General features: G+C 39.4%; 16 protein-coding genes across 16 annotated transcripts in view; 9 read left to right on the forward strand and 7 right to left on the reverse strand. All coding sequences in view use genetic code 11, as the record gives it.

Moving 5' to 3' along the window:
• The window catches only part of EGR_06499 (Transmembrane protein 222), a gene marked incomplete at both ends in the record, with an annotated part of 4,395 nt that extends 1,099 nt beyond the window's left edge, over positions 1-3,296 (reverse strand). The window contains 5 exons of the mRNA XM_024495748.1: positions 50-180; positions 964-1,086; positions 2,984-3,068; positions 3,112-3,237; positions 3,271-3,296. Of these exons, the coding sequence (XP_024349812.1) occupies positions 50-180; positions 964-1,086; positions 2,984-3,068; positions 3,112-3,237; positions 3,271-3,296 (491 nt within the window). The remainder of the gene's footprint in view (positions 1-49; positions 181-963; positions 1,087-2,983; positions 3,069-3,111; positions 3,238-3,270) is intronic.
• A 1,881-nt stretch (positions 3,297-5,177) lies between these two features.
• EGR_06500 (golgi snare bet1-related protein) lies at positions 5,178-8,739 on the forward strand (the record flags this gene model as incomplete). Its single annotated transcript, XM_024495749.1, has 4 exons — positions 5,178-5,518; positions 6,321-6,507; positions 7,035-7,337; positions 8,443-8,739. The coding sequence occupies 4 exons, from the start codon at positions 5,178-5,180 to the stop codon at positions 8,737-8,739; spliced, it is 1,128 nt and encodes a 375-aa protein (XP_024349813.1).
• A 450-nt stretch (positions 8,740-9,189) lies between these two features.
• EGR_06501 (Retrovirus-related Pol polyprotein from transposon 297) lies at positions 9,190-12,563 on the reverse strand (the record flags this gene model as incomplete). Its single annotated transcript, XM_024495750.1, has 4 exons — positions 9,190-9,364; positions 9,531-9,742; positions 11,435-11,770; positions 12,147-12,563. The coding sequence occupies 4 exons, from the start codon at positions 12,561-12,563 to the stop codon at positions 9,190-9,192; spliced, it is 1,140 nt and encodes a 379-aa protein (XP_024349814.1).
• A 4,700-nt stretch (positions 12,564-17,263) lies between these two features.
• Positions 17,264-21,336, forward strand: EGR_06502 (hypothetical protein; the record flags this gene model as incomplete). The annotated part of the gene is made up of 8 exons (XM_024495751.1): positions 17,264-17,362; positions 17,712-17,792; positions 17,901-18,314; positions 18,949-19,164; positions 19,511-19,810; positions 20,022-20,349; positions 20,841-21,074; positions 21,176-21,336. 8 exons carry the CDS (start codon positions 17,264-17,266, stop codon positions 21,334-21,336), a joined length of 1,833 nt encoding a protein of 610 aa, XP_024349815.1.
• A 45-nt stretch (positions 21,337-21,381) lies between these two features.
• EGR_06503 (hypothetical protein) lies at positions 21,382-25,278 on the forward strand (the record flags this gene model as incomplete). The annotated part of the gene is made up of 3 exons (XM_024495752.1): positions 21,382-21,486; positions 23,353-23,678; positions 25,215-25,278. 3 exons carry the CDS (start codon positions 21,382-21,384, stop codon positions 25,276-25,278), a joined length of 495 nt encoding a protein of 164 aa, XP_024349816.1.
• An 8,362-nt stretch (positions 25,279-33,640) lies between these two features.
• EGR_06504 (Anoctamin-5) lies at positions 33,641-38,852 on the forward strand (the record flags this gene model as incomplete). Its single annotated transcript, XM_024495753.1, has 7 exons — positions 33,641-33,833; positions 34,142-34,284; positions 34,569-34,640; positions 36,435-36,500; positions 36,949-37,113; positions 38,087-38,284; positions 38,754-38,852. The coding sequence occupies 7 exons, from the start codon at positions 33,641-33,643 to the stop codon at positions 38,850-38,852; spliced, it is 936 nt and encodes a 311-aa protein (XP_024349817.1).
• Positions 38,853-46,203: 7,351 nt separating this feature from the next.
• On the reverse strand, positions 46,204-48,091 carry EGR_06505 (hypothetical protein; the record flags this gene model as incomplete). Its single annotated transcript, XM_024495754.1, has 3 exons — positions 46,204-46,706; positions 47,755-47,904; positions 47,986-48,091. The coding sequence occupies 3 exons, from the start codon at positions 48,089-48,091 to the stop codon at positions 46,204-46,206; spliced, it is 759 nt and encodes a 252-aa protein (XP_024349818.1).
• A 358-nt stretch (positions 48,092-48,449) lies between these two features.
• Positions 48,450-53,681, reverse strand: EGR_06506 (hypothetical protein; the record flags this gene model as incomplete). The annotated part of the gene is made up of 4 exons (XM_024495755.1): positions 48,450-48,507; positions 48,547-48,618; positions 48,739-48,823; positions 53,105-53,681. 4 exons carry the CDS (start codon positions 53,679-53,681, stop codon positions 48,450-48,452), a joined length of 792 nt encoding a protein of 263 aa, XP_024349819.1.
• Positions 53,682-59,894: 6,213 nt separating this feature from the next.
• On the forward strand, positions 59,895-61,428 carry EGR_06507 (hypothetical protein; the record flags this gene model as incomplete). Its single annotated transcript, XM_024495756.1, has 3 exons — positions 59,895-59,907; positions 60,320-60,459; positions 61,273-61,428. 3 exons carry the CDS (start codon positions 59,895-59,897, stop codon positions 61,426-61,428), a joined length of 309 nt encoding a protein of 102 aa, XP_024349820.1.
• An 8,434-nt stretch (positions 61,429-69,862) lies between these two features.
• EGR_06508 (hypothetical protein) lies at positions 69,863-71,632 on the reverse strand (the record flags this gene model as incomplete). The annotated part of the gene is made up of 1 exon (XM_024495757.1): positions 69,863-71,632. The coding sequence occupies one exon, from the start codon at positions 71,630-71,632 to the stop codon at positions 69,863-69,865; it is 1,770 nt and encodes a 589-aa protein (XP_024349821.1).
• Positions 71,633-87,669: 16,037 nt separating this feature from the next.
• Positions 87,670-90,942, reverse strand: EGR_06509 (hypothetical protein; the record flags this gene model as incomplete). Its single annotated transcript, XM_024495758.1, has 3 exons — positions 87,670-87,838; positions 87,952-88,081; positions 89,427-90,942. 3 exons carry the CDS (start codon positions 90,940-90,942, stop codon positions 87,670-87,672), a joined length of 1,815 nt encoding a protein of 604 aa, XP_024349822.1.
• Positions 90,943-91,944: 1,002 nt separating this feature from the next.
• Positions 91,945-94,177, reverse strand: EGR_06510 (Spliceosome RNA helicase BAT1; the record flags this gene model as incomplete). The annotated part of the gene is made up of 6 exons (XM_024495759.1): positions 91,945-92,106; positions 92,157-92,411; positions 92,539-92,670; positions 93,064-93,182; positions 93,216-93,878; positions 94,147-94,177. 6 exons carry the CDS (start codon positions 94,175-94,177, stop codon positions 91,945-91,947), a joined length of 1,362 nt encoding a protein of 453 aa, XP_024349823.1.
• Positions 94,178-97,519: 3,342 nt separating this feature from the next.
• Positions 97,520-101,532, forward strand: EGR_06511 (hypothetical protein; the record flags this gene model as incomplete). The annotated part of the gene is made up of 6 exons (XM_024495760.1): positions 97,520-97,792; positions 97,953-98,023; positions 98,831-98,927; positions 99,218-99,344; positions 99,931-100,035; positions 101,411-101,532. 6 exons carry the CDS (start codon positions 97,520-97,522, stop codon positions 101,530-101,532), a joined length of 795 nt encoding a protein of 264 aa, XP_024349824.1.
• A 2,821-nt stretch (positions 101,533-104,353) lies between these two features.
• On the forward strand, positions 104,354-108,668 carry EGR_06512 (hypothetical protein; the record flags this gene model as incomplete). Its single annotated transcript, XM_024495761.1, has 7 exons — positions 104,354-104,411; positions 104,921-105,033; positions 105,070-105,219; positions 106,776-106,839; positions 107,145-107,218; positions 107,422-107,538; positions 108,543-108,668. The coding sequence occupies 7 exons, from the start codon at positions 104,354-104,356 to the stop codon at positions 108,666-108,668; spliced, it is 702 nt and encodes a 233-aa protein (XP_024349825.1).
• Positions 108,669-110,942: 2,274 nt separating this feature from the next.
• EGR_06513 (hypothetical protein) lies at positions 110,943-121,197 on the forward strand (the record flags this gene model as incomplete). Its single annotated transcript, XM_024495762.1, has 2 exons — positions 110,943-111,513; positions 121,088-121,197. 2 exons carry the CDS (start codon positions 110,943-110,945, stop codon positions 121,195-121,197), a joined length of 681 nt encoding a protein of 226 aa, XP_024349826.1.
• Positions 121,198-126,933: 5,736 nt separating this feature from the next.
• EGR_06514 (Mitochondrial sodium/hydrogen exchanger NHA2) lies at positions 126,934-135,638 on the forward strand (the record flags this gene model as incomplete). Its single annotated transcript, XM_024495763.1, has 5 exons — positions 126,934-127,028; positions 127,576-127,983; positions 129,044-129,326; positions 134,331-134,814; positions 135,592-135,638. 5 exons carry the CDS (start codon positions 126,934-126,936, stop codon positions 135,636-135,638), a joined length of 1,317 nt encoding a protein of 438 aa, XP_024349827.1.
• Between the last annotated feature and the right edge of the window lie 5,230 nt (positions 135,639-140,868).

Genomic DNA, 140,868 nt, shown 5'->3' on the forward strand with positions numbered 1-140,868 from the left:
GGAAAAAGGTAGTTCAAGGATAGGACGGCTTTTACTCTCCTTCTCTTACCCAAGAAATTTGCTCCGAAAAGCCACCATCATGCCAATTGAGTACATATTCCACGCAGTCGATCCACCATAGCCCATTAAGTTCAGAGCAAGAGCCACGTGACAATGACAGTTGTCGCAACAGAGGTTGTGCTGCAAGGCAAAGGGAAGAGCATGAGACAAATCATTCCTTACTCTCCATTCTTTTGGAAAAGAACTGCTTCCCAGCCAACGTACTCGTTACCAGGGTATCTGAAGAAATTTCACAACCACAATCAAGACGTTTTACAGCTCCAGCCTAGCGCCGACACTCTACCGAAATTACCTGTTCAACCGCTGCACAAAAGCAAAAAACGCTCAATTAATCTTGGACAAAGATCATTTTATACTTATTAATGTGTTTTAAACTCAGTAAATCTGTCTGCAACACTTCATCGGGTGCAGCCAGTTATTAATAAACCGATAAAAAACACAAAAAAATGCGCGATCTCCGGCATCGGGTAAGAAGGCTGCTTCGCATATTTGAGATGCAGATGGCGAGTGGATGACTGATACTTATTTCCAATCTACTATGTTTGAAACGTCCAAAGTGATGTCCAGCAACAATCCAAGGGCCATTAACAGCCATAGGATAGGTGGGTAAAGTGGTAAGCAGACTGAAAGGACAACTCGATAAACCAGGGTTGCTACAATAAGTGGGTGAGTAGATACACGAATCCGATCTTCCCGTGTAGATCTGGGAAGGATGAATGGGTGGATTAATAAATGCATTGACAGATAAATTTCGGAGGATGGATGAAAGGAGCTGAAAGGGGTAGACGTATCTCACCTAGGTGAATGAACCTGAGGTGAATGCAATTTCTTCTACCTTAAAAGCTCAATCAAAAAAAACAGCTACAAATGGAACTTCTTTGGTTCGAAAAAGAAAGTACTCACCATGCGTCCCTTGTACTCCGTGTTTGCCTCGTGCACAGCTCTGTCCCAATTCTCCGCTCCACCTACTGACTCCATATTCAACCGGAGGTAACGCGTCGGCCACCCAAACCCCATGTTGTCTTCCTGAGAGCAGCAAAAAACAGCAACAAAATCAGCAATCGTGAGACAGTGGAACAAGTTTCATGCCAAAAAGAATAAAACACTGATGTGCATAATGAAAACTAATATTAACAGAAATTTCCTCAAATCCAGAAGCAATACAGTATCTCGATTAAAGGAAGTAGATTCGGTTGTCTCAAGGACACCTACTTACAATACTGTAATACAAACAGAGAACAACAGTTGAATTCTGAATACTTTATACCCATCTGCTGAGGTTAAAAGAAAACTGATAACCACCTCATATTCACAGAAACCTGAGTACCGAACTTACAGCATCGGTGGAACAAAGAAAGTCCGTGAGTTTTCCAAAAACCATAATTCAAATGACTTGCAATCATTGTAAGCTACGGATAATTGTCAGTTTATCAGTACGATGTTCTTTGGTATTTCCTCTAAAAGCCTCTTGCCATTTTAAAATCATGAAGTTTCCTAAAGTTTCCGTTGAACCTGGTGGATGTGACCCAAAATTGTCTGCTTTAAAAACAGAGTTGGACTAGATCCCAGAGCTACAAAAGGCTTTCCCAGTGTGTATAGTATCTTGAGGTATAGCGAAAACAGAATGATTCTGCCAATCGGAGCAGGATACAATGCGGTGAGAAAGTCCCTCTATTCCTTACAAGTACCTTAAAATAATGAATCACACCCAACTGCAAAGATCGTGGAAGTTTTCTGTTGGTTGACTTGCGGTAAGAAATAGCGAAAAGGTGTCAATAATCGTCCCGAAACGGTCCAGTGGGTTACAGTTCTGAAGGTAAAATCACTAACTACAAATTTTCTGCTGAAGGTAACAAAATTTGCTCAGCACAACTCGGATGTGCAAGAGAAACTTCTCCAGAAACAAATTGGGGCAAGTCGATAAGCCTGAAGAAAGTCCTATCCTTAAAGGACAGTAAAAGACCACACAGCAGCACACGAACTTAAAAATGGGGAGATCTGGTAGGGCGAGAGATACTACCCCATAAAATTTGGGCTAAACGAGTCCTAGCTTTGAAAAACAAGTTCTTAAAATGTAGCATAATTAACAGAAAATATGACGGAAGTGAACTGATTCTGAACAAAAGGGCTTAAATCAACATAAGGGAATATCTTGACTCGCAATAACTTAAAAATTGAGGAACATGACCACATGAAAGCGTTTGAAACCTTTCTATTTATTCTAAATTTTATCGTGTCATTCAGTATTTATCACGAAATCCAGGGTTTAAAGTGCCTAACAGAAGACACATGATGGATATATCCACCCAAATTCACGGTAGCACGGGTTTTGTTCGCCCTCTGGACAGTTTCCGTGCCACTGCAAAAATCCCCAAGGACAAGATACTATTGCAGGAAAACGATATTTCATTTATGAACCCGTTTTTAGGCCACCACGCTGCAAAATAACCATGTGTAAATTTCCCATTTCATTTTTTGGTTGATCACAATGAAGATCGACTTTAAGCATAGATCATGACCGCAAGCATGATAGAAAGCGATCTAGGCAAGAATGAAGAGAGCTTATAATCCAAAACAAAGAGATGGAATATTTGGAAAAATGCATTCTAAAAAACGATTCAAGCACTTGGGGCCAGTCACATAAGATGATAGAGTCAATATTACCATCGACAAGAAGGGTTAGGGGGAAGTTGGTAAATGGGAGTGGTTTTCCACGTAAATGATCACCTAGATGATGAAAGTGCCCAGCGGATTTAAAAAATGAGAATGATACCCAAGATTTAAAACGAAAAGCTTTTCAAGAATCTGGAATAACTACGAGAATGGAGAAAAGAGGTTTAGATGAGCACAAGATGGCACAGAAATCCGGACTCCAAAGTATCATTGACCACGAAGGATTCAAACGAAATGATGGAGAACTCACACAGATGCAGTAGGGCCCAGCGAAGTCGTAAATGACGCCCTTTGAGTTAGTGATGCCAACATGCCCAATCAAAGGAAATAGCCACCTAAAGACATGGACTTAGAGTAACTTTGTATCAATTCCCGTACGTAATGATGGGAAGAGGTGTCCATACAATGCAATGGGGGTACCGATGGGTACGTTGATTGATCGTCCCACTTAGATAAAGCATTTCAACGTCAGGGAGATCTTTCAAATCACCACCTTCCATGCAGCTAGAAAGTAAGAGTTAAGAAGTAAAACCACACAAAACCAATGTGTCTCTCGTGCTCATAAAACACAAAATGATAAAAATTGCCGACTCAACAGGTACTGGTACCAGCTAAAATTAAACTAAAAACGAAATCACGACCGGCTCCCTAACCTAAGGATCCTATTGGATGCTTTGGTTTTATTAAACGGACAGCTTGAAACCAATCCTCTATAACAATTAGCGCACATAATTTATTATTACCCCAAAGAATTAGGTATTATTGAAGATCTTGACAAATATCAATGGAATAGTGTTTTAGAAAGCTAGATGAGCAACAATAAAATAACTAATCAGTTACTCTGTTTTAGAGTCAGTCATATAAATCTTTTCACGGAATTATGCGCAATGCCAGCATTTTTAGGACTTAAACCGTTATAAGTCAGTTGTCGGTTAGAGTCTCAGATTTGGGGAAGGGCTACTTTGAGCCTTGGCCATTGCACCTTCATCGGGGAGGGTGGGCTCTGAGCCATGCCAGCAGCACAGGGCCTCACTGTATGTTCAATGTGCTTGTGTGTGCAAAAACAATTAATGAGCGAATTGTGGTACCCGATTTCTATGCTGTTTCCGAAAATGCTAAAGCAGTATGGTTCAAAACACTGAGAAATTGCTTCTGTAGCTATTAATTGGTGATGATGCAGAAAAAGCAGGGTGTTTTTCGTTTGTGAAGTCCTATTTTTTTAAATCGTCTCATGCCCCCAAACTCACTAACGCTTATGACAAAATAACGTACGATGTTTCAAAATTTTTTGTTAAAATGTGAGGCGCGCATTTTTTAATCTTAATGGTTAAAAAAGTACAAACAGTAGACGAGTTTCAAAATATTCATTATTTGTCCTACTGTGGTGTCCGGGGACTCCCTGAAAACAAAAGAAGACACAATACTCGAGCAGAATGTATATTCAGCACAGAGAAAATGTTTGGGATATTGGCATGGCCCGAAGGCCAGCCCACCCAGAGGTACAAGAGGGCTAACTCAAAGTACAAAAGCAACGCCTCACCGTCACTGACGAATAAACCACTATCGTATTACACTACTTTGGTGTTCACGTGGGTACAATAGATTGTTGTAATACTTACGTTGTTTTAGTGGACCTTTTAGGGAGGAGGCGAGCAGAAAATTGGAATCTAGTGGTCGGATTGTACTCCCCTGTACCTAGCGACTACAGCTCCCCTCCTTCTTGAACATTGTATTTTCCCTCTCCATCTTGTCACCTTTAATAAAGATGCCAAAAGCGAATCAACCGGGCTTGTCTAAGAATGTTGGGAATAGGGAAGCGGAGACCGATAAGTCTCGCTTCATATTGTGCATGCACAAAGGATGTATTTAGGTCGCTTTACTAAAAATACAAATACTCAGACGTAGGTAACTAAAGGGTCAAGCTAGTGTTGCATTTGGACTTCCCTAAGGACAAAAGAAGACGCAATGCCCGGGTAGAACATATATGCTCAACATACCATGAGCCCTAGGGCTAATAGCATGGCAAAGAGGCCAGCCTATATGAAGAAGATTCAGCCGCCAAAATACAAGGTCGACCCTTAATAAAACTGAAAGGTGAACAGCTAATGTATTACATCATCGTATTTCTAATTTTTCACAACCTTAGAAAATGCACCTAATATCAATAATAGGAATTTATTACTAAAGTTGCGGGTTCAAAGTCTTTTAGTTTTTAAAGTGAATAACTTTGTTGCTAAATACTTATTTTAATTGCTTCTCATTTTATTTCTTCGAGGGACTGCTTTCTCTTTCCTTTTGCTTGCTTTCTGGTTGGTTAACACCGCGTTAGTTTACTAAATCGGTGTGCGTGGCGTTTCTTTGACGTAGTCTGTGGTTTTCGCCTCACGTACCCTTTGTTATTGCTTCATTCGTATTATTAACGCGACTTCATTGCAAAAAACTGGATGAATTCGTACAGCCACAATTGGGGGCACTCGGGAAGCCACCGTCGCGGCGTCCTCACCGATGACAACGAAGCTCTGGCTGGTGAACTCTGTGTTAAGGTCGATCTGCTGCGCGAGCTATCCAAGAGCATCGGAGACGAAGTGCGTGAGCAGAATGCCTTCCTTGATGGTAGTCTTTCGGATATGTTTGCGCGCTCTGAAGGTATGCTTCGCTCGGCACTGCGACGAGTCGGTCTTATTCGTCGCGAACAGGGCTACTGTGCTTGTGGTCTCTACTGTCAACTTTTCCTCTTTGCCCTCCTTTTCTTTTTCCTTTGTTGGCTCCTTCTTAAATTTGCTCGGTGACGGCACAATTATCAAATAAATCGCATATTTTTATTATTTTTTTCTTACACACTTGTAATTTTGTTTTGTTCGGCTTCTCAACTACGTTAGCTCTGATTTTAGACAGATCCTCCTCCTCAGCAGCAAGGAAGACAAGAGACGAATGGGATTGGAGCACTAAAGCTACTCCTTCCTCTCCTTCTTTTTATTCTCCTTCTGGATTCCATTTCGGACTGGAGTATGAATAAAAAATCTAATGACTCGACATTGGAATTAGGCTTCTACAAAGAGTGAGTTCTTGTTAAGATACCTCCCCTTATTTCTCTTAAAGACTTGGATTCGTTGTTCTTTCAGAGCTATTCCTGGAACAGTCTTTCTAGTACCAGAACAGTTTAATGGCTGTTTGTTATTTCTTTAAAAATCTATTAAAAAGAATATTGGGTACCAAAAAAGAAATGCTGTGCCCGCGTTCCACTAAATGATTGCCGCAGGTTTTAGCAAGTCGCTGGAGCGAACTATGTCGAAAACCGCGCGGTCTTTTTGGTCACCTGACACTATTTCACACTTATCAAGAGTGGTGCATCTTGTTGAACTTTGGTGGCATGCCTCATATTGTATTATCTGCTGGGTTAAATAGAGGTGAGAATGAATGCTGAATGAGGTTCTCTGGCAAGCTCCATTTGTCAGTGTCTATTCAGTTATCTTCTTGGACCCATGTGAGGAAAGCGGAGCTAGAGGCTTTCTATTTCCAATTGCTCTTCATAAAGTTTTGTTGGATAACATGAAAATTTGTTGTTCCTTCCCCTTATACATTTCCAGACGCCTTCCAATGGGTCATGCTCAGTTCTACGTCCTCTACGAACCATCCAGTCTGGAAGTACGGGCAATACCTCAGGGAAAGGACGTGGATCTCTACGTGATAGCCGATGATGACCTGTATTACTTTAGGCACCGAATTCCTCAAATCGAAAAATTCTTAAACTCATCCTCTTCCTTCTCTCTAAAGGTAAGTTTTACAGCTTATGTAAATGAAGCAGGATTCTCTACTAACCAATTCTTTTACTTAGATAGCTTCTTTGTCTTGTTGGTGGTTTTTCTTAGCGTGTCGTTCTGTTTCAAATGGCTCATTGTTGTCTACCACCTTGACCTCATCTCCAATCACCCATGTCACGGGGTGGATTTTACAAACAGAATTACTTGCCAAATCGGAACTTCGCATTCAAACTATTGACTGACATACAGAGTGTTTACTAGCTGGTTACACACTTGTCGCACAAAGGGACACCAATCGTACCGGAATGTTAGCATTGATTTCACTTAGGAAACATGTCAATTCGTAATTCAGTACGTGAGTTCCTGGGGTTCATAAACAACCCACCTTGGAGACGACAGTTAATCAGGAAAAGTCAAATATTTTGCATCTAACAACAGTAGTCTATCCATTCATTACAAATATATCCATCCATTTACCCATCAAATTCAAGCCCCTATATTCGTACCGAAAGTGATGCCTTGTTATTCTCCATCTTGCAGTCAAAGACAACGCGATTGGTGAAACTCGATCCACCTGTACCCTGGGAGGTAATCTCCCCACCTGTGGAGGTGAAGTCGATACACCGATTAATCAACGCCACCACCACTACCTACTGGTCTTCCATTCCAACTTTCACCCTCGCCTCAACTGGTCTGGGTGTGGAGAGGCTTTACGTGCCTGCAGCTTTTAGAAGACCCCTTTTCATAGTAGTTTTCGCGCCCTCTAGTGGATTTGTTGAATCTGATAACGGTGCGGAATCACTAGCCACTGAGGAGCAGCAATACCACCACTTCTTTATTCAGGTATGTTTTTTCATTCCTGGTTCTCTTTGAAGACTTAATAAGCCATATCAATTAGAAGATACGTAATTACTTGGAGTTTATGGGAGGCTGTGGATGTGACTGGGCGGTCGCGCTGTACAGCGGAAGTACAAGCTGTTGAAACTGAAGGGTTTGTGCAGTTAAATATACAGTTCAACTAAACATTCAGTAATTGTTACATTATCCTTCCTTACCAAGTCTAAGATTCTTCTAAGTGTCGCTCAAGTCAAGTCAGAACTTTTGGTTCACGAATACGTACATTAATTACTGATACCGTGGCGGTGCCACTTTTGTTCCACAACACCCTAGCACCCGATGATTGTGTTATATGTAGGCCAATCCGAACCCCGTTAATCAAAATGACAGCCAAAAGTGGTGTTCTGTGCTTGGAACAGCGCGAAGCGTCAAAGTCGAATATATCCATCCACCAGTATAACCGCTGCCGCATCATGCGTGGGGTGGCTGGCTTTCAAGTCCACAGCATAGCATTAGTTCATTCCTGTGAGCATTCAACCAACACATGAAATATCCGATCCTGGGAAATCGCCACGCAATCTTTTGTCGTAAAATTCTGCTTGAGATTAGTCCCTACTTGAGATAAATCGCTCACAAACGCTTATCGTGCACTTGTTACCAAACTTTGTACACCCTACTAGGATCGTTCAATCATACCGGTAATTTACCCTTCTCTTGAAGCTTTTTTGGGCACTAAGTAAATATTTGTGATAAATGTAAAGTGCGTTGGGAAGCCATGTAGAAAAGTGGGTGCCGTTTTCCCTTCCTGGGACTTGTTTTCCTTTATGACATCAAAAGCCCCAATTGTTCGGCTCATTCTTTTACTCGACAGTGGCATAATTCTTATTGTCATTTGTTTGTCCAACACTGTTTGGGGTGATTATTATCCGTGCCTCCCAATGCATTCACATTCATTTTACAACTACCATGTACTAAGCATAGCCTCAGCTCAGGCAAGCTATAACGCTAATGGACTCAAGCACCACTAATATGTGGTGATTGATGTCTCTGGAGACTGAAAGGCCTGTATATTTAACTACTTCCACTTGAAGAAAGTATTATTTTGTTTTAGATTCTTAAAGAGAACGAGGAGGTTGTATCGACTTATGAGACAGTTCGAGGTGAAGCAGAAAGGCGAAGCCTCTCCTATGATGAACTTACAGCAATGTTTTCAACCCTCCACGTGGAGTTCCAGCGTGAAACGAAGGTGAAGCCGTCCCTCGTGGCTACTGCGACATCGCAGCATTCGAGGGTTCAAAGAAATGAGGTGGTGAAAGAAAGGGATGATGAAAAAGGGTCATCTGCATGGGAATTGTTACAACACTTCTTGTTAAGCTTACTTGAGAATCTTGTTAATGTTCTTATCTAGGCTTCACAGGGGAAGTTCCCTTCCAGTAACTACTATTTTTTGATTGTGGATAAGTACCTTTTAGTAGAAATTACTCATCCGTAGGCTTTCATTGGTTTTTTGAAGAACGTTTCACTTTAAGATCCGATGGACGTCAGTTGCACCATACATCGCTTTGTTCAAAAGACGATCAAAATATTTTGCTACTATTGAAAGCTATCAGATTAGGCGGAGTCAAAGCATAAGTAGAGGGAGGATTAGGTATGCAGGTAACATTCACCCACGTTACATCGAGTTATAAAGGAATTCTCTAATTTGGAACAGGCAGAGTGACGGGTGCTCCTCGAAGTTGCCTTTCCATCCCTGCATTATTCATGGAACCATCAAGGCTGGAAATCCGATTTGCGTTGAGGGAAAGAAGACCTGAAGAGCATACCTCATTTATTCTGAAGCGTAAGAAAAATAATCATGTTAACTATTGCGTAGTGGGAAGTGTAAGTCGTAGGTTGCGGCAGTAATTTTGTCCTCAGTTGGCTTGTATTTAACCAAACAGGTACTTATGTAGGATGGGGTTCGTTGATCTCCTCTTCCTTGACCCTCATGCTCTTGGAACACCAAGGGTGATGGGGTTTTGTCATATTTATTGCTTAAAGTAAATGGAGGAGTGGGTACAAGGTTAGGAATGTTGACGGCTCCTCAGTCATGCGGTTTGATTTGTCTGCTCGCCTCCTCTTTGAAAGGAGCATTTAAGCAACAAAAGTATTGCGTAGTCCCCTAGTCTTTTCAGTACTGACTCCGGTGCTACGACTTACGAGTTTCTTTCATAGTTGCCATCCGGTGGTTTCCCGTCTTTCGTCGGAGCGCAATCCTCCTCTTCATATCCAACCGGTGGTGGTCCTTGTTGAACGGCTACCGGCTGGGGTACGTAGTTGTGCAGCTTGCAAGTGAGAGCGCTTTCACTTGAAATGGGTCCTTGCTCCATGGGTGATGAAACTTGCGGTGTCTTCCAGGTGGGGAAATCGGCCTGTAAATTTGCACTAATTCTCCTTCTCGGTAGACGTTCGTCCGGCTGTGTCGGTCGCAATATTTCTTCTGCCTGGTATAAGACAGTCGCAAATGCTTACGTGTGATGTTGGAAGTTTTCCTCACCCCTTCTTTTGGACGCAGTATGTACTCTGGAACATTGTTAGCTGCTTCGTCGGTGCTTGGCAGGAAGATGTCGGGAGACACACTTCGCTACCTGTGAGCATCTTGAACACAGAAGTGCTCGTTGGCGTATAGACCATAGATCTGTAGGAAGGAAGGACACGTCTTTGACTTAAACTTGGTTGTGTGTCTTTAGTGAAGGCCTTCAGTAGTCCAATCGGAGTGCGATTCGTTCGTTCCACCTGTCTATTGCCTTATGGATGCCCAGGCGTCGTGCGTGAATATTGTGTCCCCGAGATCAGGACCTTGATGGCTATGAACGAATTCAGGCACTTCATGCTGGTAGACCCACCAACTGAAGAAAACTGGAGCATTCGTTTAAGCATCTTGTGGCTCCATGGGTTCTGCATCGGCTACTTTCGTGAGGTAGTCTATCATAGCCAGAATATATCGCTTTCCCCTCTTAGTGGCACGTGGAGAATCCAAAGTGTACCTATTCTTTCTTTTGGGAAACCTGTAGGCATAGGTTGCAGAGGTGTGATGGCTGTGGGATGCGTCCTTTTGAAGCTGCTGCAAGTAGTAGAGGTTCGCCAGAAGACTAGTACGTCTGGGATGAGCAAAGGCCACCATCGTCTTTTCCTTGAGGGAGCTAACGTCTCCTTTTCATCCATGTGACTGATTCGCTCGTGAAGCTCTTGAAGGATTGTCTCCACTAACGAGCGAGGGACCCCAGGCGTTTAGGAGATTCGACGTCTTCTTGGTACCATAAAACCTCATCCTCCAGAGAGAGTTTCGATCATTCTTGCCAGACTCGTCTGGCCACCTTGCTGAACGATGTCATCTCTCCCGCTGTAGGCTTATAAAAGGATGTCAGGAACTTCTCGTCTATCAGAGCCGTGTCAGAATCGGTACTCTGCGTATTTCTCCAATGTTGTTTAGTTGACTCGCTCAAAAATATGGTATGCATCACAACGTCAACTGTTTCTGCTGCATTCGGCCTGCAGGACAGTGCATCCGCATTATCATGCCCTTTTCCTTTTCGGCATTGGACTGTAAAATCATATTGCTGCAGATCTTCTTACCAGAGTCCAACTGAACGATCGGTCTCCTTCATTGTTTTTAACCAGGTGAGTGCCCGATGATCAGTTCTAGCAGTGGACATCCTCGCTATCAGGTAATGCTTGGAATGTCTAGCCGTTGAGTGGATAATGAACAGCTCACGTTGCGTTGCGATTTTTTGTCTCATTTTTACTGAGTCTGGTACTCGCGTCGAAAATGACGTGTTTTCTACCTTTATCGTCCCTTTATGAGAGTCCACTACCCACGCCCGCGTTACTCCCATCCGTATCCAGTACAAATACGCTCGATTCGAAGTTTGGCAATATCAGAATCATCGCAAAGCAGAGCACTAGCTTAAATTCTTTAAACGTTTTATCATGCTCTTCTCTCACTTGAAGTTCTTCTTCTTCTTCTTCAGCTTTTCGGTTAATTTATGCGGCAAGCTGGTGATCCTAGCAAAACCTTTAACGGGACACCAGTAATAATTTGACAGACTTAGGAAACTGCGAACCTTCGTCTGGCTGGTTGGTGTAGACCATGTCCTCACTTGTTGTGCACGGTCTTCGGTGAATGCCATCCTATTCGACGAGACTGTATGTCCCAGGGAGGTGACCGAGCGTTGCAGGAAACGGCACTCCTTCGGGTTCAAAGTTAACCCTGCATCTTGCAGACAATCCAACACTAGTTTCCGGTTGGCACTATGCTCCCGAATATTTCTACCAAAAACGAGAATGCCATCCAAGTAGATTATACAATGGTTTGGACATAAGCCGATTAATGTTGTTTGCGTCAGGCGTTGGAAGGTAGCCGCTGCATTACGGATTCCAAAGGACATCGTTCGGAATTCCTAAAGCCCGTAAGGCAGTATAAAAGGTGTTTTTTTCTCTGTCTACTTCTGCCACATCCACTTGCCAATATTCCGACTTCAAGTCTAGGGTGGAGAACCACGTCGACTCATGTAAGGAGTCTAGTGAGTCGTTTATGTGGGGTAAGGGGAACGCATCCATCTTAGTTTCGGCGTTCTACTTCCTATGGTAGATGCGGAGGTGTTAAGTTTGACCAGTCTTGGGCTTATGGTAGATCGGGGTCGCTCATAGTTCCTGCCGCTTCTTGGTTGCGTGCTTAACGAGTTGGCTGAGCGAGGTGGTCTTTATGCCGCAGAGTTTCTCATCTATAAAGGGAGGTCGGACCCCATATCTGAACTGGATGGTCAACCAGCTAACGACCTTGTTTGGAAGACAGCAACTGAAACCACGCTCAGCTGGATGTTGAAGATACTTGGCGCACTCTTCGTCGTCCTCGTCAGCTTTTTGGAAAAGAAGGAAGAAGTCCCAGGTGAGAGTTTGTTCTTCCCGATCGATGAAGAGTTGAGCCAACGTGGCGCAGCATTGATCAATGTCGATATCGTAAGTGATGCCAGAGTCGAATGCGGCAGGGCGGAGGATTAAGTGTATTTTTTGGCACTGGGGATAGAGATAGAGGCTGGATTTAGAGGTATTGAGCCGCTCTTCAAAGTTCATGTGATCCATGAAAGAGACAAAGTCCACCGGCGCTATCACAAGTGTAGGATGGGGCTCGTTGATTTTCCCTTCCCTGGCCTTCACACTCTTAGAGCACAGGGACTGATGTGGTTTTGTCATGTCTATTGATTAAAGTAAGAGGGGGAGTGAGTGAAAGGTTAGGGATGTTGACAACTTCTCAGTCGTGTGGTGTGATTGGTCTGCTCGTTTCTTCTCTGACAGGAACATAGGTTCTACACCCAAATTTCCGCCTCTGGGCCCTGCCAGTACCTTTTCCCATTTGTACTTCAGTAATGTGCATTCTATTCCAACACTTTGGTTTGTTATGACACCAAATAAGGGTTAGGATACTACACTCTATTCCTACTAAATTTATAGTTGGAATGACTTAGAGTGTTTTCTTTCTAGTTTACATTTTTAGGGACACTTTAAGTTAGGTCCTCAAACAATGATTATACTGAAAAAATTTTGACAAGCACTGACAAGATTACTTTGCACGCCGTGTAATGGCTGAGAGTATTCTTTCTAATTAAAGGCGGAAATACTCACAAGATTAAAAATGCGTGGTATGATAGACGATACCATACGCGGCATCTGAGGAATTAAGTGATGTATACTAACGGGCTTGGTTGCACGAAATTTGATTCGTTTTTTAAATCCTACATTTTTGCTAATATGTGCAGCCATGGTTAAGTAAACCACCTCATAGTTTTAGTTATTGGAAATGCCTGTGCGCACTTTAAAATTGGTGCCTGTGGGGCGTGGTCCGTGCGTTACGGCAGTCGCTGCTGGTTATGTTGGTACGAATAATCACCTTTTTTGTGCTGTTCTATAGCACCCTCAGTCTTCACGAAGATCAAATTGGAAAATTTGATTGGTATTTTTAGCAATAAACCTTCCTTAATTCCAATTGATCACCTCAGGAGACAGCAGTACATCGGCAACGCTGAGCACTATGCCATCAGTCACCGCGGGTCTAAACATCCTTTCCTCTATTTGGGTTCTGAGTCCCATGTATTAGGAGCTCTGGATGCGCGAAATGGCTCATTGGGTTGCTATTTTTTTCTATCTACTAACTGAGTTTAGTATGGCGTCAAGCTTTGGAGGAGGATGGGCGGTTTTTGTCCATTAATATCTGTGAGAAATGTAATGTGTGAATAACTGTTTTAACCATTTTCCTAGACCTCTTTACTCTTTCTCTGAGGTATAGACCATTACTGCGGGCGTGGAGTTCTAAGACGGGTCATTTGATTGCGGAATTTCCTTTTAAAAGTGACTCACAGAATGGGTAACGAAATATTCCAGAAAAGAGTAACAATTCTTAGAAATCTAATTTGTGATGAAGGGGAAGGAAGTCTATTTGTCGTTCTAACTGACAAGTTCATAAAAATGGATGTTAGCCCACCTGCATTATCAAGCGTGAAGGCCCTTCCTAGGTATGATGAAATTCGGTTTTTAACTTAACGCACTTAGTGACTTATCACAATATTCCAACCTCATTGCATCCACTGTACAAAGTGGGGTCTTGATCGCGGTTGCTTCTGCTTCTTGTCTACCGAACATTCTTTCGAGGGTGGTGTGGAATATGGGTGCTGATGAACAATCGGAACTCGATTTATCCCACTCATTAATTTATGCACCTACTGACGTTCTTTTGGACAAGTAATTCGTCCTCCTTCAGTTCGGTCATTTCCTTTGCTTGCAGATGTATTCTCTCAAAATCCGTTCTTGCGTGCATCGGCGAAAGGTTAAATAATATACCCATACTCCTTTCGCTGCAATTCGCCAATTCTTCTACTTGGAACGTTGTTGATCTTGCATCAGTACGTTCGTAATTGCTCTGCTTTCGCATTTGCATTTATTTCCTCAGCACCCACTGAGTCTGGTCGAACCAGTGGATGGCAGAATTTTTGTAAAATTGCCTACTGAACAGGTTGCGGTTTTTACACTGGAGAAGAATACAAATAGTCTAAGATCTGCCTACAATGTAAATGATGTGAGTTCTTTCGATCCCTCAAAAACCCTTCTCCTAGGTCACAGCGTTTGCGGCTCATCGAGATCAGACAATCTGTCTCAAGCAGTCGAGACTTAAGGTGGGTGACTATAATTAAGCTACTTGGCAGGGGATTTAGGAATCAAAGATGCTAGAATTAGTTAAATCTGTTAGGAGTTGACAACTTGGTTGTTAATGGCCAAGATGATGGTCATTCGAATAAATCTGTCATATTACTCCCTATCGTTTGGATGGTTGGTAATTTTAGTTCTGTGTGGTATTTTACAATTCTTTGCCAAAACCAAGATCCGTTTCAGAGGATCAAGAAATAGCATTGATTCTGGTATCAGTTAGGTGCGCAATTTACAGCTTCTTTTACCGATACCATCAATTTTTCTTGTGTAGCACTTCAACAACGTCCAACTCACCGTGATCGATGCTCACTCGGGTCTGACGGTGGCATGGGACTTTCCTGAATTCTTGAATCTCTCAAGACATCATGGTGGGATTAAGGAGGTAGGTTGATACCACTTTTCATGCTTTGTCATTGAATGAATAAAAGCTTCTTTATTTCCGCCCTTTTTCGTTATCAACAGGCCGCCGTTCTGCCAGATCAGAAGGGTCTTCTGATTTTCACCGAGGACCACGCTGTTCAGGTGTTTTCAAAAAAAGGTAAATAAATGTTTGAAATGTCGAAATGGAGGGGTTATTTTGAGCTAAGTATAGTAATTGTTGTTGGGCTTTACTGCCAATATTTTTCCATCGTTAAATCCACTAATTTTGATCATAGAAGGATTGTTTCAGTTAAAATTGGAATATTTTTAATGGTCTTGTTACATCGAGATTCGTTTTTCATGTTTCACCTTTTTTCGGATATTTATTTTATTTTTTGGAAGGTATATCAGCTTCATGTGCCTTGAATTATTTCACCAGTTTATCATAAAGATAAGTTATGTCAAGCTGGATCATTTAACACCATATGGTATTCGTGATCCCATTTTTATCATTCCCAACACTATTTATTACTAAGGTGGTGATCCATCATTTGGATTATTCCTGAAGAGTTTTACTTTGTCTCCTGAGTGCCTCGTTAGCACAAATGTAACTGCTGCGTGGAAACATTTCGATCTCTCAAATAGTTTTCATGTATGTCTTTCCGTTATCGTTGGTGAAGACGCAGTGCAAAATAACTACTTGTAACTACAGTTTTGTTATAATTGTCCCTTCCATAATGTAGATGGCTGTAAAAATGGTGCTGCTTACACCATGCAGGGACAGAGTTCTGTGTTGAGGCTATAAATTCATCCTCATTGGCATATTTGACCAGTATTGGATTAGGGTTTCCTCTCTGTGTCGGATATGAATAGATTTAAATATTCGAAAATAGTCGTACTCTTGTGGCAAATTCAGGGTGCCATGGAGGGTCAGTCGACCATAATTACGACCACGAGTAATGTACAGAGTTTCCCGAAATTTCTTCTCGGCCTCATGAATGTGGGTACTGAATGGTCCTCCGGAAAACTCACTTTGATTGTTAAATCTCTCCGAGTTTCAGAGCATGAAAATCTCTATGATAGTACGCGCAAGCTGGGCATGGGAGTATTTAATTCCAATTCCGGTGGCTCAAAGACTTGCCATAACCACTTTTCTGCTTATTATTTTTCAAATGTTCATAATACTTAACATGCCATTGTTTGATGCAAAAGAAAAGTGATAATCGCTTAGAGGTCGGAGAATGATAAGGAGACTACGGAGGATAATGTAGATGGGGACTAGGCAATATCTCATTCTAGAGTGAGGTGAGGCCTTTTCATGGGTGAGTTTTGCGGCTCTATGGAGTGTTGTCCCATTCGCATAGGACTTCCTTCCGACTGCTTCACTGATAGATTAGTCTTGACAGGTTTTGGAGCAATCCCCTTTACACACGCAATTGTTGGTTTTCAGCAAGGTGTTCGTGGTGGAAGATTCTGTCTGCAGTACAGCACGCATTCACAAAAGCATCTTTTTAAGACGAAGCAGGGCTTCGGAAGTGTGGAATATTGAGTGCGTCGTTTGGGGAGAATCACTTATATGTTCTTTCGCTTAAGGGACGTTGGAATAAAAAGCTATGACTTATTATGAACCACTCAGACAGCAGGCTAGGAAGGAGGAGTTATTTACGGGGTGAAAGAAGTGGAAAAAAGTCTTGGAAGTTAATTGTCACTCGTCAACGCATGCTTAACCACCATAGTTTTTAGTTCTTAGTTGATTTAGGTGTCAATGAATTGTTTGCTATCATTTTTGCTCAACATTGTGAAAAGTCCTACGTTCTTGACACTTCACTAATCAGGTGATCAGCTTTGGCTAAGAGAGGAGTCATTGGCCCATATAACGTCCGTGGAAATGGTTGATCTTCCGGTCTCCGCTCAGGAGGCGACTATGCAGGAAGAGTTCGGCCAAAGTAATGGTGAGTATTTAGGTCAAATTTTTTAGGTAGCTTAGACCTTTTGAAGGAAAAAAAAATGCATTTAAAAGTGGAATTATAGTTTCTTTAGCCCTTCTTGTAATGCGGAAAAAATAATTTCAGCAATAGTCTCTCCATAAAAAGCTATTACTTTTGTTCCATTTGATCAACGTATTCTTTGTATCAATTTTCCTTCTTAGCTGGAGTTCTGGAACTTTTCATTAACCGGATTAGGTCGCAGGTGCATCAACTTTCCGTAAGTTGCCACAAGTAGCTTTCTGACGAATGTCTGTCTGGCTAAAAGGAATTTAAGTCCAGTGCACACTTTCCTCCCACTTTCCGTGACTTCAGGTTGCCTTCAACTCCTGGTGGAATCGTAGATCGATGGCAACGTTGGATGGTCATGGAGACGGCTTCACTCCACTTACTCGCGACGTCCACAATCTTCACAAGATGCTTCTCACTGTCACGTCTGTTGGGAAGGTCTGTGTGTACTGCCATTTAATTTGCCTCTTGTGCTACCTCGTCTTGACTCCCCGTCCCCCTTTTGAGGAACATTTGTTTGAGTAACAAAATCCGAGTTCAGGGGAGTTAAGTTAAACAATTATTAAGTTTGTTATCATGGGACATAAAGTAATCTATTGTCTCCATCGTAGTTCCCATTTACTTAGTTGCGGACTCTATATTTGATTATTTTAGTATTTGATATTATTTAGCAATAAATGACTAAGATTCTCGGTCTAGTATTGTGTCTGTAAGCTTTATTCAACCATTTATTTTCCGATTCACCCAAATATATGCCCATTTTATCAACAAATCTGTTTTTTGTCAGCTGATCTATGTGTCGAAAAATCCACCTGTTTACTCATTCGCCCCTCCATCAATCCACTTAACCACTTGTCTATTGTCTTCTGTTAGTCTTTCTTTCCATTCTTCTTGTCTACTCATCTCAACGGTCAAGTTATATTTTTTCTATAAGAAAAACAACAACAAGGATAATCTTTTCCTTTCCTCTCTTTAGATCTTTGGAATCGAGAGTTCTCGGGGTCGTATCGTCTGGGAGTACTTTGTGCCAGGCACCCGCCCGTCCAACACTTCAGTGCAACACCTCTTCGCGCAACGCACCACCGGTCATTTTCCCCTCACCCCCGTGGCCTGTGTGCTTCTGGAGACACAGGAACCGCCAACGCTTCAATCCGTCCTGCTCTACCTCGATCCCATCCTCGGTGTGCCATTGAATGCGCAAACGCTGAAGCCGGCGGCGACGGTGGAGGACGCGATGGTCCGACTACCTCGCCGCATCAAACTGGCGGCCCTGGTACCAACAGCAGCATTGAGGCCGTTATCAGGATCGAATCCGACGGTGGAGGGAGAAGCGGAAGCCGAGGCGACGAACCATGTGCGACCTCTCTGTGTTGTAATGGAGGATCTCTCTGTAAGTGTTATTTCTGTATACAAAGCTGCTTGAGCAATTGAGGTATCTAATCTAGGTTATTATCACATATTCATTCATCAACTCATTCAACCGACATCCATCTACTCGAGATTTTTCTAATCATCTGCTTCTTTATCATCCATCCGATCATATTAATTTTTATTGGTCCACTTAGATGAAAATTGCAAATGAGTGTCATCATAAACTACGTCTGTCAATCAGGTTCTCGTCATGCCTATTTTCAATGCCACTTCATTTAATTTTGTTAGTGAATTCAAAGGTCTCTTTGATCCCTCGTCTATCCGCCTGATTATTCTGTTTCTATTCGCTTCGAATTCATCTGTCTATTCATCTTTGTTTTATCTGACGGAATATTCACGATCGCTTTTGATCCAGGATTTACCCATTCATTATCCATCAGCCACTCCTGTAGCACTTGACAAATTTGCTGCAATTGTCACATGTAGTGCTCTGATTTTGTATTTAGGCTAGGTATCATGAATAGGTGATGTCAACATCTTTCTCGGCGCCTTCATGCAGCTAAGTGCGCAAATTTTGAGTTCTACTGACATGCAAAAATAAGTCTGATGTATGAATAGCTGCTTTTATTTTTGTCTCTATTCCTCTTTAACAGGTGATGTTACTGCCTCCCGCTCTATCCACCATCAATCCCAGGAATTTACTCCCATCTCACGGTCTCTACATTTTCGCGTTGAACACCGAGCCGGCCGCTGTCTCGGGTTACCGTGTAATGGCGATAGCTAAGACTACCACAGCCCTCACCGCTCAGCCGCTATGGCATATGCACCTCTCTTCAGAGGACTATCCGCAACGCATCCTTCAGGCCGCGGTACATCCCCTTAACGGTTAGTTACTATGTTTGCTCGCAACCTAGTTGGGCTTTTAGGGCTTATCCAAGTGCCCACCTGATTATTTTTTCATCCATGTATTTACTTATCATGAATTCATTTACCCATTTTGCGTTCATCGACGTCAATTCATTTTATTTATTAAAGATTTTGACCATTCTTTGCTTTATCAACTCATCCGACTAAACATTCATCCTTCCATTCATTCTTTCATCCGCAAATCCAATTGGGGCTAACTCACTTCTTCAGCTCTTTAATCTGTTTAAATATTTTTTAAACAATTCCGGATGTAGCTGTATACCCATTTATTTCATCCAACTCTGTCAGTTTGCCCGTGCGTTGGCAACCCTGCCTAGTGCATTTCCTCAACCGGTTTCCCTTGGTTCTCTCCTCGCAGAGCATGTCTACTCCATTGGACGAGTGCTGGGTGACCGAAACGTGCTGTACAAGTACGTCAACCCCAATCTCCTTGCGGTGATGACCGGGGGAGTGAGCAATGTAAAGAGCGGCTTGCCATTGATCTCCCTCTACCTCATCGACACGGTGGCGGGACAGATAATTCATTCTGTCGTACACCAACGTGCCTCCGAACCCACGAGTTTGGTGGTCTCTGAGAACTGGGTCCTTGTGAGTTCTACTGCCATCTTTTATCCACTATCCTAGTTTCATCCACGTATCCATTCCAAAACCATTTGTCTCAGCTCCACTCGTTTATCCCCCTTTTTTTTCAATCTCAAATCTCTATTCATCCGCAGTTCACCTACCAATTTATCTGTTTCCCCTCCATTTATTCCGGGTCCATTACTCAAGCAATTGATCGACTCTTCCCGCCTTATAGTACAGTGTCTATAACCAACGCTCTCTCCGCACCGAGTTCACTGTCATGGAGCTCTTCGAGCCGCTTCACACCACTGAGAATCTGGTTCCCAGTCCTTGGGACATTTTAGTGCATAGTCTTGTCCCTCCGTCTTCTTCCGCTAAATCTGACGACCACAATCGTCAGTTTTCCTCCCTTCGTCGCGCCGCTCATTCTGCCCACGGTGGCAGCGATGGGGTATTAATACCTGACATCCTTCAACGTGCCTTCATTCTGGGCAGTCCATTGCGTTCTGGCGCGCTGGCCGTCTCACTGACTGAGCGTGGAATCACTGCCAAGAGCCTCCTTTGTGGGTCCAAATAATTACTCTTGTGTTTCCTTGATACAGACTTTATTTTTGGAATCGGATTCCTAAATTATTCCTACAGTAATGGCGTTGTGAGGTCCGTAAATTAACGGATGTATCATGATATCAGATTATTGAGTCCACATGTTTAAATATGCAGCTGAATCCGACATTGTTCTGTTCCATAGTCCTTTCCTTTCATTCAAGCGTCGTCGTAGATGCTCCTAGTGGTTGCTATTTGCGTTGTGGCCTTAAAATTGCCTACAAACCAGGGGTGAAGGCCGTACGTCGCGCCAGAATGGTACTTTGGTTATCTGTCATACGAAGGATGGGCAGAAGAACATTAATGGAAGGCTGTTAAGGCCTGCGTAAAACCATAAATGCTAAAGAAAATGCCGTTTCCAGTTCTTATTTACAAATTATTAGCCTTGAGGTAGTGTTGCTAAGTATTATCCAATATTTAAGCAGTTGACAATTTTTAAAACCTCTTTAAGTTGGTTTGGAGACGGGGAACCTCTTGGAGCTACCCAAGTCCCTGGTGGATCCACGACGCTCGTTGGACGTAACACCGGAACTTCAAGAGGAGGGTTTAGAACCTTACGCTCCAGAGCTCCCGATGAGCACTCTCGCCGTCATCTCGTATAATCTTACACTGGAGCGAATTCAGCGTATCTACACCGCACCCTCAGGACTGGAATCTACCAGTCTCGTCTTTGCTCACGGACTAGGTCAGTTGGAAGTAGAAAATGTCTGCTTGAGTTAGTGGATGTGATTTTGTGCAATTTATGCTCATGGATGGATTGTCACGATTTTTTTTTGTTGGTTGTAGACCTCTTTTTCACACGAATAGCTCCTTCAAAGACCTATGATATGTTGCGTGATGATTTTGACTACTACTTCATCTCAATGATCGTAGTCGGTATGACAGTAGCCTCCTACGTGACTAAGCACTTCGCTACTCGACGGGAGTTAGCCCGAGCTTGGCAGTGAATAATACGCACACCTCTTTTTGTTGATCTTCTTGGCTGTCTGTTTATGTGTTTATTTGTTTCTCATCCGTCTGTACTCAATAAAAGGACTACCAGTTTGTTAGTTTTTTTGCTTTTTAATGAGGCAGGCCTTACCTATCCTCCAATTCAGGTTTGTTAAATTACCGCATGCTGTCATTTGGTTAGCACAATAGTTTGGCTTGCAATTAATCAGGTTGAGATTGAAAATTTGTACTCTTCACTCTTCTGCTGAGACCATTCTCGCTACTTTTGTGAGTTAGAAGAATGTCGAAACTTAAGATCACGATCATGCATAACTTTCAATGCATGTATGACAAATCTTTTTCATATGGACGATTCAGATTTCTCCACTGTTGGTTTTTTACTTAGATGTCGGGACTGAAGTACTTATCAAATGTCAAAGGGGATTTGATAGTTTCCCTTTTGTTGCAAGTTTTTTTGGATGCCTCCTACTTGTGACACCTTTGTCCACCATCCATCCAGTGAAGCAGCTTTGGATTTTCGAGTTATGCCATCAGTGCAATTAAAGACGTCAGGAGGCATACCATTCTGAAAGTAGCCTTGTACTCAACAAACTGAGGGGTTGAGGGATGAGCGACATACGGATAGAGTGGACTGAGGTGGCGCGCAACGTCGTCGGTACAAATGTCACTTTTTTCTCCCTTGTAATTACAAAACAAAGGAGTTTCCAAAATTAGGAAATGGCGTTTCGTATCCGGTTTTTGGTTCCTCGTTGGATTACGCGGTACCTGTGGTAATTAAACATCAAAGAATGCTTAACGGAAATGGTGGGGGAAGGATTAAATTCTTGTTTATAAGCTGGCTGTTCAAATCAAGCCGAGACATTTTAGCACATTTGATATGGAAAATGGAATAGATTCGAGTAGTGAAAGCTACAATTCTTTAAAAACATAATTATTTACCAAGTTTACAATGCTTTTGGGATGCTATAACATGGGAAGTTTGGTTGATGATTGACCCGCCTACTGGGAGCTGCCTCGCATCATTGTTAGTAATTGTTTTGTTAAAATTGCCAAATTTCTTGAGTGATTGTGTTATGTTCAACGGTCCCACAGAAAACTTCGTCTCTTGCCCGAGTCCATGGCAGGCGTTCCACACAGTAAATGCTCCTTCACACGAATGAATACTGTTTTTGTAGGGCAAGAACATCCATGGCTGGGGTTGCCATTGAGGCATGCACGATCGGCATGGAAGCCTTCATGCCATTCAAACGTCCTGCCGGTAGACGGCTTATTGTGCTATCACCGTAGTGTGAATGAAGCTTTCCGTACGTGCGCGTTACCACTGTTGACGACCATCTAGATTGACAACGGGATTGTTGGAGGTACATTTCGCTTCCATTCCACAGTTTCATTAGGGTGCCATTTAGATACCTCCCAGTCATCGGTTTACGCATTGAATTTCAAATCGGAGGGAGTTAATCGGTCCGACTATGCCAACAGTGCTAATTTAAAGACAGTGTATACCAAAAATTTACATGGTCTTAACATCTCTCTTTTTTTTGCAAATTCAGCAAGGCATAGCAAATAAGGTAATCCCGAAGCGTTACCACTCTTAGCTACCCATTATCTGCTTACTCACAAAGCTGTCAGGAGGACTTAATAAAAAGTAGTTTTTTTGTGCAACTTTATTCATAAGCACAAAGCATACAGTTGACAGGATGAAACAGGTTGTATTGGACTACTAGGAACGCAATAACAACATACGCGTTTACGCATGGAAGACTGGTGAGCATCATACGCTCCGGTTTGACAAACCCACCTTGTGCTCACTCCCCATTGGCTGTTCGCCCACAAGGCCATTCACTGAGTGTCCAATCACAGCAACGGACTTCACTGTGCATGCCATAGTTCCGTTGGGCTTGCTCACTTTGCAGACGTAGAGCAATGGTGAGTGTTGTAGAATGCCTATTTATACTTGATTATAAAGTTGAATAATTGCATACTTTCAAAATTACCCAAGTGTCGAATTTCAGAAGAAGAGTTTGTCTCCTCATCTACTTGAGACACCTCATGTTTGTCAATTATTCACATGGATGTGGTTAAAGATTAGTGAATATTTGCGCTATGCACAACTAGTATTCATCAATCATTCAAAAAATCAACCCATACAACACTTCTCTACTGATGCTACAACAACCTATTCAGCATTAAACCATCTAGTATTTATCCGGTATCCATCTAGCATCCATCCACCCATTCATAACAGTTCTATCTCTCCACTCAACAACTCTTCCATGATCTTTTTATTTATTCCAGAACCATCTATTTATCTTACCCTATCCTCACGTCCATTCCCATCGTATCGCAAACTTCCGCCTCGAATCTATCGATCTGTTCTTTTGCGATAGGTCATTCCAGCTTCATTCAACTCTGCCTCGAATTCCTTCACTCCTCTATTGACTGATTTATCCATTCATTTGTGCATAAAATCATATATTTCTTTATTCATCACTTTTTCTTTTACTCATTCCAGCTACAGCTGTCCTTCCACACAGTTCTCCCACCTTATTATAAATTTTAATTATAATTACTTCGTTACTTCCTCGTAATAATTCATTTATCTTTATTGGTAAAAAAACTGGATTAAATAAGCTCAACAGATCTTGGTCACTTTCTTCTTAAGACGAAACTGATGTACTTTTTCGATGGTATTCGTCAAGTTGACTACGTTATCGCCTTCCAATTTTCCTCACCTTCCGTTGAAGAGCCATTTCAAGACTTCCTAATCAACCTCCTCCAGCATGGCATCGACATTGAGGTGAGCGAAAGGGAGGGCGTGATCACATCCATTTATTGTCAAATAGCGGATTGCTTTAGAGAACTACGACCGCTTATAACATCGCTACTAAGATATTTTAAAGTGACATTTTTCCCATCAACGAAGTGCTTTTGGTCTAGTCGCAAATCCTGGGGAAGGAAATCCATGTCGAATAAGGATGCCTAGTTTAGCAGTTTTGGAATTACAAATAAACCGACAAGGCTCTACTATACGCCATAGGGTAGATAGTTGTTTAAAGGTAAGGTATTCGAAGGACAAACATTTCAAAGACGGTCAGACAGTTAGTGGGGATTCTGACCGTGGTGGTTCGTACTCAGCCCACAGTCTCTATAGCCATTCAGGGAACACGCCTTCAACAAGCGACACGCCTGATCCGAATTGCTATTGTACACACGATCACTTGCAGTTTCGATGAGCCAGTACTGTACTGGTAAATCTTTTAATGACGAAGCCTCCAAGGTGTTTAGTTAAATGTTGGTATAAGCGGAGACTATGTAGAAAGATAAATCCACTTTGCACTGTTTGAAATTATCATTTCGGAAGGGTCAGTTTAAACTAAACGCTATTATCTCCATGATATTACCAATCTCCTAACACATCTGGGAGTATTTGGGATTCTGTCAAAGCATTAAGGTAGTTAAGGGGCTGGTGCGTGAATCAGGTATCTCTCATCTGGAAGGAAATGAAATAAGCACTCAAAAGGAAGTCCTTAATATGAATGAAAGCAAAAAGTGTACAAGCAAGGCTTGGTATACTCCCTATTCAATTGTACTACTATCGCCAAAACTTCCTCTTCGCTCGGTCGAAGGAATATATTATTTCAATACCGCTGATTGGGTTCAAGCAAATTAATTTCCTTGCCTGTTGACTTATCCGGAAATCTAGCCGTGGTCCATCAAAGGAACTACCCACGAGCAACTTCCTTTTTGTCCAATCAGAAATTAGCCGCCTGCTACCTCCGCTGTATTCGTGCTCTCCTTAAATAAGAAACCCATTTTCTGGAAAATTTACAGAATCGATAACATTGCCCTATTTTTTGTCAAATTTTTTTTGTAGTTGTGAATGTTCACTACACCACACTTCTTATATGGATGGACGAGAAGCTATTCCATCGGCTTAATAAAGAGTGAAGAGATTACGTATTTAAATACGCATTTAAACAATCGGTATTTTACAACGTAGACTCCTCCTCTTTGATTGTTATCTCCCTCACTCCCTATAATACCTCTCCTGCTTTGATCAGAACGGCAATTCGAGTAAATTGTTGTCAAACGCAATACAGAAATGTCGATGATATGGCGAATTGGCATCGTAGACCAAATGCTTCCCTCTAGAAGAAGCCACACTTTTGACTTGGTTAAGATTCCAAAATATTACATCTTGTGCTACATGGTTGTGAAAGGATTCATCTGGGCAACAGTGTCAAAATCGGGAAGGTCTTCGACATCAAGCATATTCTGCGCCTCAGTCGTTTTTAGTAATACGACCTGTCCACAAGCCACATAATGAAAGGGAGTGGCAGCTTCCGACTACTGCATAAATCATTGCGCTCAGAGGCACAGAAAACTTATCCCTGAAATTGATTTTGGTTTCCTGAAATCTTATATGGTTCCACTTCGTGGAATGAAAAATTAGGACCACATCGAAAACTGACTCTGTTATAACCGTACTTGAAGACTTAATAAGGCTTATTAAGGTAGAAGAGGGGTTATCATTAAAGTAGAAATGAATGAGAAAGCCACGGGCATGAAATGGAGGCTGTAACTGTCAAGATGTTTGCCGAAATAGTAGAGATTGAGGAGTCGGGTTAGCTTTTTAAGTACCCAATAAGTGAACAGTAAGTCCATCATTTCCAGTTACTATTGGAACTTGACTTAAACAGCATTACAACTTCTTCAGGATTGAGTGGAATAACCTGAAATTTTAGAGATTATTCAACTTCAGTGGAATTGAACACTTTGTTTTAATCTTGTTCCCTTTGGAGGCAGTCCTATGAGAGTAATATTGCTGGGCTTCTAGCGAGATATTGGAGATCGCAGTCTAGATGTTTCCAATTCTGCTTCTGTAAGTATTCTCCTACGGAGAACACAATAAGCCTGTTTTTGTGTTGTTTAAACTAGGCTTAGTCTCTCTGTGACAGACGCTTCGTCGCAGTCGCAGTGATTGCGATTTGACAAAAAAGCCTTTTTCAAGTATGTGTGCCGACGGTCTCAAAGGGGAAAATTTGTTTGTTACACATGTAATGTTGGATTTAGTGAGGGCGGTAATGACAAATGAGGCGATTGCATGCATAGGTAGGTGGGCGATAGCTCTTGACCATCAGCGTTTACCCAGGAAGAGGAATATTAGCAAGTAAAAATCCCACAAATTAGGTAAAATGAAGACAAAAAAACCGACTGCAATTAGGGACTATTTAAGTAAACCACAAATTCTAAAGATGCTGGCGGTTAAAGTCGGTAGATATCAGAGTGAGTGTAAAAACGATAACACGTAAATAGACAGACTTTTTCTTTATTTGATCATAGTAGATTTACTGCGACACAATATTATTTCTACACCCCTGCAAATAAAATAGACATTCAAGTCAAACCGGGACCTCTTTGGTTTTACACAAACAGTGCGATAATGCAAGGGGTAAGAGGAGCATTTACTTTCCAGTCAATCCTCTACTACTACACATGCATGCTTGTTACAAAGTAAAAATTTTGCCTTGAAAGCAGCTTCGGTGTATGAAGATTCATCCGTATAATTGAACCATCCTAGGACAGCATGCTCTGCTTCTTTGTTTGTCGAATGAGGAAAGTTGACCTGCTACCTACCCTCATAGCAAATGATTCTGTTTATTGCTTTCACGGAAAAAAAACAGGCTCTTACGTAATATTAGGACAAGTCATGCGCTGATCAAATGTTTCACACTCTTAATAAATCTTCGGGGAGAGTGGTTATACCGTCACTGACAAAATATCCTAATGTCTTACTACTGATAAATAACCGAATAATCATTAAACTGTGCTTAATGTCTTCCCTAAGGGTACGTGTCCGCGGTTTTAATATCTTTTGTAGAAAAATTCGTTCATTGCCATAAGCTGTCCCATGCGCGCGCATGCATCACCACTATTGTCCGCCATCTTCGTTAAAGGTGTACGGGGTAGTCCCTGAAATATGTGCCTGCAACAACAATAACTTGACTTTTAACTACAATTATGTAAAATTAAGATTCTGGTTTGACTTAAACGCCCTTGGTAGCAAAAAAATTCCAAATCAACCAACAAATGCAGCATTTTCAATGGTTTGCTTCGGACATTCTACATTCTAGGGGGCAAAACTCATTTTATTTTGGCAGCTATAAAGTGGACCTCTTCTATCATAGATCGAGGAGGCCAATGGAGAACCACCAGTAGAATTCAGTGCAAACTCAAATGTGTGCACATTCGGCAGGAATAAGCTGATCTTTGCGAAGCTGCACGTCAAGTGGGAAACTCTACTTCAAATTGCTGAAATTTTACACTTCCAGAAAGCAATCGTAAGTTCTTCCTTCTGCTTTAAATCAAAGAGGCCAAATTATGTCTTTGATATTGACGTATCTAAACTTGATATATGTGTGTTTTTCTATGCTAGACGTGTTTATGATTATATTCGCTTAAATGGAAGGCTGAAGTACCGCGATAGAGTAGTAGTTGGTGCTTACTTTGAAACATAAAATGTTTAACCAAGTTGATAAACAATTGTTACTCTTTTAGCGAATGGAAATAAACAGAATTTGCACCTATTTATAAGCAGCAGGAATTGTCTCTCAGTCTCCTTGAAGTGTAATTCCTTCGAAATGTACCTTAAGAGGCCTACTACCAATATAATTCTCTGATGTTTTTAACTCGGGGTTTGATTACGAGAATGCTTAAGCTTCCACATATTATGCTTTTTTTTGACGGCATAGCCTTCGGTCCATGCGAGTACCCTCTTAGCCCTCCCGTGCATCAGTAATATGCCTTCAGCCACACTACCGTGACTACTTACGAATTCAGGGAAGGCTCAGGGCGCTACACATAGAAGTAAAATGAGCAATGGGCATCATTACATAGAGCTCAAATTTTCCCTGCCTTCAAGAATTTTACAGAAAGTATATTAGAATTTTTAAAAATAAAGCAAATTTTTCATACATGGTAGAGTCAAATCCTTCTAAATCTTCTGGTCTCTATGCACTCAAAACTTTAGGTAATGTTGAACTTATTCAACCGAGGTATGGTTTTGAGAATCTCTGACGTAGCATCGAGCACCACCAACCTGTTGTCTCCTATGGATTATGTTATATGCATAGTCTAGAGGTTGCAACCATTGTTTGCCTGCTAATCTTTAGGTAGGAAAGCATGATTAACTTAACCATCTCTTGGACGTTACCATCAGCGCTTGACGTGATTATTGTACTGCTTTGGTTGTCAAAGAGTAACTTGGGTTGACTGTGACGAGGCTCACGTAAGGTTTTTTCGTCGAGTCGAAGAGGCATCCAAATCCGGTGGCGGTGTCACCTCTTATTCTTCTTCCCTCGATATTTCTTCCTCATTGTTTAAGACTGGTAAACGTCCTAGAGTAGAAGCATTTCGTATTTCAATTGCTTTTCCTAATACTTTTGCCCGAAAGCCTATAAATGTAAATAGTCCTTTTGCATACGTTTTAATTTATTCAAATCTAGCTCTACTTCATCAGTAACCGCAATCCGAAAATTGGGACCACATCAACTTGCACAATACGAGTCGTAGCAGCTCCGACATACACGGCAGCTAATTCCTCCCATGATAAGTAACAGGAATGACATGAAGTCCTGATGGCGCCACAGATATCGCGTAATTTACTGAAATAAATAACCCCTTCTACTTAAACATCGTCCTCAGCCTTCTTTGCGGTCAATCCTTCACTTTAGCTGAATTCTTTTAGTAAATTGTGAATAACTGAGGAAAGATAATGAGAGTAGCATTTGTACAATTGTTCGGAATTTCTAAATATCTCATTTTTGAGAAGTAGGACTGAAGCCTGGATGTTGTTTGACGGGGAGGATATTTCCTGAGTACATCTTGTTTATCCCTCAAATATCCTACTGGATTCATTGGAACTTGGTCTATACCACCATTGTTGTTCACTGCGTAAAACTCAAAAATTTGCAGCTTGTACAATGTTGACGCTGATTCGTTAATTTACACCCTTAGGGCCAGACCCATCTACAGCAGATGTCTTCCTTTTGTAATTCCTAGGTTTGATAACCCTCAACTGAAATCGGTAGTTTTCTTCAACAATTTAGCCAGTCTTTACCACCAATTTTGCACCCGAGTCCTCTCTGAGGACGTAATAAGGTATACGATTCTATATAATACATTATTGTAAATAAACGGGGGAGCTGACATGATATTACGACGACTGACAAACGATTAAAGGACTGGTGTAGATAAACATATCATTTCAACAAATATAGAATTGCTTCAACTTACAACTGATACAAATGTCGTTGATTTCAGGTGTGTATCCAACGTAAAATAAATCTCGAATGAACAGATGAGTGGCCCAGTTGTTTTAATAAAAGTATTTTTTGTTTAGGAAACTGGAAGTGGGATAATGCATGAATCCTTTTCAGTTTCCAGAAAATCCGCGTGAGTAATCGACACCTTATTAAAGAAATCCATATTTTTGAATGACGTTGTTGGATAAATGCCTTATCAAACGTCAAACGATCAAGTAGTTTGTTAAACCGTCGCGCTGAAACTTGTTGCAACTTGCTGTATGCAGTCTATTGTTTCGGTAATCTTTGATGCGCCATCCACCAGTTTCCACTTATTTCAAATGCATCTTTGTATTGACAGCTGTCAGTTGAACAAGCTTAGTAGATGTGATTTGAGATTGTCTACTTTACAAACCTAATTTAACTCTCTCCTCAAACTGCGAAATCTTCTCAAAGGAGTTGTTGAATGGCATGCGAAAAGAACACGGTAAACGATAACAGAGCTAACCGTCCAAAAGCTAATGGTCTCAACCATTTGCCTTCAGTGTCGAAAGATGCATCACCAAAAAATGTCTTACATTTGAGAGAAAAATCCTCTGTTAATGACTACAAAGCAGAATCAAATGTAGCCACCGATAGAGAGGGTGATTGAAGATAGAAGTGTCAAGCACTTAGAACAGCATTACATAGTGTAGCTCGAGTGATGACAAAAGAAGTTCTGGCATCCATGTCGCTAAGAGAACGAGCTTCGCCATTATACAATCTGAAATGATAGCAGATTTTAATCACTGTCACTTTGTCTTCCTTTCTCTCGATTCGTAAAGGCGTGCTGTACACCTGAAATAGCTTGACGTCTGACTGATTGACCGACTTATTCACCTACTTGTTGTGAGAAGCGGCTTTGCAATGGATCATTTGCTGAGCAAACAGACATACATTTAGTTATGCCTAAAGGATCTGGCGTATTAGGACCCAAATTAACCACTGAAGTGATGCATGCACTACCTCGTTCATGGGTGTGTGGCAAAGCAAAGGCCGAAATCTTCACTGGGAATTGCTTGCTAAGGGGAAAGTAAGTACAAATGAGATCTGGGTGGTGAATGAAACCGGAAGTTGTTCGTTAAAATAACTTTAGAAGCAAGCAGAATCAGTGGACTAGTGAGGGAGTGCGAAATGATTCCTCTTCTTCCGAGACGGCACAAAGCACGACCTCAGACGCTCCTGATGACACATGGCAAAATTGAGGCTTGACGAATATCACATCACAGTTTTGAATAAATTGAAATAAAATGGTCGAATGGATAATATGTAACATCTGCCACTTTAGCAAACACTTATTTAAAGGGGTTTCTGTATTTATCTAAGTCTCTTCAAGAAAACACGCGAATTCTTCTGGTTATCTTGTACGATAAGAGAGAGCATACTGTGCATGCAGATATCAGAATCTCATTTTTAACTTCTAGGTTTAAAGGGTTTTCAGACAAAGAAAATCATTTCTTTACCCCATTGGAAAGAATATTGGCCGCGGAATACATTCTCAATCAGTTTTTCCATCCAAACCTTGAAGATTGCGTATGTTTGTCTTATTTCTGCAATTTGGTTGAAGTCACTTTCAAAACATTCTTACAAGCTGTTCCTACATACTTTCGCGTTTTCTATTATTATAAAAATGGCAAAGTCAACAATCGTGTCGTAAAACTACTTTCGCCTTACAAAAGAAACTGCCTTTACAGTGTTGGTAATGTACGATTTTATTTATTGAAGTAAAGGTGGCTGTAAAATATCTACTTGAATTGTACCCAACAGGGTGGATTAGCATCCTAGTATAGGTTTGGTATTGTAAGCAGAATGCGTATGTGCGTGTCGATACGTCCTTAAACACGAGAATTGAAGGAAGCTTCTGCGAAGTTGCTTCTTATGGATGGATAACCTGAGATAAAGGGTCTGCGAGTCTGGATAATTGAGTTCCTATTTAGCTCTCCCTGATTGTCACGTATGCAGAGGTGGAATACTCCAACTGTACTAATAACCACCCTAAAATAGTTAAGTTTAACCAGTTGTTATAAGTACGCGAAGCTGAAATTACACCGAGAAGGACTTCGTCTTCGCTAGCATGCTCCATAGTCATCAGTCACGTACTCGCTGACTGTGCCTCAGTTTCGCATTCATTGCGTCAGTCAAGCAAGGCTTCCCCTCTGAAGTCTTGTCTATCACTTAGTCGGCTGAAGGTCCCACTAGAAGTCAGGGGCTCACGCATAAAATTTAAGATTATAAAGTTGTCGACACATCTGTAACCAGTAACGATCCAAGTTATAACACGGCTAGGAAAGGACTTCCTTAACAAAGTACAAGTAAGTAAACCTTCATCTCTTCTGATTAATTAAGAAGTCCAGTTTGCCAAAAGAGGCACCTCTTCTCCCAAAATCGTGCAGCATTGGGGAGCTCTTCAAGAAGAAGGTTATTCTCGCAACATTTCCACTGCATGAAGTGAGTTCGCAGAGCTGTGGTAGCCCTCTATACGTAAAGCGTTTGCAGTTCACTGAAATTTATCTTTTATTAACTAATAAACAAAAAAAATATTTTTGGAAATATTGCGGAAAAACATTAATTTACATTACACATTTCTAAAAGCCGAAGGAGAATTCAATCCGTTCAGAACTGATGATGAATTGGGCCTCAGGGAGAAAAATCCTCACGCTCCAAGGCTTTAATTCAATAAGGTACACGTGCATTTCTCTTATGTTTTATTTAAAAACCACTTTCTGTATATTCACAAATCCCTTCAAAATCATACCGAAACTACTCTGATAGGTTTAGTTTAAAGATATGTACTCTCTTCATAACGATTCGCTATCATGCTAATTGTAGAGACTACTTCGGCGAAAAGGTTGCATTTGGCTTCGCGTGGATCCAATTCTACATTTGGAGTTTACTCTGCATATTCATTTTGGCTTTTGTTGCCTCCTTGATTCCCGTCTTTCTGCGAAGTCGTCCACTTTCGATAAGGTAAGATGCATAGTGATGTGTATTTCTAAGAGATCGGTTTAATGAAACTGGGATTTTCTGGCATAGGCAACAGAGGAACTGAAGTAACCTCGGGGAGTGATAATTGCAATTATTTTAAAACTTGTCATATACAAGCTTGCGCACCCATGTTGATATAGGTAGCTTTGACAGCACAACCGACCCAACTACACCGTTCGTTGAAGGCGGAAAGCCGAAATCACCAAATATCTTGAAGGGTGGCACTATCATCATCATAGAAACCGTCGCTCTAAGTTTCATTGGCAGGTTATCCTTTGACCAGGTGTCCTAGACCAAGTTTTTTACAAGATAGATAAAGCGATGGATGGGATGAGTTACCAAAATGCTGTAGACTGGGAACAAATACTGCGCAGATCGTCACCAACATACCGGTCGGCAGTTGGCTGCCCTTAAACATTTACGTCATTCATATGCCTCACTGCTGTGACTATACTTGAAGTCTTTAGTGGGTATGAGTAGGTGTCCTTAGGTCAGGCTCTTTGGGGCCATTTGTGGGTTATGGTTTTGTTTAGTATCTTGCATTCTTCCCTGTACAACCGTGTACTGCCTCTGTAGCCCGCCATCTTGGCGCTCAATGGTAGAAATGACTCGCACAATATGTGCCGGTGTTAGTGTCATTTATTACGGTGTACGATGTAACACTCTAATTGCTTACCTTCCAATTTAACAAGATTACAGGGGAAGGTTGACATGTAAAATTAGAATTTTTTGTTTTGACAAATAAGTAGCTTCATTTTGGTTCCTTTAGGTGATAGCTGTGTAAAGGTTGGAACTACTTCAAATTGTGATACAATCTTTGAAATTATGTATTTGCACACTTTAAAAATATAAAAAAACATGATTTGTGCATTAAAAATACGGCATAACACGTTGACGCGTGATTAGATCGGATAGGTTCAACTTCAAGAATCACGACTTTTCTCGACAAATCCTCAAAAAGATTTCCTCGAGTATGGATTTTGTTAATCATTTCCTTAGTGAGGATATCTGCCTACGAAACAGCACACAATTCCTCATGTGTCCACCCTGCAAGGCAAAGGGTTGTCGGTTTAGAAGACTAAACACATCTTGTGGCGACATCGTTTGGTCCTACTTCTTCGACAATCCAGCCTCGGTTTTCCTCGCATTCATTGCACCCATTTTTGGTTAGTCTCCCAAAATTCCGTTAGATTAGGAAGAAAGTTGGTTTAAATTTCATTTTAGTGGAAATAATATCTTTTTTGACCTACCTATACAAATCTTTAGCCATTCTTTACACACGAAGCGTTAAAATGGGAACCTTGTCCGTTGAATGCTTCCTTTTAAATCACACGTCCAATAATTCCATTATCTTGAAAAAGTTACTTCTGTAGATTATAATGGGTTGCGCGAAAAAGCTCCAGCGTACGTCACTGAAAACCTAAATTTCATCTGGCGTGCTGAACTGAGTCTTCTCTACTTTTTACCATCCTAGGCATGCTGTGCTTGAGACTGTGGATGCGCCAGCAAAGCACGCTGGAGTGTCGTTGGCATATGCAGAATTTCAAGGCAGCCAAGGAGCCTGCTAGACGGCAATTCTTGGAAAGACTCAACCAAGAGGACCACTCACTGTCAAATGTGAGCTCTAGTTGAAAATGCAGGGGCAGGAGTCTCTTTTCAAAATAACCTTTTCCAGGCTCTACTGATAATATTTTGTTGCATGCGTGGATAAAGTGACCCCTTTCAACCAAACTTCTGAAATAGCTGTTGCTGATTTACATTGTAGCCCGATGTTTGAAACTACAATTAATTGCTCTACCAGTACACAAATGACATTCGTTTTAATCATTTCGATTTATTATTTTTTTTTAAATTTTAAATGCATCTTATCCCAGGTACCAATCCTTTACTTTTACCTACAGAATGCTGGTCTTCCTCTCTGGTCGTTTCGAGTGCCAGTCCTTACCTTCACCTGGTTTATTACTGCAGTATTGGTGAGTGATTAATTGAATGATTTGTTCTAATCCCTAGGCTTTTGTAAAACGCCTGCGCTTGTTAATATGCATGTATTACATAACCTGGATACGCCAGTCTATCGGAATGGTGCTCTTCAATGTGCCCTTTAAAATTCACCTCTTTCTGTGGATACAAGTACATTCTACAAAATGTCACCTGAACAAGTTTGACGGAGATGTTTTGAGCTGGTTTGGGCAACAAGCTACACTAGCTACCTGCAAGACTTCTAGACAACATTCGACTCAGGTATGGAGGGGGGTAATAGAGTTTACCACACCAAATCAAATGGTCTTAACAGCAAGCTTCCAGCGCAAAAAGATGAATCACTCAGAGACGAAGACAAAGAACTACTTGTTGTTATTTGTGGAGAAAGTAATCAAAGATGGAAGTGTCAAGCACTGGAAGCATTCAGTATTGTGTGATGCAGCTTGAGTGATGAATTTCATCGTCGACATCTACACCACCTGTGGGAAATTTGTGGTAGACAAGCAGCAAAGTGAACCAGCTTTGCCTACATACACTCAGAGATGACGGTAGATTCCGAAAAATGTCACATTGTCTTTATTTCTCTCGATTTGTAAATGTATATCGTAAACTCGAAATAGCTTGCCATATCGCTGATTGACTAACTTTCATGTCTATGAACTTGGATTGGATTGGATCGTTTGTTACGCAAACAAAAATACCACCAATTATGCCCGAAGGATCCAGTATGTTAGTAGCCAGGTTGCGTATTGAAGTGAAGCGTGTCCCATTCTGTTCCCAGGGGACAGTGAGCTTCGTTGGCGTGTAGCAATGTCGTATCATAATTTTTCACTATCAATTTCTTCCTGGGTTAAACAAGTGCAATAGAATTGCTTCAGAAACAAACGGAATCAATGGATGCTAGTGTCTCTTCTTCTGGATGGCACATGCTATGCTAAATCTCAAATTGCAGCTAAGGATGGGGTGGAATGCGACGGAATGGAGTCGAACTGGTGTGAATAATTAGCTAGCTTTTAGAGAAGAAGCACGATATAAAAAGAAAAGGATTTTAGTAATTACAATAAAGTAGCTTGTAATTATTCGGCCATCCTGTGTTTTACTTGTGCGCATAAAGCTGAGTTGTTTTCACAGCATTAAAAGTCTGTTTTGTAGACTGTATTTAGACTGGCAATCGCAAATAAACTGAATGTTTTTTAGGTGTGTTTACTATCACTCAATGTGCAAAGGGTTCGGCTGGCGAGAATTTACTTCATAAACTTTTGGCTACTATTTTGGTATATGCTTTGGAAAATTTTTTGCTTTTTTATAGCCTCATTTTACCTGGAGACTGGGTCAGTCACGCATGACATTTATTTATAGTGTAAATGGAATGATATACAACTGTTTTATGCACATTCATGTCTTTGGCCTCGCTCACGAATAAAGAAATGCTGTAGAGGCCGTACCGTGGGCAGTCTGAAGTGGCAAGTTTGTCCCATTTAACGCTAACCGTTGCTGCGCTTCTCGTCTATCAAGATAACAATCGCCAGTAGAATGCGGCTAGAGCACAATGAGATGACGCATGAAGACTTTTTGCATTGCAAATGCATAAAACTCGACATCATGGGCATCTAATCGTAGGTGCCCAAGCGTCCGAACAGCGTTTATGTGGCGATGGTACACTTAGTCGCTTAGCAGCAAAACATTTGAATGTTGTGCCTGAAGAAGGCGACGTTTCTGACAATGATGGTTCGTTATCACTCTATTTCTGTGTACAAACATTAGGCACGTGAAATGCCTGATCATAGACGACTGATCGACGTATAACCTGTCACCATGGTCTGGCACAGGATGCGAATGTTCCCATGGGTGAGGTGAGCAAAATACCTTAATCGTAATTTAAAAGCGCTGACCCACAACACATCTTGAGAGGTTTTCCAGCTTTTATGAAGAGGCAAATTAAGCCATCCTTTTTTCCGCTTTAAATCCATTTACCAGTCGTAATTTGAGCTTCAGAAACATTTCATAAATGTAAAAAGCGACTTTGGGGAGGTAAACGGTTTTCAGTTCATGAAAAATACCCCACTGCGTTTTTTTATTGGCTCGTGCATTTTGCTTCAAATTAAATATCCATTGTGGCTACTTACAAGAAATATTAAATTTTCTCTAAAGGAATGCTAATTTTTACCTTCTACTGACAAATATTACATAAAAGGACATATTTCATGAGATGCGACGAAGATTGTTAAAGCATTCTCAAATCATTTGCCAACATATACATATTCCGTTTTTCACCCATGGAAAAAGTACTTTGCCTTTTAGATTTCCCTCTCAATCGGGTTAGAACTCATAACGGACATCATTCCCCCTCGTCTCGAGGTCTACTTCATGCAGTCAGAATCGAAATTTTGCAATGAATTTGCCTTATTCTTAGCATTTGGCGTTAAGACCCTCTTCAATGCTGTCTGTGTTTGCATTTTAAGCACGGTATGTTCAAAATGACCCAAACCAATTCGACAAAATTTCTTGCTCCAAGTTGAATATCGTGATTAAGTACATCAAACTACACGGTTTTATGCAGCGATTGTCAAAACGGCTCTTGTTTGAAACAGCAGAGATAGGAGGAAGAAAGATAGCAAACAATTAGGTCTAAAGTTGCCATGGAACTTCTTCTCTCTGTCAAATTAACCGTTTCTACGATTTGGTACAAAAATGTCTTTATCCGTTCGTAACCTCGTGGTGCTACGGCATCTGTTCCCATTCGATGTCTCATTTTTCTGTTAGAAATTACTCATACCCGTGAGTGGTAGTATATCTCAGAACAATGGGACCAGGAAATTTGCGTCTACGTGTAATATGTTTGGCAATTCCTTCATGAATAACTCAAGTTTGGGTGGTACTTTATCATAGCAATAGGGAAGGGCTGATTGAGAGTTAGTGAAAACGACGTGGACGGAACCTCACTGTCATGTAGCATTGTCTCTCTCAACTTTTGTGTAGTGTCATTGCCTCTTCTCGTAAGCACTAGTCTGAGTCCGTCATTGCGGCACAGTCGATACTGTAAAAATCGCTCTCAAGTAAGGGGCGGTAATGCCATGTTTCCAAGTCGGAATGAGAAGAGATTTGCTCTCATTTTCATTAATGCATCGTGCAGCTTTAAATGAATACTAGAGTTATTTAATCCTTGCAAATCACCTTGTGAAAATTTTACTGGCTTTGTACCTGTCGCAGATAGTTACTCTCCTACAGTGAATTTACACGAGGGCTTATGAGCCATTGGGATTGATGACATGAGTGAAGCGTCGTGGCACCTCTATGGTGACCGAAAGCACGGAGACGGGAAAGTTTGAGTAGACAAGCACACACCCTAGGCAAATATTATCCGCTTAAGTTAATACAAGTGGATAATGTGGGTCCTTGCAATTAAAGTTATCTTAGACATAAAATGTTCTTTTTTTAGATTTACCGAGCATGGATTCGATGGTCAACGAAACTTGAGTATCATCCAACTCAGGATCAACAGGAGCAAACTATTCTGATGAAAAGTTGCCTAATGGAGTTCATCAATGTCTTTTTATCCCTTTTTACTGCTATCCTCTTCAGAGCACTCAATTATGGCTATCCTGGTCAAAACTCAACGATATTTGAACCGCTTGAAGTGGGTCTTAGTCATTATCTCGTGCATTTAAGTGAACGCGAAAGTGTGAAACCTGGGCTTAAAGTTGAGCGCACTATAATGCATTCCGTCAATCCCATCATTAATTTTATACGCAAGCTAGACAAAAGAAATTGATTCTTTATTTTCTCTGTACCATTTCCATAAATTGGAACCCAAAATATATTAAGCACCTAGCTGTCAAGATTTCTTTAAGATAGATTTGTTGATAGTGTTTTCAAGGGTTTAAAATTTTGCGCGAATCTAAGTAATACAATCGATGGACCTTATGTCATTCTATTTAGCATATGAGTGTTCTGAATAATGCTTTAAACAACTTTGGAAGTGTTACAAAAGCATGCAAATCTACAGAAGCTTGGCATCACTCCCTCCAGAGCTTCAGAGGTTTTGGAAATTGTAGAGTTTACTTTGCATATCTATAGTAACGTTATAGTTTTGTTCACAATTCTAGTGGCCGGTATGGACTGGTCTGTTTGGAATTTTCTACGAAATCTACATTAAATGCACAGTCATTGTCTTCGTGAAGACTGCTACTGATTGGCTTCCGTGAGTTTCCCACAATTTCTCTTATCACCGCATCTTCAATGATCACAGCAGTTTTACCTTAATGGTTTTAAAAAAATTAGAGCTGCCAAATTCCTTCCTGAAGGTACGGTAAACCATATCCGTATAACAAATGATGTGCCACAAGCCGTGAGGCCAGAAGTTTTGTGCAATTTATTTCCATTCTTTGATTATCAAGGATGACACAGTCAACGAGGCCCACAAGATAAATGCTGTTCTTTCGCGTATGACTTTAAATATCTCGAATATCGAGTCTTCTTGGAGCTGATCACACACAACAGGTCCATCTGGGAACAAACATGCTTTTGATTTCTTCGATCGGGTATTCATGCCATTGTCGTCAAACAGTGTCCTGGAGCAATCTGAAGGTCATTATTTGGCATGCTGATCCGCCAAAGAATCAAAAGAAGCCAAATGATCGACGCATTTCAATATCCAATCTCACAAACATTGGTTTGAGGGAAAATTTGAATAGACAACAAAAATGTTACCAACCATACGTGGGTCATTCATATAAAACCGCTGCTTTTTGCAAATAATGAGGGGGAAAAGAACAAAGCTTGAAAGTGAAAGCCTAGTATATTTACTTATCTTATTTAGTAAATTCAAGTATTATGTCTGCCTCTGAAATATCGGTTAAACCATCGCATGACAGTCAGCCTAACTTGCCGAAATCGGACATTTTCCGGTCGTGGTTGACCACAGTAACCCTCTATTGAGCAACTGCAAGATACAAAGTTGTCTAGGATCAGGCATTCCACGCTAGAAATATTTGTCGAAGGGACAAATTGCTATTGCGTCTTGGAATAAAAACCTTCGCAGTCGGGATCTTCGTCCCCAAGGCGAACAACCTACCACCTTTGAAATGCTTACATCAATTAGACTGTTACTGAGTGGCTAAAAGTTCGAGCACGATACTTTCTTTTGCCAAAAGTTTTTTGTGCATTTGGATGTTTGTGGACTCTCTACATCCTGTTAAATGCATATGTCCGTTTACCACTATTGCCTCCATTCTCGATTAACGGTGTGGAAACTGTCCCAGACGATGCCACTTGCGCTGATTGTTTTAATGCTAATGGAGCATACTGAACTCTTGTCACTGTGCAAGAGTTCCTTCGTAGCATCCTCTTTTTTACATGTTTTCTCAGGGGTCCCGGTTTTGTTTGAACGACACTTGCCCATTGCTCCCAATGATCTCATCTTCTCCTGTAGTATTTTCAGTAAACCATTGCTTTCCAAGTCCTTTATTTTAACGTTAGTACAGAGAAGGCTTGTAAGAAATTTACCTAACAAGTTATGGAATTTTTAAATGCTATTTTTAGTTAAAATTTATTACTATTGAAGAAGCATAATCGTCCTAGAAGGAAAGGATAAACGGTGGATCTGTAAAAATATCACCTAGGAAGCAAAAATTCAATTCTATTCAAGTCCTTTGATATAAGCAAAAATGGCAGGAAAAAATGAGAATCTTCTTTTTACGCAAAATTTAATTCAGCATCTTTCCCTTTATTTTTACCAGTTTGGGTCAAGTAAAGGAGATTTTAAAAAATAATGTGCGTTCACTAGTCCTCGGCCGCCAAGCTTCAACACAGAGGGTAGAACTGAGCTTGAGTCCAACCTACAATCACTGTCTCAACAATTTCAACCTGGATCCATCTGGGGGACATTTCCTCTTTCAACGCCAGTTTGACATGTGTAAGTGGTATCCCTTAACAGATATTGGTACCGATTCCAAGTTGATTTTGATGTGACCTTCTGTCCTTTTTTCCAACGGAAACACCCCTGCAGGTATTTTTATCGGATTCGCAGTGATGTTTCTACCTGCATCGTTTACTTGGATACTTACACTACTGCTTCTGAGCATAGTGACAATTCGTGGATTCGCTATCAAAATTACACGTCACATGCAAAGATTATCACCTAAACCGGCTCGATCTATCGGTACGTTTCTTCCCCTCTGTCGGTTTCTCCTCCAAATGTGAAGGTATACAGATCAATCAGGGCGAAGCATCTAGTCAAACTTTGAGTTGTTTGTGCATGAAAATAGATTGTCATTAGGTACTGATACTTTCATCGTTCTTTTGTTTGGCTTGAGTATTAATTAATGTCTCTATCCACGACTTTCGCTGATCGTCTGTTCTGCATACCTATTCACTCCTCCAGCCATTCAAACATCCGCTTGTCAACTCAACTACTTCTTCATTCACTCATTAAAACACATCAAAGAGAAGCAATAAGTGCCTATTAATTAGCTGGTAGGCATTCAACTTTTCATAAATTTGCCTTTTTAATAATATGGATGATCATAGTTCTTAATAAACGTTAAAGTACAAGAATTCAAACTTATTCACCATCCCAAAGTTTTTTAAGTATTTTTTTCCAGATTTTATTGCTGATCCATATTACAAAATTTTCGTAGTTTATCAATACTTTTAAAACCAATATCTATCTAGCCGAGCCCAATTTTTTTCTGTTGTTGTAGTAAGGCGAAATCAGTTTTGGCATTTTTTTCTTTTTTTCATAATATTAGGAATGTGGATGTGGCTTCTTCTCGGTATCAATTCATTCGCCATCTTGACCAATGTGAGTTACAGATGTGACACATGCTACCCTCAAAAATGTTTCGATTAAAGGCACGTCCGATCCTTTAAAAGCTCACATGAAAAAAAAACATAAGTGTGTAGAAACTCCCTCCCCACTTGGCCTTCGCTTACACTTATAAGCTTACTCCTCAGCGTTTTACTGCTACCTGTGAAGCATTGTTGCTGACATGCCATTACGTACGTTTTGGTTTCACCGTATGGCCAGGTTTCCCTACAAGCAATGGTTGAGTCTAGAGAATCCCGGCAATCCCTCTCGGTGTATTTCTTTACTTCAATGCAGCATTCAACTCAACTGCCCCGATCGAAGGCAGAATGCAGTGCGCCAAATTCTCAAAATTCGTGGACACTGTTTAGTGTACACAGTATCCACATAAACATTTGCATCATGTACAAGTTTGCACCGCCAAGTTATGCAAAAATCAGGTGCTTTACGAATTTGTTATTCTGATCTTAGTGGTGACGGCTGAGGCTGTAGACCCAAATCAAAATTTTAAAAGAGAAAGGGTAAAAAAGGTATCCTCAAAGTATGGCAGTTTTCTTCGGGAAATAGCCACTCCACCCAATATGTTTGGACGGAAAGGAGACCGATCTATGCACCGAAATAGCAACGTCAAACCCTTTTCTTCCCATTAAAGTCTTACAAGATTTTTTAATTCTCTCTTCAAACAGGCCTGTCTCATCGCATTCGCTAGTGAATTTGTCAACAAGCTTGTGTACCAGTTCTATTATTCACCTAATGGGAGCATGATGGGATACACCAATTTCTCCCTCTCCTACATGGACGTCAATCAGTTCGAAATCTCGGAGGAGGACAAAGGGCTGCTGAATGGATTAAAATATTGCAGGTCAGCCGAAAACATTTTGTAGTTTTAAATCAGAAACATAAACAGTGGAGTGATAAGAGAACTTTTATAACAATAATTGCGTCCTGCTTGCTGAAAATTCCCTTTTTATATTACGATTTGTACAAAATGAAGATACTTTGGTTACCGGGAACCACCAGATAGCACAAATCCCTACAGCCTAACTTCAGTGTTCTGGCACATACTTGCGGCCAAGTTCATCTTCGTTTTTATTTTTATGGTGAGTTTTCCGAATTTTACTCAAAAAATTGTGGTATTTTACATTACACCACAATCCACGCCTAAAGTCAAATAGTAGCGCTCAAAGTAGGTTAGAAAAACAAGCAATTACAAACACTTTTTCGGTGATTTTATAACAAACTGGCAATTGATCACTCTTAATGAACCAACTTTTAATCGTTTTTTTTATTTCTTCCCTCAATATTTCAAGCTTTCCGTTACGCTAATCAACTGGCTACTGAGTTGGCTCATTCCCTGTGCACCTCGTCGGTTAGGAAACACCAATTCGATTTGTCGAAAAAATATTTAAAACCAGGTTGGTTCTTAAACGCGTTTGACTATGTGGAAATAGCAAATAATTTTCTTAAAGATATTTTGACTAAAGTGCTTCCAAGAGTATAGTTAAGTCATTTGTTGAGATGATAAATGACTGTTGCATTTTTGGTCTCCTTCTATCCCCTACCTCCATAACGCAGCTACATCTAGGCCGACTAAATTTGCAAATAGCTTTGGAGCAACACTAGGTTTTGATGGGTTTTCGTTGATACTTTGGAAACGACAGGCACTGGGCAACAGGTCCATTTAGAGATCGTTGAATGAGCCTACTGACAACAATGCTAACTAACGTTGCAAAAGCACTCAGGTTCCGGTGACTGAGTCGGCGGAAGCTCAAAATGAAGAAGTACTGGGAGTGTTTTCACATTCCCGTTTTGCATTGTGTTTGAGTGATTAGAGGAACGACTTAAAAGATCTGTGGAAGATAGCTGAACAGAAACTGTGGTTAATGAGCCGAATGCAAAGATTAGATACCTTCAAGTGCTGAAAGAAGTGGAGGATGTCTTTATCCTTTGACATCTGGTTAAATAAATGTGTGTGGAAAATTCTGCGCAATGTTTTGGCAGACCAAAACAATATTATACCACTGTAAAATTGCCAGATTCTCTAAATGAGGGGGATTAGGGAAAAATCCAAGGAAGAAATTCTGGTGATTTAGTCCCGGTCTCTTCTTTAATGACTACTACAAGTTATTAACATTCCACACTTTAAGTAATGCTATAATATATTCTGCTTTTTCTGTAGAATTAGCAAATGGATTCTTTTCCAAAACTTAATCACTGACCGAATCCGATGGTTCGCGTGGAAGCGCTATGAATTGATTTAAACCCCTTTGGAATCAGGCCTTGCATTCGCTAATTAAACCCTTTGATGTATTTTGTACATAGCGTTGACATACAAAACAATTTCATCCTTTCTTCCATTAAAATAATAACACGGTGGTTTGATATTTGTTTTATTGCATGGTTAACCTCGCCCAAGTCCTTCCTGAAGGAGTGTCAAATAGTGTATATTTGGATAGAATATTATCGTAAGTTGAAAAAGTGAACTTATGAATCAGAACGCCACGAAGGCTGAGGGGTATGTACAAACAGCAGATGTCCTGAGTAACACGGCTTTCCTACACAGTATTGTTAGGGATTGGAAAGCGCACTAAATTCCTTATTTTAGATACCTATCAAAAAATATGTCAAAATATACACTATTTTGTGAAAATTGTAATTAGGATTGCCCAATTTTCAAACAAATTGGTCCTAGAATGAATTTTAAGACAACCATTTTTAAGGCATAGGGACGAGATGAGGTAAAATACAAAAGGCACGAGTGCAGTCCACCAGGGATAAACAGTAGGAATAACCTTAAAATGAAGCTCACATGAGAGATAGATACTGTGCATATCTATTTTTTTCATAAGATTCTTGCATTTGAAACAAATGAATAAGTAACTGAGCAAGTAAATGACAAAAGCTAAAAGATTTAGCTATTTTTATTACGATTCGACTTAATTTAGCTTCTAAATGGCAAAGATGAACTAGAATTTAGTAGAACTCTTTGATGACTTTCTTATTTAACTGAATCGCTTTTCTAGGTCAATAAAGCAAAATGTGGGACAGATGAACCAGTTTTATTAAAAGCTCCAAAGGTAGTAAGCACATAGGATTCGTAATTCTTCCAGAGTCCGCAAGCCTTATTTTGGCAGGATATTTTAACATCAGAAATGTGGCACTAAAAATGCAAAGACAATCTGTTCGGGGACAGTCGATGATGAGGTGAAATAAAAAGGACATTTCTTATCACAATTTGTTTGCCGCCGAATAAGTTAGGATGCTCACGAGTACTTTTTACAGATTGATAGCCTCCCAAGCTTATGTTATTAGTCAATACGCAGCATTTGAGCGAGACGCATCGTCTTCACTTCTGTCACGACTTTTGCCCTCCAAATGATGTGAGGGTCAAGCATTAACTTACTTATCCGCATTACGTCAAACACTACCGAAGGTTCCGAATCGTCTAGTTCCGTCACTGATTATGGCACGCAATTCGCTGTTAGAGGGTCTCCTCTGTCATTGTCCGAATCAAAGTACCTTTCCTTTATCCAAGCTCCTTTCTCAATTCGGAAGCCGAGACAAAATGAATATGTAGAGGCAAGTCCCAAATCACACCTATCACGTTCGTCAAACCGACATTTCGAGATACTGAATTGCGTTAAAAATAAAAAATACAGTAAAGAATGGAATAAGAGTTTATGTATCAGTGGGTCTACACAAGTGCAGATTTCATAATTTATCGAAAAAAAGTTGTGTACTTTCAAAAGTCCTTGCAAATTATAGGGTGATGGAAGCGAGCTGTGCCAAAAACAAAGGAGATTGTTTTAAAAAAAACTATAAAAACTATAAATTTGATGGGGTTTTAAAAAAAAGTTGCATCTGCACCCACTTCCTTCAGAGTTGAAATTGCTTTTCACTTTACTATGACAAACAAAATCCTTTTATACATTTGAATGTGGCACTGGAACTTTGCAAATCTCGAGTAAATTGTGACTGCCTAGTTGGATTGTAGCCCTGACACGGAGATGCACAGAACCAGGGTTCCGATGGCCCCAGATCGTGACAAATAGGCAGTCGATTAGCAACCCCTTGACAGACTATGAAAATGTCAGCTATAGATGCTGAACGGACAATATTTGTTCAGGGGCTGGCCAAGTTTACCCCAAACTATCGATAACGCGTGTGACTAACTCCGATCTCATTTTGATCGTTCTAATCTCTCGTTACGAATTGGATCGGATCGATGGGAGGTAAATAAGACTAGAATGTTGGCACTGATGCGCCTAGCGCAAACAATTTGTGTCAAGATTCGATCACGCCTAAGGGTGTCAATTATTGTAAGATTTTCATATCATTATGATCCTATCTTCCCAAGAAATTAAGCATAAAAAGCCAAAAGTAGTCAACACCTCTGATTCTGTGTATTTTTGGTCCACTGAAAAGGGCGCAGGGCAAAAACTCATTGTTATCAATAGATCACACACACACGTTTACGTAGTGGAGCGAGTGAGTTTAAAAAAGATTGAGAGGGGATGAGAAAATGAAATTGAAAGGTGGGGATAGTTGTGATCTACCCCTTTCATTCGTAACCGGGTTCAGGAACGAGCGAGCAATCAGGTCGGTTTCGATTGTGAGTAGACTCTTGATGAAGGAAGAAAAAGGGGAGTGGGGAGGATTAGAGGTGAAAATTCAACAGGTCCTAGTCTCAATTCTCGTCGATTACACGTGTTAGAAAAATAGAAGCGGAAATAATGGATTTTCCTAGATTATCACTGCCGTCGCAAGCGCCAACGACGATGCCGATCAACAATCGCCCCTGTCGTCGGACGATAGGAGACCTCAGCGGCTGTGACGGAGAAATTAAAGGTGGTAACTTTTCGACGCAACGCTCCGAGACAACGCCGGTGGGTGCTTCGCAAGCGTCGGTTGCTATTACTGACACGGAGCGCGCACCAGTGAAGGCAACTAGCCAGTCTCGGCCACCGAGTCTGTCCGAGACGTGCCAATTCATGGAGGAACTCATCCACCAGCAGAGCAACAGCGGCGGCTATGAACAGCACTCCTCCGCTCCATCCGACGGTGTCCGCGGAACCGTAGTAAACGTCCCACCGAAGTTGAGGAGATTGGAGGGGACTAACAGTGGTAGCAGGGGCGGCAGCCGTGTGAGACTGATGGGATTCCTGGGTGGGATTTGGGGACGTCTGGCGTGGATTAAGGAGGTAAAGGTTCGCGTAGCTTCGGTAGATGCCGAATGTGAGGAACGTAGTAAAACCTGCAGCACAGCGGATCCAAGAATCGTCGTTACTTAACTTTCAATTAGTAGAAAGCTGATTTAATCTTGGCAGTGCATACAAGTAACTGGAATAAAGCTATTTCCCTGGTAAAAGTAGTACATTATTTCGAAACGTCTCAGTAGAGCTGGTCTCCATCTTAGTAATATGGCGTTTCGCCCACTTTCATAGCAACCTGCCCTTCTAAACACTAACAATGAACCTCCTTTCAACTTTTTATGCTTCATTAAATCTTCAGGTATAACGAAGGGCGTTGTGTTGATGGTATTGGTAGGCAAAACCGTTTCAAATGAATAAAAATCCCGATTCCTATGACCGGGAAGACTACTGTTTTTGATAGCTGGATTTGCAGATGGTTGCCACAGAAGAGGTGGAATGACGTCGGTTTTTGGCAGACCTCAAATTTTAAGTTATACATAATGGTCATATGTGGACAGGGGATGGGCTTTAGCATGCTTCTGGAAGCAGTTATTCATACCATAATGCTATGACCCCATACTTTAAGTCCAATTTTACTAAGAAAGGCTACTAGTATACAAGAAATGCACACTCTGGCAATCGACTAGTCCACAAAACTTTATGCAAGTGAACTCAAACCCCGTTTCCCCTCCCACTAAATAGAAATTAATCGTATCACCTTTGTTTCTGTCTAGCAGTATATAATTCAATGAAAGATACGTCATGCTAGAATCAAAAAGAGTGGGGAGCACCTCGAAGAACGCTTAAAAATAGGGGGTATGGAGTAAAATGGAAGTAATTAATATTTCTAATTAATAGAGCTCATCCTCCTTCGTTCCGTTCCTCTTTATGTCCTGCTAACCCTTGTGCATGCTAAATAATCTTTATCTATCTAACAACCGAAATGATAAGATGGAAAGATATTGGGAAGCATAGGCCAAATTTTTTTAAGAGGAAGTACCTTCAGATAACATAATTCGTGGAAATAAAGCATGCATTTTCCTGATACGCACAAACTATTAAATTAAGCTTACTTAGAATCGGAAAATAACGCAACGTTTCTGGGAATACCTGCTAGAAAAAATATTTCGCCACTAGAATGAAAGTAGTAGAGGCGTTTGACGAGATTTGATCCAGAGTGTCCGAGAATTGCCAATCCAGCGCCTAGTAAACCAACGAGGATTGCGACCAAGAGGATACACGTTGCACCACCCTGCCAACCTACAGAATGAGTGAAAGTGCGTCACCCATTTCCTACTGATAGCAAAAATATTCCATATTAAAATTCAACGTAAATCATACCATCCGTTTCTGAAATAAAGGGTAGAGTAAGTTCACAGCTCCCGTTCCCGGTGCTGCACTTTTGCCATAGTCCACGACGTGTTATATTTCCGGCTAAAATAAGCATTCATTGTTAAGTTTACATGCCACTTTAGTTCGAATGTTAACTTTTTGCAAACCATTACTTATTTCAGCACTGGTACTAATTACTCGTTAATATTCAAAAAAATAACATTTAAACATAAAAAGAATGAGACGTCCAAGTAAAACCGACACTTGCGCAGATTCCGAAAGCGATACTACCGTGCCGATAGGGACAAATGCTAAAAATAGCTGACGTTCAGGTCGTATCTCAGTCTGGGAAACAAGGTTCGTGCATGCATGTGTGTAGAACAGGGTGTGCTAGCACAAGATTTGAAATCCTAACTGTCGGATTGGGGAAAATACTTCAAGTAATAGCAACACGGTGAGGTGATCTAGACGTTTCATTGGTAGCTGGTCGTGCATCCCTCGGACACGATACCAATCCTGGTGGTTCCCCTTCTAAATCAGAGTATGTGTTCCTGAAACGTCTGATTTTACCTGATTGACACAAGATCATCAATTGCAGTGAAGTTACACCGGAGAGAGATTAGCTTCAAAACAGCATTCCACCTTTACAATCCCTGAAGAGCAAGGTTTTTCACCGGGTTAAAGAGGAGTTTTGGCAAGAAAAACCGAGACAATCTAGATCACGCTATTGTGCTTTGACGAATTCCCAATTCAACAACTCACTCTGGAATCAAAACACAAATCACGGTAGTGAAGGTCTGGAAATTTTCGACCAGTATTTCAACGTCGATGATGAAGTGAGACTGTTCTGGAATGTTTCAGCCTTGCTGCCAGAGAAGATATCTGTTTGTAAGCTTAACAGCCGTGATAGGACCTGAATTTTTTTCACGAAGTGACATTGGCTCGAATTACGTGAAAGTCCGATCTTCCTCAACTTGACCTTCATTGCAGCTCATGCTACCTATTCTACTGGTCCTCTATTCTGTGTCGAAGTTGATAATAACACTACTTCTAATCAAAAGTCTTTTAACTTCTTCGGGGATTGAATGTAATAACAAAACTCCCCCACTTGGTCACTAGAATTATTCTAAAGGCTACAGGTAGGAGATGGATAAAAGAAGGAACCAAAAAATATAAAAGATGATTTGTCCCCTATTTTTGGCAAAAAAATTTGTTTTACAATTACTTTGATGATTTCACACAGAAAAACCAGTTTGAAAGTCTCCACAATGTGGAATAATGTCATCTAAGCCTCTTAACTTCAAAAAATAAATCATAGGATAAAACAAAAGCAATATTATTTTGGGAGCAATTCTAATACAGTTCAAAGGAACATGTGGCTGTGGTATTTTAGGTAGATTAAACGCACGAACTCAAAGATTTGCTGTAAATTCCTTTGTAGAACACTGAATCCAGAATTTTTGAGTGATATTAAATTACGGAACCGATTTCCCCTTCCTGCCTTCGTTTTTATCACACCATAATGTTAAAGTATTCAATCTTGCTCCTTTTAAAGTGAAATTTATGAATGCAAAACTATCTTTAAAGAGGTTTGTTCAAACAATTCCATAAAGTTTATCAGATTCCACTTACAATGCAATGACGGCTAGGATATTGGGAATTCATTCATTATATTAAGCCGTGCAATGTCTGTGTCTATCAAATATTTGCAACAACTCTGCTCTTTTACTATTTAACAGTAGAGTCAAGTGCCGTTAACTTTTTTTCTTATGAAAAAGCTGCTCAAATGTAGCTATCCGCAGTTAAAGAACATCTGCGTGCGCCTGTTAGGTGCTAACAATTCAAACACTCAGCATGAGCCTCACTAATGCAACGCAGCTAACTATAAGAAATTGGTGGAAAACAATGCATGTTATGCATCTGAAAATCGGGATGTCACAAAAGTGTGACGCTGATTGCAAACGGCCTAGAAAGCATCGCATCAATCAGTGGGTATGAATGTTATTCTTGGCACCGGTGCTTTAGCGAGCTCGTACATCTAATAACTTTCTTAATTGCAGTCAAATTATGCTCGTGAAAATCACGTTTCCCTACTTCAGTAAGTCACATATGGCCTCAAGTCGCTGTAAGAACAAACCGCCTGTCTCGCTCCTTCCCTTCCTTACTTCCGTTCCAAAAATGTTAAACGAGGAGGCAAAAAAGGGCAGGAGAAGAGAACACAAGTTTGATTTTGGCTGAATCTTCTACTTCTCTCCCAACCAATTAGAGCACTTCGCCGCCAAGGTCACCACGGATTGCTTGCGTCAGCAGTCAATGCTCAAACAACAGACGCAAGCCCTCATTGGCTGGGCTGCTGGTTAGTGCTGGCGTTCGATTGGCCAGGCTTGTGCTGCCATAATCCACGACCTCTTTTACAACCCTCAGTACGAGGAAGTGGGAGGAGGAGGAGGAGGAGACGGAGAGCTATTTTAGGTTGCAGCTAAATTTAGCTCTTCTTGCATTTACATTGGTAAAATAATAACAATTATAGGGTTGCCAGTAGTCCTAAATGCCTCCATTAATGCGAGCGTTGGTGGAGCCATGAATACGAGTTCTCGGTGGCTATTTAAGCACTGCGGAGTAGGATGAAGAAGTGTCAGCATTTGTTCACGAATTTCAGATGAGTAGATAAAATAGATAAAATAATTTGTTGATAAAATTGCATAGTATATTTTGAATGAAACAAATTCTTCTGTGCAATAAAAATGCCTCAATTCTAATATGATCAAAGCATGAAAAAGCGATTTGTTTCATTTATTTCATTACCTACAACGCCTTCGCCTTCCATTCATATCACGCCTGTTAACAGCAGTCAGTAGTTATATAAGGTTGTAATAAATCTCCATCCATGCTCACAGATTTCGTAACATCGCCATGAAAACCTAATTTGCAACAACAGTGATAGTAAACAGGGAGATGCTTACACCCAAGCCTCCGAGATGGAAGGACTGCAATGTGGATGGGCTATCAAACCCCGGAGGGCCTTTGACAATCACCCTTGTCTCGTGATCGTGAAAAATATCCCCGCGTAACTAAGGCAACTTTATGCTGGGTTGATTTAAAAGTGCTCGTTAAATTATGGCCTAAGTTAGACTAACTACATGAATAACTGGACCTTCTAGCGTTAAAATTGTTCAACTCTCGGCTTTAAGAGTAAACAAACGAGAAAAAGGCAGTAAGGAAAGATGAGTGTTTCCTACTAATTTTACGAAATTACACTATACGTATTATCAAATGGTTTTGTTTCCATGCTAATGGTCTGTAAGTGGAAAATGCCACTTGGTTTCAGCTCGTTGTGGAGTGTTGATCCATCGGGAGTAGCCAAAAGTCAGTAAATCATCACACCACAATTTACAGAGAAGACATAACTGTGAGTTCATCCGAATCTACGAAGGGTGGCACTGACCATGCAATCAACTGCCACTTTGAGCTGATAAAAAGTGCTCTTTTGAACTTCGTCCCTGATTGGCTAATCTTATGTCATTAAAATACTATTATAAAAATGGCACAAATTTTTCCCTCTTTAATCCAACAACTTTTCCTACATCTCTGATGTGATATTTTACAAGGCAAAATTCTTTTAAAACATTTACTAGTTTTTACTAACTTCTTGTCTTGCGGTCTGATTTACCTTTTTGTATCCTTGAGCATTTAACAACTTTGTGCCTTAATAAATTTTGAGAGAAAAGTTTAAGGCGTTTGCCAAATTAGTTGCGTTTTTATAAACCAGAAAACTTTTCTTTATGATAAGTACAGAAGGTAAAAAGGAAGAGTAAAAGTGGAATGTCGAGCAAATATGCTACTAAATTGTGTTACTTTGAGGTATTAAACATGAGATATTCACTCAATACGAAGTGAAATTTACAAAGTACCAAATATGTTTCCAGTTTTTTTGTACTTTATCTTTATAAATAAAATGCATTCCGACATTTCTTCTGTAACCAACCTTTTTGGCTGTGTAATGAGGTACTTTCACCCACCACGAAGCCGATGGGATTTTCGCTAGGTGGTTTTGAAGCCCTCACTAAATCACTTAAATTCCTTAGGTACACCGAGTGCTATAAGTAGTGGTCAGTATTCTAAGAGCTTTCCCTAAAAGCATGTCATAATGAAGAAAAAAGGGTACAATAACAATAGGCGGGACATCACTTAACCGGATTTTTTTAGTAATTTCTGTCAAAGAATCGTAAGTTGCGAGCAGATATTTTTGGGCTGGGAACAGCTAAGTAGATGTGAGATATTTTTGGCCGGTGGGTGACTCTATTTTCAATTTTTCAAGAAGCATTGCCTTATTAAAGGTAAAAACCTCTTTTGGACTGGGGTAGTAGATTTCCCGATTGGCCGGCTCCTGATAGTAAACTTAAATATTAATATATAGCTAAAATATCCCCATTAAGGAGCTTTAAAGTGAGCTCACAATGTCATAAGATAGTGTTTTTGACCGTTTGCCACCAAATGCAAAGTTAAATTTTGCAATTTCTGTCAAAATACTCCTTTAAGGTAATGCGTGAGAGTCAACCGCCAATTGTGCAATTTACAGTGAACACACAAGCTTTTTGAACGAGATTTTTGCTATTCTTACTCATTAAAATCTTTTTTTTGTCTGATTCTATTTGGAAAATCATTGTGATAAAAACAGTGCTGGATAGTGCTACTTATTGTTCTTAGATAACCGATTTAAGTAGTGCGTAAAGATTGCAGAGCTTCAACCTTAGCAAAATGACAACCAACAATAATGACATTGCAAACTATTCAACAAGTTATTTAAAAGCAGGTACAGTCACATTTTGTCCTCAATTTTATCTCATTTTTGTGACCTACTTATAATCTACGAATCCATGGGATTGAACGAAAACTTCAATTGGTACATAATATCAAACAATTGTTTGGTAATCCCCAAAACAATCCCACGGGAATATGGGTTACTTGTCTCTGAAATCGTCAAAAACAAGTTTTCTTTGACTAACATTTGTGGTTTTTTCTTTGCTGCTCAGCAGATACCAAACATTTCTGAATTTTTGTTCTACCTTTCAAGCAATCAGATCAAATGGGTGGTAATTGGCAAATCATACAAGGCTTTTTAACTTACGAGGTCCACTGTATGCCCAAGTGGTAGCCACCAGACAATAGAGCAGACAACAAATTGCCATAGATGCAAGCACAATCGCCGTTATCCTAGATCGTCCAAAAGCCGAATGCTCCCAGTAGTCATGGCGATTTATGAATCCAAGAGTGGACAGCTCTCCACCATTGCCTCCTATTTCTCCTACCACTGATTTTTGAGCTCGGAGAAGACTCCCACCTCTGGGACCGCTTCGTGGACGCGTAACTAAGGTAATGATTTTGTCGATATCTTCCACCTCCTCCGCTTCCTCCACCACTACTTCCACATTTCCATCGACACGGTCGAGGGGTGTAGTGGACTTTCGAATACCAGCTTCCAAGTCCCTTGGTTCCAAGGCAGTAGTGGTGGTGGCGATAGAGGGAGAAGCGATGGGGCGTGTTGGTGTGGCAACTGATTTCCCTTCTACATATTCGTCATCCTTGTCACGAGATTCGTGTACGGTGGTGGTGGTGGTTGTAGTGTTATGAGGGAGGGGATGTGCTTCCTGGCTCAAAGGGAGGAGTTCAATTTGTTCGAGACTGGTGGAAGTTGTATGATCCATCACGTCGGCAGCATCATATCCATTCGAACGCTTAAAGCTTTTGCGTTTCCACTAAAATGAAAAAGAAACATTTTGTCTGTTTTTGAATTCGAGTAAATTAGACCAAGTAAGTTTGAATGCTCCATATTAATCAAATTATCTCGGACGGAAGACCTTATGGAAGAACCAGTCACCATGGAAGTCGGTCGGATTGAAACGTGACCTTTAAATTTACCGTCATGAAAGGGATTCTACCCCGAAACCGACAGGCACAGTGGTAATAACCAAATGTAGACTGTCAGGTGAACAGTAGGCGCGCATGCCGTGGGTCACTTTAAATACCATCAGTCAAGATACCAGCAATGGTGGTAGTGAAATAATCTGTAATGCCGAACAAATTTAATCATGAGTAGGGTTGCCGTTCTGTTGTTATCTGCTCAGCCGCTTAGTAGAAAGACCTATGAATAGACTAAATGCTTCAAAGACTATCGGCCATCCATTTGTCAGTGAAGATCCTACCGTCAGCTTAGAGTTCAAAGTCTCTCTCTTGGAGTAAACATTTAGTAGGCATAGCATCTGACCCTAGGCAAGTGTTAGAGGTGGGTTCTTGTTATCGTGAAATTGCACAGGAGACGAATCTTTCTGATTGGCATTACAGTGCCTGCTTTTGACCACAGCAAAAGAGCTAAATATTTCACTCGGCTAAAGGTAATTTTTTTTAAAAAAGCCCAGATGCGTAAAGTCTTATTATTGCGTATGAGCATATAATTTTACTTTGAAGGTAACTATTTCATTACTAATGGAAAAGCAAAACAGGTCGCCCTTAACTCCTTCTCTGGAAAAGCCTTCCTGGGATAACTATGCAAACGGATCGAAAGATAATGTGGAGAAGTGAGCACATTTCCCATTCCTTACAATTTACTCGCTTCCTTTACAAGCCTAAAGAATTGCGGGTCTATCTTATTATCGTATTTACAGCTCAAAATTTATTTTTGTCAGCTTACGACTCTTAGTTGGATGTTTTTACCAAGATCTCAACATAGAGAAGGCTCTCCGAAATTAGCCAAGACATCTCTCATACACATGCGTCCAGTGCGTTTCAATTTTGAACGTTTAAAATAAACATAAAATGCCTGATCTTAACACATCATATCGCAATTTTTGAAGCACCCGACCTCTTCTAGATCATTTTTAAGTACCGTCCTTTGTACCCTCTGTTAAAGGGTAAGAAATCATTCAGGGAATGCACTTCCGGGATTATAAGTTTACCGCGTATAGTCTATCAATTCTAAAATTGCCAAAATTAGGGCGACCGTATTAGAATGGCTTCTTACGTTCCCACTTCTTTTCTTTACATATCATAGAAGTAATGTGCTGGTCTAAAATGCCAATAGAGGCCACTGCCTATCCCTCGGCTAAAAGAGAAAATGAGACGAGACTTCAAGCGCCTCACCCGCTCTTTGCCCCTTTATATTACCACCAGCGCGATTCAAGGGTAGGCTATTCATTTTAATTCTTAAACATATAACTACTACTATATCTTACTTCTCTAGCCTTTTGGGTTAAATTTTCTAAAATATTGCGATTAGAGCGCTACTGAGAGGATGGTTAACACATATGCTCAAAGGTTGAAACCAACGGTGCGTTTTGATCACATGAGTGGAGGCGGATCCAAAATGCGGAAGACTAATGCGGCGAATACATCAAGACCTAATTTGAGAATGTCTTGATAAATAATACTTTTGTGATGTTTGTATAAATGCATGAGCACGATATTTTGAAGCAGTACCTAATGTTTGACCAACATCTTGTCCTTAATTTTGGATCCTCATCTGAAACAACTTTCAATGTGGTACTAACTTGGTATTTTTGGGTTGCGCGGCAACAAAGTTCACAAACATGCACTGAATGTTGACGGAATTTTAAGTACTTTAAATTAACCTTTTTCCAAAAGATACTCCAACGATTCAGCATTGAAACCCACGTTTAAGGAAATTCTAGGCAACCCTTGTGCATCTAATCGTAGAGGAGGCCTTCGCATGACTTTATTTCTTATAAGAAAAAGTTCAAATAATTTAAGGCTTGCTTGTGGGAAAAGAAAGGACATAAATGTATAACTACAGAAATAAAACAAACGGAAACCTCTAATCCCAAACAAAAAAGTCATTAAAAATCCTTTATGATCTCTGAGGGCGAATTTTTGATAAATATCGGACACATTCAAGAACTTACTATAGAGTTTGTTGTCCTTTATTCTCGATGCCAATATTCTTAAAAATAAAACCGCTTAAAAATTGTGGCAGACATCAGGGTGACATTTTATTCCAGTTACTGCGATTTGTCGCCTAAGCTTGTGAGACATGATGGCAAAGGGCAAAACTTTCACTTTAGCCTATGGAAGGTAAATCTATCATGCAAATTAGAAAGTCATTAATAATTGCCAAGTTCAAGTCAGTGCTTGTCTTGATGAAACGTTTCCATACACAAAGGCCCCGGAACGTTAAAAAAGTGCCTTACGAAACTATTTTAGATTTCCAAATTTTTGGAGAAGAAGTGCTTCATTTTAAACTCTAACAAATTGGTTAATGAGAGGAAACACCTTCTAACTCTCAAATTAATTATACAAAAACTTGGAACATAACATTCATACTAAATAGCGTATAAAGAGAAATACACAATAAAGGTGTCGTTATCCTGCTTCCTTCCTCGAGCTGTCGGAGCATAGATATAAGGTGAAAAGCAGAAGCACCGTAAAATGCACCGAAAATGCTCACAAGCAACTTAAACCCTTTGAGAGCTTACATAATTCATTTGGTTTTGAAGAAGCGGGTAAAACCGCTTCCAGAGTGAAATTGGAAATGTGGGGTTACAATGTTTGGGCAGAAGATTTTGTGTTGCTGTACATCATTTTCCATGAAAAAATAAGCACCGTTTATAACAATTTTTGACATTCAAAAGTATGTGCGATAATTTTAGCAGAATTGTGAGATAATTTGAAGTTGGCCTATTAATAGGTAAAGCCAAAACCTCAACCGACTTTTAGTAGGCAATTTGGTGCGTTTTATGGTTGTTAATGTTGGTTCATTAGACTCCCAGTTATGGTTACGGGGGACTTAGGCCTCTGCCATTGTACTCCCGCCTTGGGTCATAGTCTTCGGGCCATTTCAGTAGACCTTCATCTTCCCATACATCGGCATTGCATTTTTTACCCTAGTAATATGACATCTTCCGTATTCAGGAGCGATTTGTTCCAATTTAGTATGAGCTAAAAATAGAGCAGTACTTTATTATAATTTTACGTATCCAGAACGTAAACGCACCGTCTTTTGCAGCTTACTTCACAAAACATACTAATTGTTGTTTCCGATTAAGCGAATGCAAACATATTGCAATGTGTTGCTTGTTTTTAACTCTCGGTTTTGGTACTTGGGTTACTTAGGCACCTCACCAATGCTACCTCCGCCAAGTAGGCTAGCCTCTGGTCCGCGCCAGTAGCCCCAAACCCACTGAATGCTGAATTTATAAATTCTTCTCGAGCATTATGTCTTCCTACATCCTCAGAGAAGTCTCAAGGTGCTACCATATCATTGACAACTTTCAAAAAAATGAAGCTCTTTCCTATTTGACCTAGATATATATTAGTCATACCGACAATAACTAGTGTTAAAAACGATAAGAATTGGATGAATAATAATGTATTTTGTCCCAAAATAAACGCCAATTCTGTTTTAAAGGAGGCTATTAATGTTTCATCCTATTTACTAGATCCATTCCTAGTGGTTATAATTACCAATGAGCCGGAATAAATCAACAGCCTTGTGCCTTAGTTTTATGAGCAGAAAAATGCTCTACAATTTGCAAACTTTCAAACTACGCTTTAGCCGAAAGTTTTGGATTTAGAGACAAAAACACGCTTTTTACCTAAGAGACTGGACTTTGTTTTGGGTTTCACAAATTTGGATTTATTGTGCTTCCGAAAGAGACAACGTTTTGGTTTCCATTAAAATTATTTTGGCATATTCGCTTCTTGTTTGAATTAATGGACTTAAATTTGAATCCACTGCATAGATGTCAAATATTTTGGTTAGATGCATGATCTCTATCTATTCTGATAGGTAGAATCCCTTGCTGGTTCGAGATGGTGCTATTAATTATGCAGAGGTGCACATTATGTAAGATTTTATTAAGCCAATCCCAGTCGTCAAACAGGGTAAATTATTACAGCAGTATTCATTACCAGAGCAAACTCCGTAATGTAAATGGGCAATCTCGGATGTCAGTTGGGCTTTCAGTAGCAAAGAACATTACGAAGTGGAAGATTCTGATAATGAATCATAAATGAAGGAAGCTGTGGGTCCAACCTACCATTAACCATTCCGCCATGCAGTAAATTTGGATTGAAGAAGGTATAACGCAGTTATTAATAACCTACCTGTAGCAGGAACATAATCTGTAAGAAGTGGGCTCACTGACAACACATAGAGGTTAGCTTGGAATGTGCTTGCTACCGCAGGAGAAGTCCATCAAGGATTCAAGAAGATATCACAATGGTGCTCAAAATTATTTTATAAACACTAAAACACTTCCCCTAGCTTCCGTTTAAACTCTTTCAAAATAGCACTTGAATGTTAACTATTTGCGATTAGGAGATTTTCTTATTCCAGGCATTAATCTGCTTGACATTAGGGTAGCCGAAGTTCCGAACCTTCACGTCGAGTTCCCTTTGCGTACAACCGCTAGCAGCATCTGCATTTTTAGGCAATGCAGCGAGATGTCGTCTCTTGCGCCTCGCTCCCACCGTCGAATCGTTACTGCCACCTACGCTTCCTCCACCACCAACAGCTCCTCCACTTCGAGTGATTTTTCGTTGTCCAGCTGCCGATACAGCGACTGGCGCTTCGTGGTGTCGTGCAGTGAGAAGTGGGGAGGTGAGTTGCCACGGTGGAGCTGCCGCCACCGCAGCACCCGGAGTCGTCGCAGCAGTGGCGGCAGTTGCGTCGGAGCTCTCCAACGACGAAGCGGCGGAGGAGCGAGTAGCACAGCGAGAGGGACGACCGCGAGCGCGAAGTGCACAGGTATGCAGTAGCGGTGGTCGCGAGCCACTCTCCGAGCGTGGGCGAAGAAGCGGGGCACAGCGCGGGGAGGTTGAATACCAGGCAGAGGGAGTTCGTACTGTTCGACAGGAACTGGGACCTACAATCAGTAGAAGGAGCTCAGTTAGCTACGAATTTATTTCATAGGCCTTCGTAGCATATTGAAAGGCAGTAGAATTTGTTTGGGATTTTAAAGCGTATTTACTGATTATGACCAAGTTACTGGTTTGAGAATCAGCTATTAAGGAGAAATCGTAAATCGCAGTAGATAAGTGGAGTGCATAGATTAGGAAACTGCCCTAATTGACCAGATCGGTGCATCTAAAAATTTATAGCAGTCCTTTTGTTTTTACGGAAAAATGAAAAGTATTTTATGGAGGAGTGTTTTTATAAACTTAAATTTAAGTTCCAGGAAAATGAAAAGAAGCAGAAGACAATGCGTTTAAAGACGCATTATTTCTTGAGAAAGGCGGATCTTTGCAATTAAAAACCATATGCAGCCGTTTTAATCAACGGATCATCAAGCTTCTAATATAATCAAGGATGACTCCAACTCGTCTTTTGCGGAAATATACATATAAACGGCTTAGTTGGAATGTGTTGTTGTTATTGTGAGTTTGTTACTTATTACCTAACAAAAGCTAAGGCATTTCTTACTAGTATAGTACGCACAGATTGATAAAAATTGCCTGTTTTAGTCACTTCTAGAAATGGATACATTAATTCAGGGGAGATATATTTATTAGTTTCTATGTCAGTTTATAAATCCTGACATTTTAACTGGACTGTCAGGTTGACAAATCAACGTGAGGTTTTTAAATGTAATCAGGTAAGAAATTTTGATATTTTGGGGGGTTTTGTTCAGAGCTGAACAGCCTCATCGGCATGATTTGCATTATGGTCTAAGTAGAAGCGAATGTATTGAACTTGGAGACTTATCAAGATTGAGCTAAACTGCTGTGATTCTGTACGGAAAGATAATTTTGCTGCTAGCAGTAGATGAGAAAATTCCTAGATAGTACCACGACTTCCTAATAAATTTATGCAGTAGGGCCATTTTTATTCAAAGGCTTCAAGGTTTGATAGGTAGAATGATTACTAAGAGATGTTTAGACGCGGATCACTTGAAAATGAGCTTTGAATGACAAAAACAAGTTAGTTTCTGTAGAATTAGAGCAAAATCACTCAAAAAATCCAACACTATTTTCACCTTAAATTGGTATAGAGTTATTGACTATTATCGCAAGAGAATGGGTTGATGTGCAATGCCTGTATCTTTTAAGCATCTCGAGCCCTCTCTGAAGTCGCAATAAGTCTTGACGGCACGAGAGGAATCAAGAGGCTGTAGACATAATGTAAAGCCTATGCAGCCCAAAACGTAGTTAAATAGACACCACTTAACATGGATACCGAGGAGTACACCAGTGAGGAGTTTTACGGCATCCTGGGGGCACCAATCCGCAAGTAAGTTATTCGGACAATGCCAACCATACTAAATAATTTGCGAAAAATTCTTCCGTCTTTCTGTCAAAATGCAAAAAAAATTTTAATCAAAAATTTGTATAGTTGTTGCGTTGGAAAGCATAAAGTCAAATATGTCTCCAAGTTTATGCAATAAATATGCTTTCAGAAGTTGTAAAAACCAAGTTACGGATATAAGTGGATATTTACTTAATTCCGCAAATCTAAAGTCGACATTTCTTAATGTCAGTTTGCAAGGGTAATTCGAAAACAATAAAAAACTGCAAAACCAGATTTATTAGCGTTCTAACTAAAGAAATTAAGCAATTTTACTACCAGCCACTTAAATTTGAGCTTTTGATTCTAAGCTAAAGATCCATTTAAATTAACCAAAGATAACCTTAGGGTTAGGTTAAGTTATTCCAGTTTTGTACAGGACCTAGGTTTGTGATGAGTGATTTGAAACAGTTTTTCCAGTTTGACGCAAGTATTTTGAACCATCCTGCGTAACGTTTTCGGTGCTCAATACCTCGCTAATGTAAGTTCGTTAGCCAAATGCGCAACAAAAGGAGGTAGAGTTTTAAACAACAACGGATTTGCATAGTGAGGGGTAGAATTAAATAAAAGTTAGGTCACAAAGATCAGGAATTACTAGGTACAGAGAGAAAAAAGTAAGTAAATTATGGCAAGTCAAGTGTGGATTTCTATCACTTTTACAATAGGTTAGAGCATTTTTGATGGAATTTTTAAGATTTCGGTATTTTGGTTCCTTTTGTTTCTTCTAGAAGAGCTGAAATATAGGCGGAACAACAACCGGTCTTTACTCAATCGCCTTTGAGTCTGTAACACTCTAGAGTAAAGATGCCCACGTTGGAAGTATGAATTAAGCTCTGCTTAATTCTATGCTTTGTAGGATATGAGGTGGTCCTCCTTCTTCTCTCATGGAGTCAAAACTAGGGAATAAAGGCAAATGAGATGCGGATATCACTTGGACTACAATTCTAACACTAGTCCGATGATAATAAAAGTTTTGAAAACTTCATGAAGTTTTTTTAAAGCGAAAAACACTGGGTTTTTATACAAGAACAGTTAATGAAACACGTGAAATTTCACAAGTGAATACAGCAAAGTATCAGTTGCAAGTACCCAATTTATTACCAAGAGAACAAATAAATTGTCATTGGATTTTATTTTTACCAGATACATTCACTTAAGTTGTTCAAATGGCAGTTAAGGTTGAAATTTTGCAATGTTCAAGTTATTTAGCGCATTACAATTTCCAAAAGGGGAATTTTGCACTGATTTTTATTGCCCCAAAATTATAATACACAACATTTTGATTAAAATAATTATAATGAGGTCAAAAATATAACTAGAATACACAGTTTTAGAAATCAAATCTTCCACTGATTAAATTAAACAAAACCCATTTTGCTTGTTGGAAGAGAGTACGGTTTGTACATGTAATTTGTACTTGTAAACGATATGCACTTATTTATAAGTAACAATTAAATATGAAATGTGCAAATTTAATATTTAAAACTGCAAAGCACTATAATTGTAAAACTTTTGGCATATTTGTCTTTTTGGAGTGATTTGGATGACTTGGATTCATTTCTTCAGCAATGAAGCTAGAAATGGAAGTACTTTAGTTAGTTCAGCAAAGATATTTCACTCTAATTTAGCTTAAGCCGAAAAATATTATGTAGCCGTAAGTCTAATCAACGGGATGAGGCTCACAAATGGTTTTACTCCCTCATTCAACCAGTTTTTTGGAACAGTAAAGCAAAAATGAAGTTTCCATTTGTTTAGGTAAAGCATAGTCGTTTGCTTTTACATTTTGGAAGGCTAAATCCTAAGATGTTGCGTATTGCTACGGCAACGAGACTGAGAGTGATTTAGTAAAGGGTTCACGTTCATCATTGTGATGAAAATGGTCAGCGCTTTCGTAAAGCCACGCACAATTATTAATTTCTACCGCAAATCTGCTGATCATTTTGGATCCAAAAAAAGTATTTAAAGCAACGTTTCTTTTTTTTTAAACTGCTTATAAAAATTTGTCAAAAATTGCATCCTGGTAAACTTTTGGTGAAAAAATCTACTTATGACAGGCAATAATTTTTGGTTGTGCGGAGGAATAGAATGGTGTAACTTCTAGCTAATCAAAGGGTTCACTGGAAAATTAGGAGGCAATACCGATTATACTTTATTAATAAGGCAAAACTGGGATATTTTGCTCAAAAATGCCCTACCAAGTCAATGTTCTGCATCACTTGTGGCAATACACCTCAATGTTCTCCTTCATATTCGAGGAACTTTTAGCAAATTTTGCCACTTTGCAATGCGCTTCCTGCCTTTTCATTTCGCGTTTTTGTCCCTCACTACTGTTATTTTAGTTTTCATGAATTTTTACTCAAAATATTTCCGAGTTTATGATTGGCCCATTTTACATTTATTTGTACATAGTTCCTCATCCACCGTCGACACAAAGTTGGACTTTCTCTTAGAATACTTTGATCAAAGCTTAGTTGTGGTCTCAGTTGTGATTACTTTTTCTCCGTGTAAAAGCACGTACATGCCTTATCAGGCATACAGTAGTCTAAGTAGGTCACAATTCGCCCACTATCTTAAATAAAGTAAAATGGTATATACAGCCTCTCCATCTGTGCCAACATCTTAAGAACGTGTCGATTTGGCCATGCTTGTGTTTTCCTGAGTCTTCTGGAAGAACTTAAAGATGCACAAGTAAAATAATCCTCCCTAATAATTAATTTTTGTGGTGTTTTGGGGCCTGATTTAGGCTCTTTATTGATAGTGGTAATAAGTGAACTTAAAAAATAGGGAAGAACCATGATTCTATTGGCCAGCCTCTAAAAATGAAATTCACAAAAGGAGTTCTACTGGTGTAAATAGCTAAATTTGCTGACATTCACTGTAAAATAGAAGCAAACTTTTATAATTTCTCAATTAGTAGTGTGGTGAGCTCAAATTTAAACGCATTTTAAGTTAGGCTTGAAAAAAGCTGACAGCCTTAAATGGTGTTTTAGATCCCATTCCTTAATTTTTAGGGCAACTTTTCCAGGGCAATCCTTTAGCAGAGTTTTGTTTGGTCTTTAGCATCAACTCATGAACCAATCCTGGCAAAACGTATGGGATTCACTACTACTAGGTAATATATTTATTTATGACCCGCTTTTACATTATAATAGATCTTGTTTAAAAATTTATTGCCTAGATCAGGAATGACGAGCAAAGGAATAACAGGACTCTGCAATAAAGCTATATTTTTGCGAATTGTCGCCTGACCACTCCGATTCTTCACTCTCCACAGGCCATACCAGCACCTTGGCAAAGGAGTTTTCTGATCTTGCTTATATTCTCCCAGTGATTCTACATACTACTAAGAACTATTCTGAGTTGATGCTGCTTAAAACAGCCTTAGCGATAACTCGGTTCCAGATTTAAGGAAGAGGTGTCAGTAGAAAAAATATAACTAGGCGCCAGTGCTTGGTTACATAAAAAATATTTGTTACTTCGTCTTAATGCAGTATTAGCTGTGATTTTAACTACAGAGATTAAACCTAGTATTTTTCGTAATACAATTGTCGCTGCATATGATATTATAATAGAATGGAGTACAAAAAAGGTTAAAAATTTTCACTTCCATTTGCTCTACAAAACAGGTGTCAAATTTAAATTTAGAATTACATTGGTAGTGAAATATTATTTTTGAAGTACATATAAGTTAAGCCTAAGAAAAACTATTAACGCTTTGACGTTTTTACAAACTGTGAAATGGTCCTTCCAATTGGACTGTAGTTGGAGCACTTCAAAGGTGATTTAAAAAGCTAAATTTGAAAGCAACGAACGGTTTTGAAATTTGCAAGAGTGTTTAAAATATTTATAACCACAAAAAATTTTTTGAGTTAATTAACACAAACTTAACATGAATGGCCACAAAAGGACCCGTTGATTATGTATTCTACCACGAAAGAAGCCACTAAGATCGCAAACGTGTAATGCTTTCTAAAAAACATTTTAGCATAAGCAGAAAGGAAAATATTGCTGATTGTATCATAGCCCATCAAAAAAATCTCAACTTGCTGTTGCAAAATACTATGAAAAGCAATTAAGCATTGGTGTTGTACGGTCTCCCAGCCCAGAGCAGAGCAGTAGAAATTTCTCACAAATAACAAAAATTTATTTGACTCGATGCCTGTCAGTTTTGTAGCAATAAAATAATCAAAATCCTAGAATGATTTAGTACTAATATCAAAAAAGGAAATTTTTACAAATAAAAACGTTTTTAAAATTAAATATTTTTCTTAATCCTTGTACTATTTTAAATAGGACATATAAATGCTTTTAACTATTTTTTAGTAAGCTACAATTTTTAACGGAATTTAAGTCAATTTTTTCCCTCATTTTGACATTTGCTTTGCTAAGGCTACCGAAATTTGATGCAAAATAATTTTTACTGCATCATAGTAGTAACAAAGAGAGATTGGTATTCAAAATATTCAGTACTCATTAATTTACATGAAACCATTTTTTCCAAAAGGGTTTCCACAGCCTTAAGTGATATTCCTTCCTTCCATTCAGATTCACGGAGGACTGTTGGATACACCCTATTAGAGCTTATAAAAATCATTATTTTATTTGTAAAAAAAGGTTTTAATAATAGTTTTTTCCTTTTTGGTAGACAGGCGGTATTGCTTATTCCAGTTCTGGCCTGCCGTCTATATAGATACTAAAGCTTTATACTCCTCACTGTACTTAATAAAAATACAGAATTATCTTTTATTCCTAAAAATGCATCTTTTGGAAAAGCCACATTAAGGAATAACAAGAATGTAACGGGCTATTTATCTCTGGGATTTTTAGTCAAATCGTTTCGTAATAAAAGGTCAGCATAAGAAATGTAAATAGTCATTTTGATTATTGTATTTCTTGAAGTTGATCTGACATTTCAAAAGGTAGTTATTACAATCTGTCTTTTAAATACTGACCATACCCTTCTTTAGAGTAGACCTGTAATAACATTAAAATTAACAACAATAATGACAGGAGGAGATTTATATATCTACTGACTTTTGTGAGGTGTCTCTTCTTCAGCTTTTTTATCTTTTATTGATCGCCGTGGAAACTGTGACATCCCCTTTTCGCCTAAGCTCATAGGCTATAAATTTCCACCAATTCATTTTCAATTTAATGGGGCTACTGTCAAAAAAAAACCAACTTAAGTAATAAGACAAATTAGAATGATCTGCATAAGCGATGCAGAACCGTGATGTTGTCCTACATAAAGTCCATTGTGTTCATAATTAATGAGTCCATGAAAAGGACTTCGCAGTTCCCGTTGTCGTTTAAATGAGAGAGCCTTGACAAATTAAAAAGATCACTTTGTTTTATTTAAATTACGAATATTTAGAGGGCATTATCATTATTTAACTTAATAAAACAATGGGTTGTCGAGTAACATAGCAAAGCAGCCAAAAATTTCGGTTTACTCACGACTGAAGTGTCTCAAAATTGGGTAGAAATTTCCAAAATTTTAGCATCAACTTTATCAACCCTTCATTTTAATTGAACTATGAATGGTAGCAGTAAGAAAAAGCCCAAAATAGCTAGCTTTTTATGGAAAAAACCCGATAAACTGTGAACTAAAAGTGCGTCAATGCCTTAACCACAAAATGTCATCATAATTGTCAACAGTTGTAGCAGTTCTTTCTCTCCTTAACGGGCTGTTGCACAGAAACATTTACTTTTTCATTTATTTGAAAAAAAAGATTCTTATATTCATAATTGCAAAAAGGATTCCTGCTAAAATTTCTGATTAAGCCTACTGCATGTCGTTTTTGCGTTGGAAGGGTTTCGTAGTCGAAATTAGCGCGTTAGATACACACATCACATAAATGCGACATGTGTGATACGCCATTCCCTAATAACTGGTAAAGACTAATTGCCTCGCAGGTAGCTTGACTTAAAAATGAAAACAAAAGAGAGGCTCTTCCTTTGGAACTAATTATATTCCGCGATTTTAGTAACAGTGTCTTAAACGGAACAAATATTTTGAATTGGGATGGTCGATTGTCCTCTACGACTTACCTTGAAAACGAACGTGGTAAAGAGACCACTTCGCTTTTAGCAATCGGGGTAGAATCAGTTAGGGTTTTTTGGTTCTGAAGCAAAAATGTTTATTAAATAGGGAGTCTTTAAAGTCGGTTACCATTATATTCAACGTTGTTTCTGGTTATCCGTCCATTAGCAACTGAAACGGGGGATGATTCACAAACTGCGGGCTTATTAATCTAGGTAAAGAAGTGTTTGACGCTGCGTCAGACAGAGCAAGACTATTCATTAAGTTAACTTTTTATTTTGTAAATTTAATTTGTCAATTTGCAAAGAGCGAACTACTTTGGGAACTGTCTTTTAAAATTGTTGATGAACTTAGGTAAAATTTGAACAAAGCTGCACATTCGAAAAATGTGGGAGAGCAGCAAGTAGTCTGAGTTCTGAATACTTTTATGCACTTCAACGACAACTGGCGATTTAAAATGATATTCTACTGACACTTGATTTTGGAAGTACATGTTCCCGACAGGAGCACTCAACATTTGCCCTGATTGTATACAAACTCAGCGCAGAATCATATGTACTAGAATCAGTGTAGTTTGTCCTCAGAAGTTCTTGAAAACGCTACCTCTGCTGATGACCAGCTCATTGAAACTTGCACGTTGTCTTGCTGACTGTTTCTGCTTAAATTCGGTGCCATAGTTACAGTAGAAAATGACATTTAATTTTAGACTGATTAATAATGAAAACGAGTATAAACATTCAAATCTAATAAAGAAAGTACGATTAATTCTTAAAATGCTTTTATTGTAAGTAAACTTTAATGTAATTCTGGTGAGTTGAAGTGGGCTAAAACACCACATTTTTGTTCATTTACTTTCGTCCTATTGCCCGTTTTTTTTGTATTAATGAGATCAACCCGAATTCAACATTTAGTTTGAAGGCTGTGAAGTAAAGACAAAAATTTTTGCCTGCTTAAGGCAAAAGAGAACCGGATTTTTCAAGGTCTATTAGTAAGCTTTAACGCATGTTCGAAACAACCAGGTCTGACCATGCGCCAGTAATTTCGGCACTGTTCAAGCCAGAAATTTATCCTAATGCCGCTTTAAGAAGCATCAACTTGAATCCAAAGTTTCATGACTATTCTGCAAAGAAAGTGGTCTGTCTTAAAATTATGTATTCTTAGGGTTCCAATTTTGCAGTGACCATTATTAATTCTGCTTTGATTTATAAAAATTTGGCATTTTAGGATTGCCTCAAACTCATTGAAAAAATTGTTTGACCTAAGTAAAACTTTTCATGGTAATAAGTTCATCATCTACCACACAACACGACAATCAAAGGTGTTACTTTATACCAATTTTTCAGCAGTAATCAACCCATCTTAATCATTTTCTTTGTCAAATCATGATAAGAAATTAGAATACGAAGAGTGATCCAAACAAAATAAGACTGTTTGCTTACAATAGGTCTCGATCAGTGAGTAGACTTATAGATGATTTCGGTTCTTAAGACCCAAGTGTGTCCGCTTATTTGCCCCCTGCATGTCCTTCTGTTCCTCCACAGTTCATTTTGCAAGCATTGTGCCCCTGATCGCAGTCGATTGGACACCCACGGCGCCTTGCGTTTGTCACACCCGGGTTTTCCCCTACCTACATACATACCTCCATGCCGTCTACAATGCCCATCAAAGAGCGGATAGCTAAACCCTCTGCTCTAGTGCAATTCTGCGGCGTCTTTTGCCTCGATTAGATAAATTTATGCTCGTCTGCATATAAAACTGGCCTACCAGACGCACCTAGTAAGAATGACATTCCCGTTTTCCTCCTTTCTCCGAGAAGAATAAAGGAATACGTTAACTCGATAAAGGTACATCAATTTTCTTGTAGGCTAAATTCTGTAAATAAACCTGAATTTCTGATCGAGAAGATACTTCTAAACCAATAATCTAGTAATTACCATGGATGTGGAATTAGTGGATGTTCTGTGGTTAAAAGTGGGTAAAGAGTTGCAAAGAAACCTCTTATTCAAATATAGACTGTGTGCATATACCAGGAATCTAATTTCTGGATTATGTGAGTAAAGAGACCACACTATTGACCTTTTCATCTGTCAGGAATAACTTATGAACGTGTAAATTATCCTCTTATCCTACAACTATTTCTAAAATAAAGGTGCTTCCGTTGAAATCAAATGAATTGGCTGTATGAAGGAGTTTTACTGGAATGAGGTACAGCCTGTACTGTTACCCATTATTCCCAATGGGAGATGTTTCAAAATTAGTTGGTAAGGAATTTTGGTCCACTTCCCTAGTAATACATTAAAGAATGTCTGCTCAGGATTAAGATGAAGTTTTTGTCATTTGTTTCTTATTTACTTATCAGACGAATCGACAAAAGTTGTAGTTTAAAAGTAGTGTGATATAAAAAAGTTTAATCATGGTTTCCGAACTTTAGCTCAAGATCGTCACTTTTAGTATATAAGGATTATTTATCAGAAAATGTTTTAACACCATTAAATTTCCATAACATTGTTGATTCTTGATATTGCTGAAGAATTTATTTTCTTTAAAGAGGTCAGAATTCGAATCAAATAGGTGGATTTTACAAGTTCGTTCAAAGACCACAAAAAAAGCCTTGAAAGGCGATTTCAGCTTTGCAGAATTTTTCACAGCTAGTTAAAGAATTTCCTATTTACTCCGCATTGTTAGAAATATCGTCAAAAGGTAAGTCAGCAGACTCCATTTACCTTTTTACTTATAAGATACTGGTAAGTAAAGAGTTGGATAATATAGGAGAAAGGAAGAGTCCTACCGATTGGTTTAAACCATGCAAAGACAAAAAAAGTATAAAAGCGGCCTTTTTTATAAAAGAGACTTAAAATTAAAAGGTAGGAAAATTTTTTCAGACAGAAATCTCTGCTGATCCTAAGTGAACAGTCCAAATACTTTTGTACTTTTTTGCTGTAATATTCATTCGCTGATTCTTCATCCGCGTGTGAATTGGACATTTTTTATTCTACCACCGATTTACTATTTAATCCAGTGATAATTCGACGCGGTTTTTGCGTCGAATAAGTCAATTAGTGATTCAGACGAATTTAAAACACAGAGTTACACAGAATGCTCCATCTGCTGAACAAATTGCACCGATATAAAGTGAATCCTTTATTTATCTTAAAATGGTGTCAAATTTTGCCATTAAAGTGCAAGAAAAGTGTTTAAAGAAAGTAACTTTTCTCAAATGGGGTTTCGTATTGAAGGAAAAAACCTAAATGAAAAATTGCTGTTAGCACAATATTATTTAAATTTCGTTTTTAAAAGAGTTTTGTTAGAGTTTGAACGCAAAATTCTTATAACCGTTATCATATTATTTGACGAATCCGCCTACGACTCCAAAAATGATATTTTCAACTTTACAGTTTAGTTTTATAAGTATAACGTGTTGCCGCGAAAGTCAATATGATCACAACTTCCAAATGAAAATACCGGTAATAAAAACAACATACTAAGAAACCCATTCCATCACTTCAAAAATCGTCCATGCCAAATCCATTAAATAAAAAAGTCAGTGGCTACGACTGGATAAACTCACGAATGACATAAGAACCTCCTGTTGATTGGAGACGATAGGGGTGGTGTAATCCAGACACCGTTTCACTTCCCAGTCTGCCTTGCGGTGGATACCAATCCTTCACCTCTTCCTCCTCATAAATGTATGCAGGACGCCGCGGGTCGCTGAGAAAGGAAGAGTGCCGTTCCCATCGCGGCGAATAGAACGCCTCGTCTACCGAGCGTCCGCGCCTCAGTCTACCTGCCCCTCCGCCTAACCTCCACTTACGCCACTCTCCTGCCGTAGTTGATGGCTCTGGTGTCATTAGAAAAACATCTGTCCTTGGTGTGGATGTAATCATCCTCGCCTCGGAGTACATCCTTTTCGCTGGTGGTGGTGGTACCGCTAGTGGTAGTCGCAGTGATGAAAAATGAGCAAGTGGAGCATTCTTTTTCGGCAGTGGAGGTGGCGTCGTGACTGATGTCAGGGGCTCAGGCGGTGGCGGACGTCGTTTTGCTGGTGCCGGAGCCTCCTCTATCGCCATCCATGTCGGTGGTGTGGGTTCCGAAGACATTCTTTTTAACCGCCGTCGTCGGATATGTCGTTGCGCGAGGTCGCACTGGTGCACTGGCATCAGGCCGGTCTCCATGCATCTGTAGGGGCACCCGCTGCAGTAAAAATAGGGACTTATCACTGAGGGAGAAGCTGGTAGAGCGACTCCACTACGCAGCGAGCATGGATGTGGTGGTGGCAGTGAAGGACGCTCACACCAACAGGGAGCTTCGAATCTTCGCCTGCGAAGATGCTCCACTACTGCTACCGCCATCGACTCTGCTTCCACTCTTTCCCTATTGTTTTCTTCCTCATTTTCAGCATTTTCCTCCTCCATATAAATTGTTGGAAAAGGGTGGTCAAAAAAGCTGGTAGCTTTAGGACAGGATGCGCGCCCATAGCGCCCATAGAAGAGGCCCCGATTTTGAGGATAGAGGGTGCGTTGCATGTTAAGCGTCTCCATAGAAGCAGCCCAATCAGGACCAATGTCATAAGAGACCTCCATGCTACTTCGCTGGCGAGATATGAGAGGTCGGGGAGCACTTGACCAGTTTCTGCAAGCCCAATCCGGCACATAAGTACTGCAGAAGTTGGCATATCTTGACATTGGTCCTTCCCCTGAAACAACAATCGTGGTAGCATAAGGTGGAGGCCATCGACAGCTTTTTGGTTTGGGAGAGACGTCAGAAGCATGCGGTGTAAAAGGCTGAGGCGGTGGCTGTCTACACACGCCTGGTGTTTGCTCAGCCGTAGTAATGGAGAGTGACGCTCGCTGTCGAGACCCCGCTTCCTCTGAGTTGGGACTATTCGCTTCACGGCTGGTCACATAGTCCATTGACGAGATTCCCGAGTCTTGAGTACGCACAGTGCCGGGTTTAAGAAAACTTGAGCTCTGAGTGGACGACTCACCGAGATTTTTTGACATTAAACTGCCAGAGGAGAGCGCCTCCTTATCCTGCGATAGATGCCCTCGCCTCGCGGCAGCTCTCGCTGCCAACGTCCACAGACGCCTCCGACGTTGACTAGGCATTCGACTAAAGGACTGTACCTCAGCGCGTGAGGTGCTAACTACCTCAGCTTCAATTTTCGTGGCTATGGTGGTGGTTGAGAGATCGAAATCCACGCCTGGGCGCTCCATTCGGTGTGTGTGAGGTCGTCGGGTACGTCCAATAGTGGTAGCGGTGGTGGTGCCGACGCTGGTGCTCCAACTGCTTTCACCGACGTTGGGGTTATTTGACATCCTGCTGGACAGGACCCGTGTGTCTGGGGATCAAAGAAGGACTTTTAAAGGGCGTCATGGGCTACTCTCGCTAAGCGAGCATCCAGCGTCGGCTTAATGACTGTGTGTCGTGCGTGGATAAATGGGTGAGTGAGTAGCAAGGCGATTTAAGCAGCCAACTAACCAGCCAGGCAGGCTGCGAGTGAGTGAGTGCGGACGTGTGTGTATGTCACTGTAATATGATTGGTAAGAGGCGCAGACGCTAAAGTGATGACAAAATTTTGCGATCGCCTTACCTCATTATCGGCTATGATAATTTTAAAAACAATGGCTAGCATGAGGAAAACAAAGGCTTTTGCTCTTTAATCAATTACTCTGACTATTGAAGAATAAATAAGGCTATCTAAAAAACTAGATTTAGGCATTTAAGTTTCAATCTCTCGGTGAATATGAGATTAGTGTTTCCTGATAGATACCACTAGCACATTTTTTTATTGTTGCTAATCATCAGGAAAAACCGCTTCAATAGTGTAGAAAAAGCTCCGTCAAATTATACTGGCAATTCTTTTGTTTAAACCACCTTAAATGCTTTACAACCTCCTTACCAGTCAGTGTCCAACATCAAGTTGGGGATAATTTTCTGGGTTTAAATTTGCTAAAATGAGAACCACGTTTACCACATAATAAGAGTAGAGAAATTCTAGTCTCCCAAATTACAAATAAATCAGTCTAAAAGGCAATTTCGCATAGTGATGACGCCCGACTTCGATGTTTGTTAAGTGTACAGCAAGAACTTTTTTCCAATTTCTGATGTGGAAAGTAAACCCATAGCCAGTCAGTATGACATTTAACTTAGAGGCAACTGGATTAACTAATCAACCTAAAATAGTTTGGGCGACAAAAAAACTTTATTTAGCATTTCATGTTGACGGTAAATGTTTTCATCTTGCGGGTATGATACTTTGAGGAAATATTAAATTTAACCGCCAGAAAAATGGCATCATGGATCAGTAGACAGAATTATCTCAAGAAATTATCCATAACCTTTCATATGCTAGACTTGGTTTTGAGCACGTTTTTTTAATTTTGATAGTGTGTCCCGCAGAGAAGTTACTGAAATATTTTTTTCTAGATTTAAGTAATTGTCAAATTCTTCCTGTAAAAGTACGATTTTAAATTTATTAGTGGATTAATTATTTTTTTAACTGATAAAAACAATTTAGCATCATTCTAATGTATGATGTACCATTTATATTCCATTAAAGTTGTTGTTTTTAATTGAATAGTATAATATTACAGAAAATGCCGTGTTTTAAAAAACCAAATAGGTTGCTAAATTGTTCGGTGTTACGGAGTCTAAATCTTTCTCTCACCTGCCTACATCAGAAACACTTTTGGTGCGGTTTGTCTACTATAACGCATGCAAAAGATGTTTATCTTCCCATAACTAGCATTAATTTTATTTCATTGCTTGATGGCTGGTGTTGAAAGTGAAATTTTATCTGACAGCCACCACGGTATTGTGGCTAAATGCCAACAGATGTCATGACAACTGAAAAATTGGTCGTAGGATTGCTCCCCTCTGGTTGGAAATAAACCGAAAACCATAGTGTAAGTCAACTGTACAATAATCGGTTATTTGTTGGATAAAGTGGTTTTATAAGTTGATAATAACTGGGTTTGATCACCAATACCATAACAAGGATTTTTGCTTGATACTCACTAAAGTTCTCCAATTCGGCGCTTTAATCCCTTTCATCCACCTTCATAATCACTGGATTTTTAGTTATTATTTTAGATACAATACTGAATGCCAAACATGTCTGTCTGAATCACCAGTTCTTTGTCTACTCGCATAATTGCCGTCCTAGAGACTTAAGTAATTCTAAGCTAGCCACAATAAAATTGACTGCCCCAAACCAACAATTTTTTTGTCCTATCGCCCTGTCATTTCTTTAGCACTTTAACAGGCCAATCAGCTATAAATTATCCTTTAGCCTAATAAGAACCGATTTTTAAATACCTTTTACTCAAATAGCATAGTTTTTGAAAAAAATAAGGAGGCCAACTAGACATTGTGTTCGCATGGACAGCTACTTAAGTTAGATTGATGACAAAGTGGCCAAAAATAGTGTAAGTTTTTGAACAAAAATGCCTCTCAAAATACCCACAAATCAAGTTAAACCTTAATTGAAGTCAAAATTTGCAAATTTGCCCCTATATAAAAATTTTGGTAACGACTACTCTGATGTCGAAAAGTACCAACCCTAAAATGCGTCCCATTTTCAAGCCAGGCTTTGCATTAAAAAAATGCTTTTAGAAAATGTAAACATATTAGGAAATTAGATAATGAAAAAGCAAGTAGGCAATTTTTACAATAAATAGAAAAGTCACTTATTTATAAATGCTGCAGTGCTCTTGTAAAACAATAATACTGACACGGAAAGAATGAGGTACGACGCTTTTTAAAAATAACTAAAATTTTGGAATACTTCTTTCTAAGAGGCTTTAAAAGCCTTTGCCAAGTTTGTATTAAATTCTCTATTAGCTTCTCAATGGATTTCGATAAATTGTTAGCGCCTAAATTTGCACTTATCAGCTTACTTTTTAGGTTATTTTAACCTCTTAAAACGCTTTTTAGTCAGTCATTGTTGTCTTACACCCTTGTTTAGTCATGCGCAAGTAGAAGTAATTTTTTTTCTGTTTTAAATAAACCTGTAAAGCGAGTTGTCTACCTCACCAATTTTCCGATTGCAATGGTCTTAAATTAGTGTCGTTCTGAAATAACCTCTGATAGTAAATTTGCCCCTCAGAAGCCCTCTGCGGGTCAAACTCCTACTTCTTCAATAATTTAAGTATAATTTTAATCGGTTGAATTTGTTTGGGAAAATAATTTGCAGAATAATTTTACAATTTTCAATATTTTAAATATTTTGACTCATACGTGGGTGGTAAACACATTTCCTTAAATATTTTTACCATAAGCAGAGACCTTGAATCATCTTATTTCTTGAAAATTCTATTATGACTCTTGAGTGGCCATTGATTGGTGAATTTATTGCAAGGTTATCAGTACAGGAATCGGTGGAGGTTTGCGCCTTCCTGCATCTTTTCGGAACACAAATGTTGAACTGTAAATTAGCTAAAATTAAGCGAATCTAAGGGGTGGAAAAGGAGGAGTAATTGGGGGACTACGTTGGGAGAAAGGATAAGGGTGAGAGCGAGGGGAAGAAAGCAGAAATGCCAACACTTTGCCACCGACTGTGCGTCTCATCTTATCGATCCATAAGGGAAGGCAGCGGCCACACCGATTGGCTGCCACCGTGGCTCGCAAGTTCGTGCGCACGCGCACCCAAACGTGCGACTACTTGCACGGCACCGCGGTGACGTCCAAATTCAGTGAGTTGGCGGCACTGTATGGCTATCTTCCATTCGCCTCAGTTACCCGTTTCCGTTTTTTTTGTTGATGTAGTACTGTTGGCAAGTGGGGGTACAAAAAATACATAACTTTAGTGTTTTTCCTATTGTTTGCCAAATAAATATTCCAGAAAAATGAGAAAGTAAGTCTGTCAAGGTTTCCGAAGTATCTGCACTTAAAAAGAGTGACGCAAACCTCCAGCGGCAATCCGTTTCATTATTTGCATTCAATACCTTTTTGAAGGGAAATTCGTTTTGACAAATATTTTATCAAAAAGTGGATAACACTGTCGCGGTTAAATCCTCCAAGAAGTGATTATATGAGGTGCAGGAACCCAAAAGGAAGTATTGCCATAGAATTCACGAATCGAAAGCCGAAATCTTAAGAATCGATGTACCTACACAATTTAACACAACTTAAACGCATTATATTCTTATATTTCCCTTTTGAGTGCAATCCCCACAATCATGTTTCTACGTCTACCATCAGGGTGTACTCAATGCTTAAAAACCAAATATGAACTTCTGTTACAGCCAAAAACATTTCCAACTGGCGTGATGCCTGTAGCCATACTTTAAGAAGTGATTTGAGGAGAATCTTGACCACTGTGGCGCTAAAAGCTAGTCGATGCCCAACAAAAAGCATATTTCATATGCTGATTGCTATCAGCATAAATAGCAGCCCAAATGTAGGCCAAATAAATAGATGAGATGACTGGATGTAGGTAACCAAAGCTGATGTTTAGTAATCATCTCTTTTTACAACCTTTTAATCAAATACTGTCCAGCCGACAACTTCTGTGTAACTTAGTATTCCTTGGATTGTAAAAGCGACAAAATACTTTGCACTTAGGGTATTTTAAAATAAATATAATGGGCAGATTTACAGCGGACTAATAGCACCCGTTGAGTGAAGCTATATAAAATTTACACTACAACCTCAGGCTGTTATCATAAAAAAAGCACAACTACATTTTCTCAATTGTCCATACACGGGGGGCTTGGCAGATGAGTATTAGGGGCAGCTCGAATGGGGATCCCTAGAATCGCAGGAGATTGAAGTACAGTAAAATCAAATACCGACTTGCTATATTTTTTTAAAGAATTAGAAATACATTACGTCTACAGGGGACTTTTGGTCGACTTTAAAGGTTCGCATTTTTACTGCCGAGAATGTCTTCCGGTGAGTGTTATATAACATTATTTGAAAATAAAACAATAGAATATGTTGCAATGTAATATCCAAGAAATCAAGAGTGACGTACGTAATGACTTAACCCTTTGCTGAAACGGATGGGGACTGGTGATTTTTGGCAGTCGTCTTCTAAAAACAATTTCCTACAACTTTTTACCAATACCTCAACTAGTGGTCTGAGAAATACTTAATTTTAAGCAATTGACTAACATCTTTGCTTAAAAAATCTGTTGTTTTGTCTTCGCTTATGGTTGCTTAGTCAAATTAAACTTTAATTTGAGTGCATGGTTTGGGAGACCCAGTTATGATCTCTCGATAGCCGTGGAAAAGCAAAGTGCCAATTAGACGTGTAACAGTTTCACCCACTTAGGCTACCACGTAATAATGTAGGGTAGTCAAATTAAACAGGCACAGAAAGATTCTAAAAGTTCATTCGTTGAAATAATTGCCATTACAATGCATCACCCGTCATTCCTACATGGCGCAAGACAGAGGCAAATCCAATTTTTAGTAAAAAATAAGCCAGTTCCACTTGCCGATGCTTCAAACTTATGCCTATTTCTCAACTACTTCAATCCTCTGCATTCCATTCACCTTTGCATGTGATTATGTAATTGTTTAGTCCTATTGTCAAGAAAAGTTGGGATTCAATTAGAACATGGGAAATGATGAGGTAGTATCCTAATCTCCCCCATTCTCAGGTGCTGTGTGAGGTCTTTACGTGGATAAGTTTTGCAATACGAGGTCTTGCGTTGTGCTGCCTTAAAGAAATGCCGCCTTTTTTTACAGCTGACTTATGTGCTGTCTGGTGTTATTTTTCTTTAAGAGGTTGCTTTTTCTATGCCTTCGAGTTATGCCGAAATCTTGGTAGCAATTGTTCGGCCTTCAAAATGCTATTCGTCCTATCTGTGGTCTACCACACATATACACACACAAAACAGAGTATTCTGTGGATGAAATAAAGCCTTTGAAGTGTGTGGTAGCTAGTAAGCTAACCGTTTGGTGCCATAAAATGGGTTTGTTACCATAATGAGCGTTGAAATACAAAGGCCAGCCATCAACTTAACTACGCAAAACTTTTTATAACATACTTAAAAAAATTAAAGCTGTAATTAAAATGTCTTGAAGCTTGTTATCATTTCTTACTACAAGTGGGCGGAACCTATTTAATCCTCCTCACCAGCTTCCATTCCCATTTTATTTAACCAACCAGATGAGGGTTAAACGGAGAGAATCGAAGACATTCTTTTGTTAATGCTTCAAGAATGACGAGTATTTCATCATTCATCACATAGTGAGCAGAGTGTAAAGACAAAATTGCCTTCGCAGACCTGATCATTCGTTACTACGTTCCACCATAATGGCTCAATTTCGGTTTTGTGAAGATCTGCTTACCATCATAAAAACAACAAACAATAGGCTTTTCTGCCAGCTTGGACGATGCGTAGACAATCTGTGGTAGAATGGCCGACCATTGATGCATCACAATTCAACAGAATACAATAGACAATACCGATGGACTGGCGCACATACCCATACCTCATAAGGTAGGCATATAAACAATATCCTGCGCTTCATAATGCCCCACAACCTGCGCCAAGTTACCGCAGCACCTCGCACCGAAGACTGCATAAGTTCCTTTGAAAGCTTCACCTGTCCGCGTTGTCCGCAGAGCAGTCTAGTAGAGGAAAATTTTTCACTCAATCTACATGGTACTTCGTGGCCTGTGCGCCTGTTACCTCATCCACTAATCAGTTATATTTACTAGATCTTATTTCCAGCAGAAACACAAAATATCCCTAACTTGTTCATTACTTCATGAATAATAAAACGGTCTTGCATTAATTAAATAACAGTAGCCAAAGACAACTGTCTGTACTTCTAAATTCAACGATATATCGGGAAGAGTCAAGATGCAATGACAGTAAGTTGGACTACTGGCTCTTGTTTTAAATTGCTATTTTCTTAAGCAAAGTATTTGTCCCTTTCTCTAGTATATTCATTACGGGAATGCATCTTCATTGTATATTGCTGTGCTCTGATTTCCTCTTTCCTGCGTAAACAATCGTTCCTTAGTAAATATTTTACATGTGTGTGAGATGCGAACTCAGGTGGGAAAATTGGCACCTACAGCACACCTTCCATGGCAAATTAACTCGTCTTTATGCATTAGTTATTCCGATTTAGTGCTTAAATTCCAACAGTAGTTAGCACTTTAAACCCCTTCTAAAACAAAAAGAATTTCATTTTTCCAAGGAGTTTAATAAAGTTGGAAATTCTACATTTTGGTTCTGCACTTGGACTAAATTAGTACGATGGATTTTCTGTTTGCCAAAAAATGCGATTAGTAGTGTAATTTTTTAAAGATGAAACTGAGGCAACGCTAGCGATTCTCATGAAAAAGACCCGACGTACTACTAGAGATGTTGCAATGTAGGGATCACAGCAGCCCGAATTTTCACCCGTATAGGGATGAGAAGGGAAGTGATTGCGGAGATAAAGCAATGAAAGCGAATGACATAGGTGTCACGTGATCAACTGGGTTTATCTGATTTTTGATGTATATGGCTATGATCACCTACCGCAATTCGTTAATATGCATGTCTCATGAATCCCAGGTAGGTGTGCCCGTTATGCTTTTTGTTTGTATTTCGCTGCTATTTTAGGTTTCTTACGCCACAATTTTTCTTAAATGATTTGAGCTTTGCTTGATTTTTTTGAGATTCTGGCTTTCCTCAACAGCTTTGTTGTACAATGATTGGAAAAGGTGAGATAACGGACGGCTACAGCTAAACCTACTGCACAGAAAAGTATTTCTGCGATTAGATACTCATAATTTTAATCATTTTATACTTCTTTGTAAACACTGCTTGAAATGGTTTTATTGTTTCAATTCAAATGACTGGAAGGCATTTGCATCACCTCAATCGTTGCTACTGTAATACGATAGTGGTTTATCCCTCAGTATTGGTGAGGCGCCACTTTTGTACTTTGAATTAGCCCCCCTTGTACCTCGTTGGGTGGGCTGGCCCTTTGGGCCATGCCAATAGTCCAGACACCTTCTCTGCGCTGAATATATTCTGCCGGAGTATTGTGTCTTCTTTCTTCTTCAGGGAGTCTCGGGACGCTACATTGGTGGCAGCGGAAAGCGAACCCGATCTTAAAGGATAAGTATCCTGATTTTCCACTTCTGTGTGATAAACCTTAGTGGAGCGGAAGAAGTACATATGCTACGGATGGGAGAATGGTGACGACCCCTAATAGAAGGGTTGATGTTTACGTCCACCTTCGGCATCTCTCGCAGTCCCATGTTCTGCAGAAAAGCTATTAACAACTGAAGCGACACTAGCCGTGAACCATCTGGAAGTTTCGTTACGGATTTCCCCTACCGTCCCCCATGGACCTGTTTTAAATCTTGTATTCCCTTACTCAAATCTACTCTTAAACTAGTGTTCCTACATCCATCTATGGTCACACGTGATGGCCAGCGCAATTCCCCATCCTGAATCAGATCCCTAAACCGGACGAAACTCCAGATCCAGTTAAGCCGCCAAGAGGGATCAGCGACGTTGGGGTCAAGTATCCCCTCAGTTGCGCGCTAATTTGGTGACTGGCACGGTCGGCTCGTGGGTGTTTCTTTACTGCACTGACTACGTTGTAATGGCTGACGCGGGAGGTTGACCTGTGGGAGCGCCGGGGACGACGCTCAAAAGAGGAGGGGGGCTATGTAATACAATAGTGGTTTATCCCTCGGTATTGGTGAGGCGCCACTTTTGTACTTTGAATCAGCCCCCCTTGTACCTCGTTGGGTGGGCTGGCCCTTTGGGCCATGCCAATAGCCCAGACACCTTCTCTGCGCTGAATATATATTCTGCCCGAGTATTGTGTCTTCTTTTGTCTTCATGGAGTATCAGGACGCTACACTACTCTTTTTGACTAGCAATATTGACTTGGTCACTTAGCTGTCAGTTTTTGGATTATTTTCTAGTAATAAGCATTTTACCATAATAACGGAATTAGAATAAACTCGATTTTCTACTTGGGTTGTTTTATTGCCCGAATCCTTGTTCTACTTACTTGTTTTATTTAAGCTAGTAAAAACGAGTAGCTTTTTAAACGATGAGATCTTACAAGCAACAGCAGTGTTAATTTTGGTACTCTTTGGCGCATTAGTCTCTCCTCCTTAACTCCTTTGCTGCTACTCCCCCTCTCAACTTGAATTTCGAAGGGTGTACGGGTAGCAGCAGAGCAGAGCGTCGCAAACCCTCCTCAACTTCAAAAAATTGACAGGGACTAGCTAAAATCAAGACATGAAAATCGGATTTAGAGGCTGGGACTTCAATGACGAATTGATGGGACAATAATCAAATTTACCGATAAGATTAAACCTTGTTCGGCCACACTACAGCAGCTCAGACATTATTTTAGCTCTAAACGAGTGAAGGACGTACATGTGATTGGCCAAAGACTACCCTTTTAGCTTCCGAGCAGATGGCTTAGAAAGGCTCCTTTTACTATGAAAACAGGATGGGAGCTTGCATTCGATGAATTGGGAGGTTCGGTTAGCGATAGAGGTACCACTCCAACTACCGGCACGACCTTAAGAAAACTGCAGGTACCCAGTGCACTAGTGACCCCGTGGCGTCTGTTCTGTCGTCCCGGGTAAGGTTTACGTCTAGCCCAGTAAAAAGTGTATCCGTAAGGTTGACTGCTTATTTGGCTTGACCCTAGTCAAAGAGATTAAAGTGGCGGTTTGAGTCGCATGGACGGCACCGTCTTGTAAGGGTTTTAGTTTAGTAATGCCCAGAAGCTGCAGTAGACCTCTCGCAAGAGGTAAAGATTATACGTCCATTGGCACCTGAAAGCATAACAAATGAACCCTTTGGATCTTTTATACAATTCTTGCATTTCCATTGTCCAAACTGCGAGAACCAGTTTGGCCATTTCACAAGTTCAAACTGAGGAGGTGGTGGATTGTGGTGATAGCGGTTATTGATGAGATGAAAGTTGGTGAGATGAAACAAAACGATTTCATTTACTTAATGTCACCTGAGTAAACTTGGTGCAACTAAAAGGAAAACTTAGATTAAAGTCTGTTATATAAATAATAAGTTTCTATTATTGTTTCTCATTGCAATGTTCTTTAGGAGTCTTTAGGCGTCCATCACTACTAAGTACTGCTATTAGTCGTATAGCTGTAGTTTAATTTCACACCAAAATATTTATCGATGAGCTTAAACATCTTCCGCATTCAATTTATCTATGCATAGTTTTTGTTATATTGGGTGTCTGAATGATCCCTAAAGACGAAAGTCAAGTGTGTAGGAGGCTGTATCACGAGGGACTGAGTAGGCCTACACATTATTGATACAATTATGTGAATGTTACTTTGCTAATATAACCGAGTCAAATGCTGCCATTTTACATTGTCTTCGTCTAAATAAAAATGTCGCTCTTAGCTGTCTGAGCAATAAATGGCAGATTTTGATGAAATTCTATCTGTTTATTCCTCTGTTGGCAAGCGGAGCTAAAATGAGGGTTAATGAGGCATCACTTGTGTCCTGACGATGTCCTGTGAGGAGCACATTCATTAAAATAGTGGAATTTTCTCCATCCGTACACCAGTCGAAATCCTCTTTTACCTTTCATTGCTATCTCCTTGCTCATTGTTTAATTTTATGTGCACATCTTATAACGTAAGGCGTAAATTCTTCAAATTTGATTACATATCCGCTGTTGTTAGGACTTTTGTGTCGACAGCTCTTCCCATAGCTGGTTTAGACTTGCAAAATTTTTTTTTGTAATTTATCATTTGACAGTAATTTTGCCCACAAAATCCACCTCGTCTGGCTAAACTTTAGGCTCCTTCAAGACGTCGGCACAGCTTGGCACTCTTCTTAGGGAGTAGTAAATGCTGGATATGCCTCATGGTGTGGCCACAATCCAATGCCCGAAGTACCCTTGAAGACATTTTAAGACATGCAGGTTAAGAAGCAGCTTCTTATACCGGTGAATCGAAAGAATGGGAGGCTACTATTGCAAGTTTGATGTAGGCCAAGCTGAACAGGATTTAGATCACTTGTAGATTAAAAATGTGGCGATCGTCTGTGAGCAAATCAACCAGCTTCCTGTAACCTCTGAATGCATTCCAAAGACGTCAGTAGACACTGAGAAATAAACAGTTAGAATCTTAGCTAAATTCCAAAAATATAACCATGTAGAATGCACGACGCATGGAGCGTTTCTGTTTAAAAGTTTTAAGACAAGAAATGACTTCCCATTTGCACACATGAATAATAACCTTTCCAGATGAACTCACAATGCCCTACTTACCTGCTAACATCTATAGAGCTCATTTCTTTAATCCCTGGTTTCATATATCAAGCTTTTTGGGGCATAAATTCAGCCAGATTAAGTATTTTTACAGGGTGGGTTAGAAGTGTTTAAAAATTAAGACATTTGTGTTACTTCGAAAAGTGCTTCTAAAAATGAGCGGCCTTTCTCGAGTGCGCTGAAACAATAAATTGGAAAAAGGAATAATAAACAAAAGCCAAGCAATTTTCTTTTGCTCTTCGATTAAAGAAAGTTCTAATTCTAATGCAAGTATTTGTAACAAGTGTCAAAGATGTTTATAAGATTGTCGCTACAGCGCACTGCATTCACCCGTAGTAGTCTGTGGGGACGTGGAAACCATATGGCACTGTTTTTATGGAAGAATTATGAAGCGTGGATTTGCACTCCAGTTCATCTGTACGCTTTATTGTGTTCTGTACCACTTTTCAGTAATTTGAAACTCTACAAATCATAAAGTTGTGACCGAACCCGATTTTGATATACCTGAGGTTATTCCGTTTCAGAGATGCAGAAGCTTCTTACCAGAATTTCCGGATGGCATTTGAAATCGAGGAAGGAGTAAGATTGTGATTGAAGAAAATAGTACTCAGAAATGATGTTGATGATGTGCCACCTAAGAATAAGTCCATTATGTTCTGAAAGGTTTTCCTTGTTTGGTAGTAGTGTAGATTTCCCGGTCTCTATTAATGAAAAAGTGATTACGAATGGAAATGTGGATGAGATGAAACCTTTGGACGTTTTTAATATGAATGATATAGAATCTGATTTTTTTGCGCCCACATCGGCTGCGAAAGTCCTTGTGATAGCTAAGCAACAGTTTTCACCCACATGTAATACCAGATACCACTAGGCCCTAAAGATCATCAACCTGGTCTCTACTTCTTTTACGTTCAGTTCTTTTCACATCTGCTGATTAACTGACCGATTGACTGGCTTTTGGCGAGAAATGTCTTATGATTTTCAACCTTTGCTGAGCGAACAAACGTAATATTGACTGGCATTAGACGGTCCACTTACTACCCATCACACAATCTCCAGAATCTCACTCTTTGGATATATTTGTAATTTAATGCATTTGACAGTCATATCATTAGATGTGAGCCAGGGTGAAACAGATGGTTGAGAAATAGGAGTGATGTAGAAACAAATGTGACAGGGACTGGATCGTTCTTGGCTTTTAGAAGCCCGACTTTCCGTTGAAGGTGGAATTTTTTAGCGTACTTACATTTATAAAGGGAGGATAGTCGGAAAGAAAAATATTTTTGGAAGACTACTACATTCGTTTAATTTGCTGGCGTAAAAACCACATAAAATTACATACTATACATAAATGTAATGGGTTGGCTGTTTGATTAACCCTCGGTTTCGGTAAAGGGCCACGTAGGTGCTCCGTCGTTGTACCCTTTTCGGGTAGACTGGCCTCCGGGCCATGCCAGTAGCCCCTAATCCCTCCTGTATATCGAATATATATATCTTGTCTGAGCATTATGTCTAATCTCGTCTCAAGGGAAATCTCGGGGCGCTACATCGGTGGCAGCGGATAGCAAACCCGATCTCAAAGGACGCCTTTTTCAGATTATTACGGCTGGTTGGTAAATCTTGACGAGGTAGGAGAAGTGCGTATGCTGCGGATAAGGAGAATCAGTGAAGGCCCCTAAAATAAGGGTTGATACTTGACGTCTACCTTCAACAACTAATCCGGTTCCGTGGCTTGCAGGAAGGCTAATAACAACTGCAGAGATCCTAGTCGTGAACCATCCAGCAAAGTTTATTATGGACCTGTATAGAAATATTAAATACGTAAAACGTAATGCATCCTCCACTTCTCTACTAGCTAGTTGGAAGCCAGATAGATATGGCTGGGCAGCACCGAAGTGAGAACAAAGTAGTAAAAAGGAATAAGCACAAAATTTGGCCCTACCGAACTGCATTAAATCCGCTTCTTTGTTACATAAGTCGCCTTTTGATCTAGTGTTCCTACGACTAGCGATGGGCGTGGGCAATGGCCAGCACATTCCACCGACAACCGAAACAGTTCCAAATTCAGTGGGATTACCAAGGGGAATCAGCAAAGCTGCGGTCAAATATCTCCTCAGTTGCATGGAAATTGGATGACTGGCACGATTGGAATGTGAATGTTGCACGTACAGTACTAATAACGTTGTGATGGTTGACGCAAGAGGTTGATCAAGGTGAGCACCGGGGACAACAATCATAAGAGGAGTGGGGTTATGTAATGCGTTGGATGATTGTTTAACTCTTGGTTTTGGTGAAGGAGCCACATTGGGTCTCCGCCATTTCACATTTGTCGGGTGGACTGGCCCCAAAGCCAGGCCAGTAGCCCCAGACCTTCCGTATGCCGACTATGTATATTCTGCCCTACTATTGTGTCGTCTTTCATCTTCAGGGAAGCCTAGGGAAGCTACGTGTATGTTGACAAATTTTTATGCCAATTTACTACCCAACTCCATTTTTCATAATGCTTTGCTCATTGCATAACTAATATAGCACTTCATGATTCTAATTAAAGTCCTTTTAAAAAGTAATAATATTCTTAAATTTAATGCTAGAGATAAAATAACGTTTTAACAGTAGAAAACACGTATGAAGGTCACAAAAATTATTAGACATTATACTTCACAACATTTTCATTCAATTCGCTTATCATTAGGAGTTAATTAATAAGGAAGAAACCACATATGGAATGTCACTTTCTAGATTAATTAAACAAGTGGAAACTTCCTTGAAAAATAGGATAAAATTAATAGAATACGGTTTATTATTGCAAACACACACTGTTAGTCCTCTGTATTATGTGCCATATTAATTCATTTTTAAGAAATTTAGGTAGTTTGGTCATCGACATAGCTTCCAAGATCCGACACTCTTCTTCAGTAACATTCGATACGTCTTAGCAACCAAAGTTTTCTCTAGTAGGAGGGAATTGCAGCATCATTTCAAACACTCACATCTTCAATAATATCCAAAAGGTCAGATGGTGCAACTACTAAAACGCTTATAAACAGAAACGCATTTATCAAATATATCAACAGGAAGTATCACGTCATGAATCCCGCCACGATCCTCGGCTCCAGAGGAGACCTCTCCGACAAGTGGTGAGGTCTTCGTATTTACGACTGTTGGATCTCCACCACCTGAAAATTGCCTCCGCGTGCTCCTCTTCATGCCGGCGTGACCATCGGAAGTCGGCGAACAGTTTAGCACAACTGCGTTGACGTCTGGCGCGCAGTTTTTTAAGCCCTCGCAGATCAGGGAAGTCCTCCCTGTGAGTGCCTACTGACAAATTATGAGAAGGCATTATTGCATACAGTCATGCTCCACCAGTCAAAACCGGCTCACATTTTAAAGTAACAAAATATATTGGTCTGCCGGTTGTTATTCACTAATTTCGAATGTGTAAGTGTGCACGTCTCCTTAAATTAAGTACATTCAAAAGTGGGATCAAAATATCGTGTTCCTCATTGTCATAGCATTCCGACTTCCCGGTGTGAGCCAAAGTTTCAGAATCAACATCAACGGCACATCATTAGGGTAGTTCTTGGGTCCTTTTTATTACTCAAGCGGCATCTTCTTTTCTATCTCTAGGCTATTGTGCAATTTGTACTGATCTCTTGAATTTCAGTCATCTTGTAGTTGTTTATGCGAAGACTTAGATCTATTAGCGCCGACTGGATTTTACTTGCAAACTATGCCTGTCAAGGATCTGATAAGTACAAAAAAGGTGGCTAAAAATAACAAAGAACAAAGTATTTAAATGTAGTACGACTAGCTGATAAAACAAGGTCCACTGCAATGTTTGTCGTTTAAAAATTACCACTCAAACAAATACCTTTACTTTTAAAATGAGCTAGCGTTAAGGTAAGGAATAACAATACGCCAGCTGAAAGCAAATTTGTGGAAAAGGCAAATAAACTTATTATAAATCACATATAGAAAAAAAGGTGGATGAACAAGGTAATGAAGATAAATGATTAGAGGGCTTTTCTCTCACTAAATTGAAAACTGCCTTCCTCAAGACCCACTTTTCACCTTTACCGTGACGCTATTGGTTTCCCAACTCTTACAAATGACAACGTCAATTAAGCTTTTTCAATTTTTTTGTTTTTTTGCTCAGGAGGATTGACATTAAAATTCATTTTACCCTTCTATCAATACCCTTATAACATCCAGCATAGTCGCCTCGGAGAGTTTTATCACTAGATGGCATGATCAAGCTATTGGAGATCGGCAGGGCCATCACTCTTTGAGCTGTTTAAAATTAAAGATTTTGTAAAATTCGTCTACATTTTGTTTACTTCAAATTTCACTTCGATAAAAACTCCATTTTTGACTAAAGTACCTTTTGCTTTAATTCAAACATTTATTTCAAATTTCATCCTTATCCAGGATATACAATGGTCATAAAAATCCACCCCTCCTTGTCCTAGTAACTGAGTGGATTTTAACCATGTTCACCCTAAAAAGGTGAGTTTCTATACTTTGAAAGCGGAAGAATTCCAATGACCGACACAAAAATGTCGCCTTCAGAGCTAACCTTTAACAAGGATGAGGGATCATGTCAACAACTGAATCACGTGCTATCTCTGACTCCACGTCAGTATCGTTGAAGTAAATTTGCTAATGATTCTTGCAACATCAAAGCATAAAGTATTTGTGATAGTGAAGGATTTTACTTCTCACCTGAGTGTCTCAGTCATACCACCACTGGTAAATCTACCAGTAGGTGTCACTCAACTTGACTAAAAATTTGTTGATGCAGACGAAGATATTAAATAGGGCTGGTGAATTAGTATTACAGAGTCATTAGCCGATAAAGCATGCTTGATGGAGCAGTACTGTCATATTTTGGTCTTGTAAAGAGGAGTTAAATTACCAGTTTAATTGAACTTGTGGTTTGTATTGAGGAGGCAAAAAAAGCACTTCACTACTTAGCTGCTTGATGGCTTCACGTAATGGAAATCGGGTTTATTAAATCTAACGCAGATAAAAAAGACCGAAATACGAACTTCAAAATGCGAAAGAATAGTGAACCTGTCATCAGTAACTTTCCCATTAGTCTACCCTATCCCGTTTAGTTGATTTGATTGGCCGGCCCATCCTTTCGGATACACGATGAGTCACTCGCCTCCGTCGACCAATTAAAGCTCTCTGACTCATGCAAACGCCCTGGTATCATAGTCGGGCTCGTATATGGCATCTGGTACCTTATTCGACCCTTAATTAGGCTCTTAGGTGATAATCTTTTAGGGACACTTTAAAGTACTTAGTAAAAGTTTCATAAATTAAAACTGCAGGAAATTCAAGGCTTCCGTGAATTGATCTCCATGTCGGTGACATTATTACCCACTCATACCTCAAGTGATACTGTTCTTCAGACCTTTCTGTGTATACACAAAAAGCGGTTTTCAACTCGTACACCTCTTTGACGTCTAAAATGAGATCACGAGCACGGAGGAATGCACCCGAAGCCTTCCACTCTCTGCCTCAAAGAAGTTCGTATGGTTTTTGTTGAAATTGAGATGTGGAAAGGACCTACTGTTAATGATCAAGTTTGTAGCAGCTTGAAAGGAGGATAATTCCCGCACCAGAAAAAGAACTTACGACAATTCTGCAAGCGGATGAATAGTAAACACAAAGTGTACGGCAATAAATTGATATCAACTCAGAGAGATTCATGGGTAAGGCTGTAAATGAAAGGCAATACAATGGAAAAGGGATCCAGGGTGAAAGGATCTTACAACCTGCACTCGAAAAAGAATGGGGTCATCTAGTAGGCTGATGTGAGCATTAAGTCGGGCCTCCATGGCGGTAACATTTACCAAGAGGGTCTATTTTGAACCGGAGCTTTCGCTATCAGAGGCCGTGAAAGGTACTGTCGTTGTAGTACAAAGCATATTATCACTGAAAGCCGATGAACATTCGGCAAGTTAGGCCAGACACCGAAGACACATTCTTCACAAGAAAAATGGTTAAGTTTAAAACAATAAGAAAGATGTAGGCAGCGAGCATGTGCGGCATAATAACAGGTAGTAGAATTAGTGAAGGTGGCGCTTGCCAACGAGGGCAAAAACTCAATTCCGCTTGGAAGACTTCAAGCATGGTACAGTGCGGTAATGGAGTGCTCATTTGCTCATCACTAAGTCATTTGACCGGTGTAAGAGATTTTAAAGACTAAACGCCTGTCATTGACGATCCCAACAGTGGTGGCTCCATGAAGGGCAGTCATTTCCGCAACCATTCAGTCAGGGTGTAAAAGGCCAGCCTGATCCTGGACGGTTCAGTCGTAATGAAGTTTAGCGGACATATTTGAGCGCTGAGATAAGTGTAACTTCTAATTCTCGACTTGCGTTCTTTACAGCGCTATTTAAACTCCAAAGTCTTGGTTAAATCTAAACCCACTCGTAGGTCAGGCAATAGAAATGTAAAAGCAGGTCGCGGCTAGGTCATTTTACAGTGTACATTTAGTTTCGGTAAATATTCTTACGAGAGGTTACTGATATCTTTTAAAATCGCATTTGCCATACTTCTAGTTAGAAGGGAATAAGGTAGGCCGTCCTCATCGAAATTTACGAGGCGCATCGTTTGGACGCTACAAGATGGGGACAATTCGGTGCAGTTATACTTTCTGCACCTGTCTACACAACCACAATCTTCTCATCCACTGGTGTCATTATGTTCTCTTTAAACGGCCTGTGTCTAGTCTTCCAACCCTTCGGTACTTTCGGCATGAAGCTGCTTCCAGACTTTACCTATCGTATTAGGTCTATAGGGCTACATCTGACGCTACAGAGAAAGAAACAAAAAAACAATCGAAATTAAATCCCTCACCGTTTGTCCATTCCAATTCCTCCTTTCGCAGACCCCCGCACCATCCACAAGCGAGAACGTTAAATTCTTTACCTTTGGTGGCGTTGAATATGCAATGTGTGGAAAGGAGATGCGCTTGTAGACGACATTCCGATCTTAAATCCACTTTTCCGCCACCACTTTCAAAACGTCTCCAGCAGAGAACACAAGTGCTCCTCCATTCCACACTTTCAGAGCCCTCTACAGCAGCGAATCGACCTTGTCTAAGCGCTTGAGAAAAGTATTTTTTCAGAGGAGTCATGTGCCCACGCTTTAAAAGGTGTTTGTACTCTGAAGCTGCATTGAAATCACCGCAAACAGCGCAGACCTGAAACCTCCAATCGAGGAAACTACGCCCAGCTGAATGAAAACAAGCAATGTGTGCCTGGAGGGAAGCATTGCTAGGGAGACCGACTTCAGGTTGGACGGTGCTGAAGTCTTTAGAGGAGTGACTGCTGAAGGGGTGCAACTGACAGAGAGGACAGGAATAAATCCAGGTAGTGCGAGATTTGAAAAGCTTTTCAGCAAGATCTCTGGGCACAGTGCGATAACGTTTTGAATTCAACCACTGGAGGTACTCATAGCTTTCCATGTGGATGCCTTGAATATGCAACTCCAAAGGATTCAGACCTTCTCTATACAAAATTGAGTCGGTGGAAATTGGACGTGATTCCGACGATGACTTTGAAGCTTCCCAGAACTCTATTTCAGGGAGTTCCCGACTCTCACAGACAAAGTCGTGACATTCAGAACACCGTCCAGGCTGACGAGATGGATCATGAGCATAGCGGATGTGCACAGCTAATTCCAACTTAGATGCAAATCTTGCCATAGCTTGACATCGTTTCAACGGCATCGTCTTCCTTGTAATACGCCGGGGTGGTCGTTTTAAAGTACCCTTTGAAACGTCTTCTCCTTCCATGCTTTCAGCGCAGCAGAAAAGACACATAAAAGGAAGACCCTGTCGAATACTTCTAGAGGGAGCAAGGAAGTTCTTAAAATAGGCGGCCTTCTGTAGGAAGCAAGGGTGATTTTGACAACGTTTTTCCTCGTCCTCGTCTTCAAGCCTCCACGAAGCTCCGCATTGTCGACAGTTGAGAAGGATATCATGGAAAGATAGTGAGGAGTGTCGAAGGAGGAGAAGATGAGCGTGGAGTAAGTCTCCAGAAAGACAGTTGAGACCACAAAGTCGGCAGATGTAGCGGACATTGGCATGGAGATCACGAGTGTCTGCAGAAGCATCGACCTTTTTAACGCAGCTGGAAGAGGAAGGAATGCGTCGAAGGCGTACTCGTTGAGGTAGACGCTTGGCAGGTGGATTTGGCAGATTTGGAAGAGGAAGGGTAATGGACGACTGCGGTGGTGGGGGCGGTGGACATGGTGGAAGGAGGTGAAACGGAGGTTGGTGTCGCCGAACTAGTTGGATATTCGACGGTAGACGTCCATGTGAGGTGTAGGGACGGAGACTGGATTTCTGACGGGTGGATGAGGTAGTCATTTGGGATAACATACAAGCGCACACGCAAACAGCACACCGGTCACGTGGTTGTTTGAAGTAGATGAACTATCGATTGAAATCGTGCGTGGGAGATCTTGTTGCCGCCTGTCTTGACCATGACGAAGGCCTAGAATAGCATAGAAACGTGAATCACATGCACTTGATAACTATTTCCTCAGGGTTAGAATTTGTCGGAAATGTTATTTAAGGAGGAATTCAAAAGCAAAACACGAAACAAGCATGCTTATTGTTAGAACAAGTTTTGTTTTGACAGTAACGCGAGCATTCCGGTAAATCAGCAGAGTGGTTTCAAAAAAAAAGATATTTTATAGTAATGAACTCCTTGAGACTTTGAATGGCTTAAGAAAGGATACAGGCATTGGTAGGCAGTGTTGCACCCAACCCCGCTAGGGCACCCGGACACCGCTTGTGTAAAGTACGACTAAATGGGCGTGCAGACTTGGAGACAAATACACGACCGCCTCAACCAAACCGCTGTCACTTGTTCGGTGCAAAGACAACCGCGTTGACAGGCTGAACGCCTCAGCACAACAATAGCGGTACGCCCGTGAGTAGCCCCACCGTTGGAGACAAAGCCCAGAGGAGGCGGCGCTGGCCCCAACTAGTGCGCAGCGCCACGTGCTCGGCGGGCTCAAAACATCATCCCGAGGTCAGTCAGGCGCAGCACTGAAGCAACTGCCAGCATGAAGCGAAAGACCCCAACCGTGACCATAGGCAACCGCACCACCACCCCCAGCGCACCCCGAGGCGGCGCCACCAAGAAAGATCAAGAGCGAAAAACCCGATCCGACACCAACACCACCGGAAAGAGCACACAAAGCCATAGACAACCCACACCCACCAAGAGAATTAAAAACCGCAATTAGCAACAGGAAAACACCAACGCTTTGAGCAGACAGTACGATGACAACATTTTCTCTACTCAAAAACTGTACACAATGCAAGAAATTTGCGACACGATAAAGTCCTTTCTTTCTTCCGTTAACGGTCCTCCATGTAGCTGGCAATCTCCATGACGTCAGGTAGCTCACTGATGTTTACCTCGAATCGATTCTGGACATCGTTCAGAATATTGGCGTCGTGTTCGTCCGAAATGAACGTGATTGCCAGACCCTTGGTACCAAAGCGACCAGCTCGCGCAACCTAAACATAGCCAAGATACGTTATCAAGCTCAAATTTAAGTCCAACCTACTCTGTGCAGATATGTATCCGAGTCCTCGGGCATATCGTAGTTGAAAACAATATTCACACGTTCAATGTCCATTCCACGACCAAAGAGATTCGTAGCCACGAGAAGACGCTTGTGGAAGTTTTTGAAAGCCTGATAACGCTCCAACCGCTCCTCCTGGGACATTGCACGGTGCATTGCGATGGCAGGGAAGTTTTGGTCGACGAGAAGCTGCGCCAGGGCGATGCAACGCTGAACCGACTTGACGAAAATTATAACCTGCGAGGAACAAAAGCCGTTTTTACGGAGAAGAATCAGATGTGGTTCTGAACTCAATCGCCGGCGCTGGACACAGAAAGGAGCAGCCCGAGGTCGGTATTAGCATAGCAAGTCATCACATGCTCACTTGGTTGAACTGCAGCTCATCGAGCAGCTCAAAGAGCTTCCTATTCTTCTCGTTCTCCTTCACCTTGACGTAGTGTTGACGCAGCCCGTGCAGGGTCAACTTGGAGTCGTTGTCAATAAAGATTTCCAGAGGCTAAAATTGGAAAGAGAGATCAGGCGTTACGGCTAAGCTGAGAGCGACGCGTTCCGTGGTCGACCACCACCCGCATTAACTACGCTTCCTCGTCGTTGCCGTCACCGTGGCGGTAACCGCGTTGCCATTGCAAAACGACGCTTGATAATCGGTTTAGTTGCGCCTATCATCACCACCATCCCCACCACACGGTTTGCCGGCCAAAACGCGATTGGACGACATTTCTGCCCGACTTTGTGGGATCGGGAGACACCAGCGTCCGATTCACATTTTACTTTCCGAGGGAGCTCACTTTTTCGGGGTAGTGTTTTTATGGTTCTCGGTCGGTCGGTGGTCGCCGCGTTTCGCGATTTTTTTACCATCCACATCCCGCGCCCGTCACCACCAACGTACATCTTGCATAAAATTGCGACAGACGGGACGAATCTCTTTGCTCATGGTTGCGCTAAACATCATAACTTGTTTACAACGCGGCGTCATGCGAAAGATGTCCTGGACGTCACGACGCATGTCTAAGAGGAGTCACGAAGTTAAGGGCAACAAACCGAGGGTATCGAGCATCTTGTCGCATTCGTCGATGATGAAGTGCCTAATGTGGTCCAGCTTCAATGCCTTGTTACGAATAAGGTCAAGAATACGTCCAGGGGTGCCCACCACAATATGTGGCGCGCACTTATTCAGCGATTCGATGTCCTTTCTAAGTGGCATTCCACCGAAAAAGACCCCAACCTGGGACACGATGACCAGAATTAAAATAACCACGCTTACCTTAATTTTAGGCATGTACTTGGAGAAACGCTCGTACTCTTTGCTGATTTGATAGGCCAATTCGCGAGTGTGACAGAGGACGATGACTCGAGTAATACCACTCTCCTCAGGATCTAACTGCTGCAGCGTGGCAATGACAAAGACAGCGGTCTTGCCCATTCCCGACTTGGCCTGGCAAAGAACGTCCATCGAAAGAATGGCCTGAGGAATACACTCATGCTGAACCTCTGATGGATGCTCAAAGCCACAGTCCACAATAGCTCTCAAGACCTCGGGTTTAAGAATGAAGTCACGGAAGCCGGAGCAATGAACGGTGACATAGTCACCCTTCACAGCTCTTTTGGCCTGAATATCACCATTTGATTTGGAATCCTGTACGGTTTCCTGATCCTCCTCATCGTAATCCAAGAGCTCATTTTCATCAGCCATCGCTAAAAGACCTAAGAGAACAGACACCAATGGACAGGGAAACGAAAGTGAAAAGTTGAATGCCACCGAATCAACCATTTAAACAAAGTTTTCGAAATTTAAATGGCTAGTAGTTGTTGGTCTAGCCAAAATAAATAACAAGTTAATTTGAAATTTTACAACTAAAGTGCTGCAAGATAAAAGACTGACTCAGATATTAATATTAAACGAAAAAACCAAACGCAGTATTCCTTAAATTACAAATTCGAAAGACTTAGTAGATTATACCAAAAACCCTACCTAGAAAAGTCTGACGCAGCAGAGTGCCCATTAACTCTTTAGAATTTCTACAATTCCAACTTTTTTGCGTTTTATTTAATGGTTGCCTATTATGGGTGGACTACTCTCGATAATTCAGTTTTACATAATATGCAGGATGTTTACCACAGCTGATAAAAAGTCTTATATGTTAAATAAAATGCACACCCATATGTGGCAAATAATATTTAAATCAATTCGAGGGCATATTGGTATTTATAATGCAAAGGTTGCGTTATGGTCAAATAATTTTTTAAATTGGCTCTATGCATTCTGTGTGACGCGCATTGTTTTACTCATACCCTCAACCAACTATTTTGCATTGATAGATGCCTATTACTGATGCTAGGGGTGCTTTGAACTCTGCAGATGTAGCTGAAGGCTGTTGACATCAGGCGGAATTACAACCTTTGGCCGCCGAATGATGCACGTGGTCGTATACACGAACTTTGTTTATAGGAATTTGTTGGACAGCTAGTCTAATCCTACGAGAGCTAAAGACTTTACGTGCATTGTATTGGTTTGGTAGAATGATAGCACAACCAAGTGCATAGCTTTCTAGTCTTCCTAGGGGCTAGTAATGAATTTTTTATAGAAATATGGCTAAATGAAACTCCGAAGCACATTTGTGGCGCTACAAAAAAGGGCATACTTTAGTGTCGCACTATAAAATGAAACGAGACTCAATAACTTCTACTGATAACAGGCTGTTGCACTAATGTAGCGTCCCGAGATTGCCCGAAGACGAAAGAAGACACAATACTCGGGCAGAATATATGTATTCAGCGCAGAGAAGGTGTCTGGACTATTGGCATGGCCCAAAAGGCCAGCCCACCTCGTGTGGTACAAGGGGGCAAATTCAAAGTACAAAAGTGGCGCCTCACTAATATTGAGTGATAAACCACTGTCGTATTACATTATGTTTTCTTCCGTCTTTAGGTTCAAATTAGCTGATCTGAAGTTGAGGCAAGTGTAAAGTTATTGCAGTTTAAATCAATTTAGACCAATGTTTTGCAATGTGACTGATGTAAATGATATTAATTGCACTTTGTTCCAATTTCACTGATCTTAATCCAGGGCAATTACTCAAATGCATAGCGCGAAACGTTAGTTTGCTTTGTTTTGCCTTCTAGATGAAAAATGCAATTTAAAATTTGTAAGAGGTCATAAAAGCATTTTAATGTCAGTTTTCAAAAAATAAATTATGAGCAATTATGCATAATCAAATTGCTAATGTCTATTCGACAAATACGCTTTGGTTATGATAGACTAAAAATACCTTACTTGTATTTTATAATATAAACATTCAAGGGAAAGTTAATTTATTTTACCGCCGTTTTTGTTTGCCATTTTGAGGACATATTTTGTTTTACTTTGTTGATCGGACAATCCTTTACAAAGTAACTCGCAGGCACTTTTTTGAAAAGGAGTCCGATTGCGCGTTATTTGGTGCTTACATTGCTTCTGGCGGTACGTTAATTTACTATCGACTTTCCTCACTTTTTAATTCTAACGGATTTGATCTTTTGAAATTTACGCGATGCGTGCACAAGTTTGCTGTGTTTAGCTATTTTATGTGGATTGTCTGAAGGTTAGTTTTAGCCTGGGATAAACTTGCTGGATCACATAAGTGAAAATTTTGGAGACCCCATAAATGAGGAAACTTGTTGGCACTATACCTTGCTATCGCTGCCTACGATAAGGCATTAGGCACTTTTAAGTCAGTTGCATGTCCTAATGCTCGCTACCATGCCTTCCTAATTTCTCACCGCTTTTTGATCAAAAATAACGTCTTTTAGAGGTCATTTTTAACTAATGAGCAGTTGCAAATTAAAGTTTTTTTATTTTACAAATGTTTGCAGTCATCACATATAATGTGGCTAACATGACCTAAGGGAATTATTGTTATGGTAGACCTGTGAATACCATGTGTGCATTGTTAGTTAAACTTTCAAATAATTGTTAGTGTTAAATTTAATGGGTAAACAATATTTAAGCTTTACGACTTCCGAATCCTCAAAGCCACAGTAATGCTTCTTTAACCCTATAAAACCCGACTAATCCTGCAAGTCCAAGAAAGGGAAACACTCCATTGGTGGCTTTAGGACCAATCTGTTTCTCTTTGAATACTTTGTACTGGATGGAGGCACACTTCCATTTGTATTTTGCTCATGGTATTAAAACTACGGTGCGTGAAATTGCTGTGAAGATTACACGTCTCATAAAAAAAACATTCCTCCTTTAACATTACTTTTCTTGTGGAACAGCCACTCATTATACTACATCCAGTCAGTCGCATACTAAAGTTAAAAAGTGTTTTTTTTTTTAACTCAGGCATTTTTTTATAACGAACTGCCTGTTTAAGTGAAGATGAAGGCTTTTATTCCAGCTAAATTTAAGTGGCCAACAAATACCGATAATTGCTGTCTATTGTACTAAACTAACCTCTCCCAACCATAATGATTGCTAGGCAAACATTTAGTTTGTCACACTTATTTGTCTACAGAGCCATCAGGAAGTGAAAATATTATATCCCGCATGGAAACTATCAGTAGGTGCACTGGAGAATCAAAGTGAAACGACTTCATTGTTGAAATTTTCAATAGGCGTCATCATCTTTCGGCAATTTTCGACTAGTCCATAAGTGTCCGCATCTGGTTTAATTAGCATTTAAAGCTGTAAGACTTAGTCTGATCTAGTTAATTAATCTGTAATGCCACCTTTACTCGGCTTTTTTATTAGTACTTCAAACCAATTTTCAAACAGAACTCTGGAGCCTCCATAAATTATTCTTTTCGGAAATCCACTTTTTTGCTCTCAATTAGGGGGTCTGCCTTTAAATTAAGCTGAAGCTTCCCAAAGTTGTGCCTGTAGTCTAGCATACTTTAGCCTAAACTCTCAATTTTCATAAATGCCTCTTTTGCTCGATTCTTATAGATTTGGCAACATTTTATTTAGCTTTAAAACATTATTAATGAAATAATAAGGTCTGTAAAGATATAATATATTTTTTATGCATTAGCTACTAATTTTCCAGCCGTTGACGTTAATATGGGGTTCGTAACAGTCATCTGCAGTAATGGTGGGGGCAATAATAACAAACTACTACCCACTGAAATGAATACAGTTAGTTACAGACTTAAGATTTACTCGGCGATTTGTGTAACAGTCATTTTGAGTCCTGAAAGCGTTCTATAGCGCTCATGCTAATATTTTTTGGTCCCATAAAGTTGATCTGCTTCCCAGTTTTTAATGTCAGGTTGACTTACAGCTATAAGGTTACCAACCCTTTTAGCGGACCTTAGATATATTTCTTCTGTTGGGGTACTAATTTTGCTGTAGTAGAAAATGTTAAATGAATGTATTACCAATGAATTGTCAAGTTGGAAAGCTTACTCGGCATTGTGCAGAACTTGTAAAAAACAGATCATCTCTGTTTTACAAGTTTGTATGTTGTACTATTACATTGCGCGATATTTTAAGCACGAGACGTTTAACATATCGTTGTGAAAATGACGAGCTCGACTGTTTATTAGCGTACAAGTTAAGCACTTTTATTGAACCAGTCGTCTACTTTTACAATCTAGGAGTCTATCTTCCACCATGCAGTGAAGATAGTTGTGCAAATGTTACGCGAGCTGCGCCAAAGATTGGGGAAACAGAGTTTTGTTAGGCGCTGGGCATTGTAAGCGGAAGCCGTATCTGTGTCCTGGGAGGGTAAAGTCACCACAGCCGATATGCGTGCTAGGTATGGGGATAAAGTTCTTTCTTGCAAAATTTTTGCTAAGTTAATTGGAAGGTTGAAAATTGGTCTCTCCACTGTGATGGATTTACCGCACTCTGGAAATTCAGCCAGTTGGTGAGGCAACCGAGGTCAAATGAAGCCAGAACCCTAGAGCCAATTCGCTGAGGCGCAGGACTAGAACTTGAGAACATGCCAGAAAAACCGAATGTGAGTTTTTAGTTGCCATAAGATCGGTAAAGTACGTACTATATGAGTGCATTTAGATGTTTGGTGGAAGAGCACACCCATAAGTACCTAAACTCCTCTATGAATGAAGAAAACCCTTTTCCAAAAAACAGAACCTAAGGCTGTCTGCGTTCTCATTCACTGAGCGCTGACATAAATTGTACACCAAATGTGTGCTTAAGTGAATAAAGAGGCATTTTGCCAGATTTTAGAACTTTTCTTTGTATATTCGGCAATTCTGTCAGAAGAATCCGAGGAATTTGGCAAAAAGTGACCTTTAAATTGGAATTAGTGGGACAAAACTAGTGAGAGGCAAACTTTTGATGTCAGTATTTGCTGTCACTTAATATTTCTTTAAGCGCATAATCTCAGAAAGTAATAGAATTACGAATCGAAGTAACACATTTAAAACTACATTCCATTGTCCCCTTGCTGTGAAATCTTTTAGGTCTAAAATTGTTCCTTTGCATTAAAATGTATATTTAAATTAGTGTTTTAAAAGTGCTTTAACATGAAGCCTAATTCTTCGTAGCCACACAAGATTCCATAATTTATTTACATTTTATAATTACAGGTAGGAAGGAGGGTTACCCGTATTTTCATCAAAAGACCGGACTTTTCTACTTGTTTATTTCCTTGAATAAATGTTAAGACTTCTATTTGTGTATTTTTTGAATAACTTTCCTTTTCTTGCAGGCGGTATTTCATGGAGTTTTTTGCCGAAAATTATCGCTCTTATCACAAATATTTTAAAAGAGAAGTTGTTATGGGAATAGTTTGCTTGGTGACATTAGTAAGCCTTTTACTGTTTCGTGGTTATGCCATAGACTGGCGCTCCCGTTCACTTAGTCCTGCATCCTCCCCCATTTGCCGCTACTTTCTCAAGCCCCGAATGTCGGCACGCCCCTAGTTCCCTTCACGTGCTGCTGTCCTTAGCTCGTCTCCCTAAATACACAATGACACACAGGCGTATAACTGTAGATCTGTCAAAGGTAGGATTTCACTAGCACCAACTTCTCAAAAATGCTCAAGAGTGAATGCACATCTCTCGACTTTCGCCACCTCATTTTTCAATTCCCATAGTTCAATGTAGCACTTTGTGGTTTCGAAGCCTTGTATGGTGAGTTTTTGTCATCCATATGTTCTACCATTGAAGGAAGTCTATCTCTCTGGAACAGACAGGGAAGAATGAATGATCAACAAGCAACTGGTTTGGTGGTTATATGCAGTAGTTTGGACTGCGTTTGATGTGGTTTATTGTGCTTTTCGAAGAAGGAATAGGTGTGTCGGTAGATTAGCTCAATCTCTAGGTACTAATTTATCTATTTCAGAAACAGCCTATCCTATCAGCAGAATTTTTTTAATGGTTATTTTCATTTAATATCCTTTATAGGGAAATCCTTGAATGAAATAGGAAGGGCCTAAGCAAGCTGCTTCTGTTCATATTTTCTTTATTAAGAAGAATTTTTCTTTGAGATCCACATTTATGAAGTGAGAATTAATAAGGAACAAATACTCTTCCCATATATTTGACGCATTTGACCGCAAATTATTTAGAATAACCTTAACTCCTTCATGGGATATGTTGATACCAATTGTTTTAGTAGCCATAAGCAAAATTTTGATAGAAGTTCAACCGATTTTTGTTGGCAAATCTACTTCTCCGTCAGTTTGATATTCTAGCAATTTTAAAAATGGCTGATTCAGTCAGTAGAGAGAAAAAAGTGCTGTGGTGGCTTCACTGACACCTTTAAATTCCTCCCTTTGAAAACATCATTTTCAAGTCTTTTTTAAAGGAACCCAAGCAAATCGCCTCCTCTCGTGCATGAAAACTATTCTCATAAATTTTCGTTTGGCAATTGCGGTTATTGTTATTAGTAAGTTGGCTTTATTCTCACTCGGTGAGGAAAAAGTCCAGGACTAGTTTCGACAGTAGAAGGAATGATTTTGTGTGTTACGCTACTTCCTCTTCGAAATCCCATTATGTGAAGACCCTAAGCAAGACAACCCTTTCATTCGTAATTCAAGCGTTGGAATAATCGACTCTTGTTGGTCTATAAATATGAGTATAAAGAATTAGAATTTGTGGTAGAAATTGCAAAGATTTTTCTAGCGGACGGCCTCTTTTCTGCACTGATAACCTATCAATCTTGGCACAGGAGGAATGGTTCTACTGGTAGGGGGGAAAAATCTTCGAAAGTTAAGCTACTTACCCTTTGACATTTCTACCAGTGGAAAGCACTACTTTAAAACCGTGGGGTAGTATCTATGTGAGTCTCTTCCACTTTATAGTTCGGCAGCAGGGAACAACATTCCTAAGCGTTTTTAAAATGTGTGCATAAATGAAATTGCATTCAACCCTCCTCTTCATATATTTGGTGCTTTCATGTTCATGGTTCACCACCTGGATAGTATTTACTCTTATCAAATGGGCGATAAGTGATCACTTTTCTAAAAAGAAGTTATTGTCCAACAACTCCAATTTAGAAGTAATTTTTACTACTTCATTATCATCGAAATGATTTTAAAAGCATAGATGACTTTTCAATGGAACGACCAAATGTTTTGGATGCAATGATCACATTTCTAGACACAAATTCTGGTAACGAGACTGCCTCACATAGCTGGGAATAAATGTTTTCATTAACTCTGGAAGTTTATTGGAGCACATGCTATCCTCTGGGAGGACATTATATGGTTCGGACCAAAATTTTATTCGTAATGATACAGGTAACGATGGTAACGGGAGTATTCAGTAAGCTATTTGCCCTCTTTAGGGCTTAAATGTCCCTTGTCTTTCTCATGACCCCACACGGGATGAAACAGTGTTGACCTGTCAAGTCGTGTGAATAAACACGGTAAGGGTGCAATAAATCCGCAAAAGATTGAATTCCCAATTTGCTCCCTACACGCTCTTGAATGTGTTCATTTTTACATATCTGAAAATTTACATTACTGTGTCGGAAGGCATGGGAGATAGAGAGAGGAATGGAATAGCTTTATTTTTCTTTCCGTTCTTGTTTCCTTTATCGTATGCAAAGGCAATAAATCAGAGAGCTATCAATGTCTTTATCTACTGACTCTAAAACAACAATCATGGAAACAATTTCTGAACATTTATAGGGGGATTCATTACATAGGTCAAATGATCTGAGTCATTTGTTATGCATTAACCTATTCAAAATGCCGGGAATGCAGTTCTGTGTGTTTTTCTGATGATCACATCTGCAAAAATCCATCGGCATCTAGTAGATTTTGAAAAATACAACATTTTAGCTGGATATTTTCCATTACAATTAGGTGATCGAAAAGGTCATGAGGTTTGCAGTGCAAATGTAGCGGCTTTTATGGAAATGCAAAATACATATAGGTGTTTGTCGGCACCATTAAAGCACTGAAGGATATGCATCTATCAGTACGATGTTCTTTATTTACGGTCTTCGCTGTTTTCTTCGCGTTTTTGAAATCACCTTCGTAACATAGAGCGTTGGTAGAATTGCATGACTCTGATTTTAAGCCCTTCTGATGGACAAACCGGAGTTAACTCAACTGCGAATTTGTCTAAGCTAACGTCTCATCATATTTGCTATATAGCATTTAAGGAAGATGCAGAAGGTACTGTCCAGAAGAAATTGTGTAAACAACTCTGCCCTAATGATGAGTTTATGGGGTGTGATGTATTACGTTCTTCATAATTTCATGACTGTTCTGATCGGAATAATTCCTGATTAAGGTATAAAAACCCGCTCTTAGCAATATTTAATGAAGGTTGAGTACTAAAACATAATCATAGGAGGCTCTTAGCTTACTATTTGAGCAGATCATATAAAATATGCATAGACGTATAGCCAAGTATAATTACAAATTACTTTAAAGGTTTGTGACTTACATTTAGAACATCCTCTTTTTGTTAGCATGGAATAAATTGCCAACTTTATTTAATAATACAAAATATAGTGAAGCAATGGTGAGCAAAACTACTCAGCTCAGATAATGAAGTAACTTTAATTAATTGATGTATCATTGGGTTTTTAGTGTTCTTTGTGCACTTTAGGGAGTAGGCTAGGAAAAAACTGCTTTGGCTCCTATTTGCGTACAAAGCGAATGAGTTCTCTACTCTAAACCGCCTATTCTCTCGTAGTCCTATATTTAACCAATACCTACAAAAATATTTTGAAAATAAACGTCATATCCGGAGTTATATGAAGCGCATTATTTTACTTTCCACTTATTGTTTACCAATCCAAACGATAAGTTTGTCTTTTGAACCTCGGACTAAATGTTTTATGACAAATGTGATACTGTAGATTAACACCAGAAAAGCTGGGTTTTAAGGGTTTTCAGACAAAAACCAGAGGATTTGGTAAAGTTTTTTCATCACTGACCACAGATTTTATGGTGGGTTGAGTTGTCTAAAAGTGTTAGCCTTCGAATCTGCATCATTTTGAAGTACTGTAATGATTAACTAAAAAGAGAGTAAAAATAAAAACCAAGTTTTTTGTGGAATTCTGCCTTTTTTCTCTTTGTTGTGAATGAACTCAGCAAGATTTTTAAAATCTTTTTAAAAAACGCTTTTCCTGTTAAAAAGTTATAAATTAAGGACATACATGTTTGCCGACCTTTTTTCAACGCTTAGTTTAGCTTGTAGTTGTCTTTTACAGATTATATCTTGTGTGTTCATAGCCGATTCATTGAAAACTTGCATGTTTGTTCAAAAACCTCAACGTTTATTTTTATTTTGATTTTGTAAGTGTATTGGAATCTTGACGAGAGATTTTGTATCCACCACGACTTAGAGTTTTTGTAAAGGGATCAAGTCGTAAATTAGGTCTGCAAAGCGACTTTCTTTTGGTTTGTGGAAAAGTTCTCTTTACTAGTTGTCCATTTTAACGATCATCGAGATGACGTGTCCCATTTAAGGGCAGTTTCGACAATTATTGTGCATCCTAATCAAATTTTGTCTATCTTTAATCTGGAAAGTGTGGATCTCTCCAAGAACTTAGAGATGATATTGAAATCTGACACTGCAGCTATTCATTGATCAGTACATTCGCTACCAGAACCTCAGAGGAAATTTATTTACCACTGCATTGTTTTTTTCTCATTCTAGTTGGATGCCAATTGCCGCTGATTTTTTAAACGATTTGAATACCTCTAAAAGAGTGCTTTTAGCCTTGACCAGTCTGTTCGTGGCGGGCTTTGGCGTGGCCAGTCACTGCTAACCGATGGGCAACGCATCATATAAATCCAGTGCTCATAGCATGGATGTTTATTACTGCTATTAAAAGACGGTGGGTATGTCTTTTTCAGCAGAGGTTTTGGTTGAGTACCTTTTCGATTGAGTAAGCAATACTACGTGGGTAACTTTCACTTTAAATCTTGCCATCATAAAGCAGGGTAAGTTAAAGGTTTCCGTAACGAAACCCGACCCATATTCCTCAATTATTCGCCTTTCAACATCCTTTCATTTAATAGTTTCTACGCTTTCATGCTATAACCACTTCTACTTCGAACCTTAATTTCAGCTGCAAACGATTAAATTCCTTTAGCTTATAAAATTATTTTGGCCACCTAAATTTGCGATTTTTTCATATTATAAGCTACTAGATTTAGCTACTCCTCACTTAGCGGTTAATAAATGAATTTGTCAAATAGAAAAACGGGTAAGGTCTCATGGTTACCTTCTTGTGGAAGTAGATACTAGATTTGGTTTCTGTAAAAGCTTTTAATCATGTTAGCAATAAAGAATGGTAACGTATCAGTACCTTTGTGACTAGTTAGTTACTCTTTATTGTCACCGAATGATATGCGAAAGCATCAGGTGCGTTATCTTAAAACTCATGAGGTGATCAAATGTTAAAGGCGGAAATCAAAACTTCTCACTTTTACTCACATAAGTTGATACTATTGTAATTAAGCCAAACTTGACATCATTGTTAACCACTTCTTTTTTTTGAGTTTTACCAGGAAAAGCATATTTTTCTTTAGAATATCATTAAGACGTAAATATTGTTGGCTTATGGACTTGTAAACAGCTTAGTGGTTGGAAACCCGAATAGTTGAGTGAGGATTTCCTTGATGGCTTCCCGTTAATAAATCCGAATCCCCACAATCCTAAAATCAAGTATGAGGATGAAGTTTTCATCTCTTCAAAAGCAGTAAGGCAAATTGAGTCCCAGAAAATGATTTCAAACTCTTTCCTGATTCCTCTTTCAATCGATGCGTACAGACTTGTTATTAGTTAACGCTTTAACTCACCTAGTAAATGCTAAATCCTGTAAAATTCTTGTTTCAAAGGGTCCATCCAATCCGTGATTAGTCTAAATAGGTAGCAGCGGTGAAAAAAGTAACGGTTACCGCCACTTATTGTCGCATCGCCCGCAAATGCAAAATGCAAAAAAAGTGTGATCGAGATAAGGAAGATACGACCCTACGAGCTCTACCTACCGTCTGCACAACTTTTGGCCACTGCAATGGTCATCCAAAAGGAGAACTCATACACAGACATCTCCACACACGTCGATTCGCTGGTCTACTTGCTCCAGCACAATCTGATGGAGGGAGAAAAGCATGTACTTTGACTCCAGTTAGAAGTGAAGGAAAGGCGCGTTCCACTCTTCAATGATAATTATGTTGTGCGCGTCGGTGGCAAAGCTGAAACAAGTTTTATTACTTTAAAAAAATAGTTGACTCATCTGGTGAAGCTTCACTCCGCTTGACCTCATAGCTCTCCCTCTCCAGCCTTTCTTTGTATGTAATGTTTAATCTTTATCCTCATTTCCTTAGTTTCATTACAAAGTTCTGGGGAAAATTCACTGTTTCTCTATATGTTCAAATCATTCTACTTGTCTTTTGAGACAACGTTTATGATTTACGGGAAATTGTCAGCAACCGGAGACGTAGGCAGAGAGCTATTAAAACCGTAAATCTTTCAGCTTCTTGTGACTCCCCCAGATGCAAAAGACGTATTTTGTGAAGCGATTGCAACTCCCAATGCATGCATTCAACGGAAGATTTTTAGCCATCAGTCATCTACTTTTCCACTTGGTGCCTACTTTCCACAAATTGCCCATTTATCTGGCTTGGTGACACCTCCCTCTCTGGGCATGTAATTTATGAGTCAATAGGCGGCAAACTTAACATTTTTGAGGGGTATCTCAACCACTTTGTACCAAGAGATCTGTGACTTACAGATTGGTTATTGCAAAAATCAGCCCTGCTTTTTTGTCCGTTTTGTTCTGGACACAGTTGGACTTCTGTTAGTTGCTACCGACTGCAATTTCCCGGCCAGTTTTCTCGAGACAGTTAAAACATTCATACAGGCACTTTATTTCATTTTTTAACATAAACCTATGATAGTTGGTTTTTATTATCCAAGAAAGTACACAATGTCTCATTGCATTCACTCGTCTTTTACTTGGTTTCAAAGCACGATAACCTCGTCTGTAATTCACAAAAAACCTTTGCGGTCATTAATTGGGTCTGTAACTGGAAGACCCTAGAAACTCCGTCTTCCGCCTTCTTCCAGACCATGACGAACCAGCTCTCAGATTGCACTAAAATTGCTATGGAGAAAATCCTCACTCGTCTGACTTCATTATGCTGTCTTATTCCTTAAAAGGCTAATTGTGTTACTGACGGGTGGAAAAATAGTCACTTCTCAAAGAACACTTCGACCGATTTCGTGCAATACTTCCCATACCTCGCACATTTGTAAAAGTCAGGTGGCGAACTTTGCACGGTTTCCTGTCACTAATCCTCCAATTTACGGAGTTCATCACTAAAAACTTGTGCAGGAGTCTCATTCTTGTGCGCCAGTTGATCATCCCTGACTGTGAAACCTGCGGCCCCCTTTTATGCCACATTTAAACTCCACCAGTGCCTGCATTCGATTTTATTTCCCAAAATGTACTAACCACTTTTACACAAGAGTTCTTTAAAACAGTACACAGTGCTCTCTTTCCTCATAACAAGATGGTTGGATATCTATCCAAGTAAATAAATTTTCGATGCTCTAAATTAATAAATGGTGGTGAAAAAGAATTTAGTGTTTTTCATATCACGGCGGTGCCTATGATACGTTTGTGATAGCACTGCAGACAGCGATTGCGGAGTAGATGCAAAAAGAATGATGGAGGTGGTGGTGACGACGGTGTTGCATTGAGAAAAAGAACTGTGCTTATTGCGTGGTGTTTCAGTTGATGCATCAAAAGAAGCGATCGCAAATCGTGTTGGATGATACTTTTACCGTTACACTAATGTATATCCAGCAAGTTGAATTAAAATTAGTGTCAAAGAATTACTTTAAATAGATTTCTGTGCCTTATTCAGTTTGCGGTGGGTGGATTTTGCCTATCGGTTAGCAATCCAACCAATCAGAGAGTTCGGCTTCATTTTGAGTGCTGAAGAAGCTGCCATTTAAATTCAACCTCATCACAGTTATAGCATGGTGCAAACCACCTCTCTACGTTCCAGCGCCTCCCCATTTACGCAACTTTGGCACTAGTAAGTAGTTAAATCACTTCCATTTCTGGTTCTTTGTGTAAACTATTATGCGAGATGTGAAGAGAGTTAGCCAGTGAATTTAGGTCAAGAAATTTCGAAAGTTTTTTTTCAATGATTTTTTATAAATGCCTTGTAGTTACTCGCTTATGTGGTTTTGAGGAATTCTAAAGTTATGTTTTCTTCTTCCAAAACAGTCGTTGGTTTGTCTGCTGGTGTGATGCGGTTGCGTCAAAGCCTGAATGTTTGCATATAGTAGCTGTTAAATAGTTACTTTGGAAGGTGTATCTACCTGTCTCCCATACTAACAAATCAACCCCATTTTCCTTGTAGTTTCTCTCTCAAGCAGATAATATGTCTTCTACCGAAAATAGGTAGGCCCTTTCCTCTATTTCAGCTTTCCATCCATACATAGAGGTGATTTAATTTTCTTGGTTTTCATCCTGAAGTGAATGACTACACCTCTAAAGTATTGGAAACAAATCAAATTGAAATATTTAAATTTTAGGCGTCTGGTTTGAAAGAAAAATTCGTTGCACAGAACTTCTTATTCCCAAGCAAAACGTCTTTTTTGGGGATAAAGTAAGATATATGTGTCTGGATGAAACTGCTATGGATGTACAGGCATTTTGGTGGATTGTTAAGGGGGAGTCCACAAGAATGCAAAGCCATGACACAAATTTAGCGACTGGAACCTGTTTTTCGCCTTGCTAATTATTAATAAGAGGTTAATTTCTCAAAGCAAATTTGTTTTTTTCCCACTTTTGCTTTCATTTTTGAAGTAGGAAGGACTATTCTGGCCCTCTCTTAATCAGGGTTGCAATAACGTTGCATACTCAATTAATTCAACTATCTACGTGGATTTGTGGTTTGTTGTACAACTTAAATTTCCTCCTTCAAAGGTAAAATTGGTTTAGTTTAATCTCCCTGAAAAGATGTAGTGAAATTTGAATTTATGTGAGAGAAGGAAAAGTGTGGTTTCGCATGGACAATGCAGCGATTTAATAGAATGTCCCAGGGTTTAATGCTGTACCGCGTAGAAACGTAGAAGTAGCACTCCAAAAAGACCTAATCTGCTAAAATGAGTATCCTCTTATAAAAATCCCACCATAAAAGGTAAAATGCTTTCTCTAATCTTTTCCCTTCATAAGCATAGAGATAAGCTTTCCTAATTTTTTCGAAAGCTAATTTTTTTATTCCTTTAGTTAACTCAGCGGCTCCTCCGCTACTACCATTTCCAAGACTTAAAAGTTTGCTTCTAAAAATCTATCAAGTAACCTTATTTTCGCATAGGGATCAATTATTTATCTTCTATCCAGCATAGTATATTTTTATTGCAGCAAGCTGGGCTTCTTTATCTACCTTCCTGACCTTTATCCCCATTCAGACATAGAAAAGGATTTTTTTGTAAGGCAATTTTAATTAACCACATTTTTGAAAGTGGAGGGGGATGCTGCCTGCACGGAAGAAGGAATTGCTCACTACTCTGTTGTCCCTTTGAACTGCTTATCAACTAGTGATCCCTACCAGACACTTTAATTTATCTTGGATATTGAAACACTCGAGTGTCGTCCCAATCCCACCGCCTTTTATGGTAGGAAACTAATGGGGAGAAACATTCGCCGCAAAACTCAAACTATCTACGCGTTGCGCTGCATTCGCAAATGTAAAAATTCAAATGCCTTGTAAAAGTCCAGTAATTTTTCTATGCTTTCGCCTTTTAAAGTGAATTTTATTGCGACCGATTATTAAAGTTTGTAAAATACTGATGCTATTTTGTGACATTAGCCTCTAAAATTCAATGGATGACATATAATTCTCAAACCCTTTCCACCTTGTATCACCCTTTGTGGTGCAGAGTTGTTGTGTAATTTGTTACCTTCTTATAAATTTGAGTTCATTTTAGTCATATAAAGAGAAAAAACGGCGTTCACCTTGTATAACGCTTCTGTCCGACAAACTGGTAACTATGCTTTTTCCATCGGTGGCTGAACAAAATTCATCTTCTACTAGCGATTTACAAGTTAAGTGAGTAAGTTCGTACATCTTCATAATGAAATTTCGGTGACTTCAGAAAGGTCTTCACAGTTCCTTATTTGTTCTGATAATCGCACTCACAGCCTATGATCCTTTCTTAGTAGGAAGCTAGATCGGGAGCTCCATTTTTGTAAATTCTTTTGCCACCAAAGGCAAACGATCTAGCTCTAACCACCTCTACTTCAATTACACTTCTATTTTTTAAGTGCCTCTTTCACTGTTTTTTCGCACGTGGTTGCATAATTATTCATTACCAATTGAGACAAAAAGTGACATTCACCACCTAGAGAGATACTATTGGAGGTGTACGGAAGGTGAGGACGAGACAGTATCTGCTCCCATCAGTAAGTGCAATAGAGGGTCGTCCCAAGCCCAAGATTTGCAGCTGTACCAGATCTTGCATTTTCGCTTAATATTGACTTTCTTTTGAATGATTAGTATGTAATTCTTTATTATTTTTGAGGATGAAGTTTTCTTGGAGGTGATACACCTTTGCCTGCTTTTTAACCAGAATCAAATTGTTTATACTAGCATTAGATGATTCGTTCTGCTATTGCGCATCACACCTTTTCCAACTGTTATAAAAAATATTTCATGCCGAGCCCCTGTAGATTTGGACCCAACTTTAGCTGCATCAATAAAGCTGATATGTTTAATTGAATCTACCGGGTTTGTTTGATCGTTATTCTATGGTAGAACGTTTAGAATAACAAAAAATAATTGACGACTGATAGACCGACTAATATCCGTGCTTCATAACACAAACAAACTATCAAATGTTACAGGTCATGATGGCTTAATTAAATGAACTTTGTCGAAAATCGCAAGATTTGTTTTGGATACCTGATAATTGAGGGGCGAACAAAACTATCTGTCAGGAACAAAAGTTTTATTTGTTTGGTAGTCTTAAAGCTTTACTACCTTATTTGCGAAGGCAGTTTCAAGTATCATTAAATGTTGCCTAAAACAGGTGGCGCACGTGGTTTTTTACGAATTTCTGGGACCCGTAAAACCAATGGAAGTTTGAAGTTCTGCGTCTCTTAGTTATTTAAAACGACGTTTAAAATGCATTCCTTCCCTTATTGCAACCGCTCACACTTTGGCTTTTTAGTCTTTTCATCACCTTTTTCTGTTTGTAAACTGCTATTAGAACCATGCTGTGTACGATCGGTAACCAAAGTAAGCCTTTTGTAAAAGAAATTACTCTGTGAATCTAGCTAGCTTCTATTTACCTGGCATGTACTATGCACCTATTCATCCAATGAAAGATAAAGAGAGCACTAGCGATCCATCATTGAATTTTATGCAAATGGTTCAAATATCTCATTTTTCCACATCTAATTGAACCACACCTTCCTTGTGGCTTAATCTTGATTTATCACGTCCTGCTGCTACTTTATTTCAAAATACTATTAGCTTGCAATTGACTAATAAGTTATTAGACAAAGCCTCTTATGAAATTGTACATTTTTATTTGGCTTTGATATGCAAGTCTTTTTATTTGAACACGTCACTTTTAAAATGACGATGAATTGGATAGGAACTCAGCATGTTTGATGACATAAAGATGATAAATAGGCTGTATAAACTCCAATGGGTAACGTATTTTATGTTATTTCTCACCGCAACACCTAGTACTTTCGTTACAAGTGTCTGTCTCAATCATCACAGTTCAGGCGCCTCAATGTTTTACTCTGACACCAATTGTCACTAACTTCTTGGACTGACTTAAATGTCACTCAGAAATTAATGAATGTAATTATTCTCAGGCAATGAATGGCCTAAACATCGTTTTTCATCAAAATTAAACGCCTCTGTCTATAACGCAAGATTTTGTCCAACCACTTATTATAAAATAAAACTGGTTCCAATAGAAAGTTGGAACGTCACATATACGTGACTCTGCTAAAGGACGTGTTGATGACCATGTAAATCAAAGTAGAAACCGAAAAATGGTCGTTTTATTTCTTTTGTTTTTTGACAGACTTCTGTAATCAGGGGGAAGATAAAAGCTTTGCCCTTAATAAATCAAATGCTCTTCATTTCACATGGCGACAGATAAACTGAGCTTGCTTATTACTCATTAAAATGAAACAACAGATTTTGGTAAACAGCGGCTTTAGCTAAACAATATTTTGAAAATCGAATGCTTTGATCCTAAAAGTACGTCCCTATCTAGTTCTACCAACATTAATCGAATAATGAAGGGGAGAAAATGAATCCCGACTTGGTTAACTTCCACCCAACATTCTTTTAAAAGGTCGTCTAGATGGACCGTCCTTTGAATGATCCACGTCATCGTCATCACGCTTCCATCGCATCACAACAGCATCCGCAACGACAACTAAAGAAAGTGCAGAACCTCAGCGTTGATCTTCCCGCCCTTCCTGAAGGTCGTTTATTTTATCCCCACTCTACGTCAGACAACGAGAATCGTTCAAGAGCAAGCGAAACCACAAACATCACGATTCCAAGACGAGGTAGAGACAACGTTGAGATCAAAAATACTAACAAAATGAAGCCAAAATGGAGGTCTTGCCTTCATTACACCCCACCTCATTGGCTTCGTCACGCATCTAGTTGGATCTACCGTCATGTTGGGGGCGTGGCAGCCTACCTAGTCTTTTTTCTTCTCATCTACGCCCTTCTTTGGATATTTACTGGGGAGGAGGCACTGCCCCCGCGTTGTTATGCCTACCAGAAGTCGGGTGGCGAAAATACAAAAATTGAAGAGGTGGCAGTGTGCTATGGAGGCACAACGATGGGTATCGTGATCTTCTATGCCTTCGCATTTATAATGGGACAGTTGGTCGAATTTGTGAGACTACCTGGACTTCTGGGTAAGTTACAATTTTTTAATTGTACCTCCGAAAGGTCCGTCTTGAGAAATAGGCAGTCCAAGTGTTCAAGCATAAGCTACTCTTTCCTCAACGGTTTGATCAGTGTTAAATTTTTTCTAATATTTTTAAATAATTCCGGAGGAAGCCTTTACAGTAGGCACCATTATGTGCGGCTTATGAGAATTAACAGATTGCAAACTCCTTTTCTTATGTTCATTTTAAATGTTGCAAGCAATTCACTAATTTTTATGTAGTTGTGATAGTTGGCCCATGTTTTTGATTGGATAGTGTTGATTTTTCGAAGAAGGACCTAGCTCCATTACTGACGATTTCATACAGAAGCTAAACGCAAAAAGCTGACATAATCCTGATTTATTCCTTTTGTAATTTCGGAGTTTTAAAATCGGACTACCCTTATTAAGTTTATTAGTTTTACTATTAATGTTGAGGCGATCACAGTGAAGCCGTGACCGATAACATTTGCTAATCAGGAGCCAGCTTATATCGCATCCAGTGACATAAGCTCCCATTTTTTTTTCTGCGGCTATAAGGGACAAAGCTTGAGAGGGCTTCTTTTCTCATCTCTGTCATCCTTTTTCTTTACCATCTCTGCAAAATTGCTTCAAACTATAAAAAGAATGGCCGACTAGTTTTTCTGAATCTGGAGAGAATAATAATGTCTCCAAATTTTAATTCCTGGCACAAGCGTATTTTTGGACTCTGCTTGCGGTCGCTCTTACATTTTGGGTATCAATAACCATTAAAAAAATTATAATAAAAATATTCGTTTTGCTGCATGGCCACCTCAGGGTGACTTCTGAATAAAAGCATCTTTTACATAAGCTTTTTTTGCAAGTTTGGACAGTTTAATGAAACATACAGTAGGCAAACCCTATCTGGCTACGTCATGACTTCATTCTTCCTTTACACCTTTTAGCTTTTGATGGAACTCAGACGATTATTCGGGCTGCTTTCACCTTTTTGTAATAATAAGGCACTGAGACCTCACTCTACGATCACAGTTCCTTTTTCGTTATGACATCTTAAGTAGATCTTTAATGGATGATATCAACTTGTTTGATTTTGATTTTACTCTAGCAATGAATTTTAAGATACGTATGTCTTAAAAAAGGACGTAATAGGCCTTCCACTGTGAGTTCCCCTTGATTTGATCATTCAAAATAGATGCCTTTCCTCTGTGAGTGCTTGATTTGGTATCACTACGGGATGAAAACGGGTTAACCCTTTCTTTTGTGCAAACGAGTCAGTGCTGCTGCATGCAATTGGGGAAGGTTGGAAAGACTCACACAGTTACATGAAGAATTTAGGTATCTAAAATGAAGCTAGAGGATGAATGAATAGCGGTGGACTTAAAGTGGGTGGACGCATGGCTGTTTAGAAAGGTAGGTGAATACAAGAATGAATCTATGGATGCATAAGTTTGTCCTTTTGGGCGATGACGTAGAAGGCTTTTGAAATTGCTGGGCATCATTGCTTTTGCAAAATATGGTCAATCATTCAAGTGGATTGGAGTCAGCTGCTACCTTCACGAATACGATACACTCATGATGCATTGTGAGTTTATGGACGTAATTGCTTTTTAGCTCACTAGCTCAGAGTCTTAAGAACTTGCAAATAAATGAAATAAATGCATTTATGTTAGTAGCAGTGAAGCTCTTATAGGTTAATCTGTAAAAAGTGCAGTCAAGTTATAAACTCTTGAAACTGATAATCTACTTGTGTCAAAATAATCACGAATGCTCGACACAACGAACACGGTTTCCTTTGATGAGCATTCATTACTAAAACAACTTATGTTAAAAATTGCTTATTTTTGTTAGTTTCAGTAGGCCTTTAGGGAGAATAAAGTGTTGTGGTCCATGCATTATTCACCAGAATGTACGCGTAGGTGGTTAAGGTGGTAAAAAATGCTTAATAACTTTAGTATTAGGAGAAAAGCACTGCTTTGCTAATAACACTTAGACTAAAAATTAAATCCTCATTAAATTAAACATGTAAATATTTAAATAACAATGTGGCCATGTTTACTAGGCTTTCACGCTGTAAAATTAGTCGTCCACAAAAGACCCCATTTTTAGCTACTTTTTCGTTTAAAGCTTCTTACCGATCTGTTTAAGTGGATCTCTTTAAACATCAGCTAAATTGGTAGCACTTTCTAGAAAGGAGGTAAAGTGTTAGACCTTCCTTCTCCTGATTTTCTTAGCGCAGTATTTAGCTTAGCTCCAAAACATCAGGCCGTCATCCACGTACAGAAATAAAGAAAGGCTACTAGGGGAGCTCATGTCACCTATGTAGGGGGAAATTTCCAAGGCCGAGTTAAGTACCATTTTATTACAGGGCTTCTGTGCAGTTTTAGGTATAGCTTTCGGTGTTCCTGTAATTTTAATTCTGCATTCTTTATCAAGCATGGATTGAAACTAAACATGAAGTAGGATTGACGATTTCTTTCACATCATCACAAGAGGATTAAAAGATTACGGGCCCATTTAATTGTAGTGTTCTAGTTACCTCGGAAGACTTTCAAAGTCATCAAGTCAAGATGAGTATACAGAAGAGCAAAAAAATTTTATTTCAGTGACTAAATCTTTTGGGCCCAAAAATGAGGGTTTAATTTTAGGCATTATTAGAACAGAGATCTGAATGCCAAAGCTTCTTCTCAAATTAAACTAAACTTTGGTGCTAATGTAGCAGTTTGAAGGACTTGGAAAAAAGCTTGAATTAAATCAAGCGCAATATTTGAAACCTGATTGAAATACTTTGGACGTACTACTAAGGCACTTTTTCTATATTGTATTTTTAGTTCTTTTTATTTGGAAGATACGGAAGTAGACGACTACATTTTTTTCTTTTGAAGGAACCTTTGGAATTTTTTTTATCAGGTTAGGAGTACAAATATACGCATTGGTAACCAAGGCCTTGCAATTCAATTGGTGGCGGGCATGGGCTGTTTTTCGTCAGAAGCAAAGTTGGCATCTTAAATTTTTTTCTGAAGTAAAACTTGTTCCAAGCAAATAATATTTATTTCGGTTAACTGTTCTGGCCCGGCTAAATGCGTTTGATCATGACGCGAAGAGTAGTCAATTTTTAGGAAGAACCGGTATGCCTTGAATGTTACGCTGTGATTTTTTGGATGAACTGCAAATAAATAAGTTGGTACGTCAGAGAAGACGTGTCAAAAAAGTGTTTTCTTTCCTCAAAAGACACATTAGTGTATATGCAATGGCTAGCAATCACCCGCAGCTGGTGTGTGAGTATGGGTGGTCTGCTAGCCATAACTTATGGAAATTCTGACAAGACGGGACACATTGGGACAAAAATATTCACTTGGTCATACTTAACTGGCAAAGGATTATTTTTAAATGGTTGCAGACTATTTGCCTAAAATATACTCCTGTATCTAGACAAATCATATCCAGAGTCTCCTCTCAACAGAGCCTAACAAGGTAGCATAGGAGCCGCAATTAAGTTTTAGCCGATGGTTTACATCATAAAATTCTTTTAAATTAGGTTGAATTTTGAAAATTGAATATTTGCTATCATTTGGTGTATTTGGGTCCTAATACCTTCTTTCACCGAGATAAATTGAGTAGGTACCAGTTGAGTATTTGGACCTCATTCACTTAAGTGGTCAGTGTATTTCAACCAAATCGTTAAAAAGTTAATATAATTCATTTATTCGAAGAACAATCATGTCCCAGCAAAAGCCTTAAATAATTCTTTAGAAATCAGGATAACCTAATTTTGCTGAGACACCGAACTCAATTAGTTTTTATTAATGCAGAAACTTTTGATCGCCAAAATGTCTATTTTTAAACTCAAAAATTCAATTAACAGCTACATTCGTTAGAAGAAACACCAGCTTGTGTGTGCGATTTTAACAAAGCGCAGATGGTCTGGAGGACCATGGACGCTCAGACTTAAGTGGAGGCCACCAAGGTCTGAAAGTTGATATTGCACCAAAGTACTCCAAATTAATTGTCCCTTGGTTAGCTTGATGAATAAAATCGAATTTCTCGTTTAATACGCTGAAACAACACAATTTCCACTGCTTTTTCAGAATAAACTAATTTGTGGTTAGCTTTCATCTCAGGAGGATTTACAATAGGTACTGGGACTAAAAGATTGGTTGCTTATCTAGATGAATGAAACTCGTTATTCTCCACCCTAACACAAAAAATCACACCAGCGATAGCGCATCAAGAAAAAGTACCTGAGCAAGTCTTTAACAAGTAACGCTGCGTAGCAATGATGACAGGCGGATAATGAGGCAATGTCAGTGAACGCATGAAAGAGGAAACATCCAGACAGAAGACGCAACTCGCTGTCTAAAAGGAAACCTCGGACATTGGCAATCTGATATCTAGTTGTAGAAGTGTATTTCGCTTCATCTTGTGCCAAATGAGTGAGATAAGACTACTAAATCGGCGAACCTTTGAATTTTTTTCTTGAGGCACTTACTTTACTGGGGTGACTACTCATTTGCATAATTGAAGAGTCTAGTCGAATTCTTTTTTAGTATTTCTGGGTACTTACGATGCCTCAATTTTTGTAATCTATAATGCTACAGCTGGCAAGAGGACATATTTGATTTGCATCGTTTTTGCCAGCCAAAAACATGACAGTTATTAATTTTTAATATACTCTTTTAAATGTATTTTCTACAAAAATGTGTGAATATTAAATTGTTAGCCTATAACATCTATTAAGTGAATTTTAGTTTTGACCCAAGTACCCTGTTCGCTTTTAGGATTATTACAACAGAAAATATTATTTCTTTCGAAGCTGGGTTAAGGATTACTAGGAGATTAGCTTTGACTTTTGAATAATTGAATTCTTTCCACAAATACATCTAAACTCATCTTCTTAAGCTCATTACTTACCTCGGAACGGCTCCAAAATCAACAATTACATACATTCTTCAGGTTGCTTTTATTTATGGCAGTAGTAACTCCTGGGTTGGAAGTTGAGAGCAGCCATATCATTGTGCGTACTCCATGGAAAGGGGGTGGAATTCACTGAGGCATGTAGAACGCATCTTCCGATCTAGGATTAGCACCTCGTGGAAATAATGTGAGAAGGCACAACATGGTTCTCGTCATTTTATTCATGATTTTATCAGTGATTTTCTTTTTTCTTAAACATGTGACAGCTCGAATATTATTCCTAATACCTAATAAAAGGACAGTCTATGAGTTGCATTCGTTGTGTACATAAAGTAGTAAAAATGAACTTTTTGGTCACCATCCCCACGCATTATTTGAAGTCTCCATTATCACCATGGCAACAAAAGACAAACTTAAACACCTTTATTTTCTTGTTCGCGACTAGTTTGCCCACTGTAGGCATTCCCGAACAACCGCGATCATGACTCTTCTTACTTCTTGTAAAAGCTTGTAAAGAAATCCTTATTAAAGTGCCTTATTGTACCGAAATAGATATTTCTAACTTGTCAACACCAATTTCATCCTTCATCGTATTTATGCCACTATGATTATTATGTTAATTTTTGCGTAAGTAATTCACTATTACTTAAATAGGAATTACTGGATTATTTACTCGTTTATTCTAAGCTACAAAGTGTTTTTGCCTTGTAGTTCTTTGGTATCGTTTATTAAGGCTTGTTTTCTCTCATTGTAGTAGCAATTTTCCGTTGTGACAGTTATCTATGGTGAATAAATCCCTTTTGCCGTGGCATTGAATGCCTAATGGGAAGAGATAAACCGACCTACCTCTATAGTTAGGCATTGTGTAAAAGAAGAGGGCAGGATTTTAAAAGTTTGCTGCTGGTATCATTTTGGAATTCGAAATTTTGTTTTGCCAAAGGCATACGGGTTCTTACATAGCGTATGGCTACTTATGTCTAGTAAACCGAGTATCCTTTCAATTTATTGCATGGGTTGTCACTCCTATGGATGAAAATAACAATTAAATCCATGCACAAATTGCACCAAAGAGGAAGACACAGTATTTGTCAAGAAGCACAAATTTATTTGCATCGGATTAACTGCTCAGGGCGGGAATCGAGTTTTTTCCATAGGCATTCAAAAGTCGGAAAGCGGTTATATTAGTGAAGCAGATGTAAAGCGCTGCAGGCTTCCACTTGCTTGCAATTTTGGCTCTAAGGAATGAATAACAAACTCTTACACTGATTTTTGAAAGCAGGTTAATAATAGTTAAGGGAACTTTGAGATGGTTAAAGCACGAATAATTGGATTGATAGTAGCCTGCTTCATGACGAACGCAAGATTTGCAAACTGTGATACTATACAGTTTTAAGGGACAATTATATTTGTAAGTATCCTCATTGCTACTCTGATACCAGTACAGTGCTCAATGGGAGTTATAATTTAAAAATGATATTTGTTAAAATCGGCTTAATTTGATTAATGCTCATGTAAAATGCATTCACAATTATACCTACAGAAGTAGATAAAAGGTAGATTTCAAGCTAGAAATCGCAGATTATTATCTAGGGCTTTTTTCGACAGAAATGAGTGTTATTTAAATTAGCCTCATCAAACTAGCTTTTTGCTGCTTTTCTGCCAATTTCATATCCTCATGACTCTTGAGTACGTATTTCTTCGCGGTACAACATAAGCTACCATGCCATAGCAAGTTCGATGGGCTTAAATGACCTACTAATGTTTGAGTTTAGGTAAAATAATGCAATCATTTGAGTTGTTCATAAAAAGATTGGACTGGACTACCATCAGAGCGAATCTTTAGTCAAATTTCAGGGGGATTTTTTAAGTGATAGATCTTGATAAAGATGATATGCACTGAAATATACACATTTACTAAAACCAATTATTTGACTATCATTAACATCATTTTATTTTCTATTTCACCGTTTCATTCAGATTTCGTTACGAATACTAATTTACTCTGAAGGACACTAAGCTGCTCCAAGTTGATTTATGTGGCTACGTTAACACCACCAACTGTTAACAGTAGCCGCTATGCACGTATTCATGTGCATGGTTTACATTCCACCTAAATTCTTTTTCGTCTTTTTGGAATGGCATACTTTTTTTAAAAATTAATCCTTCATGCTGTAGTATTGAAGATTTGGCCTTCGGATTTTAGTAGTTTTGGAAATACACAAAACAGTGGTGGATTTAAAAAATCCTTCACCGAACAGCTCTTCACTATCCGCGCCGGTGATTGTTGTCCATACATTTTTGACAGGAAGGTAAGTATTTATCAAATCAGTCAAAATTTCTACTTTTCTGATTTCCAATCGACTGATACCGTTTTTGTACAGGCTTTTAAAAAGAATCTTGCAAAAAAACTACAATCCAACAAACCTGCCAAACATGCCTTGACTAGTCCATTTTAACCTGGGAAGCATCATGGAAATTAGTTAAAAAAGTAGAAATAGGACTATGCTTTCATGACTATGCTTAGCAACAGTTTTTTCCCTTGAGATGTTGCGGATAAGATTAAACAAATGCCACTTATGTTTTTTTCGGAAGTTGGCATTTTGCCAAAATGGCAGTAAGCGCTGCGCATTAATGCAAATAGTAGGTCGGTAAGGATAAAAATAAATATTTGTACATAGATAATAAAGGTAAGGTTAATGCTTCAGGAAAAAATTTACTCATTGGTTTAAAGTAGTATGTTGGACTAGTGAGCGAAAGAGAAAGGGAGAGGTGATCTTATTTCTGTTTCTAGGAGGATATGCCTTAAATTGGAGTGTTTGCATCAATATAGAGGATTGGCTAGCCATAACTCAAGGAAAGACTATTATGCTCGACTCAAAGTGCTTATCCTAATTGGAAACAATAAGTAATAAAAAATGAAGCCAATTTTGGTTTTTTCCAACAGGAATTAGGACATGCAGGTCCCTTTATTCTTCGTGCATTCCACCTTTGTTAATGAAAGTGCCATATAACTAAATTATCTCAATAATGTAAAGAAATTAGGGTAGTAAAAGCCTTTATTCTAAGTCCTTTTTTACCTAGAAAGGGCAAACATTGACAGCGCGAAGTATAACTGACGCGGTTAGCCTTAAAATAGACTGATCAGTTTAATGTGTTCGCCTTAAGTCATGGCTATTTTTTTAACCATCTAGGGAGATCAATCCCAAAAACGGAATTTTAACAAAGAAGCATCTGATTGTTTCCTTCCCTTTCTTGTTCCTTTTTTAAAAAAATTAGACCAATGGTAAAAAATTTCTACAGAAACATATTTTTTGCCACAATTGGATAATATTTTGTCATTTAAAGCAAGTAGGCATTATATTATTTGGTTTTGATTTTAAACTTGAAGAGACTGCTTGCAGCCTGGAGTACCCATACGGTAAGAATATTGCCTTGAAATCGCTTAAATTCAAAAAATTTTTCAATCGAGAACTACGAGAAATGGATGTCCTTATTCTATCCGCACGTTTGAAAGTCTGAATTTCCAGAAACAGCTGGGAGTCTTTTCTTTTTTAATAAAAGCCTGGATTCATTTAAACTGCAATATTTTTTTGGAAAGGAGAATGAAAATTAAAAATTTAGCAGTAAGCTACCCTAAGCGCTGCGTTGATAAAAGCTTTTAATTTCCTCCACACTCGCCTTTTAAGAAAGATTTCAGCTACAAAATGAAGCAAACACGAGTTCGCTGTTAGACATCTCCGGAGTTAAATCCCAATCCAGAGTGTGGTAAAACCTTAATATAATGAAATTTTTATCTTAAACGAGTTTATTACAAAAAATTTCCTTTACGCGCTATTTAAAGGAGTTTATTTCACTTCACCTATTTCTTTTTTAAAATATCTTAATTAAATCTGAATCTCTTTTAAGAGCAGCTCCTTAACCGAAATCCAAAATTTTATACGATTTACGGGCCAAAAGTTACTATTTTTAAACAAATACAGAGTAGAACCTTTTTATTTCATCAAGAGTAGAATGTTATCTGTCCCCGTATGTATGTCAAACTAAATCACTCCACGCGCAGGTGTCAACTCTGCTTAATGGCTTTGCACGAGGGCAACCAGACACCTGCTTGCCTGTCCATCCGCCACTCTGCTTGTATGTGAATGTGTTTAAGGTCAAAGTTCGCACTTCTATGCATTCAGAAACGTTTTTGGAATCATTACCAAGAGAGCACAAAAATTTTTACCAATTCTTGTGCATTTTGATAGATGGAGCTTTGAGCTAATGCGAATGCTCCAAAATGGATATAATTTTAAAATAACATTTTAAGCCTCTTTTAAAAAATGGGGCTAGTCGTGAGTCTCTAAGAAAAATATACTACTATTTTTATTTTCTTGACTGCAAAGCATTTAAAGTGACTCACTTCGTTACGTAGACAGTGAATGCAATTAGGTAGTATTTGAGCACTTTTTGCATTAACCAGGTAGTAAACTTGACAACTTAAGCTTTCATTTTCAAACCATATGATTAATGTGTTGCATTGTTTCTAAAAAAATCCACGTGCAGATACCCAAAATGATTTTCCAGTAAAACAACTAAAAATCAAAGTGCTATCACTTTCTTCGAATTTGCGCATTGAATTGCTTTTTCTGCCATAAAAGTAGCAAGTACGAACCCTTTAATTACTACAGGGTGGTCTGACGCTCGTCACCACACGCATGGCGAATATGATGGTTTCACACGACTGCAACAGGGCACTTGTCCGTGTGCCCTCCAGGGCTCACAATTTTATGGGCTTTAGGGAGACGTCAAAGGGGGCCAACTTGTAAATTTTTTTTCCCAAGAAGACAAATGCCACAACTACTAGCGAAACGCAAAATGGCCCTCCTTTGTTACAAATCCTGCGAATTTAATAAGCAAACAATTTAGATATCAACTAATACATGGAAAAACTTCTTGTTAGAGGCAATTTTTGGGGGTTACTTCGAATTTTTGGTAGAAATAGAGAGTAAAATTGTGAGAATGGTTAGTTATCTGCTTTAAATTAAGATACTTTATTTTCTGCTTGAGAAATGACTGAGTTTTCTACCCAAGAAAGACACTGATTTTTTTACAAATTAAGCTTTATGGGAAATTAATTTGGTAGGAGTTTGAGCCGTCGCAAGTAATTTAAATGATAAGTGCCGAGTTGCTTTTTGTTGTTACTCTCCAAATTTCTTAGAAGTAATGCTATTTTTTGTAATCATTTGGATAAAAATATCTCTACTACCGTCAAACTTTAGTTATGGAGCATCGGGCACTGAGCCTCATCGTACGAACTGTTGTAACCCCTCAATTTTTCCTTGGTGCCCTAGTGTGCATCGCCGGTTTGAGTGAAGATGTATTATCAGTGGATAGAAGGACTGCGGGCTTATGGGCATGGTTAAATGGTCAGGGAGCCAAAAAGTAAGTAAAAACCACCGGAACTGGAGGTTTCACGCATCTAAGCATACAGTTAAAGGAAAACTCGGATTTTTACTAGAAGATGCTTAAAATATCCTTTTTTATTCCTATTTTGTCCCCACAGGTCAAGGAAGTCGAATGTTGATTCTCGCCAACAAATTATGTGCAGATTTGTGAATAAAAAGTAACTTTGAATAAATTTCGTAATGTCTTGCAGCTCTAATAAACCATTTTTCCCTTTAGCGTTAATTTTAAGTGTGCAAAACGAAAAGAATGTGAGTGTTAAGTTAATAAGCAGGAGTCGATTTAGCTAGTCCCTAGCTGATTGATGTATTTCGAGAAATTTTATGACTTTCTCACCACTTTTGAAACACTAGGACAAATGGCCTGCCCAGATTCGAAACGTGGTTAAAAGTACTTTTTTGGAAAAAATAAACAGTAAGTACAAGTACAAGCCATGAAGGCGAGCTGCCGCCTGTCACCACATACACATAAATCATTTCACTAGTAAATGTCAAACTCAATTGCTTTCTATGATTGCATCCAGAAGGCCACCTGCCTGTCCTCAGGTATTAAGGTAAATCAAAGATGGAGTGCATTTCATTGTGTTGGCGTGGCTCTTTTGGCACGAAACCAACAGTACTTTGCTCGAATTTTACATTAAATGTAGGAACGATTAGTAGCCATTCGTGCAGATATTGGGAGTTATCAAACTGGTAAGCAGTAAAAGCATTTCTTCTCATTCAAAAATGGTATAAATATTTGAACTCCTTTGTCAGCTGTTTAAATTCGGAAGCACAAAATCCTTTTTGTAATCGTATATTTAAAAGAGCAACTTAAGATCCAAGATTTATTTTAGCTCTGTAGATGTGACCACAGTTAATTTACACCTAAGCCTTTCTTTTTAAAAGATGACCGCTAGAACTTTAGGATATTTTTTTGATAATTACAAAAAGTTTACAAGCGAACATCTTTTTTATCCAATGCGATATGGGATTCCTTTAGAACAAAAAAAATTGTACTTACTTTCCACTACAACTTTCATTTTGAATATTTCTCCTAAAAAACGGGGCAACATTGCTTTTGTCAAGTAAGGGTTAAGGATATTTTCATGGACCCTTGTCCAGCCGCATAACTGACGTAGAGTGTGATTTTTTGTTTCAGCGGTTATAGGCCCCAAGTCATAGCAGTACGTTACTTTAAGCCCTTTTTCGAATCGAAATTGTGAAATATCAACGTTTATTACATCAGAACGATACATCATGGACATAACTACCAGTCTATGTATGAAAGCGTTTCTAAAAACAAATTAGTACTCCCCATAAAGTGGATGATAAATTTTCTGCAATTTATAGTTGGTTAATATTTGGGCGAATATGTTAACCGAAGTAGCATTTGTTTCAAAACCCAAAAGGCCTTCAGAGGGAAGAAGAGGTGTATCACTTTTCAAGGCTATGATTTAAACATTCCTATAAGAGAAATTTGAGCGCTCTGGAAGCTGATTTCACATTACTGATGGTATTTGCGTATATTTTTAAGCTAGAGGGTTTTCAAAGGTCGGATCCGTTTCCGTTCCTCCACACTGTCTTCGCAACTTCAGCAACTCACAATAAATACATTGCTTTTGGGTCCTTCGGACTTGGTAACTAACTAATGTGGTCTGAAGTTTTGCCCATTTAATTTGGATCCTCCCACTACTATCACTCATGGGGTTTCGAGTCATCCCTGGCGATGTAATATGGTATCCTATTGTAAGGGCATAGTTTATTATTAGCGTAAAAATGGTCTATAGTTTTATGAGCATGGAGGGAAGGCCATGTCGTCAAAGTAAGGAAAGGGGCTCACGGAGACTGAATTGCCTTTGCAGTGGAATGCTTCTTTAAAGTCGACACTACGCATCACTAGGCCCCTTCAGGAAGTGTTCATGTAACTTTGGAAGAGTTGCAGAGCACCAACTGTTAACTCATTGCCAAACCTTGCCTTCCCTTGGTCTTTTTGTTCTCATCCCTTTTCTGCTTGCCACACATTAGTTAAATCATTTGGTTGCATGTTTTTCTTTTCTTGTCTTCCAATCGAGCATTTGATGTTGCCAGCACGGTCCCTTAATGAGCATCCTTCAAAATTAGCCTAATTACTCGGACGAGGTACCGTAGTTTATTTCATTTTCCCTTAGGAAGAAAAGATTTAAATTTAGGTTCAAGAGAACCAAAACTGTTTTTTTTTGTCTTTTAAATCCCAAATTAATTTAAAGTTGTTCAAATTTTGCCATAGCTTACGTATTCTTATTCCGAATTCCCTTATAAGCACCCCTATTTATAAGTTCTGAGCTGGAGTCGATACCACCACTTCCAAGTGACTGCCTGGAAATTCCTCCCCAGTTTCTTTTGCTCCTTCAACAGTCTTGGAGTACGTGGCCATATAAATGTTATGTGGTAATTTTTATTGCCTTTAAAACAAAGGATTATGAATTAGATAATACTAGTACTCTGATGCTGATCTCAGATCTAAATTTTTGTACAGTAAAAAGGCCTTTTTATTACGTAACTGTCTAAAGTATCTTGATAAAATTAACTGAATATTTTGATACTGCTTACTGAGATTTTCCGACAACAGTGTCGACTTTTTATTTGACTATTCAGTAATTTTCTTCTCTTTCAAATTCACAAACCAAGTTGGCTTAAGGGAAGCTCTCATTAGTTAGCTTAGAACGCAAATTCATTTTCCGGATTTAAAATTGCAAAAGGACTTGAATAAACTCTCACTGTTCAAATGATCAAATGCTTTTGATCGGAGATGGAACTGGTGGTCACTAAATAAGATAAGAATTTCTCCTTTAAAGTTTCCACTGATTTTGAAATGTTTTCCATCAGAAACTAATCGCGCCTGTTTTTTTCTTCTTGAACAAAACCGCATATATTGGTTATTGCAATAGCTAGTTTCGTGTTTTGAAAGGAAAATTCAGTAGGATTTTAAAAATTTAGCAAGGTTTTTACAATTTTATAAAGTGAAGCTAGTAATAATGAAATTTGAAATTGGGATCTTTTCTGGAAACGGATGTGTTGCGATTGTTCTTACGAGAATTTACAGGCATTAAAAGTTTGATGCCCAAAAAGCCCAAATGAAGCACTTTACCGGCAAGCTAAAGGGGATTTTATGGTTTCAGCGGAAACATGTTAGTCGCACCTATTGTCATTCCCGCATCCTCATTAACCAATCATGTTGGTTTTTCTATACCAGCTAATTTAAAAACGAACCTTGTTTATAAAAAAAGTTACACAGCACTTTAATTTAATTTTATTTAACGCCTTTGTCTCTTCTCTGCTTGAACTAGCTAGCCAATCACCTTTCTTCTCGAAATGGAGCACAATTATTAGTTGATTAGAATTAATATGCATCCCTCAGTGTTTATGCATCTTGGAAAAGACTGATTTCTTTACCATTTTAACATAAATATTTCGAATTTTAAGCCCGAGAAGATTTGGTGGGGTGCCTGATGATGGGAGTACTGACAATGGACAATAAGCATTATTTATAATTGCAAAGTTCCTTTCTTGTAAGGAATTTGGTAGTTGTTAACACTTAGCGTTTGACGAACTTGGGGTTGTGCAGTAACGGTGTTCTTTTAATGCATTAGTAGTGTGTTTACGGTCTTGCAACAAAAAAAAAACAAAAGCGCATTAAGTTAAGAAGTAAACACCTCAATTTTACTTAATAATTCGTAGCATTTAACTCAATTTTTCCTTTCCTTCCCCTATTTCACGATTTGCACATGAATTATGACTCATGATGGTTTTATTGAAAGTTTGTGATTCTCCCTCTATTGGTACCACATCCTGGAAAGTTGGCTACAGTTTTTTGAAGTTAGTGCGTGACAGAAAATTTGTTTGAATGTAAACCTAAATAAATGCAAATACACTTATACTACTTACAATTTTCAGCAACTATTAGGTGACCAAAAATTGCTTGCTCACTATTTGGTTTATAGTAATTTAACTATTTGTTTGCAAAATTCATCTTATTGTTTATCCTCACGCATTATGACGACTGATCGAAGTGCATCACTCTGTTGGTGCGCTACTACTTATTGCGGTAGAATCCACCTACTTAGTATAAGTGCGCAGGAATTAGTTTCCCTTGAGAAGAGGTCAGAACTAGTAAAATAGTGGCGAGAAGACAAAAATGTTTCAAAATAATGCACAACCTCTGACTGCATATCTCATACCATGATTATGAAAGATACCTGTGAGAAGATCACTCTTTGCAATGCGTAGGTGGGAAGCAGGAATGACTGTCTCACCCTTGCTCCCTGTACACTTCCGATGGTGTCTGTACGTATGATAATTATCATCTTTTCATGGAATTGGCATTCGCCGACCACATGACTACATGCAAGATGGGGTGGAATAGAAGGAAATGGACATTTTCGAAGCGGAAATAAAGTAGAATCAGAAGTGTCTGGGTCCAGGATTTTTAACTTTTACAACTAAAGTATTCTGCAAAAATCGACTTCGCAGCTGGCTTGAATCCGTTTGGGAAAAGACGATAAATGTCAGTGGTTAAGATTTTAAACCGTTAGCATTTTTTGGGAAACTTTTTGCGGTTGTCCAATGTTTGATGTAAAAATCGCACGAAAATATTCATCTATTTTGTACTAATTTAGTCTCCTATCACCCACCCTTCTGCACTGACTACCGCTATCGTGTTCGCATGAATTGAGATCAATCTCCGAACTATAATGAAGGTTATAAGTTAATTTACCAACACATTGCAAGGCCTTCTAAATTCAACGTTAGCTACACATATTGGGGAAATCGACTTGACTAAACAACCTCACCCTGTGCTGGAAAAATCATGCTGACAGTACTTGAATAAGACGTGTTATTCAAAGCTGGATGATGTCTCACAGCACTCGTGTTTCCAGACTTAAGACAGCCACAAATTAAAACCCGTTTAATAAACTTCTAGGCAACTAATGACATCGTTATTAACGTCCAAATTTCGCTCATTTGTGCAACTTTATAAAAACTTATCCCATCAATTAAATTTCTGATTTTGGATCACCGTCAATCTGAGCTATCTTCTTTTTTTTCATAACATGAACGTCGGCTCATCAATTCATGATATTGTTGGAGTAGTCATTGAAATTCGGGGCACTTTGAAAGTCCACGCAGATGTGGCCACTTGTGAAGGGTCAGCAATCCTGCTCTCCCACCAATTCACAAGATGGTCATGGAAATATCTAGTGTCTAATAATTATTCTGTTGTGGATTTTCACAGATACACCCTTTTCGCGTAGTCTTAAATATCCGGTAAGTTGAGCAGACTAATTTTTTCGTCGCGTCGGTCGGTGTTGCCTATTAGCCGTTGCTCATAAATAAAATTTTGCTTTAGATTCATTCCGAACCCGTCATATTTAACCTAGTGCCTGTTTTGAGGGTAAGAATAGGTAGGCACTTATCAAAATCACCAACACCACGTTGTACCACCTTAGTCCATCGTAGGGTGAGTTTCTCAGTTTGTCTTAAAATTGGGTTCAGCCTGGTCTAGATCTAGCTCCGCTGACAGTATTAGCCCAACAAACATTCAAATTCTGTAGCTTTTTTGCATACCAGATTCCAGAGAGTCTTGGTTTCACTAAAACTTACAAATGAATCGCATGACTGTTTTTTGTACTAATTTTGCTTTTAAACCTTCACACAGGTATGCTAATGAGTGGCCTTATTCTCCGCTGCATCAGTGTTTTCATTACTCCCTATGAAATATTCATGGGTGGACCGCCAACAGCCGAAACAACAAGCAACACCACCACCAAAGCTGCAGCCGTCTTTTACACCCCCCTCATCGCCTTTCCCACTGCCGCCTTCTCCAACAATATTGCGAACACCACTCAACAATTGACAGATCCACTGATTATTCTGGCAGCCATATTGAGGGTGAATAAGGCACTCTCCAGTGCTCTGCGTCAGATCGCCTTGGCCACAATCCTTACTCGAGCTGGGCTAGGATTAGAACCCGCCACTCTAAAACGCATCTGGAGTAGCATGATCAGATTGACGTGCCTGCCGTGTCTCACTGAGGCGCTTGTATGCACCCTCGTCTCAAAATTCCTCATGAATTGGCCCTGGCCGTGGGCGGCTATGATGGGGTGAGTTCGTTGTGTTGCTGTAGCTTCAGGATTATGCTCAAAGCGATTTTGCTGTATAATGTGGGTGTAGTTTTATTATGATAGTACAAGAAGGCTGATGGAAAGCTGATAGAGATCACAATAAGGAACATTTCCATGCATCTGACAATCCCAAGACATTACGGGCAGTCAATGTATTCATTTACACTTTGATTTATTCATGATACGTCCTTACAATAAGTGGGGAGAAAGCGAAGAGACCAAAGACGAACTTCAAATCAACACTGATAGGCTTTATATTTTAAATGGGTGATTATGTGCTTGAATTTGGGTCCTGTTGAGTCTTCAGGCGGAATAATTCAATGATAACTCATTATGAATGTATTAGCGACCCGAATTAGTAACTTAAAGGTGCAGCATGTGCGTACGTGATTGCTAGCCGGAGGTTGGAGACCGCTGGAATCACGGGGTGATTAAAGTTTGTGTGATGCTGGCCTTCGAGTTATTGTTATCGTACTTGAAGCCCACCTCGATGGGATACTGGCCACCCAGAGAACTTAACTAGAGCGCGAGTTTCATGTCTTTTCGAAATGCTTTTGAACTGGGTGCAAAAACGGATCAGAGGAATATTTTGCTGGTGTTACAAGCTTTCCTGAAAGTAATGATTGAAACTTAATGAAGCAATGGATGTAAAAAAGGAAAGAGGAGCTTAAGTTTGAGGTATAAACTAAGCGAAATAGCTTTCATTACAGTACCTATCTAAATCTGCCTATTTGTCAAGAAGTTTTAGGCAAACGTGAAAATTGGGCAAAGAAAATTTTTTTTTCAATTAGGCAATCAGTATAATTATGAAATTTAGTACAGACGTCAGTTTCTGAACTGACCAGAGTTCCTAAATATTTGCTTAATGTCATTTCCTTCTAATTTCGCGTGACTGAAGTGATTACCCTGATAGAAATTAAGCAGCAACGGGCCCCAAAAACAATCAACAAAATGTGGACCAGAAAAACAGCTTCATTGAAAACATTTTTCTATTCGTAGCCGAAAAAGATGCATTTTACCATTTATTTTCACCAAATAGCTTCACTTTGGCCGCCGTTTCACCAGCTGTAGTGGTGCCAAACATGCTCCGCTTGGAGGTCGCAGGATGGGGAGTGGCCGCGGGAATTCCTACCCTCGTTATGGCCGCCTCCAGTCTGGATGACGTTCTTGCAATCACGGGTTTCGGCGTGTCGCAGGCCATTGCCTTCGCTCAGGGGGATATCGCAATCGTTGCTATCTCAGGTCCACTGGAGGTGCTAGCTGGTGCCTGTCTGGGCGTCTGTCTTGCAATTGTCTTTTGGCTTCTGCCACCACCTGGAATGGTTAGTCTTTCCAGCTCATTTTGGCACCTGTGATGTTACCTAACATTGGCATTTGAGACTATTGACTCATTTGCTTTTCAATTCTTTTGTCAGAAAGTGGCGCCTATACTGATTTCATCTCTTGGTTTCCTATTTTCTTTTTTCCTCCTACTTTTCAGATGTTAGTTGAAAGAGACGCTTCGTTGTTCTATGCATAATTTATCTTCTCACCTTTGAAGTTTTTAAACATCATTTACAAGATTCTTGTCCCCCGGAAATTGGAGCATATCTTTTTTTGCATCCTGTTATTTTTGCCTCTTCCACCAATGGAATTCTAGTTATTAGTTTTCTTTTAAGGCGCTCAGGCCTTGTTAGTTTCTTTAAATTCGCAAATTGCTCTCGGAAGAGCTTTTGCAGCCCTGAAAACACTCTATTTTTCTCCCAATGCCTTATCAATCTCACCGGTGTCTTTCTTTCAAACGCTATTTGGAAGAGATTTTCTGCATCCTTAGACATCGGTGGCTTTCGTATCTTGCATCCCAGTCGCCAGATCCCTTTTAAAGTTCTTATTGAAACTCATCAAAGCGTATGCTTTGACCCCTATTTAAACCAAAAATATTACTTCTTTGCTCCCGTAAAAAATTGATGTCCTCACCCACTGCAAAGTAAATTTTATTCTTTCTTAAGAATTTTTCAGCTGAGTACTTTCGTCTTCCGGACACTAGTTAGTTCCTTACTACTCTACGCTTCTTCTACCTTATAGGCTTAATTTGAAGGATGTTTTGCTGTTCTGAGACAGCATCGACTGTCGCATATAACTCCAAAGCTGTAACACTGCTTCTGGATGGTTATTCTTGCTCAAGAATTGCGTCGACTCCACCTCAAGTGCTAGGTGAAGACTACACTTTGCTGTTTTATTCACTTACTCATTTTGATTGACTATTCTATTTCAATAGTCGCGTTTTTTAGACTAATTTGCTGCCCAGAGATGCTGACCATGTCAAGATCCATCCCAGACCCTAATGTGTAAGTTCTGGCGGATTCTCTTTTGTCCTTTAATCACTCTACCTCTTTCAACATGCTAACTACAAGTGCTGCTTTATTATCACTAAATAGCTCATCCGTCTTCAGATCTGTCGTTTGCCTCTCAAAAGACTGGCCAAATTAAAGAACTGCTTCTTTAACTTTTTAGCTTCTTGCCTTCTCCTTCCGTCTCTCTGAGGGTTGTTGTCTAGGAAACTGGATCTTTTGTCCTCTTCTTATTAGTTTAGAATTGGTTAACAGAACAGAAAAACAATGTTACTATTAAAGCTTGCTACTTTATGCATAAGACCATGCTTAGTTTGGCCATTTTATATGCGATATACAAAGAGAAACTTAGCAGATGTGCAAAAATTCGTGTGGTTTGCGGTATAGGTTGCGACAATGACGCTCACAATTATCCATGAGAGTGGATTATAAAAAGAGATGCGTCATTTAATTGGCATGATGCTCGTTATTGTATCCCACCTTTTCTTGCTTTGAGCCCCCAAGTCACCAAATTTTGATTGAACACAATAGGTCTACTTCCAGCTTGATCGTTTTACAAGCAAATGTGCAAACTCCTTCCCCCTAACTTTATTGTCAAACACGTAAAGAAGATGAGATACGGTGCAGCTTAGCGTGCTGGTATAAGCAGGCACAGAAGTACTCTCTGTCCTTGATGGTAATGCAGGCGTTTGTTTCATAACCGATGATGGAGAAATACCACAAACGCAGAACACTCTACCACATTTAACTGGACTTGAGAGGTGCAATGAGGCGTTAGCACCTACTTCAGGCGGATAGTGAGCTCGTGATGGCGACTGAACAGATGGGTCACACACACACACACACAGTGCGCCACATGCCACATCCCATATTCCACATGCCACATGCACTAACAGATGACAAGCGATAACCTTGGTGACGGTCACTTTGTTGTTCTGCACTTCTTTTGCATGCGTTATAAAACCCCTTTATGATTTCAAATTGTTTACCGGCCATCTTACCTCGTGGCTAGAAGAATGCGCATGATTTGTGTACTTCTGATGTCTGTGTGTGATGGTTTTTCGGTACGGTTGTCCGCTATGGCATTTCTGGTGTGAAAATCACACAATACAGAAGGCGTTCAAAAATTACTTCTCCTTGGGAAGGCATCGCGTCTAGTGAATCAGTGACAAGACGTTCGCATCATCAAAAGACGACGTAAGACCTTTTATCTAATACGTTATTTTACACGTCACTGAATTCACTGATGAAGAGACCTAATGCCGCATTTCAGTGTAAGTGAGAGGGAGAGAGGACCGAAGAGAGACTGCTCCATCCTCATCCAGATCTCCATCTTTCATATACCCTCCGTGATGTCTCTGCAGGTGTTGATTGTCACATTTCCTTGGAATTAGCATTCGACAATTATGTAATCACTTGATAAATAGAACAAAATGAAAGTAAATGGATGGTGAGCAGCATTGAGATCTTGGCTTTGTCTTGGCCTCTTGCGCCAAAACGTTTTATACACATGGAATTTGTGAGAACTTTGCATCTTGTTAGGAATAGGAATATAATTTCTGTTACTTCAGCACATTGGACGTGTTAGGAATTTTCCTCCCGTTACTTAACTTTATTGTAAAAGGATACTAATTCGCTTGTTTCTTTTTGCATCCAGATGGTTGAATCATAGATAGTTGACGAATCCTGGCAGTGAAGATCTGATAGTTTTATATTTTGCATCTTCAGCTGAACCAACACTCTTCATGTTGCTTAAATTCACTAGTTAAATCACTGGACCATAAAGTTATTCATTGTACTTCAACTTTATGGTTAAATTCCCTAGAGGAATGAATCAGCAGTTTAAAAAAATTAACTAAAAGTGATGTCCCTCTGCGGTCATTTAATTGATTCAGACTGTATGTACAATAAATTAAACCCAGTTGCCGCTTGTCTCTTGTGCATCCTTTTAGCACCATAGCAACTGTACAAATATTTTTTTTTACCAGCGCATCATCTCCTAGAAGGCACCCTTGACGGAATACAGATCTGTATTAATAGCAAAATTAACTAATGCAGCTGGAGTGATGAAGGACTAAACCTGCCAAAAGTTCCAGAAGCTGAATTCTTCATTAATGAGAATGTGATGACATACACTTAATTGCTGAGGCTTCTTTGCATAATCCCTTCTAATTTTTAAGTGAACAAATCAAAACAGGATTCACATAAAATGACGGCTGGTGTAAACACAAGCAAAGTGCAAATAACAAACTTTTATAAACTCAAACCAGCCAATGGGATGCAGTCTGTCAGAATGTCCTCATTTTTAAGAACTCGACAAAAAATGTCTCAAGCAGTTGTTGAAAAATGATGAAAAATAATCACTACAGCTGAACAAGCAAATATCACTTAGTTGGCTTGCAAAGAGCCCTACTCGCAGTTAGAATTTTTGCTAGATCATTTATCTGCGGTCTAGCGGCCAACCAAAGTGAATTTTTTTTGCCAAAAAATGGTGAAATGGGAAAATGGCTTCTTCTTTTCCATCACAGTTTTTCTGGGGAGATTCCACTAACTCATACTACTCACTCCATTTCGCTTTCATTTCTACGTTAAGCTTTCTGTTATTTCCCTCAACCGGTAGCTGGAGATAGTGACACTCCATATTTCGGTTGTGGTTGGTCCCTTTAAATTTCCACCTAGAATTTTCTCATGATTTCATCCACCTTCTAAAACTTTATGCAGCATGTTCTGATGAAAGCAGCACTTGATGTTGCTTTAAATCATACTCTCAATTCTTCAGCTTTCGTTAACTCCTTTTTATTTTTTATTAATTGGAAGATTTCAGAGCAGAAATCTTTATTATTGGAGCGCGGTACTCGCCGGCCGGAGTCATGGTCTTGGTCTTCGTCGTTTTTATAATAATCACTGATTAGACCTAATTTAACCGTAGCTCTAATTGCAAAATGTTTCTAGAATACTCCGAAAAAGGAACTTTGAAATAAAAACGCTTTTCCAGGCGTTATTAGCATTCCCTGGAATCTATTTTAATTGTTGAAGATTCTTTTACCTTTTTTTCATAAAGATTTCTGGATTTCCAGGCTTTTCTAGCTTCTTCTCTCCTTTTTTCAACCCTTTTACCCATCTAACTGCCTATCTGAGTACCAATTCGTGTATCCATTAGCCTCTGGTCCATCCTTACTTCAATATAGCTGCAATTTCCATTTTTTACAGTCTCTTCATTAAAAAATTCATCCTTATTCATCAGCCTTCTTATGTACCCATTCACGCGTCAAAGTATTTGTGCATTTGTCTATTTATCTATTCATCAGTCCACCCATTAATTCGTCTACGCCTCTCTTTGTCCACGTATCCAAATGTATGTCCGCCTCTCAATCCATAAGTCTGTCTGTCTGTCAGCCATCCTTCCACCTATCCTAAATTAATTTTCCATTTGTTTGTCGTTCTTCCTATCCAGCCACCTACCTCTAACTAATCCATCATTTTGTCCATTCAGTTGGCCTGGATCTGTCCATCCACTCGTTCATCCATCCGTATGCTTGAAAGCTGCGTTAGTTATTCATACTTCTATCGAACGACTGCTACCTTCATTCTTTCACTAACTTACCTTCTTGTCTAACTAACCAGCTACCCACCCATTTGACCATCCGACACCCACTCATCGACCCAATTTCTCATTTATTTATCTTCCCGTGTGCCTACTCATCTACCTATTTGGGTGTCCTAATTTCACTTATATATTTGTCCACTCACCTATCACTTAATTTATTTCTCTACCTTTCCTCTTCTTCAAAAATTTATTCAACATAGATACAAATTTTTGCGCATTCATCCATTACTCCGGACATTCTTTAAACTGAATACTGAAGTGTCCATTAATCCTTTTTTTCATTAATATATTTGTCTAGTTACTGACCCCCCACCTATTTGTCTAATTTTACACTCTTTAGGAGGTGTGGTCTTTTGAAGTTAACAGAGGTCTGCATTTATCCCCCACAGGAACACAGCAACTCGCTTCGTGGCATCCTCCTCTACTCCGTCTCCATTGCAGCCATCACCGGCACCATCAAGATGGGCCTCCCCGGAGCTGGAGCTCTGTGCTGCCTCGTCTGCAGTCTCACTTGCTCAGCCGGTTGGCAGCACGGAATGCCCTGGCGCTTCAAACACAAGGCTCGGCGCTCCACCCTCGCTACGCAGCCCTCCATCTACGACTATGAAGACGAAGGAAACTCGGACGTGGAAGCCAATCGGCACAATGACTTAGGACCTCGTCGTAGCTCCGATTCCTTGGTTGAGGGGTCGGAATCAGTTCTGACAGAGCACCATGAGTACTACCGACAGCATTTGCGATCATTAAGACGTCTGTTAAAGAAGACGGGACGGGCTGGGAGTAAGAACGCATTAGCTACGGTTTCAAAAAGGAGAAGATTTTCTTTGCCCGAACCAAAACCACAGTATGAGGTGGATGATTTTGAGATGATTGGTGAGTTTTTGAGTCCGTCTCTCACGTATTAAAAATACCAATTCGTTTGTTTATTTATTAGCGTATCTATCTACAATTTGGATACTCGTTTAATCGAGCACACGTCAAATTGTTCATTACTTCCCCGGCAGCTCATTTGTTCACACTTTAATGCTGTTTGAGTAATTTATTTGTCTAGTCATTTGTTTGTCTGTTGATTTATGCTTATTCTTCCGGTGTATTCTGGCACTCAGTTCTTCAATCCATTCGTTTCTCTTTCTAAATACTTAGTTGTTCCCCCATGAAATTATGTAATCGCTCATTCACATGCCCGTCCTTTTTCCATCTTTCCGGCCATCAATTTGCTTTTCAGTTATCCACCTCTCTGCCTGCTAACCAATCCACCCCTCTTGGCACCCTTTCCTCTGTCATTTTTATCTCTTTAATCATAAAATTACCTACTCATTTGAATATTTATTCAGCTACACACCCAGCTATCTACTCCTTTCTTCATCCGTCCATCTGATTATCAAACTATCTACCCCCTAATCCATATCACATATCCAGTCATCAGCCTTCCTAGCATTTATACACCTATTAATCCATTCATCCATGTGCACATCCACTCTTTCATTGCTTTACCTTCCTTTCCTCCTGTTAATTTACCTCCCTGTCTGCTCATTATTCTTCCCCATCCATCTGCCTTATACCCATCCACCTAAATACTTGTATATTTATCTACTTCTCCATTCATTAGCTTAATTGCTTATCAGTTGGCTGATCCATCCATTCATGTAGATCACGGCTGGGTGTCAGATTCTCATTCCCCCACGTATGGAAACTAATATCTGCCCCCAAAATCCTATCCTATTTGGTCTCTCTTGTTCCTAATTTCTGTAACGTTATGACTCTCACTAATCAAAACACGATGTACAAGTTCCATTTAGCATTATTCACGTAAAACTGCAATCCATCCGCGTTTGATTCCCATTGCGAATTGAGCTAAAATATTCCAAACCACATGAAACACTAGCAAGTGGAGTAATTAACCTCGCGGAACAGTAAATACATGGTAAAGTTGTGTGCAACAAGCAGATACTTTTAAGGAAATCCCATTGTGAAAGGCGGATGAATTCGCCTAAACATGCCATTGCGTCGGAAGAGGAGGATTGAGAGCGAAGTAAAAGTAGCAAAAAGAAGGTGGCAGTGGTGATATATGGTTCAGATTGATGGTCATTAACCAACCAGCCTTGAAGGAGTAAAAGCAATTGCATATGGATAACGCTTCCACCATATAACACACACTAACGATTACCCGATCACGGACCATTAATAAGTCTTTCCGGACACGAGATAGTAAATACATATCGTTTAAAAAGTTGTTTGACAAGTATGAGGTACCACTGATTGTCCAAGCGCCAAAGTGTTTTTCGGCACCTTTCCAACTACCAGATATTCTTGGCGACTGGGCATATGGTAAATTATTTATCTTTAGGGATACACATCTTACAGATGTGTCAAATGCTAATCTTTAGCCACCTTCTATTTGTGTACATTATTTTAAACGTTCTTTACTCCGTTGTTGTGGTTGAAAAGTGAGCAGTCTCCGTTTTACCAGTGTGACCTCTTGAATACCACCAATCCAAACATCGATGGCAAATCTCCTGATATTATATGTCTAATTAAATGAATTTATGCTTCTAGGCTATCTTATCTTCACGATACTCCGTATGAATACAGTATGAACGTTGAGATTTTGGACTCTTACCTTGTTAAACCATTCTTCATTGACGACACATACGTTTGAAGCCCGATTTTCTTTTCTGAGTCCACATATCACAAATGTAGAACAAATGCTCTTTATTAGCTCCATGGGAACTAATTGCGTTAAGTCATTTGTTAGAAACCGACTAGCTAAGTTTGAAACGGTAAAAAAATTACAAGGTGTCCTTTTTTTGCCAAGAGTTGCTGCATTTCGGTTTTTCTGAGTAGCAACTGACTTGGCCAGTTCGGTGATGCACTTTGCTAATGCCATTCTAGAATAATAAAAGATCTTTGCTGCGAAAGGCAATTTTCCTCTAAGCCCTTGGTAGGGAACTTGTTTACCCTTGTGCAGCTTTAATTTAGTACGAAAAGTAACTTTAACATTTTGCCAAAAACGTCTCTAATCCCACAAAAAAATAAAATGTAAAAGGGTTATATTTTTATCAAACTCAAAGGAAGTTTTGGCTAGAATGAAACGGGTCGTAAAGCTACCATTAAAATAATTTTCAATCTTCAAGTAAAGTAATTATTTAAGTGCTAAAGATATACCATATTTCCTTTTGTTGTAGTATTTTATCGCTTATTCTTGTCACAATTATCAACACCTAGTTCTGGGAAAAAATTACCTGTTTCATTTTTGAATAGGGCAGTTTTTACTCTCTTACCTGACTTTCCATTTTCAAAGAAATTCAATTCAAATGAAGTTGAAGAAAATCTTCGATAAAACTCTTCATCTTTTTCAGGAAATTGAGGTTGCTGGATGAACTTCGGTCGAGTTAGTAGTAATATCATACTTTAAAATCCCTCAAGAAAATGCATGAAGCAGACTTTTGTGCTTCGGTTAGCTAATCACTCGGTTTTAATTACAGTTGAACTCTTGTTTATGACATATTTTTCAGAACTCTTTTGGTCGAGAAGATTCCCTACTAGGCAAAACTCTTATGGCTTTTTGGAGGGATGGAGCTAATTGCCGATGTGGGTACTCAAAAATGGTTATAAAATTGCGATATTAATCTTTAAAGCAGTGGAATAATCACTCCATGATCCTTGAAGTCTCATTCGTCACAAACTCATCGTGAGATAATGTGATAATTTTAAGAACCAAGGCGCCTATTAAGTAACATTTCATCATCATTTTAGACCGACATCTCGACAGTCAATAGAGAGAAAAGAATGTTTTTGGAAGTTTCTTCCTAATTTTTTTGAATGTATTCCAGAGTTCTCTTATTTGTGACTATAGCTGATTGGCCATCCAGAGCACTCTACATTCGTCTCAGTGCTTAATTCCTGACGGGTTAATCTACTTAGAGACCAGTCTAGCAGAAAAACGCATCCTTCTGTGGTAAAACCACGCAAATACAAAGGTGAAAATTTGCTCGCAGCATATTACCTTCTGTCCACAACAGCTGGTGTTCAACAGAATGATGATTTTTCCTTTATTATACGCACAAATTTCTTCTACCTCTAAAACGACAGCTACGATTATGCTAAAACACTCTTACGACCGGTATATTAGGTCGAAGTGGCTCCTTGACATGCTTGGTCACGAGTAAATATTACTACTCCTTCTCCTAGTTCATCTTTATTAACAAAATTTTAGATGTAATACCTATAAATTCCCCTCGGAAGACTGAGCCTCTTTTGGTATAGGCATTCCTCGATTATACAACGATTTTGCACTAAAATCAGGAAATGCGAACTTCCGCTTACAATAAATCTTTCACTTCTAAAAGGCATACTAGAAGGTTCTATCTCAGGGGAAAGTTGACTACCACAACCGCCCAAATGTTACCTTTTCAGATATGACACGAGCACTTGTACTACCCCACGGGCCATTTCTAGTACTGCCCTGTTTAAACACCACCAGTCTACCGGCATTACACCATTCGATACAACTGTGGTTTAGGGATTTGATTCAGGACGGGGAACTGCGTCGGCCATCATGCGTGTCCATAGATAGATGCAGGAACACTAACCTAAAAGCAGATTTGAGTAAGGAAGTACAAGATTTAAAACAGGTCCATAGGGGACGGTAGGGAAAATCCGTAACGAAACTTCCAGATGGTTCACGGCTAGTGTCGCTTCAGTTGTTAATAGCTTTTCTGCAGAACACGGGACTGGGAGAGATGCCGAAGGTAGACGTCAGCATCAGCTCTTCTATTAGGGGTCATCATTATTCTCCCATCCGTTGCATATGTACTTCTTCCGCTCTACTAAGGCTTATCACGCAGACGTGGAAAAATCAGGATGCATGTCATTTAAGACTGGGTTCGCTTTCCGCTGCCACCAATGTAGCGTCTCGCCCCTGTCACACTCCTGTGACGATGAAAGTCGGGATGCCACATACATATGTCGCTGGTAGCGATCAAGTATTTTAATTATGCTTGCAAATGTGGCAAATCCGGTGGACCTGGAGGCATCGCCAAGCACGATTCTTCAAATATTTTGGGCTGTGGTGGTACATTTTCCTTGGGAGTAGCTCCTAGTAACAAATTTGTCAAAATATATTCCTGCGTTTAAGGATTAGTTAGGAGAGCAATGCATAGATTTGCACATACTTCGCCTATCATGTTTGACATGAGGATAAAATTTGGAACACGTGAAGACATTGTCGACGAAATTATTCATTTAACCCATTTTTTATCTACAAAACTCAAATTCAGTGGTCCCATTTTAAAGTGCTTGAATCACTACTTCTGAATTTGTCCTAGCCGGTTTTACTATCAATGAATCTTGAATTTCTTCCTAACATGAATTAAAAATGACACCTTTCTCCAGTTTTATTTGTTTTAACTCATCTCATTTTATAACTTCGCATAACAAATGAACCACAAATCACTTTAAGTTGGTCCTATAAAAGGTAACTATGCTTGGTATGTCTCTCCGCTCTGTAGAAAATGCGGAATTCCAGTTACTCCTGAAGGAGCTGAAAGTAGTTTCATTATTACTACGAAAAATAAATGGGTGGCTAGCTGCTTTGGACCATTTTCACGCCAACGGCGTGGAAGCTAATGTAAGTGTTTTTTCACGATTTCTGTAGTTAAAATTAGGTAAACATCCTTTAAAAGGCCTTCAAAGTTAGTATCTTCCGAAAAGTGGGCTAAGGTTTGAAGTATAAATATAAATATAATTGCAGTGGATATCAAATCATGTAGGGCCACTAAAATCACTTAAAATCGGATGGCCAAAGTTGCCGCAGTTTTCGGTTTAACTCGCTGCGATGACCCTTCGTAATCTATAAAGAATAGTAAAATGAATGCTAGTCAGTCCACTGCTATGATGCTCCGTATTGTGCTCTGTACTGTTCTGTTTTCTTTAACCCTTAGCCACAAATCATCAGTCCAAATCAAAGCATGCAATTCGATCTTATGCGCCTTGTGAAGCGAGTTTACCCCGGTAAAAAAAAATCTGCCAAAGTTCCCCATAACATGTACTACTTAGCGATAAGAGAAGATTCCGCAGAAAAGTAACAGTTAAATTTTACACTTTGATGAGTAAACTGAGGTAAGAAAAGCCCTTGCATTTTAAAATAAGGTGAAGGAACATGTAGTTATTTATCCACCCACTTTGTCACTTTCATAGAGCGGCTCTTTATCCCCAGAAGGCGGCGCTCGATTTGCATGTATGTTGCGCGTGTTCGAAGAAACTACAGACGCGATCCCGTGATTAGAATTTATTGGCGATTGTATTCAATTAGCAACTGAGTTCACCGGCTTGACATCACTCAAAAGTTCATTTTCAGCACTAAAATAAACAATGGGATACTGTGAAAATAGTACTATTCTACACAATACACAGCGCATGACCTCACACCGTATTTTAGGATACCGCCACTTTCTCCAAATACTTCAGGCGGTTAAACTCCAAGCGATAAGTATCAACCTTCCGTAGAATTATACTATCAAAAAGGAAATGCAAAACATTTGAGAGATGTAGCTTAGGAAGGAGCGAATGCGATCCTACTGGATGTTTTGCCTTAACAGATAAAAGATTGCGAAATGGTAAATTGGTGGGTTTGCGCCTAGTTGAGAAAGGATTAATGGCGACAAATGTATTTTCCACACACAATGTTTGGTGTGTTAAGGAGCAAAATGCAGTCATTTACTTTCCATTCGAAAAACTGCACCGACCTATTGGGATGATAAATAGAGAGAGTCCAGGAAAGGTACTTATCTTAAACCTCAGGTGAAACAATAGCATTCTTCCATGGCACTATCCACCCCATGTCCCCGTGTTCGCCCACATACTGCAGTCGTCACGTGACAGTTAGAGGCGCATGATAACCACCGACCAGACATGAAAGAAATTCAC

The sequence above is a fragment of the Echinococcus granulosus genome (assembly GCF_000524195.1).
Source record: "Echinococcus granulosus chromosome Unknown EG_S00058, whole genome shotgun sequence".
Taxonomy (NCBI): Eukaryota; Metazoa; Platyhelminthes; class Cestoda; order Cyclophyllidea; family Taeniidae; genus Echinococcus; species Echinococcus granulosus.